We start from the raw sequence: 144,179 nt of genomic DNA, 5'->3' as shown, positions 1-144,179 counted from the left end.
TTTTTTCTCTTTGATCTGATTTTTCTTGTGTGGCATAATAATTGTGGAAATATTTATAGAAGAATTGCACATGTTTAACATATATTGGATTACTTGCCATCTAGGGGAGGAGGATATGAGAAAGGGAGGGAGAAAAAAAATTGGAACACAAGATTTTGCAAAAGGTGAATGTTGAAAACTATCTATGCATGCATTTTGAAAATAAAAGGCTATTTTATATGAAAGAATCATTTCAGCAAAAATGATCATTGAATTAGCTGAGGTTGTAAATGACTATATCAACCACTAGTCTTCCTCAAGTCCTGGTAACTAATTCCAAGGGTGAGGAATCACAAATAATTATACAGATGTTAGGGATATCTAATAGCTTATGGGGCAGGCTGTTGTATACAGCTTTATGGAAGAATATAGTAACACATCTCAACCTCAAAATTTCACTGGAGACTCATTTGGCACTCACTATCTACAACTGATTAAGAGGATTTCTAGGATCTCTATTTAGTCCCAACTCAAAGAATATATATTTATTTGTGCATTTACAAAGTATATGTATTTACATATACTCCAGATGTATGTCTGGAGCAGATGCTCTATTTAAAAAGATATAAAATACTCTAGAAGATGGTAATTATGGGAAAAGGCCATCACTTTTTCAAGAGGCCTTCAGGAAAGGTAAGATAGGATAGTGCAGGGAGCAAGTTTTAGATTGATTGAGGTGGGGAGGATGATTGCACACTGCATAGATGGGCCTGAGTCACCTTTCAAAGGAATAAAATAATAGTTTTGGATGTGGACATGCACAGTAAGTGAATTAGATAGGCATGAGTCAGTTTTCTGAGTATAATAAGTTATATCTCTTAATATTAAAAAATGTGCATTCAAAGTATGCTTGGCACTGGATCTAAAAGAAAAATTACCTACTATATGTTGTTTACAGGAAACACACCTGAAACAGGGTGATACATTCAAACTAAAAGTAAAAGGGTGGAGCAGAAACTATTATGCTTCAGGCAAAACCAAAAAAAGCAGGAGTAGCCATCCTCATCTCAGATCAAGCAAAAACAAAAATTGATCTAATTAAAAGAGATAAGGAAGGGCATTATATCCTGCTAAAGGGAAGCATCAATAGTGAAGCAGTATCAATATTAAACATGTATGCACCAAGTGGTGCAGCATCTAAATTCTTAAAAGAGAAATTAAGAGAGCTGCAAGAGGAAATAGATAGCAAAACTATAATAGCGGGAGATCTCAACCTTGCACTCTCAGAATTAGATAAATCAAACCACAAAATAAATAAGAAAGAAGTCAAAGAGGTAAATAGAATACTAGAAAAGTTTGATGTGATAGATCTTTGGCGAAAGCTAAATGGAGACAGAAAGGAATATACTTTCTTCTCAGCAGTTCATGGAACCTATACAAAAATTGATCATATACTAGGGCATAAAAACCTCAAAATCAAATGCAGTAAGGCAGATAGTAAATGCATCCTTTTCAGACCATAATGCAATCAAAATAACATTTAATAAAAAGCCAGGGGAAAATAGACCAAAAAATAATTGGAAACTAAATAATCTTATACTAAAGAATGATTGGGTAAAACAGCAAATCATAGACATAATTAATAACTTCACCCAAGAAAATGACAATAATGAGACATCATACCAAAATGTGTGGGATACAGCCAAAGCAGTAATAAGGGGAAGTTTTATATCTCTACAGGCCTACTTGCATAAAATAGAGAAAGAGAGGGCCAACGAATTGGGCTTACAACTAAAATTGCTAGAAAAGGAACAAATTAAAAACCCCCAGACAAACACAAAACTTGAAATTCAAAAAATAAAAGGTGAGATTAATAAAATTGAAAGTAAAAAAAACTATTGAATTAATTAATAAAACTAAGAGTTGGTTTTATGAAAAAACCAACAAAATAGACAAACCCTTAGTAAACCTGATTTAAAAAAGGAAAGAGAAAAAGCAAATTGATAGTCTTGAAAATGAAAAGGGTGAACTCACCACTAATGAAGAGGAAATGAGAACAATAGTTAGGAGCTACTTTGCTCAACTTTATGCCGATAAATTTGATAACTTAAATGAAATGGAAGAATACCTTCAAAAATATAGCTTGCCCAGATTAACAGAGGAAGAAGTAAGTAGTCTAAATAGTCCCATCTCAGAAAAAGAAATAGACCAAGCTATTAACCAACTTCCTAAGAAAAAGTCCCCAGGACCAGATGGATTTACAGGTGAATTCTACCAAACATTTAAAGAACAACTAACTCCAATGCTATGTAAACTATTTGAAAAAATAGGGATTGAAGGAGTCCTACCAAATTCCTTCTATGACACAGACATGGTACTGATACCTAAACCAGGTAGATCGAAAACTGAGAAAGAAAACTATAGAACAATTTCCTTAATGAATATTGATGCTAAAATCTTAAATAAGATATTAGCAAATAGACTTCAGAAAATCATCCCCAGGATAATACACTATGACCAAGTGGGATATATACCAGGAATGCAGGGCTGGTTTAATATTAGGAAAACTATTAGTATAATTGACCATATTAATAATCAAATTAATAAAAACCATATGATCATCTCAATAGATGCAGAAAAGGCATTTGATAAAATCCAACATCCATTCCTACTAAAAACGCTTGAGAGTATAGGAATAAATGGACTATTCCTTAAAATAATAAGGAGCATATATTTAAAACCTTCAGTAAACATCATATGTAATGGTGATAAACTAGAACCTTTCCCTGTAAGATCAGGAGTGAAACAAGGTTGCCCACTATCACCATTACTATTCAATATAGTACTAGAAACTCTAGCCTTGGCAATAAGAGCCAAGAAAGAGATCCAAGGAATTAGAGTAGGAAATGAAGAAATCAAATTGTCACTTTTCGCAGATGACATGATGGTATGCTTAGAGAACCCCAAAGACTCTGCTAAAAAGCTATTAGAAATAATTCAGAATTTTAGCAAAGTCGCAGGATACAAAATAAATCCACATAAATCCTCAGGATTTTTATACATTACCAACACAATCCAACAGCAAGAGATACAAAGAGAAATTCCATTCAAAATAACAGTCGATAGTATCAAATATTTGGGAATATATCTACCAAAGGAGAGTCAGGAATTATATGAGCAAAATTACAAAACTCTTGCCACAAAAATAAAGTCAGATTTAAATAATTGGAAAGACATTCAGTGTTCTTGGATAGGCCGAGCGAATATAATAAAGATGACAATACTCCCCAAACTAATCTATTTATTTAGTGCTATACCAATCAGACTCCCAAGAAACTATTTTAATGACCTAGAAAAAATAACAACAAAATTCATATGGAAGAATAAAAGGTCGAGAATTGCAAGGGAACTAATGAAAAAAAAAGTCAGAGGAAGGTGGTCTAAGTGTACCTGATTTAAAGCTATATTATAAAGCAACAGTCACCAAAACCATTTGGTATTGGCTAAGAAATAGACTAGTTGATCAGTGGCATAGGTTAGGTTCACAGGGCAAGATAGTGAATAAAAATAGCAATCTAATCTTTGACAAACCCAAAGATCCCAAATTTTGGGATAAGAATTCATTATTTGACAAAAACTGCTGGGAAAACTGGAAATTAGTATGGCAGAAAGATACGATCAAAATGGGTCCAAGATTTAGGCATAAAGAATGAAATCATAAATAAATTGGAGGAACATGGGATGGTTTACCTCTCAGACTTGTGGAGGAGGAAGGAGTTTGTGTCCAAGGGAGAACTAGAGACCATTATTGATCACAAAATAGAAAATTTTGATTACACGAAATTAAAAAGTTTCTGCACAAACAAAACTAATGCAAACAAGATTAGAAGGGAAGTAACAAATTGGGAAAAAATTTTTACAGTTAAAGGTTCTGATAAAGGCCTCATCTCCAAAATATACAGAGAATTGACTTTAATTTATAAGAAATCAAGCCATTCTCCAATTGATAAATGGTCAAAGGATATGAACAGACAATTTTCAGATGATGAAATTAAAACTATTTCCACTCATATGAAAGAGTGTTCCAAATCACTATTGATCAGAGAAATGCAAATTAAGACAACTCTGAGGTATCATTACACACCTGTCAGATTGGCTAAGATGACAGGAACAAATAACGATGAATGTTGGAGGGGCTGTGGGAAAACTGGGACACTGATACATTGTTGGTGGAGTTGTGAAAGAATCCAACCATTCTGGAGAGCAATCTGGAATTATGCCCAAAAAGTTATCAAAATGTGCATACCCTTTGACCCAGCCATACTATTACTGGGCTTATACCCCAAGGAACTACTAAAGAAGGGAAAGGGACCTGTATGTGCCAAAATGTTTGTGGCAGCCCTTTTCATAGTGGCTAGAAGCTGGAAGATGAATGGATGTCCATCAATTGGAGAATGGTTGGGTAAACTATAGTATATGAATGTTATGGAATATTATTGTTCTATAAGAAATGACCAACAGGAGAAATACAGAGAGGCTTGGAGAGACTTACATCAACTGATGCTGAGTGAAACTAGCAGAACCAGAAGATCATTATACACTTCAACAATGATACTGTACGAGGATGTATGCTGATGGAAGTGGATTTCTTCATAGAGAAGAGCTAATCCAATTCCAATTGATTAATGATGGACAGAACCAGCTACATCCAGAAAAGGAACACTGGGAAATGAATGTAAACTATTATTTTTACCTTCTGAATCCAATTCTTCCTGTGCAACAAAAAATTCGGTTCTACACACATATATTGTATCTAGAATATACTGTAATATATTTAACATATATAAGACTGCTTGCTATCTGGGGGAGGGGGTTGGGGGAGGAAGGGAAAAAATCTGAATAGAAGTAAGTGCAAGGGATAATGTTGTAAAAAATTACCCATGCATATGGACTGTCAAAAAATGTTATAATTATAAAATAAAATAAAAATTAAAAAAAAAAAAAGAAAAAGAAAAATTAGATCCTGGGCTGTAAAGTCAACCTTTGACTGAGATAAAATATCTCAAAAGCTATGGAAAGACTGGGGAATTTTTTCAAGTTTTGTCAAAAAAACCCTCTTAGATCTATACATAAATATATCACTATGTCATTAATGTTAAGGTAAAAAGGTAGGGTCACTGAGTGGTTCAGCCATACATTAGAATCAAAGATGCGCCATTATTTTATATTATTTATTATTAATATTGTTTATTGCAACACACTTTGATATAAAGGTTTGTCTAAGCATATTTTAGTTTTTCTAGTGACTGCTCAGTGATTAACAAAGAAACTATGGTACATTGGAAAGAATGTTGAATTTAGAGAAAGAGAATTTGATTTTAAATATTGGCTCTGCTATTTTCTACCAATAGGAAGTTTGGCACGATTAACCTCCTTGGGTATCAAAGGACTGGATTAGGTGTTCCTAAAAGTCCCTTTCTCCTTCAAATCTATTACTCAAATCTGTAATTCCTGTGAATTCCTTAGATGATAGAAAACTCTGGTGAAAGCCTCAACAGAAAAGGCAACAGCCTCTTGTCTGTGCAGAAGGTAAGAGTGTTCAAGATAAAAGGAAAATTGAAAATATGAGTACACTTTCACAAATGAGATATTTAGTGTGATAGTTATAGTGAATAGGGGGCAGCAACCTATTCATGGGCTGAAAGACTATGATTGGGGAGAGATCATTGATATTTTTTTCCTTGTGGAGGAATTACAAAAATAATCTGAGTAAAGGCCATGATTAAGGAAAGGCCAGTGTCTTCATAGTTTTTGGTTCACCAATAGAATAAAACAAGACACTCATAGCCTTTCTTACAGTTATGTCAGAAGAAGGCTATTTAACAAGTTTCTTCAGTAAACTGAAGATACTACAATAATTCAGCCAGGGGTCTGTTGTTAAATATTTAAAACTGGCTTCCTAAAGAAAAAATGACCAAGATTTACTTTTAAGTTTAAGGTACATTATTCACATTTTCTCAATCACTTCCTCACTTCCTTAAGTCTTAAAAATCAACAGAACAATAAACTAAGCTTTGATTTGTAGCATTTACCAATTTTCATAGTATAAATGCTTACACTGAAAATTCAAGTCAGTCATCCATAGCTGGTTAGAATTCATTCCAATTCTTCCTAGATTCATCTGAGCATGACTTCTTGTGTTGGTTCAAAGTCAGAAGCCTTAAAAGTTGAAGTTTCTTGTGGCATTCTGTATGCAGACAGTGAATAGTCTTATAAGGATAGTTTCAATATCTTTTAAATAAAAAGAAGTCTAAATAGCATGGGGATGGGGCCTCAAGATGTTGTTGCTACCATAAATCCTATTTAAAGAATAGAAAAATCCTGCAGACAGATATTAAGGGCAAGACAAGAAGATTCTATTCAATGGATGAGAGAGCCTGACAAATTTAAAAGTTTAATGAAGTTTTCTAGGACTTCTGGATTTGGGTCACTTTGGAAAGATGTGTGATTTTCTTTATTTTTGCATGTAACACTTAACAATACAAATATATAAACTATTCATTGTGTCCTACCATAAGAGAGTCTGCCTAATACTGAGTTTTCCTAACATCTTGAAGACACCATGGAGCACTTCTGTGAATTAGTTAGTTATTCATCCTTTATTCTTTCCATTTATCCAACTCATTTCCTTTTTCCATCATACATTTGTTTGATGATAGACTTTATATCACTTCTCTAAATTTCTTTTTTGTAATGTGTTACAGCTGGCTAAACCACAGCATGTACCTTTCTATTGTCCTTTAAAATAATCCTCAATTCTAATTTTTCAAAAATGATATTATTACATAAATAAATATGATAATACTAGAAAAATGTTGATTCAGGGTTAGAGTAATTAAAAAAAACCTTTGCAAAATTCAGAAACAATGTAGTGTTTTCTCCTCCACTTGCTCAGTTCTGGGATTAATTCATGTGTTATGTCTGCCTAGTTTTTCTTTTTTGAATCATTGGGCCAAACTTTTGTATACTTGGGTGATTCATGCAATCAGCACAATATCATGAGCACCAGAAGAAAACCTAGAAGATATTTTCTCATCATCTACAAGAAATCCAGTTTCCCCCTAAAGAGTGAGGGTAAAAATCTTGAATCAAATAAGTGATAAAGGATCACAAAATACATCATTATAATTTTTAGTTACATAAATAAATAAACAAAATCCTTGTTGTATTGTTGAGAAAGCTGAAATGGAGAAAGATTAAGCTCCTTCCCCAAAGTCATGTAGATGGTGACTGAGGCAGAATTTAAACTCAGGTCTTTGTGACTTCAAGTCAAGCTCTCTAAATACTGTTTCATGTAGATGTCTTCAGGAAAATTATGCTGATGCTCTAAGACACCAGTTAATAGTCAAATCACTAATACTAAAAGAAGTAAAAATTAAAGCTATCTATAGTTATATGAAAAAATGCTCTGAATCACTATTGATTAGAGAAATGCACATTAAAACAACTCTGAGGTTTTTACCTCATACTCTCAGATTGGCTAAAATGACAAGAAAATATAATGATAAATGTTGGAGGGGATGTGGGAAAATTGGGACACTGATGCATTGTTGGTAGAATTGTGAAATGATCCAACCATTTTTGGAGAACAATTTGGAACTATGCCCAAAGGACTATAAAACTGACCCAGCAGTACCTTTGGGTCTGTATCCCAAAAAAATCTTAAAGGAGAGAAAAGGATCCACATATGCAAAAGTGTTTGTAACAGCTCTTTTTGTGGTAGCAAAGAACTGGAAAATGAGTAGATGCCCATCAATTAGGGAATGGCTGAACAACTTGTGGTATATAAAGATAATGGAATATTACCATTCTATTAAAAAAAAGATTAATAAGTTGATTTTAGCAAGGCCTGGAAAAATTTACATGAACTGATGCTAAGCAAAACAAGCAGAACCAGGAATACATCATACACAATAACAGCAAAAATGTATGATTACCGACTATGAAAGACTTAGTTGTCAGTGATTAAGAGATCCAAAGCAATCCCAATAGATCTTTGGACAGAAAATGCCATCTGCATCTAAAAAAAGAACTAAGGGGATGGAATATAAATCAACACATGCTATGCTCAATTCTCTTTTCTATTTTTTTCTCTCTCCCATGGTTTTTCACTTTGGTTCTGATTTTTTCTCTCCAATTTGATTCACATGTGTATAAAAATAAATAAATTTATCCAAAAAAAGACATGGTCAGTATGTTGATCTTGCTTAGTTGATTTCCTGTTACAAAGATGCTGCTTAAAGGTAAGTCATTAGAAAGAGAGATTTTAAAAATAGAAAAAAAAAGAAAAATAAGGAAGAAGAGGATGAAAGGAAGGAGAACAAGGAGGAGGAGAAGGAAGAAAAAAGTAGGTGGAAAAGGAGAAGAAATAATATTATATTTCATTGTAACTCCTTGAGGCAGGGGCTGTCTTTTTGCCTCATTTTGTATTCCAGAGTTTATTACAGTGCCTAGCACATAGTATGTATTTAATAAATGTTTATTTATTAGCTAGCTGATTTGTTAAGACTATCCTGATGACTTATATATATATTTGTAATTGCTTTCTCAAAGGATCCGGAAGGACATAGAGGAGGAAGGTGATTTGAAATAATTTCCCAGGACTTTCCATGTTGTGGATATGAGGCTGTGGAAAATGGAAGAGGACCCCATCTTGTAGGTAAGTTGAGCCTGGACTCCAGGGAACAAGGACAGAGAGACATAATTAGCAAGAGTCTTTCGACTTTGGGATTCCCCTTATCTGATATGTCTACATCTTGAGGATTGGCAGTTGCCTTTTTTCAGTGGGAAAGAAGAAGATAAAACCAAAGGCAGTTCGTTTTTCCATTGCACCATGTTACCTAGCAAGTTATTAAATATCCTGCTTTTAAAAAAAGGAAGAACTCAGGATGTTGGGAAGAAGGAGAAGGTAGGAGAGTACTTACCTGAAAAACCTCTACCTGATAAAGAGGAGACCTTCCAGGATCCTTAAGTGAATATTAAGAATCTGAATAGCCATGTGGGAAGGAAGGGAATTTATACAGCACCTATTAAGTACCAGACACTGTACTAAGTACTTTACAAATATTATCTCATTTGATCCTCATCAACCTTCTGAGTAAGGTAGTTATGATCCCCATTTCAAAGCTGTGGACAGCAAGTAAAACAAGTTCCAAAGCTTGCAAGCTTGCCCAGAATTTCACAGCTACCTTGAACTCAGATTTTCCTTGTCTCCAATCCCAGCATTCATTCTATCTACCTTTTGGCATCTTGCTGTGCCTAAGGGAACACAAAGTCCTTTGAAATGACCTCTGTGAGGAGACAAGAGTATCAGTTATGGAGTAGGATTGTTTTGCTGAAATGGAAACCTAGCCTAGATTAGATATCATAAATTTATAGTGGATCTAATCATCTCAGTTGAGGAACACTTTCTAGCATTACTCAGCTGTATGTGAGCAGGAGCAAGAAGGATGGTGGAAAATTTGATCAGGCATTACAGGGGATCTCATCAATGTCTTGGGGGTCGCTCTCTTTACAATGAAGGGAGCACAAGGGCTATCTATCGGTGGTCTCCCTATTCTCAATATGTGACTAATTCTAATTTTTTCTGGTCATACATTTCTCTAGAGAGAATACAAAAACCTGAATGAAGTTCTTAGCTCTCTTTTAGAAAGGTACTTTGGGCCAAGTGATGTAGGACTTTTGTTGACTAATTATTATCCAGCCCGATATAGCATCATTTAAAAATGCAATTAAGGAAATACTCAAAGGTTAATTAGGATCTCTTTTAAAGATATTTAATATCCATTCCTTCTTTCCTTGACAATATATAATAAAGCTTTAAGGTGGAGAGGATGAGAAAAGAGTACTAAAAAAAACAAAAAACAAACAAAAAAAAAACCTTGTTTCTTTTTTATCAGGTAAAACTTTTGTCCAATTGACCCTTGTATATCTGGGATTGGTAGAAGGCAGGGACGCTGTTTGTTGTTTACTTGAGAGATTGGACTTTAGGTCTTTACACTGATTCTCAGGATCTATGAGGTCAATCATCTTCTTTTGTTCTGAATGATATTAAAAGAGGCGCCCATAATTATCAGGCACCAGAGGATTATGAACAAGGGGAAAAACAAAGAAAGGAAAAAACAAATTGTGTGAAGATAGATAGGAAAGAAAATAAAAGATAGGCAGAGATAAAGAATATAAATGAGTGGTAGAATTCTTTAAGAGACATAGCTTCCTTTAGTATTCAGGGACATGGAAACCAAAGTAAACCTAAGCTTGTTCTGAAACACTTTGCTATAGGAGCTTAAACAAATAGGAAGAATCTGTAACCAAACAGTGTGGTAAAAACTGAAAATTTCAATTATTTATTCAGATATATGTTTGATTTGAAAATAAAAGTAATTCTCGTTAGGGACATCATGATATAACTTATTGGATGATAGACTAGTCTGGAAAATCTGAATTCTTATCTTACCTCAATGTATATTGACTATATGTTCAGGATTCAGTATCTTAAAAGCATTGAACCTTAGTTTCTTCTGTATCATGGGAATAGTAATAGCACCTGCCTCATAATATTGTTTTAAAGATCAAATGAAATTATTATGTAATCTTTAGAAACCTGAAAACACCATATACATTTCAACTATTATTCCAATATACATAATAATATTCTAAATCAGAGCCAAGATATTTTCAATCACAAAATAAATTTTCTTAACATTTGTCAACTAGTAACCAAGTCATCTCCACATAGGACTTGAAAAAAAAATGAATGTGCTTATCTATATCTTCAAAGAATCTTTTAGATTTTATTTTTAAATATAATTTTATTCAATTAACAAGCATTTATCTTTTCTCTCTCCCACCTAACCTTAGCAACTGAAAAGAATAACAGAACTCTTGTAACAAATATGTTGAGTCAAGCAAAATAAATCCCCACATTGGCCATATTCAAATATATATGCCTCATTCTGAATCTCAAGTTCTTTACCTGTAGTCACTAGATAGCTTTGTCTTCAGTTCTCTGAAATCCTGCTTGGTAATTGTTAACGATCCATGTTTCAAAGTCTTTCCAAGTCTATAATATTGCTACTATATGAATTGTTCTCCTGGTTTAGATCACCTTATTGTCATTCAGTTCTTACAAATCTTCCCAGGTTTCTCTGAAATCACCCCTTTCATTATTTTTTATGGTTCAGTAATGTTTCATTTCATTCACTATTATAGCCTGTTCATCCCTCCAGTTCTTTGCTATTACAAAAGGCATTGTTATAAATACATTTGTACTGCCCATGAGTTGGAGAATGGATGAATAATTATTTTATGGTATGTTAATATAATGGAATATCATTGTTCTATAAGAAATGATGAACAAGATGATTTCAGAAAAGCCTGGAAAGTTTTACATGAACTGATGCTACATGAAGTGAGCCTAATGAAGTGAGGAAAATATTGTACACAGTAATAACAAGATGTCTTGATCTTGGGTGATCAGTGTAATGATCAGTTGTGATGGACTTGGTTCTTCTCAGCAATGCCATGATTCAAGACAGTTCCAATAGACTTGGGATGGAAATGTCATCCACATTCAGAGAGAGAACTATGGAGACTAAATGTGGATCAAAGCTTAGTATTATCACCTTTTTTTTTAATTTTATAATTATAATTTTTTGACAGTATATATGCATGAGTAATTTTTTATAACATTATCCCTTGTATTCATTTTTCCAAATTATCCCCTTCCTCCCTCTACTCCCTCCCCTAAATGACAAGCAATCCCATACATTTCACATGTGTTACAATATAACCTAGATACAATATATGTGTGGAAATCTCATTTTCTTGTTGCACGTTAAGTATTAGATTCCGAAGGTGTAAGTAACCTGGGTAGATAGACAGTAGTGCTAACAATTTACATTCACTTCCCAGTGTTCCTTCTCTGGGTGTAGTTGTTTCTGTCCATCATTGATCAACTGGAAGATTATCACCTTTTTTTTGGTTTGTTTTTCTTTCTCGTGGTTCTTTTTCCCCTTTTAGTCTGATTTTTTTTTTTTGCACAGCACGGCAAATATGGAAATATGTTTAAAAGAGCACATATTTCATCTATATCAGATTGCTTACTGTCTTGGAGAGGGGAGAGGTAAGGGAGGGAGAGAGAAAAATTTGGAATACAAAGTCTTACAAAAGTGAATGTTGAGGGGCAGCTAAGTGATGCAGTGAATAGAGCACCGGTCCTGAAGTCAGGAAGACCTGAGTTCAGAATCTGGTCTGAGACATTTAGCACTTCTTAGTTATGTGGCCCTGGGCTAGTCACTTTACTCCAATTGTCTCAAAAAAATGATGAAAACTATCTTTTCATATATTTGGAAAAATAAAATGCTATTAAAAAAAGAAAAAATGCATTTGTACTTCTCAGTAATTTTCTTTTTTCTTAGACCTCTTTGGAATATAGGCCTAGTGGTATTCCTTCATCAAAAGATATGCACAGTTTAGTGATTTTGATTCCAAACTACTTTCCAGAATAGTTGCAAAATTCTTCAGCTCTATGAACAGTACGTTAATGTGCCAGTCCTTTCTGGTCATCTTTGCTAATTTAATGGATATGAAGTAGAACCTAAAAGTTGGTTTGATTTGCCTTGCATTTCTTTATTTTTAATTATTTGGACCTTGTTTTTCATATGTTTATATGCATGTCTGTATATGTGTGTATATGTATGTATATATTGTGTATAGTTACGTATGTGTATGTATCTATATGTGTATATGTGTATGTATGTATTTTCTACATGTGTGCATGTGTATGTGTGTAGTATTGTATATATATTGTGTATGTGTGTTATAGCAGTTATATATTAAAATTTACAAATTCTTTAGGTACATTATCTCCTTTGACTTTTATAACCACTCTAGGAGATAAGTGTTCTTATCTGTCCTTATTTATGGATGAGAAAACAAGTTGAGAGAAGTTAAATGAAGTATCCAGGGTCACCCAGCTACCAAGTATCTGAAGCAAGATTCAAACCCAGACCTTCCTGATTTTAAGCCTAGAGCTATATCCTCTGTCCTTGTTTCTTCAATTACCTGCTGTCAAGTGTCCTCAGTTTTGTACAACTACTGGACTACAAGGTTATGGAGTAAGGCTTCAAGAGAGATTGTTTTTTTTCAATCATTTCAGTCATGTCCAACTCTTCATGACCTCATTTGAGGTTTACTTGGCAAAAATACTAGTGGTTTGCCATTTCTAGCTCATTTTACAGAAGAGGAAACTAAGGCAAACAGGACAAACTGTCCAGGGTCACACAACTAGTAAGTGACTGGGGCCATATTTGAACTTGAGAAGATGAGTCTTTCTGACTTGAGATATGGCATTCTAGTCACTTTGCCACCTAGGTGTCCCATGAGCAAGAGGGATGGTTTTCATCAAGGCTCAAATAAATCAGCTTTTTAATCAGTCTTCTTTTGAGCTATCAAGCTATCCATGGGACACCACAGAACCAAGCTGTGGCTGACCATGGTTGATGCAAGCCAACCTTTGCAGATGGGGTCGGAGGGAGCAGGCACACATTGTGGCCAGGCTTAGCTAGGCTAAGTGATGGTCTAACAGCATTAAATACAAAGAATTTGTATTTATGCCAGACCTAAAAAGGCATGAAGTAACCAAAGAAGAACTTTACAGGCTCAAAGAAAAGGAGAATTTTATTTATAAATCTCTTGTTGAAATCTAAAGTTCTTCATTGGTTTCTAAGACACTATAGAAACTGTCTAGCAATTGGCTCTATTACCAGTTTTTAGACTAAGGATTTCAAAACATTTAATAACCATTTGCTCATTCATCCATGGGACTGAACAATTCACAGGACTCAAAGAAAGTCATCTGGGCCTAAGACAGATAAAACTCTATATAAGAAAAGCTTAATAAAAACTGAAAAAATATGACCCATATCAAAAGTACTTCCTTCTCGCTGTCAGTAAATGAATCTGTAACTGATAAGCTCAAGGAAGGCTAAAAAAAAAGTGAGCTTCTTGAAATTTTAATAGGAAAATAGCTTCTTTACCTTATCTTCCAAAGTTCTTTTACTCTTCACTATCCTTTTATTTAATGTGCTAGGAAACATTATTTAAAATAAGGAGGAGGTACAAAAAATTTGCATGACTTTCATAGCATTGTTGACTAAATCTAAAAAGGAAAAATAAACCAAGATGTCTGATCATAATCTACACAATTTTAGAGTCAATTTTCTATCTCTAATTTGTAGCCTGCAGCATCTATGAAATATTACTTTTGAATGTTCCTACATTTTCCACTCCTTTACTTGTTCAGTTTTAAATGTCTTGTTATGACACACCTTTAAGAAAGAAATTAAGTAAAACAATTTTCCATCACAATTGTTCCCAAATGACAAATTATTCTATGTAACATAACAGGACTATTTTGTATACAGCTATGAAATCCTATGTCAACTTTGCCAAGTTTGCATATTCAGGTCAAATAAATATGGTCACTTTTAATGGTGGAGAGATATCACGCAAGTTTCTGATGGGCATCCATATGTGACATTTTTTTTATCATTTCTAAAAAGCAGTTAACTAAAGTTGGTCTGGGTGCTGACAATCTATTTTTTAACTTATTTATGGCCAAATTTTCAATCCCAGCATGAAATGTTCCCTGATATCCAGTGCCCTTTGAGCCATCTCCACTGGCTAACAGCATGAGCTAAAAAGAACATAAGTTGTTTTAATATTAGGCTAAGAAAAGCATATTCCAGAAATTAATCTACAGGGAAAAATGAAAACATGCCAAAGAATGTGTTCACAAGTCAAAAAAAAAAAAAAAGAAGAAGAAGTTTTTTTGGGGGAGTATTATAATGAGTCTATTTTTCCATTTCACCAACATAGGTAGTTTAGGTGTGGTTATTTAATTATCATATGCTACTAACTTTACCCATAATGGACTGATTTAAACTAACCTAGATCTTTCTACTGTATTTAGGTCCCAGCTGTTCTACCCACAGAGATGATAGCTTATGGGAAAGCTCTTTATCTACTTACCTTCATTTACTTTTGTGCACTATCAGTTTCCTATAAAAGCACAGAATTCTGTTAACAGAAGATAAAATGAATTGTGTTAATATAGTTTATTATGATATAGGTTCAGATATGCTGTTCTGTTGTTTTTAATTCGTGTCTAACTCTACATGACCCCATTTGGGATTTTTTTTGGCAGAGATAGTAGAATGGATTGTCATTTCCTTTTCCAGCTCATCTGTAAAATGAGGAAACTGAGGCAAACAGTGTTAAGTGACTTGCCCAATGTCGAATAGTTAATATCTGATGCCAAATTTGAATTCAGATGACTCTGGGCTATATTCTATCCACTGTGCCACTTAGCGGTCCAAGCTTCATATATGCTACAGGTCAAATCCCATCCCAAAAAGATGTCACCTAGTACAAGTAAGCTCTGCATCAGCCTCCAAAGCACATAAGGAGTTTGCTGCTGCTGCTGCTGCTGTTTTCCCTCTTCTTCCCTCCCTCATCCACCCAGTCCAATTGTTGCTTGATGCTGGCTTCAAGAGTGTGTCCTGGGGGGCTTCACATAATACCTTGCTGTTAATGTAGCAACTGGAATCTTTTATCCAGCCTGCCTGGCCTCAGACTCTGAGCTGGCAAAGAGCCCATTATATCAATATTGTGGTTTCAACCCATTTTGGAAAGCGTTTTCCCGAGGCCATGTGACATCCCCAGAAGCTGGTTTGGCACTAGACCACTTCATCAGATTGCTAACTCTGGAGCTTTGGAGTCTGCTGTTTTTGTATTGATGCCTCCCTTCCATTAATCATTTACAGAAGATGAGAATGCTTCACTTGAAACATATCTCACACCAGTCGTCCTGATCTATATCTGGATCCAGATGCCTCTGGAGAAGAAAGTGAGACAGGTGACTGCACAGCTCTCCCTCACTCCAATCCAATTCAGTTGCAAATCATGATATCATCTTCCAGATTTCATGGTCCAAACAAGGACACCTCACACCTATTTATACATAAGTTTATATCTCTGATCCCTCATAAAGCTCTTGGGCTCTGAGTAATTGCCTATTCAAATAACAGAAGTTCTCTGGGACAAGTACAGGAATAGTTAGAGTTGGTTAATCAGCTTGGGCTGGATCGTGGTGCATGATGAAGGAATCTGTCATGCTGATTTCAGAATACTGCTTCATTTATTCTTTTAAATAGCATCAGACACCATAGCTCTGAGATGGTGATTTAGTCATCTTGTGGTATCTTGGGATTTGATATGATAAATATTACATATATGATGCCTCGAGTTTTCCTAAAGCACTTTCCCCCCCTCATGCTTTTATCATTCTTATTTCTGTCTGTGTCAATCCCTCCATATAATGTTAGCTCCTAAAAGGCAAAGATTTATGTTTGCACCATCAGTATTTAGGAGAGTTAGTTATTCAGATTAGGAATTTAGTAAATGTTTATGATTCTTGAGGGCACTAGGATATAAATCATCAAGATTCCCCAATCTAATACTAATCAACAATGGCAAATGATATTATGTTTTCTTGTTTATTATGTAACAATTATGTATGTAACAATGTATGTATGTAACAACAATTATATATTGTTGACTCTTCTCAATCTAATTTTTGATTTATTCTACTATACTCTACTAGTGAAAAGGGTAAGCTTAACAAAAGGGTATTTAGGACTAACAACAAGCAAATATTTGTTAAGTGCCAATCATGTATTCAATTTTGTTATAGCTATTGTGGGAGCATCTAGAAGCAAGAGGCATAAAGAACTTATAATTTACTTGGCAAGAGAAGACTGGACTCTTAAACATAAAACCCACAGTAAATTGTAATATAATTTAATGTTATATGGTATATGCTATATATGCTTTAAGAATTTGGAAGGGAGCAGGAATAGACACACACACATAGTCTTTAACATATGCCATTACCATTACATTTTGTGGTTCTCATGATAATTTTGGGATCATCATTGATTACAAACAATCCTCGAATCCATTCTAGCCTTCAGGAAAAGGGGACAAGATAATATTGGAAAGACTCTGGAATTCAGTAGATGAGTAGAATTTGATAGGCAGAGGAAATTTCAGACAAAGGGAACAATATAAGTAAATGTACAGAAGTGAAAATGAATGTAGAGTGAGTTTTATCATAGACCAAAATGACTTTCTTTGATTCCTATAAATTGTTCAACTCCATGGATGAATGAGCAAATGGTCACTAAACATTTTGAAAGCCTTAATATAAAATCTCTAAATAGAGTCAGTTGCTAGACATGTTTTATAATGCCCTGGAAACCTTTAGAGATAGTTGGATTTCAATAAGAGCTTAACAAATAAACTCATCCATCCAGTCTGACTAGAGTAGTAGTTACATGGATAGGTAAGCTGAGGACTCATTGTGCTCTTGAAAATCTTGAGAATCAGCTAAGAGATTTAGACTTTGTGAAATGGTTCTTAAGGAGGGTTTTTGTTTGTTGGGAAATTTTCAGATCCTGGATTCTATGAGGCACTTACATTCAAGATACTGAGAAACATACTCTCCATTTTTAAAAAGTATCCAAATCTACTATTCAGCAGCAAGTAGTTCACCTGTCTTACTATCTATTTGTCAGCCTTTACTTGGATTCATTTCAGTCCTTGTTTCTCATTTGGGAAGTTATTTTTTTCCTAATCAATTTTGTTGGCTCCTTACTTTACCTGCTTATCCAGCTCCACCAATCTAGGTTTATGTCATTCTGCCCAGACCTGTTAACCAGATGCTGCAATTTCCCTCTTTGACTGAACAATCTTGGTACAGAAATCTCATGCTTCTGATCTTTGCTTTATTACTTTCCCTTCCTTAAAGGATTCTATGTTGGATTTGTGAGCCCATCAACTGCTTAGTCAGTCCTCTGATTAAGGGACCCCAGTTCAGAACAAGTGTTCCTGAGACCTTTTCCACTACATAAGTCTCTGTGATCAAGAATAAAGATTCTTCAAATAAGGCTCTTAGAAGCTTTGGTCCTCTGATGGTCTGCCAGAATCAGAGTCCAAGATATATCTGTACAAGCAGGTTCTCTTTCTGAGTTTCCCAGGAGCTAAGGGAAAACTATAAGAAAGAAAGGTATCCTGGATTTCAGTATTGACAATTTTTTTTTGCTGTCCCAGTTAGGTGGTGAAATATGTCATTGGTTAGTTTTTTTTTTTTTTCTAAAACTCATATGTCTAGATAATTAATGTAGTGAATAGAGATTAATTTGTAGTAACATATAAAACTCTCAATATTATTAGCCTTAAGAAAATAGTACTGCTTTTTGCTATCCTAAGCTCAACAAACAATATCTTAATGGAAAATAATCCTTAATGAAGGCAATGGCCATAAGATAAATACACAAATGGCTTGAAAAGGCACAATCTATTTATTAATTTGCTGATTTTTGACTGAACTTTAGTAGTTGAAAAATATTGATCACAACACTAAAATGGTTAACATTGCTACCCAAAAACAGACTCTCAATATATCTTGAATGCCTTTTCTTCCATAGTTTTGGTTGGTTTGTAAGATTGCACACTCATATTTTTTGAAACTTTCCAGAGAAAGCAAATCTGTTCTTCACATTACAGGCAGTTCAGCAATATTTTCACATACCTTATTCCAAGAAATATGCCAGTATAGCAGTGTTTGCTAGTAATTTCATGGATGACATGGTAAAATGCATTCCTTGGTCTTGTAACATATATACACATAAAGACACACACTGATGATTCCTTAATTGGCATGAATTTCTTGAATAGGGACAGCTCTTTGAAAGAGAAATGTCTCAGAAAGCCACTACTTCACAAGCATTTCACCTATGAAAGTTACTCAAAAAAATCAATAATCATGGTATTTTACCTAGGGCTATCCTTATTTTAAGAAATCAAAAAGTCATAGTTCTACCTGCCATTATGTTTCTGTTCCTATTTGATTCTTGAAGTAATTATTTGTAATATTCCTTGTCTCTTCAAATCTGTTATTCTGATGGAACTTCCAGACTCTTAAGAAGCATCAGAAAGTGCAGGATATCATGTTCTCCCCACCTTTCTTACCTCCTGCTTAGAGCCAGAGGTCATGAGCTTATGCTTTGTCCTTTTCATTAGTGGCATCCAGGTGGGACTTAATATAGAATGGAGGAACCTAATTATGTAAAGTCATCTCTAATCCTCTGTTCTGTCATGGTAGTTAAGACCAGTTGGTGTGCCTCTGGTGTCATTTTTCCACTACATAAGTCTCTGTGATCAGGAGTAAAAATTCTTCAAATAAGGCCTTAGAAGCTAGAGTCCTCTGATGGTCTGCCAGAATCAGAGTCCAAGACATATCTGCACAAACAATCTTTCTAAGTCTCACAGGAGCCAAGGGAAAACTACTAGAAGGATTTTAGTAATGACAATCTTTGACTGGCTCAGGTAGGTGGTGAGATGTCATTGGTTAGGTTTTTTTTTTAATTTCATATGTCTAGATATATCAACTCAATGGAGCAGATTAAGGATATAACTAATAAAGCTGCAGTCATAGATTTAGGTCCCAGATTAATTAGGTTCATTCTATTTCTTAAGCACAAATTTTAAACCCCCAACCCTAGCCTTACAATTTTGACTAAAAGAATGTGGATGGTTCTGTATGTGCCCATCCTTCTCCCAGAAAAACACTTAAAAGACATTTCATTTTTGAATTCTAAGCATAGTTTGTTATGCTATAGAATTTATTAAGTAACAGTTAAACTTGATTCTAACAGAACTAAGCATGGGAGAAACACATCTTTTTCACATATCTGAATCCAAGATCCAGGAGATTACAGGCAGATTATAGGTTAATATTTGACATTAACAAATGAAAAAATAAATAAGTAAGAAAATAAGATCTGTAATAACTACAACAAAGGTAGTAGTAATTGGCTATTTACAGTTTTGTGTATTCTTGGATTTGACTTGCTTGTGGAGCATAATCCTTTACTCCAAAAAAGATGGCATAATCCCTGCAAACTACATTTGAATCAAGCCACTTCATACTGAGGGATTAGAACAGGTTTACTCTATGTCTCATAGAGGTTCATCTAATTTTTTAGGCCAAATAATAAAAAACCTCTTTTTAAAAAATTAAGAAATTCAAACATGACACCAAAGTTGAATTGTAAGCTTAAAATATTTTTCCCCTTTTTGGCAAAAAACTAAAAGCTTTCTTTTAGAATATGAAGAATTCAGAGAATCTTGGGAAGATGTTGATGGCTCAATTCAAAGCAAAGTGAACATTACCAGAAAAAAAATTTTTGCATGATGACTACAATCATGGAAAGAAAAACAAATTTGAAAGACTTCAGAACTGTGCTCAATACACTGACTAATCCTGACACCAGAAGACTAAGGCTGAAGCTTGTCTCCCGCCTCTCAGAAGAGAGATCATAAAATTAAAACTCTAGAATTGGAAAAGTTCCCTGAGGTTATGTAGTCCAATTCCCTCATTTTACAGATATGGATACTAAGGCAGTCATTAAGTGACTTGGCCAAGAGACAGTGTTAGATATAGTTTATGTATTGATTTGTTTTGTTTAACTATACTTATTTGTTACAAGGTAAGATTTTACTGTACATGGAGTCAGTGGGAGTCATTTGTGAGTGGGATTAAAAAAAATGAAATCAAATGTTTTAAAAATACTTTATTAAGAAACCAGGAGCTTAACTAGAGAAGTATGTGATATAATAGGAAGAGCTCTGTACTTGATATTAAAAGACCTGTATTTAATTATTGGCTCTTGGAATGTCCCTTTATCTTTGTAAAACTCAGTTTTCTTGTGTCTAAAATGAGAAAGTTTAGTTAGATCTCTAAGGTTCTAGTTTCCTAAGTGGAATCAAAACAAAGTACAAACATTTGTTAAGTATCTGTGTGCTTTTCTCTGGTCTATTTAGGATGAATAATACATCATTCCTATCCTCATGGTTTGCTTCCTATAGAAACTAATTTCCTTAAATAACAATTAAGATCAATCAGTAGATGATAAGTATGTGAAACAGTAACAAAGTGCCATAAAAATGCTGAGAAATGGCCAACCAGTAGAGGCTTCAAGGAATAGGCTATGAAGATGGATAAGATATTAACATAGATTGGATATGGGAGAAATTAAAAAGGGATCGATATAGAGCAAAAATGCATATCAGACTTAGAAAATTGTGTGAAGAAAAGCACTTGCTAAGTAAAAAATTTTATGTAACATGGTTAAACAGGAAATGTGCAAAACTATTCTTCTCTATTCCAACCATATGTTCTTTAAGAACTTTGAGGGTGGTAGTTTCCTAGATATTTCCTGATGGCCATGGGTGACCTATCAGTCTTTCACTTTTAAGACAAAGGAGTATGCTATTATAGACCACTAAAGAAGAAGAGTCAATGACTTAAAGGATCTTTGAAAAGATATGACCCTATCTTCCCCCCATACCTTACTTACATCCCCTTTCTTCCTTCAGTTCTTATATGCACCAAATAGTTCTCTTTCATTAGATTTTTCAGAATAGTAAGAAGAGAAGCAGTGCTCTTTCTCCCAACTTTGGACAAATATTGGTAGAGCTTCAGAGAGCTTTTTTTTCATTTCTTAAATGTTTCCTTTCTTGAATAAGTGATCAAGTACCATTCTTAAAATAGATGTATCCAGGTGACCTTGAAAGTTCAAAAGGTACTCATTATAAGAAGTGGATCTGACTGTTGGCAAAGTCCCTCCATCAGAGAAAATGACCTTTGGCCCAAGACCTAGCCTGGTTTTATAGAAGACATGAATTGAGATTATGCTTAGCCAAGATAAATGTGAAAAATTCCATAAATTTCTGCATTCTGACGTTTATGATTCCTAGGAGATATAAGTATCAATTAACAAATGCTTACATATTATCAATGATTGATGAGTCTTTTAGCATTTCTTTTGCATAAATAAAATAAATACCTGTCCTTTATTAGATTCATATTCATTGAATATCTTTCTATAGCCCTACTCTGGGGAGACCCTAGAATAAAATAAGCTTTAAGAAATTTTCTTCAAGTCATTGAGATGTGGGTTTAATGAGCAACAATGTGAGAAAAGGGGCTTAACCTCACTAAAGAGAGGCCAAGCTTCCCTAAGAACCTAATGAATAATGTGTGCCCTAGGTTTCAGACCAAAGGGCCCTTTAGGATAAAAGAAAGAAGGGAAAGTGCTAAATCTCCTTCAGGTCAGCAACTGTTTCTTACATAGAAAAGAAATGCTTAAAGACATAAAAGCCTGTTAAAGAAATTCCTCCTTAATATCAGTCTGCTCTTGGAAAAGACAGCACCAAACCAACGCATATGGCAAAAATGATGTGCTTTGCACATGGCCTATCTTTGTCTTCATTACCAGTGAGAAGTGGGGAGGAAGTCTGTTTTGGAAGAACACAGTGAAAAGTAGGGTGAGGAAAAACAGGAAATGCAGGTTGGATCCAGTGGTAGAGGACTCTGAAAAACAAGTGAAAGAACAGGCTGTATTAGTAGACAATGAATATCTATAGAAGACTTTTGAATACTGGAATAATGTGAGCAGAACATCAGGAAACTTAATGTGGGAAGTATTCTAATGTGTAGGGTGGAGTGGAGTATCAGAAAAATGGAAAGTGAGGAGACCCATTAAGAAGCTGGAGCTTTTATTATGTATAATAAAGCAAAATGTAAAAAAAAAAAAAAAAAAAATCACCATCCTAGTGGGGAAAGCCACTTTAAACCTAGCACTACAATACAAGAAGAAGCAACTGTGTGATCCAAGCAAGAGCCAACTGGCAAAGCTGCAAAGCCTGGAGGAGATGGCCTAGGTTTCAAAGATGGCTATGTCATTTTAACATCTCCATTGCTGGCACGATCCTAGTCTGAACACTTCCATTTCCATTGTTATTTGTGATGTTCTCTTGTCTCTAGGTTGCAATCCTTCCCTTGGGGGCAGGTTTCTTGGGAAGGTTCTGGAAGACAGCCTTAGTTTCAGTTCAGTTCCAATAATCTCAAAATGCAGCCAGGAGTTAAAGTCCTTTACTGTCTCTTTCCAAATCTTATCTGCAGATCCTTTATTTTCTCCTTCAAGTTTGTCTCCTTCACTTGGGGCTCAGCTAAGCTTCCTCTCTTTGGTTCCCAATGAGCTCTTGTCAGAATGTCTTCAGCCAGCACGAAGGTAGACATGGGAATGAAATCTTGACTCTGCCTCCAAGAGTGTGGGATTGTTTTCCGGAATTCAATCCTATTTGTGAATCTCCCGGAAGTCCATGAGCAGGCTTTTCCTTTAGACTTGTGAATCTCCTGGACTTGTAAATCTCCCCACTGAAATCCTGGCTCTCCAAATCTCCTTGAGCTTTCCTGAAATTCTCTCGGGAAGTCCTCTCCTTGCCCAATCCAGACTGACTGTCCCCAATGAATCTTGACTCCTTATATCCTCCCAGAGAATGGGCTTGTGGGAGCTCCTTAAAGGGCCAATGATCGAACTCCTTTAAAGGTTTGAACTTCTTTAAAGGTATGAACTCTGAACTAGATAATTGTTAAGTACTATGATAAATTAGATAATTATAAGCATTCCAGTGACTTAGCACCTTGTAAGAATCCTAACAGTTATTCACTTATTACTCTGTACCCTCAAAATTGAATTAAAACTTTAAGCTATTTAGTCATTATGGACCTTGTCCTTTAGACAGATATATAAGGGGAAGGTTTCAGTTTCTTATTTTTGCTCCTCCCATATTTGACATCAGTATATGTGTGCTCCTAGTCAGAATTTGAAAAGTTAGTAGGCATCTCAGTGGCCAGCTATTCTGGATGCCTTGAGAATATAACAAAAACTTAGAGGTCCCACCAGAAGCAGAAGCTTGATCCACTCTCCATCATGGACTAAGGCTATATAATAAGCTCTCTCTTACAAGTCACCCAGGAGAGTCTTTTCTTCCACATCTTTCTCCTCCAATTCATTCTGCAAATCTCTGAATGAATAAACTTTCCTAAACTGGAATTATCTTCATAGAAACAAAGATTCAGAAATGGGAGGAACATCTTAGATCTCCTAGGTCCAATTCCCATATTATTCAGATAAGGAACTGAAATCTTTATAAATCAAATGACTCAGTCCTGTTCAAAAAATGAAATTGTTCCCTATCTCACCACTTATCCTGGATTATAGATTACTTTTAATTAACAGACTATATAAATAATTTAATTAATAAATGATACCTTATTGTTGATACCATTGTCTTGTTTCTACTAACTAGTATCTTAACTTCTTGAAATAAGGGATTATTTTCTGCATCTCCAGCAGTCTTGGACACATAACAAGTGTCTTAATATTTAATTGTTGATTAAATTTCTAAAAAAAATATTCCTGCCCAAGATTCTTAAGGAAGAAACTGAGAGCTCCTATTAAATCTATGCTTGAGAACATCAAGGACAATTTCATTTTAGCAGAACACATCAATTATCCTAAGAGGTTTTAAAACAGTCCTTTCCCTCCCTCCCGTTGACTTCTTTGCACCCTATATTTTTGGAAGACAATAGACTTTTGATGCTGTCAAGCAAGAAGTAAAGAAAAGGACAAAGTGGATAGGCTATCTTATTGAAAAGAGTCTAAATGGATGGGGTGGGATGCTAACTGTGCTGACATCTTTTCCCTCATTAAATATAAACCCAACCAAAAGTTAAGCCTGACAACTTTTTGCCATTATCCTTAAAAATTCCACAACACGTTTCACTAAATCACCAATTTTTATGAGATATTTTGAGCTCAGAGTTGTTTGTTGCCTATCAGAGAACCTGCTTGGGGTGGGAAGGAGGAAGAGGAGATGGAGGAGGAGGAGAAAAGGGAGGAGGAGGAAGAAGAGAAATTAGGGGAGGGGAAAGACGAGGAAGAAGAAAAGGAGAAAGAGGGTTAGGACGAGGACGAGGAGGAGAAGGACGAAGACAAGGAGGAGGAGGAGGAAGATGAGGAGCAGGAGGAGGAGTACGAGGACTAGGAGGAGGCAAAGCTAGGCGGGCTTTCAGCCACTCCACTCCGAGGCTTGGCGAAGGGACCAGAAGTAAGAGTGGGGCGAGTGAACAACAATGATCCTTGTGCCTCCTCCGAACCTTGACCCACAGTTGCCAAGACAAAAACGCCCCCATCAGTCGACCAGAGGAAACAATCCCCTTCCCACTCCCAGCATCCAAGGAGGATGTGAGAGCGCAATCTGAAATAACAGAAGTCCCGCGGCCCGGGACCCGCAGTCTGCGAGCAATCCTTCCCAAAGTGCCACCCCGCAGAGACCCGGGCTCAGCCAATAAGAACCTGAGCGCCTGGGATAATGAGATGCCGTAGCCTCAGCTGGACCAATCGGAAGACAGGAGCTACCCAGAGGAGAGGATGGGAGGAGAAGGCAAAGAAGAGAAGGGATGATGGAAAGGGGAAAAGATCAAACAAGTTTCTCACCTTGGGAAGCTAGTAACGCTTCCCTATACTCTGCAGGGCCCCTCCTTCAATCCAAGGAAGAGGGTCTCAAGTCATTTTCTCCAAATCCTGAGACTGCTCCCTTTGCAAGAAAGCGAGGAGAGGGGAGAAAGTAAGAGGATTTTTTTCCCCCCTGCTGGGGGTAAGGGAGAGAGTGACAGCTTAGTGGTCCTGGGCTGAGCTCGAGCGATACTTCGTGGGGCTCCCGGGCAAGGGGAGGGTCGGCGGACCGTGACTGAGCCCCGGCTGCTCAATGCTGGGGCCATGGACAGAGCAGCTCTCCCGGGACTGCCTCGCCTCTGCGTCCTGTGGGCTACTCTGCTTGCCCTGTTCCCCTGCGGCGTCCACGGAAACTGGATGTGAGTATGGGAGTGGAGGGATGGGAAAGAAGGTGGAAAATTCGAGAGCGCGCTCTCCAGGAAGGTTGCCTGACACACACACAAAAAGGGGGGGGGCGGCACTTAGCCCTGGGGCAGCCCCTTACCAGGAGAACGCGTGGCTCGACCTCTGGGACCCGCGGATAAGCAATGTTCCCAAGAGAGAAATGGGCAAATAAGGGGACTGACTATGCTTGGCTCACCCTGGGTGGGGGGGCTGCCATCTCTTGCAGGTGGCTGGGTATCGCCTCTTTTGGGGTCCCAGAAAAACTAGGTTGCAACAACTTGCCACTGAGCAGCCGTCAGAAGGAACTGTGCAAAAGGAAACCTTATCTGCTGCCCAGCATCCGAGAAGGGGCACGGCTGGGCATCCAGGAGTGCAAGAGCCAATTCAAACATGAGAGGTGGAACTGCCAGGTGTTTTCGCCCTCTGTCCCTGCCCCAGCCGCCGCCGTGCCCCCGGCACCCTCGCCCGGAGCCACCCCTCTCTTCGGCTACGAACTGAGCAGCGGTGAGTCCACCTGTTCTCCTTCTTTCTCGGCCTGCCCCCTCCCCCAAGGAACCAGCAGCTTGGCACCTCGCGGAGGCGGCCGAAGTCGGAGCGGGCATCTCTCCTCTGGCTTCCCGAATAGGAATAGTGATGTTTGCGTCGTCTTCTAGACCTGGAGAGTCGGGAAAGGAGGAAGGGAGGGGGACCGGAATACAACAGAGTTTCTTTCAGGCAAGCTGCAGGTGCGCCCCCGAGAAATGGGGCTCCTTCTCCAGATCTGCACCTGGGCACTGAGGAGTGAAATGTCCTCCCAACCCAAATCTAATCTTCTGCTCTCCTACTTTAACATCGAGTGAAAACTAACACTTCTTTCTCTGGGTTTCGACCCTCTTCTGTCCTCCCGCCCCCTCCATCTCCCGCTGTCTTTTGAGACCAGCTGGGGAAACATGATGTAGGCCCCAGAGAATGCTGCTCCCCATCTGCTTTGATTTACCCAGACGTGCCACGCATCGAGCCCTGGTCAAGTGGGTAATTGTGGCAAAAACAGAGCAGGTTCCCCCACCCCCCTCCTCCAGCCAGACTCTTTTCTACTCTTCCAGACACTGAATTTAGAGAATAAAGATCGATTAGGGAAAAGTCATCCCAAACACTCCAAGAGTTATCCTCCTTTAACCTTCTCCCTTTCCATTCCCTGCTGGGCAAGGCACAAACTCCCTAGAAAAAGTTTCTGGGAAAGTTAAAAAATGTCAGTGGCCCTTCAATTTCATTGTGATTTTGTGAGGACAAAGGTACGAGGATGCTTATTTTAAGTGCGTCCCAAACACAATAGTGTAGTGCCTTTTCCTTCAACCCACTTTATTGTTCACTCTACCGCTCTACTGATCTTTGCCCACCAACATCCTACCCTCTCCTTATACTCACCCTCCCTCTTCCCAATACTACTTATGAACATCTTATATGTTCTACCATGTAACTACACAGACATGCTTTCATAAGTAGCAGGAGTTCCAATAGAAGATAACAAATGTGATCTTGGGTTGCAGAAACATTCAGTCATTCCCTGTTGAAAAGGCTGCAGATGACAAACTGCTTTTACTTTGAGAGAGAGAGAGAGAGAGAGAGAGAGAGAGAGAAACATCTATCTGTGCAAGCCTTTCTATTCTACTTTTAAATATTTAATTTATATAGGACCATTAATTATCCAAGTATTGTTGGTAGTATTAAGGTTAATGCTGATGCAGGCATAATAAACATCTTCCCCCCCCCCAAATCTCCAATTTCTCTTCAACAATTCACTGCAACTGTTAGATACACTCACTCAAAAGTTATCATCTCTTATTTAGCATTGACTTAAAAATAAGTTGGCAATTGGATAAAATGCAATAATGACTCTAGCAGTTTCAGATTAGTGCCTTTTTATTCTATTTTTAATATAATGTAAAATTTTGCATATAAATACATAAAATATATATTATATATAACATAATGTATAAAATATCAATATGATATATAATAAAATATAAAATAATATAATATTTTAAATTAAAAGGCCTGCCTTTTAATTCTATTTTTAAATAGAAGAGAATTTTTAAATAGAATAAAATACTGTAATACCTTTAGCAGTTTCAGATGAGGTAATATCATTCAAATGCATAAACAAAATAAAGATATTTCAAATAGTCTTGCCCAGTTTACATGCTATCTCCTAAAAATAAATCTAATCTAGAAATAAATTATCATTTTCATATATTTTTTAAATTACTTGGTCTGGGCTTTTACTTTTACCTCATTTTTTTCATGCAAGTTTAAAAACAATCACTAGTTTTTGAAGTGTGTGTTTAGGAAGATTCAAAATCAAAATGAAAACGAACTATGTTTGGAGTATTAAGAGAATGTTGTCAATATTTTCACCACAGTTCTTTTCATTTTAACAAGAAGGGATTAATACTATGTTTTAAGTACTGGATAAGTTGCTGACATCTGCTTTATTGGAATACTTTTTTTAAGGATAATTCTAAGCTTAGACAAAAGGCTGACCCACAAGAACATTGACTAAGGAGTAATTTTACTTGACCTTCCTGAAAATCCTTTCTAAATAGAGGAATTTTATAAATGATGTTGCTGCTTTCTAAAAAGAAACGGAGCAATAGGAAACCTCTTATTCTGAGCCTAAAATGCATTTGTTGCAATTGGTTTCTCAATTTAATTTAATTCAATAATTTATTAAATACCTACTATGTGCAAGGTACTGTCCTGGGCACTAGTTGTATAAAAAGAAGTGATTAAAAAAAAAAAAAAAAAAAACAGCATTTCCTTCATGAAATAACATAAAAAAACCCATTTCAGAGATCTATTACAATTACATTATTTATTATTTATTACAATTACAACTGAATAATCCCTCTTATTTTGTCCCAGGCACCAAAGAAACAGCATTTATTTATGCAGTGATGGCAGCAGGTCTGGTGCATTCTGTGACAAGATCATGCAGTGCAGGGAACATGACAGAGTGCTCCTGTGACACCAACTTGCAGAATGGTGGCTCAGCTACTGAAGGCTGGCATTGGGGTGGCTGCTCTGATGACATTCAGTACGGCATGTGGTTTAGTAGAAAGTTCTTGGATGTCCCCACCAAAAACACCACTGGAAAAGATGGGAAACTGTTAGCAATGAATCTGCATAATAACGAAGCCGGGAGGCAGGTACGTATGAGGACATGAAGTAAAAATGATTTAAGAGCTTACAAAATGAAGCTAAGCTTAGCCTCAGTGTAAATGAGATTATATCAATGAGAAGAAATCTAAGGCATGAATGATATATGGTATTCTAAAATAGCCAAGTTTTTGTTTCAGGCATATATGCTCTTCTACGTATGTTTCCTACTTTTGTTGGGCTTGTGTTTCCCATAGTATAAACTGAGTCTTGCTTTACAAAATAGATCCCTTCAGAAACATTGATCATAGAACCTTAGTATCAAAAGAAATCTTAGATCATTCAGTTCAGTCTCCTCATTTTACAGATAAAGAAATTGACCCAGAAAGTGGAATCACTTTAACCTGTATCTGAATCCAAGTCCTCTGGTTCTTTCCGAAGAGGTGCTTCTTCTACTAAGCTACGTTACATATTTTACATGAGCTCAATAAATTGAATTAGATTTCTCCACTGATTATATTTAAATAATGTTTTACCATTACTTCTTATTGATCTTCAGCCCACGGGGATTCCTAGCCCTTTAGTTTAATTATTTGTCTGTCTACACTTTTCCTCTACTATATATATGTATATGACATATATACTTTATAAGAATCTTTAATGAATCACTTTGCGTAACAAAAAAGTACAATTTAATCTTAAATATTAATCACCTCATTTAAACAGTATCTGAGCTCAGGATTTTGTTTATTTCATCATTTAGAATACACTACAAGCTTTCCCTTCACGATCTTCATATCGTCAGAGAGGGTTGACAGTACAAATTAGACTCATCAACAGCGCTGAATTACAAGAATATTCACAGTGATTCTTCTGAAGTCATGGGAAACTTGTGAATGTTTACTTTGTAATTTTCAGCAATTCCTGTGGTCCATAAAAATCATTGCATATTTATACAATTTTAGATTCCTTATTAATCACCCAGCAAATTACAAATCTCCTATAACGGCCACTGAATTACCACATAAAGTTTTACATAAATTACCACATGAAGTAAAAAAGTCAAAACATTTAGGAAAAGTCTTTGACAAAAACTACTTTTGTATTATAGCCTTTTTTTAAAAAGTAAAAATAAAATCAAGATGATTCAAAATAATTATAATCTTTATACAATTTATACATAATTAAACTATTTAGAATTTTAAAACCTTTAAAAATCAGTTAATGATATTATTTAAACTCATTAAAATTGTAGAATAAAAAATTAGTAAAGAATATTTATGAAATATAATGTGTGTTTTTCATAAACGGGCTTCCATTTAACATCAAAGTTAAAGAGAAGTTTTCTTGATTTGATGTTTTTATTCTTAAAAATATTTTAATATGTTCTTTCCACCATTCCTTCCACCACCCTGGAACATCAACAAAAACAAAAAACTAAAACTCTTATTATAAAACATGCATAGTCTAGCAAAACAAATCCCCACACTGGCTTTGCATAAACATGCAAGTAGGTGTCTGCATCTTTTTGGCAGGAGGTGAGTATTTTTTTTTTTTTTTTTTTTTTTTGTCCTCAGTCTTCTGGACTTATGGCTTATCTTTGCATTGATCTATGTTCTAAAGTCTTTCAAAATTGTTTTTTTCTGATGTAGTTTACTTATATACATTGTTCTAATTCTGCTCACCTCGATCTCCATCAGTTCACAAGGTTTCCCAGTTTCCTCTGAAACTATTCATTTCACCATTTATTATGTCACAATAATATTCCATTCCATCCATATACTATAATTTGTTTAGTCATTTACTAATAGGTAGGTACTCCCATAGTTTTCAATTACTGATTGAGGGAAAAAACAGCTGTAAATATTTAGGTCTTTTTTTCTTTCATAAAAGTATTTTATACAAATGAATTCAAGGAAATTATATATTGATATAAGGGAGAGAGATACACACATATGTGTACCAGCATATTTGTTGCTTCACTTTAAGTACTATTTAATTTAGAAAGAACATCTTTTTTAGTACAGAAAATGTAAGAAAAGTCAAATATACTAATCAATAGAATCATGTGCCAAGTACAATAATTCAAAGTGGAATAGTAAAAAAAAATCAAGGAAGTAAATTAAATTTCCTTAGCTTATGAATGATAAGAAAATGAAGGAAATTCATATGCCTTAGAATCCCCAGTAATAGTCTGTTTAAATTCAAGCACATTAAAATACTAAATCTGTCACAAAGAGCAAGATAAAATATAAAACTAAGAACATTTTTAAAAGTTTTGTCTACCTAAAAAGATTTTTGCCTCTGAATTGAGACTAAAATAACAGTGAACAGGACTAAGAGAAAAAGTATATAACATTACAAAAAAAAATTTGAAAGACTTTAGAATTCAGATCAATTAAAAAAAAAAAAACAACTTAAGAATTTTAACAGATGTATAAATATATCTCCATGAGAAAACTAGTGGGTTTAGGGTTACCTTGTTTTTCTGGTTTTTTTTTTTTTAATTATATGGAATTAATAGATCTAATAAATGTTCATTTTGATAGTAAACTATTTACATATTTATTTTGAAAACACACTCAACATCAATTTTAATCTACCTTACTTATTTTAAACAAGCTTCTGAATTATTTCTTAACTTACAGTAATCAGTTTTGTTGTTATTGTGCCGAAGAGAGTTATGTGTTACAGAAAATAATTCAGCCCACACATAAATCTTACTGTATTGCAGACGTAAGCTTTGGGGTTTTGCCAATGGTAATTTTTTTTTCTTTTCACACTATTCTAGCCACATAAAAAATTAAAGCACACAAAATATTTCGTTGTATAATATTGAGGGGAGAGGAATATAAACACTCAGTTCTTTTTTGGATCTCTCTTAAAGTACAGATAATATATTAGAATCCAAATTACATTCCACAGTTTCCTTTAAATGAAAGGATAGAACAAATTATCCAAAGTGAAAATACAATCAACTCAATTTTCGTCACTGCCAATGAGGATTTTAAGGTAGTAGGTATCTTCTTCAGAGTGTGTTTTAAGATCTGCATTCAATTGTACTTTCCTAGTCTCAAAATCCCCTGACTTAAAATATAGGGAAATGTTCCCAAAAATGTGGGTACTGGCGCTTAGTTATACTATGAGTAGGACAGATGATTTTCTAACCGCTGACCTTAAATACTCTGAATCCCACTAGGTTTCTGACACCATTCCTTAAGTTATGCCTCCAAGAATAATGTTGCAAAGCTGTGATTGGCCAATAGCATGATATGATGTCTTCCAGGGGCAGTACTTCTGGGAATGATGTGACTTGGAATATTTATGGGTATTTCTTTTGGTGTGCATAGGATATTTCCATTCTTCCCATGTCCACCTCATAAACTTTTAAGTTTCCCTACCCCATAATTTGTTTTACGATGAGTAACTAAAAAAAATGGGAAGGGCCAGATCCCAAATGTTCATTGACTGAATTTAAGAATAGTTAAGATAAGTCTCCGAACAACATATAAATATTTAAATCATCAGCAGGTTCAAATATTTCCTCAAACCAAAATAGAACAAAATGGCTCCTAGGAGTAAGAACAGCATATGCCATTTCATGAGTTCATATTGCAATTTTTATGATTGAAACAGAATCAGCTGACAAATTTCAAAATTAAACAAATTAATGGACCTAAATTTGTCCGCAAAATTTGCTGGTCATGCATGGAAAACTCTTGTCAGAAATGTTACTTCCAAATCAATATTGAGAGACCAATTCCTAAGCCATTTGAGCTGCTTCTATCAATCCTGTATTTATGTTTTATAGTCTTAGTCATGTATCTTTGCTATCTTATTTCAAAACAATTCATCTCATATTTGCCAAAGCAAAATACAGGGAACTTCCATGAACTAAATGCCAACTTCTTAATTGCCCTCTCAAAGTTCAGAAATGTTCCACTAAAATGCACACATCTGTTTGCAATAGTTAACAAAACATTCCTCTGTTAATATCGTTATAAACCTTAACAACTCAACTAGAGTAAAGAAAGGAATTTGCACATAACCACATAAAATTCATTCAGTTGCTGTTCTCTGAGTTACTGACAAAAAAAAAAAGCCTGTGCATCTTTTATTTTCAAATTTTACTATTTATAATTAAGTGACTCACTATTTAGAATTTTTGTACATGCCATAAAAATGCACTTGAACTGAACATCATCTTCCTTAATATTAAGTGCTTTTAAAAAAATTTTTGTGTGTAGGTGTATAAACCAGTGATGACTCACCAAAAGGGCATCTTGAGAACTTATTGTATAGAACATTTTGACCTGATTTTTTCACAGAATTATTGATTTGGAATGAGATAAAATATGATAATGTATAAGAAAGTAGTTTAAAAAGAATACAATATGCTATACAAATCTGGAGGGTGAACTCTATTCAGTCAATACTTCCAATATTACTTCTTTTCATCTATTTTTAAAACATCTGCTATTATAGGAATAAAATATATTTCAATGGTATAATGATTTTATGTGTGTATAATATATATATATATATATATATATACTTGTGAGTATATATTATGAATATATTATACATGTGTGTATATTCATATGTGATGTCCTCCATTTAAATATTTCTAAGCTGTATACAAATTTATTGTTTTATTATTTCGAATAATCTGTAATTTTAAAAAACTACTACCCCACTTAATAGACGTAGTAAGAGACACTTCAAATCTCTAGAAAATAAGGTGAAAACTTTTTGAACGTTAATACTTGAAAGCTGGTTAACTCCAAGTTATTAAAAATTCCAGTTTCCATATCATTTGCCACACAAATTCAGCAGGTGGTGAACTATGGAATGAGAAATAAATCTCTTTTGTACTTTCTACCCTTTCTTTTAAAAATATCCCTCTAGATTGATAGCTAAGATTTCTAGCATATATTACATTTACAAAGACTTTCCTCACAATAATTGCATGAGATCGTTAAGAGAGATGTTATTATCCTCATTTTAAAAATTAGAAAACTGAGGCTCAGAGAGATTAAATAACTCATGAAAGGTTGTAAATAGCTTGTAAGAAACAGAGCTACATAAAGCTTCTCACTTGGAATTCAGTATTCTTTTCATTGCACCACATGTCTCTTCCTATCTCCCCCACACCACAAAAAAGTAACTTGTAGATTTTATCCTATGCTAGGTTCCCTGAATTCAACAAATATTTAAGAAGTGCTTACTTCCTGTGTTCAACTTATATCAATAAAAAGGCAAAAGTATACATGATTCCTGTCCTCTGTGAGCTTATAGTCAGTCTAATGGGAGGGGAGGTAGGGGAGAGAGACGTAACAGCTTGTCATAGTGAAAGCTTGTATTAGAGATAACCATGAGACAAGAAGATAAGCATGTAGTAATCTAGTACAATATAAAAAATTCAAAGGGTCAGATATCATTATTTAGAGAATTAGGTAAAATTTTATAGTAGAGGTCCAGTTGAGTTAAGCCTTAAGGGGAAAAATTTCAATAGATGGAGTTATAGGGAGGTCATGCTAGGTATAATAGATGGCATTCACAAAGGCTGGAAGAAGTAGAGTGAGATATTCCTGGAAAGGTAGTTGGATCCAGATAGTAAAGATCTTTGAATACCACTTTAAGAAGTTAAGATGAGCACTACTAGAGGTTTCCTGACAACGTTTTTTGGAGGATGGGGGTAGGAGTTGGAAGTTGCTCGGATCAAGATGGATTAAGTAGTGAAATAATAGTTGAAATAATATTTTACACATCTCATTATCCCTTATAGAAGACTAGTTGTGGATAGCCTCTGAAATACAATCTTTTTAGAGGCTATAAAATACCTATTAACAGCCTAGGGTAATTATTTCACCATCATTGCTAGAAAATATGAAGATAAAGATTTGCTTTGGAACTAAGAAAAGTTCTGTGAAAAGATTTTATATTGTAATTAGTTTCCCTAGAATTGGGAAGACTAATTGTTCAGTGTCAAGGGATGGGCTGAATACATCACTCAACTGACTATATTGATCAATTGCTATTTACTGAGGGTCTCCTGAGTGACCCATTTTATGTAAATTGTTCTTTGATTTACTCTACCAGGGCTTTCATGAGACTTCACTCTGCTATTCAATATATGTCCCCTGATATGGCATCCTGGAAAGAGATGGTATTCAGGCACAAGAGTTGGGCTGCTTTTGGTAATCAACAAGTTTTAGCCCATAATTATAGATTCTTAGGATTACCACTAGGAGCTCTGAAAAGTGGCTTTATTTGGCATTTGTTTAGTTTTTTTCTCCTAATAAACTGAAGGTACTTAAAATCTGACCACATAAGGTATGTAGACCATATTAATTTGTCCCTGTGCCCAGAGTCATTATTTTCTTGGGTTCATTTCAAAAACTAAATTTAAGTTCCAAAAATGAATTGGAGCAAGCTTATGTTCCATGTTATAAATTACTTTAGAGACTTTAAGACCTTTCAAAAAGTATCTCTTGCCCTAAGTTAACAAGACTCAGTCACATATATTTTTAAACTTCTCACAAATTACTTTTACTGACTTGCTGCATAAGGCAGTGTTGTATAATGGGTAGCTAGCCTTGTGATTAGAGAGATTTAAGGTTCAAGTCCTACCTTTGATACATAAGCCAGCAAAGTCACTTAAATTCTCAGAGCAAGCCCCCAGGTAACACTCTCTAACTATATATTCTGGAGGGGTTGATGAATTTTGTCCATGAAAAGAAAATTATTATAAAGATGAAATCTTATAGACTTCAAAAAAAAAAAAGCCTCTCAGTTTGTGAGTTTGAATGCCTTTATATTATTTTCTTAATGCAAATTCAAAAAGTATTGTGTAAGCAGCACCCCAATATCTAACATGATTTTTTTGTGATGTTATTTGTAAGAAGTGCTGCCACTGTAACTTACCATTTGCTCCAAATGACTGTATAACAATGTTTGAATCATTCAGTCTCTGTAGAATATCATGTTTAATTAGGAAAGATGTCACTGCTCATAAGTTGTATAGCATTTAAGTGGCCCATAGAAGATTAAAGTGTTAATCTCATTATTTTGCAATTAGAATAAGAAACTCCTTATCTAAGTGGAATTGAAACTGTGGTCTCATTTCTTTCATCTATGCTTATGAAATTAGGGGATAAATGGAACAACTCTAATTTTTTCCAAATACATTGCCTACAGGCTAAGTCTACAACTATTCCTAGTGATTTATTATTTTGTTCTGCCATCCTCTGGGAATTGAAGGAAGCTCTTTTAGTTTGGTTGTAATTTGTTGGCTAGAAAACGTAGGTTCTGGCATGAGAAACTAAAACTATACAGGCTTTAAATCACTAACTGCACGTTTCACACAATATTAGAGTCAATTTCATATCCAAACACTACTTTGATTCTTATCATAAATGTTGGTTGGCAATGTTTGAGATTATTTTTTGCTTTCTCAGTCTATTTGGGCTCAATTCAACTTCCAGAACTGGAAAGCATTTGATCAGGCACCCTTTAAAGTGGGATCCATAGAGGTTTTTCAAATGTTTTGATTACAATATTTCAATATAAATGTGATATGTTACAATATATTATTTTGTAATCCTGAGTATTTTGTTACGTATTTAAAAGCATGATTTTAAGAAGATGTACATAAGCTTATAAAAAAAAAAATTAAAAATTAAAGCTTTAGATGATGGCTACTGAACCACCATAGAAAACTCTTAATATTTTGCTATATTGATATAGTGAGAATGCACTTGTATCTAACTTACGACATTGTCTCACCTAGTCTCCTTTTGGTCAATCTGGACACAATTTACCAGATTTATCTAAGCATTTATGTTCCCTTCCCATTACAGAGAATACCTGGGACCTAGTCATGATGACAATGAACTATAGATGACAAGACTATAGTTTCATGCAAAAGCCAAAAGGAGGTCAACTATTACCAAGCTTCATTCCTATAAATGAGTGCACAAAATTCTGAGTTGGAACTCCAGATTTTTATATAGAAATAGTGATGTTTAGATTCTAAATTTCTATAAATGCTGTAATTTTGTAAACATTAGATATTGATTCACTCTCTGAGAGGTGATGAACAAGCTATGTGCAATTCTGTATTTTTCATGTTATTACTGTTGGAGATATTTTGGTCGGGAGCAGGACAGGAATAATGGGACAGACAAATTACTTTAAAATGCCAAAGGTATGGGGTGGGGGGGAGACTAGGGACTAAAAGGATATTTGTGATCTGGCATAGGAAGCTGACCACAATTTAAAACACTTGTTTCTGTGGTAAAATGTCTTCTGGGTTCCAAGCAACAGACGTACATACATGCTTTTGAAACAACCCATGTGTAAGCTGGGGACTGTCTGTATTGCTAAAATGCTCTTCGGTTTGCTTTTGTCATTTGTACCATTTTCAGAAAAGAATTTTTAAAAAAGTCTTCTCCTAGTTGAATACAGTAGGAAATAAATTTCTTGAATGCAGAGAAATATTTGGCAAATGAGGGCAAAACCTCAGTACCTTTGGTGTGCGACTGTTGATTGAAACTATGAAAGTCAAATGACTTACTAGAAGCAATGGGTCACATTTAAATTGGGAAATGGAAAGTTTCCCAATAAGGAAAAACGGAAATAGTTTAAGCTGTTTAAAAGAGGGACCATGGTTTTACTTGTCTCCTAAGAATATTTTCCCTATTACCTCTGTCACAGAAGAAAACGCTTTGGTATTATAAACACATTGAGGGGAGAGAAATTGACAAAGAAAAAGAGAATAAGACAGAGACCGAGAGAAGTAGCTAGTAAATATTTCAATAGCATTTTTTAATGTAGGTTGATTGCTTTTATTTTATTTCTTGTATTTTTGTGCAGTTGCTATTAAAATGTAGAAGGGAACTTCAAAGCAAAGTGTCCCCCAGCTATAATCCCCGGGGGTTGTCTAAGAATTATTAGTCGGTATAGGCCAAGTGAATTTCCTGTTTGATCTAGCTCTAAAAAAGATCCTTAATCCGATTTTAGAGTGTCTAAGAAATACACAAAGATAAGCGAAACAAAGAAATAGAAAAATATATAATAGAAACAAAAATAAAAATATTTAGAGTTCAGTTGTAAATTTCTGGAAGTTCCGAGCAAAGTCTGAATATGATTCCCATTTGATTTCAGGCAGTATCCAAGTTGATGTCAGTCGACTGCCGCTGCCATGGAGTTTCAGGTTCCTGTGCTGTGAAAACTTGCTGGAAAACCATGTCTTCCTTTGAAAAGATTGGGCATTTTCTAAAAGATAAGTACGAAAACAGCGTGCAAATCTCGGATAAGATGAAAAGAAAGATGCGCAGGAGAGAAAAAGACCAGAGAAAGATATCAGTGCGCAAGGATGATCTCCTCTACATTAACAAATCGCCCAATTACTGTGTAGAGGATCGCAAATTAGGCATCCCTGGGACTCAGGGCAGAGAGTGCAATCGTACTTCGGAAGGAGCAGACGGGTGTAATCTCCTCTGCTGTGGGAGAGGCTACAACACCCACGTAGTCAGACACGTGGAGAGGTGCGAATGCAAATTTGTCTGGTGCTGTTACGTTCGATGCAGAAGGTGTGAAAGCATGACCGACGTCCACACCTGCAAATAAGCAGGATTCCGTCCAGTAGCATGCTCATGAAGTTGAATCAAGTCCATCATCATGTCTGGATTTTACTCTAACGTCATCTTTTAATTAATTAAAAGCAAGTTGGATTCCTTGACGTGGATTTCCCTGAAATTCCAAAGGTTCGATTCAATTCAGCAAACATTAAACACCTGCCCTGTGCAAGCGTTGTTTGGGTTCATCTTTGTTTAGATGCCTTTTGGGTAGGGGACAAGAAACAAGGAAAAGAAAGAATCTCCAAAGAGAAACAGTTCAAGGAGATGTCAGTTCCTGATGAAACACTTGACCCATAATTGGCATAATTTGCTTAAATGTGAATTTGATCGAGCAGATATAGTAATTATTTTTAAAAGAATATTGCTTACAACAAGGAGCATTTAAACAAGGATATCATCACATTTGTCAGTATTTTTGAAGGCTTTACAAAGAGTTCCTGGAAAATGAAACTGTTAATATGTTCATGGAAGTGGCATAAAAGCATTTACCCTTTTATCTACTTAAGGACAAATTACCAAAAGTATTAGGGGGAAAAAATATCTCTTAAACCATGGTGCCCATTAAATACAGTTGGTATCAAAGGAAAATAGAAATCTATTCTTTAAAAAGTAGTAAGGTTTGGATCTTACTTTTCTATCTAAACATATGGATCACCAAAAAAAAAAAAAAATCAAAAAAAAATCACTGTTATCCTAATAAATGGTTTTTAGACAGAAATAGACTAATACAAATTGCTTAAGCTATGCGATTTTAAGAGAAAAAAAAAATCCCTGAGTGTTACAAATCTGTGAAGAAAAGTTTATTGGATGTTAAAATATTTTGAAATGTATGAAATGACAATTTTAAATATGTAAAGACAGTATTTTGTATAGTATTTTGATAAGAAAATTTTTATATTTTGTAAATATAGTATTTAAATTATATGAAATATATGAAATGCCGAAATCATGTCCTTTTTAAGAACTCAGAACAAAAGTAATAAGATCATCTTTGAAATCATAATATCAATCCTTGACTTGTTTGCTTAAATAGACTAAAAATAATTTGGTTACCTGGGTTTAATATATGGGTTTCTTACCAGAAAGGCAATTTTGTGTGAGATTGTTTACAAGTTGTAATTCTATTACCTGAATAGTCAACATGAGGTTCTTTTTCACACATACACACACCCACACAGCAATTTTAATTGTTTAAATGGAGATAAGATCTATTTTAAGTCATCTGAAAAAGAAACCTAAAATGGAAGTACAGGGACCAATTTTATGAATTTGTCATATTTGTAAGACTAGGTTTCATTATTTAAATTTTGTTCATTTTCCTACATTTTGAAAACATCTATGATATGCATATTGGTTAAAAAATCCATATGCTTCAAATTTCGGAATTTAATGTGCTTTGAATTTTTAAAGTTTACTAATGATAAAATTTATATTTATGGCACTTAAATAGATTTCTTAAGCACAAAGTATAGAAGAATAGTTCCCATTACAAATATATTAATTTTTTTCTCATTATCATTCATTTTCCTCATTTGTCAAGGTAGATAGGGATTTGTGAAAAATAGCAAGCCTATGAAAAATGTCGAAGGTTCAGATGGTAAGAGTAAGGCTAAAAGTTTAACTGTGACCCTTCAAGTTTAGCAACAGCGGTCATGCCAATTTCAGAGCTAACATGATTCTGGAACTAGCCAAATGCTTTTCTGAAAGTAATTTTCCAATTCTGGATAGTAACCTGACTATATGAGAAACAATCCACAATTCTGTTCTGTTTTGGTGAATAAGTAGATAAAGTAGGTAAGTGCAATTTTTCTATATTACTCATTTCCTAATCGTTTTATTACACAACAACCTTTCAAAGTATTTCTCCTACCTACACTTAGATGAAATGTGAATATAACTGAGAACATCATAAAAACACAGGTGGTGAAAGGCAAATGTCAGTGCCAGCTTATCTGGGTGTGAATGTAAGAACACATTCCAATCTGTATGATTTCATCTTTCCAATAGTTTAAAAATGATACAGCTGCATATTTTTTAATTAGTTTTCAACATTTATTTTATAAGATTTTGTTTTCCTTCCTCTCCCCTCCCAAAGACAAGCTATCTGATATAGGTCATACATGTTACAAAACAGATTTTTTGATAAAGGTAATTAAGGAATATAAAACCATAATCAACTACATTATTTATTTTTAATGGTATGGCTAATTTTTTAAGTGTATGTGCCTTGTAAGAATCTAAGGGAAATTTATACCTATGATACCATTCTAAGTCTTTACAATTATAATCTCCTGTTGTTATAACAAACATTGGTAAAGGAAGAATCATTTTCTGAATAAGCTAAATTGAAATCAGGCAATCTGGAGGGGGGGGGGTTATTCATTACACCTAATTTTCATTAAATAATTTATAGGTAGTTTGATTTCCAACAATACAAATGGATGTTATCCAACCACTTTTTTATTTGTAGTCCTCAGAAAGTATCCAAGCCACTGTGATAAATTTAATTAAATGATACCATTCTCCAAAAAATATTAAATGTCTATCAGGGTTTTAATAAATTTTCATAGTAATTAACCATTAGACCCATTCATTGAAATTTACTGTATGTCTTGTAATTAAAACATTTTAATTAGATCTGAATTTGAAGCAAATATTTCCTTAGCAGTATAACTAGAGACACTGAAGGACCCACAATATGGTAAATAAAAGGAACTAAACTTGGCACAGACCCCCCCAAAATTTGGAAAGCCATACCTATGGCTGCCAGAGCCCTTAGGACTGCTTTTGGATATAGAACGTAGCCTGTAAATTGCAATTCCTTTACTTTTAGACAGAGTTAAAAACACACAAACCAGCCATTTCAATAGTCTTCATTCTTCATGACCCCATTTGGGGTTTTCTTGGCAAGGATACCAAAGTGGTTTGTCATTTTCTTCTCCAGCTCATTTTTACAGATGAGGAAATTGAGGCATATAGAGTTAACTTACTTGCCCAGGATCATACATAACTAGTTCATGCCTAAGGTCGGGTATGAACTTAGGAAAGTAAGTCTTCCTCACTCCAAGACCAGTACTCTATACACTTCACCACCTACCCAGTAAAATTTAGGATATTCATAAGAGCAACCAAAATTACAGTATTCTGCAAATGATGGGGAGGAGAGAAAAAGGACAGTTTTCAGAAAGAATAAAGCATTTAGTTCTTGAAACTTTCCCTAGGCATAAAAACATAGTTATAAATTCAAAACTGCTGTTATCTGAGATTTTTCAAGTTGTTTCTTATAATTCATACTAAGACTTTGGGTATATAAACTGCTTCTGCCAAATAAATTTCTACAAATTTTACTTTTAGAGTCATTGAGGAGTATTGTATGCTAGACAAAGTTAGTATGTAAAGAGCAACACTTGAACCCAGGTTTCCTGGACTTTTACATTACTTAAAATCATGGATCATGCACCAATCCACAGATAACTATTCCAAAAAGAAACCTATGAAAGTTAATCTAATTTATGACATGGAAAAAGTCTTTTATTAATGCATTATTTTATTATGTCTAATCAAGAAGTCCAAATTTCCTATTTTGTGATTTCAAAGGAAAATCTCATTGTGAAATGTTTAAAGAAACATAAAAACCACAAACAAAATCATGCTGATGGAATATCTGTCACCTGTGAAGTCTGCAAATCAATTTGAAAAACTATCAAGCTATGTAGGGCATTGGATTTTTGTCCAGACCTATGATTTCATCAGCATAGGGAACACCTAGTGAGGATATATTCTAATAATGAAGATTGGGAATTGTTCTGCCACTTACAAACTTAAATTTTGTCTGTGACACCAAGAAAAACATTCTCAGGGACTCTTGAGATTGTTGCCAATCACTTCGCCACCTAGTGGCCTCTCATATGGTTTCGTTCCAATGCAATGAATGATTCAGGAGTGTAATTCTCATGCTACAGTAAACACAGGTATGACTGGTGAAAGGCAAGTCCCTCTGCTCTATTTCATATTGTTGAATTTCCATTATGTCCATTCATGGAATAATTTCAACCTAGTTAAGCAGGATCATATTAACAATTTAAAGGGAGTAATAAAAGGGATTTCCTTTTACATTTTCTGTAATATACGACATTTAGAAGTATTCAATAGCTGCTAAATCACACATGAATAGTGGTTACTTTGTCCAAAAAAGGGTAGGCTTGATCTTAGCAAACTTTAATGTACTTATTTTTCCATATCTCTGCCTTGTCAATTTAAAGGAAATGTTATTTGCTTTACTTATATTTCTCCCATTGCAAAACAGTATTAATAGAATACTAAATCTTAGAAGGTTTAGTATGAGTAATTACTTCTTAAAAGCTTTTAGGACTCCTAAGCAATCAACTCTTCTAAATCTGCAAAGGCTAAGGGAGTTATTACTGTTTTCACTAGTCTGGAGAGGGAAAAATTAGTAATTAAATGATATCTTATGTCTGACTTAAGTGACCCATTTGGTGTTTTCTTGGTAATGGTACTGGAATAGTTTGCCATTCTCTTCTCCAGGTCATCTTACAGAAGAGGAAACTAAGGCAAATTGGGTTAAGTGACTTGCTCAGGGTCATACAGTTAGTTAAATATTGGAGACCAGATTTGAATTCATGAAGAGTCTTTTTCCCGATTCCAAACCAGCACTCTTATCTACTGCTCAATCTAGCCATATGATGGGTTAAGTAGTCAGCAATCATGGATTTGACACGTGTCAGCTTAGATTCAGTATAGATTGATTTGAAATAATTTTTTTCTGTTTCTCTCAGACCAAAGGCAAGAGACAGATCAGATAAGAGTAATTATTTTTGAAGTTCAACAAAAAAAAAATCTGATTTTTCTCTTTTCCAGTGGAATCAAAAACTAAAGATATATATCTGACATTTCTGAGTAGTTATTAAGTCATGTGTCCAATTAGTGGTGTGACAAATGTCTAAACCATACAGACAAGAAAATAATCCAGTGACAAAGAGCTTAGCAATTCACATTTTCATAAAGCTTGAGTCGTTTCTTATTTGTCACTGTCTTGTCCTGTTAAATGTATCATATTCTTTCCCCCCCCCCATTGAATAGTATCGTATTTTTCCAACTGTAGGTAAAGTTAGTTTTCAACACTCATTTTTGTAAGAATCTGACCAAATCCATTTTTCCTTCCCTCCCCTTTCTTCTCCAAGACAACAAGCAATCTGATATAGGCTTGTATAGATATTCTTGAATAGATGATTAATTTTTGCCTTCAAAAAAAAAATCATCTTTATCCTCTATGCCCATCAAACATTCTCAAAGCTGAAATTCCTCATTGCTATACTACTCACTGAAAATTTCTTCTTTTAAAACTGCTATAAAATGCATAGTGATATTTACTGTCTCTTTTCAGTTTCAATCTTTTCAGTTATTTGTTGTAAATTCTTAAAGCATAAGTTATTAGTAAATTACATCTGGTACAAATATAATAAACATGATTACGTATTAACAGAAGGTTGCTATAATGAAAATGATTAGAATAAAAAGATGACTCTCACCTAAGTATTGGGTTTAAGAATTTAAAGGTCAAAAGATTAGTTCAGGAATAATTTTTAACTTCCCAATTGTCTTTTATTTTACCTTTGTCTTTCTGCTAATAATTAGCATAATAGAGTACTGTAAGCTTGACTGCAAGTAAAAAATATTCATAAAACATTAAACACCAGTTTAAGATACTACATAATTTGTGATTTTAATAAAGAAAATTTGAACTGCAATAAAATAAACTTACTTCACTTCACTTACAATGAGATGATTAAATAAAACAAAAAACAACCAAACCCGAGAATAAAGGTAGTAGTAAAATTATTGCATCTAAAGTTTGGAGAAGGCACAAATCACAGAGGATATTCACCTCCCCCCTCAAAACAAAACAAAACAAAAAACAAACAAAAAAAACCACCCAAAATCCTAACATCTTTCCCTTTTGAAACTTTGTATTTTCATAGCATTCACATCAAAAGCACCATCACATTATTGTTTGCATTTTTAATTTTTAAGGTAAAAATCCAAAGAAAAAAAAGGCATAGATACATGCCTTAAAACTTACAAGATAAATATCTCAATAAATATCTGGAAAATATTACATTTGTGATATATATATGTTTATCAGACAATGCAACAAATTGTCATACTAGAAAACCAGAAGTATTTAATAATCTTTATCTGAAAGAAATATGATGCTTTACAATCCTTGATGCTGTAAAATTTGCCACTGTATTTTCAATTTACAGAACTGAGAGAACTGATGTCAAAATATGTATCCAGAATGCTTTGCTTTTCAAATGTCCAAAAACTACAATTTTTTTAATTGTGTAAAAGCTTATGCCTTATAGTGCATTTTTTCTTGCTTTACTTTTAAGCTTAAGTACAAGCTATTTAACTTTCAATAAACATTTACAGTTTCCATCTTGATTTTACTGCTTTTTGAGCAATATTTTTTATAAAGCAAAATTGCAAAATCTCCTATTTTAACACAAGTTACTAAAATCCTGATAATCTGCAAGAGTTGGTTCTGTAACATGTAAAACATTAACTTGTTCCAATGATTTACTCCAAGATTTTAAGATTCATACCACATATATAGCCTGAGAATGTCAATGACAAAACAAACTCAACAAACTCAGTGAATAGTTGAAGATATTAAACAAAAACTTGAATTTCTCTTACATCTTTGTGTAAAATTGAATATAAAATTAACTTGAGATTTCCTAAATTAAACATTTCTGAAAAGATTAGCATATTATAGAGTATTTAGAGCAATACACTTAGAACTCTGAAAATCCATTATCCTTGCCAAATGTCTTAACAGCTATAGGCAGAGTACTGCTGATTGTAGAGTTAGTTGCATAATGACTGAATGCACAAAACTTTCCCTGGCATGAGTTTTTTGAAAGCTCTCAATTAACTCTCCCACTCTTTCACTAATCATTTTGCTAACAGAAATCAAAACTAAGGAAGGCATTTCATTTTTACAGACAGGGGCATTCAGAATATTAAGTTATAAATTGCAAAATTTCATTAATCAAGAAGAGAGTAAATAATGGTCAGAGAAATACATACAAAAATAATAATTTAAAAAATCTGTTTATTTCTATGACCACACTGCTAAACTATATCAGGTTATTCTTTAAATGGCTACTACAAAGTTAACTTATTTGCATCATAAATACAAATTGTTTCAAGCTACACTTCAAATCATATACATTTATACAATTTTTGTATCGCTTTTTTTAATTCAAAAAGAATTTGTTGCGCTTTTTTGCAGATCTGATCTAAATTTCTATTTCAAACATTTTAAGTTTATACTTTAAAATTTTATTGGCTAGAAATCTCTGAGGGAGGTGAGGAAATAAAAGTAGGAAAAGAAGTGAGGTAGAACAGGAGGGGTATAGGGTATTAGATTGCAAAGCAAAATTCCAGAATATATACAACTAGTCAAATACTTCTTTATTAAAGATTGATTACTGCCTTCAAAAGGGCAATATATCAAAAAAAAAAAAAATTTAGCTTTCCCCCTTCCCAAAAAACTCTTTATTTTTCACAATGACCGCATTCTTTTAGCAATTAGATCTATAAAACAATAGTATAACATTGTCTTCATAATCTGTTCACAATATGTGCTTAAAAAAGACATTTCTACATCTTAAAGATGTTTATCATAATGCAATCTAAATACTGTGCTTTTAGAGAGACAATAGCTTAGAAAATGTTCATTATGGTGGACTTATTTACAAAATTTACTCTTTAGGTTAGCAATAAATAATCCTGATTTTGGAAGAGTTGATACTCATGCATAAATGACAAGATGGATATATACTCTCAAAATATTTACATGTAATATCTCCTTCATAGCACTCTTATCAATAGCATAAAGATAATTTTCTCTAATATTCTTCATGTTGTTCAGTCTTGCTTTTGGGGGATACATCCTTCCATTTCTACAACTTCTGGCCATCCTTCATATTTATTTGTATCCTTGTTGTTCTTTATGTGCTACAAAAAAACACACACATACAAATTCACTATTGCAATAAAAACACAACAAATTGATTTACAAGCTTGATTTGGATATATAATATAAAATGTGCAAAATTTTAACTATTTCTCAGATTAAAGATTCTAGTATTTGTAACATTAACTACTCATTGCTCCAAAGATCAAGATGATGAAAGGAATCTTAAATTATTGTTATTTATATCCATAGTTCTAGTGCAGTGAAAGCACATAAAAATGTTGGAGGAGTGGAGTTTTAAAAGTTTTACAGGTGGGGCAGCTAGGTGGTCCAGTAGATAAAGCACCAGCCCTGAAGTCAAGAGGACCTGAGTTCAAATTTGAATCCAGGCACTTAATACTTCTTAGCTGTGTGACCCTGGACAAGTCACTTAACCTGAATTGCCTCAGAAAAAAAAAAAAAAAGAAAAGAAAAACTAAAGATTATTTCTAACTTTTGTAGAATGGTAGGCATTTCAAATTTATTCACAACATATAATACCAAAAAAATCAAGACACTCACCTGTTCAAAGGGGCTTTTTGTCTTGATACCTTTTCCACCACAGAAGACCCAGTTGTCTCTAAAATCAAGGTTACTGATAGCTGTACTTCCCAAGGCAGCAATTAATAATCTTGCTTCATTAGTGAGTCTGAGAGGGAATAAATGAACATAATATAAAAAACACCCTGTACAAACTGCATTAAATATAAAAACACTACTTCCCCTACTAAGATTAAGTGTATTTTAGAGAAAGTGTATTTTAGACCAATGAAAAAAAACAAAAAAAATTAATTTTGTGGAAAGCTGTTAGGTTCTTATTAAATGCTAAGTTGGTACTTAAAAATTCTCTAGTTCACACCTTTGGTTCCGGCCTTTAAGGGGAGTTTACCCCTTATTATATTACATTATAATTATATTATTATTATATTATAACTATATTATTAAAATATTATCAGCAATTTTACAGTCATAATGGTGAAGGAGCAACTAGGTAGATCAGTAGACAGAACACAGATGCTAAACTCAGAAGAATCTGAGTTCAAATCCAGCTTCTGATACTTACTAGCTGGCAATTAGTATTAAAAACTAGCTTCAACTCAAAACTATTTAATTATATACACTACATAAATTAAAACAATATCTAGGTCAACAGATAGCCACATAAAACTCTAAAACATCTAAAACAACTAATACTTTCATGAAGAAATCATGCTGTAAAGAAAAATAACATTTATACAAAAGTTAAACCCCTGTGGCAAATTATTAGGCAAAAATTGGCCGAGATTTTCTGACTTTGATCCTCTTTTACAGAAACTTCGTCAGATACCTCTGCTTTTCCCAAAGACATTGCTAAGAATTTTTGGCATAAATAAATTAGTAAAGAACCAAAAGCTTCTCATCAGAACAAATCAGAGCAACTAAAAAGCTAGATATAGGGGAAATCACTGATTGGGGAGGGGAAAAAAAAGACCAACATGAGATTTTAACACAGAATGTTCTGTGAAGTGACAAATTGCCTTACCACAGTGTAGAAAAGTTGTGGACAAAGCTTAACAGGAGCTCCTATAGAAGTTTCTAAAGGCTTTTGACATCATATTTCCTTGAATTTCCAAATGACCCATTTATATTCTTATAATCAAAGTTTTTGATTTTTTGATTAAAGAAAAATTGAGGATGTGAGAAAACAACTACATCATTTTTCCTTGGTTTAAATTTGTCACTTCACTGGTACAGGAAACTCTTACTAATACACAGCAACAATTTTCTTCAACTCATAGCTGTGTGGGGCACTAATGGATTAAGTGACTTGCCCAGTATCATAAGAAGTAAAATATAAACCCAAATCTTCCTGATATTAAGTCAGTCTTCTCTCCATTAGATCATGCTGTTAGTTGGGGCCAGTTAGATGACATAATGGATAGAGCAACAGCCCTGAAGTCAGAAGGACCTGAGTTCAAATATGGTCTCAGACACTTAACACTTCCTACCTGTGTGACCCTGGGCAAATCACTTAACCCCAATTGCCTCAGAAAACAAACAAGATCATGTTGTCACTGACAATGATTATCAAATGCTAAAAATCATTACTCTTACATTTAATTTTATACTTATTCTTGTTTTTTACATTTTTATGCTAATATTAGTTTGAATTTACACTTATTTTAATGTGCAAATTTTTATATAAGTATTTAAGTGGAAAGTGTTAATCTATATTCTGTTAACTATAACAAGGGAGGAAGGAAAGAAAAGATTTTTGTTAATTAAAAAAAATGAAAATAAAAAATGTCCTTAAGGGAAAAAAAGTTCAGAAAAATAAAAGTAAAAAGCCAGTGACAGGGAAATTAAAAGTAGTTACCAAAGAAGTTTCCTGGGATATCAGCCAAAGTCCTAATACTATTTTATACTCTTTTTGTCCAAAAGGTGCACAGCTGGGCTCCAAATCAATCCACTTGGGAGCAAGTTAGCTCAAACTGCCCAGGTCTGCTCTATAGCTCCTTTGTTCACACATATCCCCAAATGAAATTATGGGAGTGAGGGAAGTTAACTCAAACCTTTCTAATTCCAATGTCCTGGGCCACAACAGTATCTAAGGAGAAAAAACAGCCTGCAAAGAATTATACTTGTTCCCATGCTAAAAAAAAAAAAAAAAAAAAAAAAAAGGTAGCATGTGTTTAATGCTATAAAGTAAAATGTTATATCCCCAAAAGTTGATTGATTTCATGTAAAAGCTCCATATATGAAGACTTTAAATAAATGTTTTAAAAAATCAATCTTTTGAATTCACTTTCTACATTTAGGTTCTGTTAAGATATACAAAGAAAGGATACAAATTTTGATTTGACTCATGCAAAATATACATTTTTGTATGTATATTTAGATAAATTTTTGGATTATAATAAAATATACTTAATTGGGTTTGGTTTCTGTCCTTTCAATTTACACAATTTAAAATTTTGCTTTGAATTTAGCCTAGCTATTTATTCTAAGAGATTTAGAAACAATCTGAAATTTTAAAATTAAAAAAAACGTCTTATGTCTATTTAAAAAAAAAAAAAAAAAGGTGGAATATCATTGCACACGGCAACAAGAAGATTATTCAACGATCAATTCTCATATATATGACTCCAACAATGAAAGGGTCCAGGCCAGTTCTAATGATTTTGTGATGAAGAGAGCCATCTACATCCAGAAAGAGGACTGTAGAAGTGGATTGGATCACAACATAGCATTTTCATGCTTTTTGTTGTTGTTTGCTTGCATTTTATTTTCTCTCATTTTTTTTTTTCCTTTTTGATTTGATTTTTCTTGTGCAACAAGAAAACTGTAGAACTATGTATGCATATACTGGATTTAACATATATTTTTATCATGTTTAACCCATATTGGATTACTTGCCATCTAGGGATGGGGGTGAGAGGAAGGAGAAAAAAACTGGAACACAAGGTTTTGCAAGGGGTTAATGTTGAAAAATTATCTATGCATATGTTTTAAAAATTAAAAAGCTTTAATTAAAAAAGGTGAAATTATAAACTGGTAAGAGTCATTCTGGAAAAATTTTTGGAATTAAAACCAAAGTTTACATATCTCTGTGCACATCTTTGACAGAGACGTTCACACACACTACAGTCCAGTCAGAGTTGCCTTATTACTGTTATTCACTCATGGTACTCCATAACTCCCCCTCCTCATCACTATCTCTTACTAGCTTCCTTCAAGACTCAGTTTAAACATAACCTTCCATATGATGCCTTTGTTTATCACTCTACTAGCTTTGTTTCTGGTACTTTCTTTGATGTCTCTTATAGATGCCTATATACATGCATGTTGTCTTCCCTCATGGCCATAGCACAGAGCATAGGACCTATTTGACATTTTAATTGATCAACTGATAGCCATGCTTATTAATGAACATGTTCTTTTAATTAAAATATATCTTCCATATAGCAACATTAAACATATATAAAAATATGACAGAATGATTTTATTATATAATCTTGAAGGATATGGCATGCATTATGCCTATTGAGAGGGGGAAAGAAGAGTCAATCACAGTTAAAATGACTTGCCCAGGATCATATAGCAAGTTTTTGAGGCCAAATTTGAACTCAGGTCATCCTGACTCCAGGAATAGTACTCTATCCACTGGACCACATAGCTGCCCCAGATGATACTTTCTTAGTTGATCATAATACTGGTACAAACACAGTGGCGATATTCCAATGATCTTGTATGGTGAAAGCCATCTACATTCAGAGAGAGGACTGTGGAAACTGAGGGTGGATTACAATATGGCATTTCACTCTTTTTCTTGTGGTTTGCTTGAATTTTACTTTCTTTCTCTTTTTTTAAACTTTTTGATGTGATTTTTCTTGTGCAGCAAGATAATTGTATAAATATATATATATGCCTATTTTGGATTTAACGTATTTTTACCAAGCTTAAGCATATACCGAATTACCCCTATCTGGGGGTAGGGGGAAAAGAGGGGGGGAAATTAGAACACAAGGCTTTTCAAGGGTCAATGTTGAAAAAATTATCCTTGCATATGTTTTGAAAATAAAAAACTTCAATTTTAAAAAAGGGGGAAAAAAGCAATAGCAAAGCATAGGAAGTTTTAATTATCCCACCATCTTCTAGTACCATGATTACAAAGAAAACAAAACATGAATTGCTTTGCAGCTAATTTCTTTATTCAGCAAGAATCATATTATTCTGGATTTAATTCTAATAAAGAATAATTAGTTGGTCATATGGAAAAAGAAAAAAACTTTAGCATAAAAAATGTCCATTTTCAATCAGAAATACCAAAGAAAAGGGATATATAAGAAAAGCAAATCAGATAAGAGATTTCAAAAAGTTGAAAAAAGAAGTATGATTGCATGACTAGTGATTCTAAAAATGTTCAATAAAAGCTAGAAATTTTTTTTACATTCTCACCATATAATCCCCAATCAACAAGTAAGTATTTAAGCACTGCATTAAGACTGGAGAACTTGTTTCAATGTGAAAGAAATGGAGAAAGAAACTAAATAGGAATGCATATTAAGTGTGGCATAAGCCTCAAAATTCTGTCAGGAAATCTAAAGCCCAGAAGAGACTGAAGTGCACCAAAACTGAAAAGAAAAAAAAAAAAGGGCTATCTTCCACTGTTTGTGGAAAATGATGTTATGTTAACCAATGAAATAATATACATGAAAGTGCTCTGTAAATTATAGGCTATGATATGCAAATATATAGTATTTTTTTTTAAATAACATGTTTAATCTATATTGGATTGCTTGTTGTTTAGGGAAAAGGGGAGGGGAAGAGAGGAAGAAAAATTTGGAACGCAGATTTTGCGAAGGTGAATCTTGAAAACGATCTTTGCATGTATTTACAAAAATAAAATACTATTTAAAAATGACAGAAAGCAACCAAATTATTTTTTTTGATACCATCTTTTTCAAGAAGGTGAATATTTTTCACACTTCAAATACTTTCCAATGTACAAAATTAAGCAATTAAATACTGCTAAGGTAACAAAGAACCTAAATATTTAAATGAGCTCAAAACTCCAAACTCACATGAACTTTATGCAAAGATGAAGAAAACTGCAAACATATTCAGAATTTTTAAGTGTCAAAGTTAGTAATTTTTTTTAAATCCCTAAAAATGGGAACAATGAAAGAAATAGGTCATGATAAATTGCCAATTTATTTTTTAAAAAGGTAAGGGAAGATTTTAAAAATTACAGATGATAAAAAAAACTAAGTGAAATGTTCATTGTCTTAGAATACTGCCAGAAGAACAACATCTGAAAAAAGACACTGCTCACTGGAAACTAATATAAACACCAAAACAATCTTATTTTATTTGACGACTATGTTACTATGTTGAAATAGTATTCAGTATTTCAAAGATTTAAGATTTCATTTATGTAGGTATACTTTCCAATAAAATGAGCACTTCCTCCATTGACAAAAATAAAGTCTTTTAAAAATTTAATAGTGTCCCTTTTCAAAAAAGTTATTACCTGATGATTAAGCTTGTTAGAGAATAATGAAAACATTGACAATATCCCTTAACATATCCTTATGTGAGTTATGTTCAAAGTAAACAGATTAATCAATTTAAAGTTCTCTTTACCTACCACATATTAAACATAAGAAGCAGGGAAAGAATTAAAAATAATAGTCTCATGGTCAAAATGCCCCTTTTATTTATTAATGGCCACATGTCTCATTTATGAATGATTTATTTTGTTTTGTTTTTTTTATCATCATTTGTTATTTTATTATCATCATTAGGGCAGTTAAAAGAAGTTTACATAGAGGGCATAGATTTGTGCCGATTATGCTACAATGATCTCCAAAAAAATGAAGGAATGAGAAAGAAGGATGTACTGGAAGAAAGGAGAAAATTGAAGAGAATGGGGAAATTTTTCTTACATTAAAAAAAAGGTATTGACAAATAACTTTTATAATGAGGGGGGATAGGCAATGCTTGAACATCACTCTCATAGAAAATGGTTCAAAGAAGGTAGTATATCTACAAACTTATATATATATATATATATATACACTCAGATGAGTATAGAAATCTTACTCAACAGGGATAGAAGGGAGAGAGGAGGCAGATTAAGGGAGGCAACAGTTAGAAGCAAAATAGATTTTTTTAGGAGGAACAGTATCAAAAGATTGAGAGAAGAAACAGAAGAAAATGGGATGGAGGGAAATGATAAATGCTAGAAGGGATGAGGGAAAAATGAGATACATTAATGAATTGCTGGTGGAGTAGTGAACTGGTTCAACCATCCCAGAAAACAATTTGGAACTATGCCCCAAAAGGCTATAAATCTGTGCATATCTTTTGATCCAGAAATACTATTACTATGTCTATATCTAAAAGGGACCAAATAAAAAGGATAAGGACCAATCTGTACCAAAATATTTGTATCAGCTCTTTTTGTCATGACCAAGAATTCGAAATCAAAGGAAAGTTCATCAATTTTGGGGGGTGAGTGGGAGAGAGAAAGTTATTTATTATGTGTTCTATAATATGCTTTACTTATTTGAAAAGACATCATGAAAATAGAATAAACTTATTGTGTCACTCCAAAGAGCAAAACCAGAATAGTGGGGAGAAGTTACAAAAAACACATTTTAGATTAATTTAATAAATATATTTCAATGAAATTTTTCTTCCAACAATGGAGTAAGTTTTCTCATGAGACAGTAAGCTTCCCACTTCCAGTCACTTGGTGATTGGCTTCAAAGCTTCTTCTAATTAAATGGTTCTGATATTAAAAAAAAAAAAAAAATTTGGTAGAAAAGCATTTTTAAAGTAATTATTGGCTTCAAAATGGCTGAAACCAATATTAAAATAAGCTCAAATAAAGTTTAGTTTTTAGTCTGTTACAGAGATGCACCAAAAGCTGTTACTAAAGAAGAAAAATCTAAGCCGACTCTCATTATTATTTATGACCTGAAAGCATTATACAAGTGAAAGCAACAGGCTCAAATTCAAGTTTCTTATACATATATTTGCAAAAGGAGGAAGATCTCAGTTTAAGATCTGAGAAATTTTCCTAAATTTGTTAAAGGAAGCATCTAGTCTGTTAGTAAAAGTAAGCAGAGCTTCTGGTTTATTGAACAATTGGTAGGTAATTGATGAGCAAATTTAAAAGTTCCTCAATTACACACCTGCCACTACAAAGTACTATAGACTTTACTTAGCTCTATAGACAAGTTAGAACATCAAAGAAAAAACAAGTTCATCAATTTAAAATTTTCTTTATCTACTCACACTAACGTGGGAGGAGGAGATTAACAGTTCCATGGTCAAAATGTCCCTTTTAATCACTACATATCCACTAAATATATTAAAACAGCAGATATGCTGAAAACACAAAACAAGTTGATAATACTCTAATATATGTGGATAATACTGATCTCATACTGAATTTGATTTTCTTAAGAAAATATTTTAAGTCTAATATCATTGTTTTAATTATATTAGCAAAATTAAAACATTCTATACTTTAATGCCAACAAAATAAAATGTATAAAACTAAAAAAGCAAAAATTTTATATAAATATACAGAGTTTGATCCAGTCTTGAGCATAATACCTAGTCCATAAAGAGTGCTTAACAAATGTAATCAACTGAATAACTGATCTATACTTCTACCACAATGTGTGTAATATTATCTCTGATCAGTAACTGGGGAAAGGGAGGAGAAATCTCTAAGTTTTGACAATATAGATGTTGTACAGAAATATTTAGCCATTAAACATGTAGAATTTTTCTTCTGACAATCACTCCAACTGTATATTTTAAACTCTTGAATTAGCAAAATAAAAATGAACCCTAATAAGAATATTTTAATATAAACATATTCATTTACAAAGGTCTTAATATTAAAAAAAAAAAAACCCTCTATACATACTTGGTTGCTCCATCATCATATGTTCCCATTAAAACTATGGTTCCATCTTGAATAGACTTGAGGAATTCAATAAATGGTGCCACATCTAAAGAAAACAAAAATAATTATATATACCTGAGCAATTAAACCCTGCAAAAATTAAGGATTTCTTGGTACATCCTATTAGTGTACAGATCATTGTATTAAATCATTAAAATATTAGTATAGTCCCATAAGCATTTTAAATAACTAGATTTACTAATAATTTTCTTAAAGCAACCCAAATATTACTGAATATCTATCTAGGTGGGTAGTTCAATGGCCCTAATGATACCTATCTGCTAGGAAAGCAGATTAGAGATCATTTATAACCCCAGTTTCAGAATGGTTTCAGGACTTTAAAAAAACTTGAAAGTTAGCTCCCTAAAGGTAAGGACTCTATTTTCTGTCTTTGTATTTAATGTGATTAAGACATAAAAGTAGTTGTTTAATGTTTCTTAATTAAATTATTAGATCACAGTTATCCTGTCCAGTTGAGAGAAGGAATCCACTCAAGGCCAAAAAAGGTTCCAAAGGGTAAATATTGGTTTGACAGCCTCAAAGAAGTACAAGAAAAACAGGGGGCTCCCAAATCTATTAGATACAGTATTCTTTAAACATACAATATTCCCATGGGTCCTCCAAATTGACAAAATCATGAACAAGAAGCAATTTAAATTAAAGAGTAGATCACTAGAGGCAGCTACAAACTGGTGGCACCAATTATTTTCAGGAAAAGCAGAAAAGAATGACTATCATCATAAATTTTACAATGGCATGTGGTCATTTTGATCACATTTTGACATATAACAAGCTCCTTCCTCCTATCAGCAATTTCAGCACTTCCACTTAAACAGATTCTTATAGTGGAACCACTAGCCTTCACCAGGTTTGCTCTAATGGAGTAAACTTTACAATTGCAGCATTTATTATTCATGGACCACATAAAAATATAGTCACCAATTATTGACGCTTTAAAAATTGCAGTACACTGCAACTACTCCTAAGTGACAATATGTTTTAAAAAGCAACAATTTAACCTAATTTTGGTATGGAAAGGCAAGCCAATATAAATAGTCTAAAGAAAGCACAAGGATAATCATGTCTCTTTCTTGGAGAAACAATGTTGGGGTAGCAGACAAAGAGAGCTAGTTAGACATGAAGAACTGAGCTGAAGTCCTGGTTGGAAGCCTCAAACCACCGAGCAAATCACTTAACCTCTCTCCTAGCCAAGGTGCTAATTTGCTTTAGTAGAAGTTCTTCATGGGGAACTGCTAACCTCATAGATCCAGTTAAAGAAAAAAGTATAGACAATACCAGGGTCACTGGTTATGTTACTAACCCGAACATTACACGTTAATATATAATCACTTAACCTTTAGCTTGAAGAACATTGATGGTAGGTAGTTGCATATCTAAATATTCCTAATGTTATTAGTTAGAGAACTGTGGGAATTTGTAAACCAAAATGACTATCTTATAAAATTGATTTCATTTTGAGACCTAAGTTTCATTTTCCTGTAAATTCTACTACCTGCTGATGGTGGCAATTGAGTGGCATCCTGTTTCACATTAAGAAAAGTTCACCTGCTCACTCTCTCTCTCCCTCTCCCAGCACTCCCTACTCTCGAAACTCACTTATTCTCCCCGCTCTCAATTCAGAAAGGCCTAATATTTCCTTCAAATAGAAATTAGATTACCTAATTTTGCATCCTGTTTTATATCCTATTCATTGTTTTAATGCATAAAAATCTGTCTTGCTCTGTATTGGGGGTTCTGTGCCAAGCTAAAGGAGGCATGGTTCCAATTTATTATGCAATTAAAAAGCACTGCTCAGTAGATCAATTTTTTTCAAAACTTTAAACCTTTGTTTCCTTAGTTATTTCATATTTTACACATCATATTATCCAAATAAATAATTCATAGCTTCTTATTAAGTTTAGGGTGATATCAACTGTTATCAAAAGCTATAAAATATAAAAGTTCTTAACCAAAATTCAAGTAGCTCATTCTTGCCCCACCTCGGCCAAGTTCTAGTTTTGTGACACTGAGCATGTCATTCATTCCAAGTGACAGCTCTCTAAGACTATTAAGCAACAGAAAATTTGTTCCTGCATTACTACAGAAAATTAATTTGCCAGGAGCTCCCTATACCAATGATATCAGACATCTGGGTTTAAAAAAACAGTGACAACAACAAAAAATAGTAACATTAGGACTAAAAAAAAAAATCAAGTAGCCTTATACCTACTTCACAAGATTCTTGTGAAGACAAAATAAGAATGCATAAAAATTTGTAAATCTTATTGAAGTGATATTGAAGTTTATCTATTTGTATATAGGGATTACAGGAAGAGAGCCAAAGGAATTACTGGTGAAGAAACTGGCAATACAGAGCTGAGATCTGCACCTATCTGTCAACTTAAGAGTCTCAGAGAGCAGTTTGCAACACTAAAAAATTAAGTGACTTGTATAGGGGTTACACAAAGCCAATGTCAGATGAGATCTGAATTTAGGTAGCTCACTCAATTTCCAAAATTGGATCTCTAGCCCCCTATAACTATCTCCTGTGGGTGGGTGTATGTCCACGCACATGTGTGCATGCATATAGATATCTATATGTCTCTTATTAAAGAAATCTTCTACTCATCTAATCAGCCCTTGAGTCTCATTGATTTAAGGGCCTTTTTTGCATCTATGCTATCTTTTTCCACTTACCAATTCATCACCCATATTCAGGCCTTCTTTTTCCAATTTCTCCTTTCTCTAATCCATCCACTGCATAACTGCCAGTATATTCTTACTAAAACATAAATCTGACCACATCACTTTCCTGCTTAAGAATGCTTCCTACTGCTTTTGGTATACAATATAACTACTTAATTTAGCTTCTAAAATCCAGAAGTAGCTCCAGCAGTTTAAAAAAAAAAAAAAATTGTGTAATCTAATATCAGCCAAATTGGCTCATTGACTATTTCCTGAACTTAGAATGCCATCTCCTAGCTTTGAACAGGCTAACAGTCTGGTCCTACCCCAACCATGCTTTGCCTCCCCTCTACCTCTTAGAATCTTTACCTTCCTTCAAGGCTTGGCTCAGATAACCAATTCCTTGCAATTTTTTTTTCTTATCCTCCTAATTGGTTTGTCCTCTTCCAGCCTCTCAATTTATCCTTTATTTACTTATCTGTTTGTTTAGATTTTCTAAAAGAATTAAAAGTTCCTTGAAAACATCAAATACTTTAAATTTTCATTGTTTTCCCAGCACATTATCTTGTACATGTTTAATAAATGCTTGCTGAATTCTATTTCAATTTTCTATGAATGATCTGATTCCCTATACCTACAAATAGTATGGCCTATACTTTTCCTGGTCTATGAGTAAAGAGATAACGTGAACTAAAATGAAAAGAAATAGCTTTTGGGAGGAAAGGGAAGCAAATAGTTAAAGTAAACCTTAGAGTTCCAGCAGAATCGGTGCCCCAGATCACTATCCCTGCCTTCCAGACTGACACCCACAGACATCATCCAGAGAAGCAACTCTTCTAAAGATGTAGTCTGGCAACTGCCTCTGCAGTCTCCTGACTTCTTGGTAGTTCTGAAGTGTCCCCAATTGTTCTCACTAAAGGCTTTGGCACAATTAAATGGTTCAACATCAGAAACAAGTACAGTTCTAAAAAACAAAAAAACAAAAATGTCACTGAAGAAGATGCATTGCCATTCGCCTAGCCACTGCCCTTAAGGACTATTGGATCTTTCCATCTAACTTGAAGCTAAAATGATCTTTACATGATTACATTCATACATTAAAACTGAGCTCCTGAAGAACAGGGCCCATCTTATATTTCTACTTATGTTCCTGGTACTTAGTACCTTTACACAAAACAGTGCATAATAAATCACTACTTCATTCATTCTAGGAAATTAACAAGAAGTATCAATATTAGATACAGGAGTAAGTCATTTAAGAGTACATTTACTGCTTACCTCCTCCCCACATATCAAAGTATTCAGTTCGTAGTGCTTCTCCAGTTTTTCCTACAGAGAGATAATTATTTCAGATTAAAATATGTAAAGACTAAATTTATGGATATGAAATTATTTAAAAGGTAGTAAGTTAACAGTGACAAACTTTGGGTGCTAGTAATCTAATTCAAACCTATAGAACATAACAGTAATAATATCCATAAGGTCAGAGGAGAACTGGGATTTCCTTGTTCTCTTCTCCTAGACTGCCTTCTAAGAATTCCTCATGCTCCCTAAGATTGTGCTAACCACTGGGATATCCTTGTTTTGCCTTCACTACTATATGTACATGCTGCCAAACTTCAACACAATCCTGTCTATAAATAAAAAATGAAAAAAAATGGATGTTTTTAATACCACTATTACATTCTACCTCCCCCAAAATACTTTCCCTTCTAAGAATAATTGAACAAAATAAATCCAACTGGACAGGTGTGAAAATGTACCTCTCATTATGTTGCTACACCATCAAATTTGTTAAGATGTAGAATACAAACTTCCTTATTGTTTCAGTCATGTCTGACTCTTTGCGACCCCACTTGGGACTTTCTTGGCAAAGATACTACAGTGGTTTGCTTTTTTCTTCTCCAATTCATTTTGTAGATGAGTAACTGAGGCAAATACAGTAAGTAACTTAATCAGGGTGTGTGATCCTGTGTGTGTCTAAAGCCAGATTTGAACTCAGGTTCTCCTGACTACAAGACTGGAACTTCATTCACTTTGCCACCTACTTGTCCAAGTAAATTACTGAGAAGAATTCTTAAGTCTTTTAAAATTGAATTCTATGATTTGGTAGTAATTGAGATATAGTCATGTTAGCTAAATAGTTTGGCCAATTTATCATTTAATGGCTTTTAGGGACTCCAAACTGTTTTCTAAAATGAATGAAGTAATTCACAGCTCCTAAATTAACAGTCCAATAGGGCAGGTGTCCTCCGATAGCTCTAAAAACTTTCATTTTCCCTCTATGCTATCTTTGATAATCTAAATTGTAGAAGATAGAGCCTCAGAGTTGTTTTCCTTCTTTAATCATTATCACTTTATCATTAATAATCTGGAATGTTTCTTTATATGAGTGTTTTTCTGTCTTTTGAGAATTACCTGTTCATCCTTTCACTATTTATCTACTGGGCAAGGACTCACCTTATTATATAGTTGAATCCATCCCCCTTCATATTGATATTAGGGAACATTCTGTTCCCAGCCTCATCCCTAACTTTCTTGATTTCAGCACCAAGCCTTCTCTAATATTGGCCTGTCATGGAACTTTCATCATAATTCAAGATGGCCTCCTTACCCTAGAACAGATCACTTTAATAGTGGCTTATTTAACCATAATATTGCTCCTCAAGGCCTACCTCCTTCTTCTCCCATTGGTATTTCTCTTGGAGGCTCTATCTTTTAAAGTGATATAGGCAAGTCTTATCTTCAACTTTCTCCTGGCTCTATTCTTGACTTTCTAGATTTCAAAATCATCTCCCTGAATCATATACCTTCTTTCTGTTCCCTTGCCCTTTGTTTTATACACCCTCCCTCCCACCTCCCCCACCCTTCCCCCTGCCATTAGAATGAATGAGACTAGGGATAAATCTTTTATTTTTGCTTGTATCTGTAACTATAACTCTTAGCAAAATGCCTATCTCACAGTATTTAATAAATACTTATTTTTGTTAAAATAAGTATTTATTTTAATAAAAACATTTATTTTAATGTTTGTTTCTTTTAGACCTTTATCAGAGAACTTTCTGCAAAGATTTCTTTTATGTTGATAAGAGTTCTACATCCTACTTTTCTACTACTAAGTTTCTGTATCTTGACTTTCATCCTACCCTAAATGGTCCTCAGACATAGCCAAGATTTTTCACTATCCTCCATTTACCAGGCCTATATTGTTTTAGGTGAAATAAAAAAATAAGAAAGGCATTTACATCTTTACTTCCATTCTTATGTACTGTTTTTGTTTGGTTTTTTTTTTTTAATTGCTTTGATTGCAACTAAATGTTCACATACAAAAAAAAGAATTCATCCAAGAATTCCAAAGTAGAATTTATTTTATCTTATGGCTTACAAAAGAGTAGATATAAGCAATTTGTTTGTCTGAGATGTCATAGCAGCTTTAATTTCCATGTTCTAATATTCTTAGAGTTATGACTATAACTATGCTGTATGTTATTGCTATAAAATGAATAAAACAGATAAAACATCTATTTTATCATGGACTCATGATTGGTATAACTTGGTAAAGCTTACAATGGTTCTCACTTTTTGGATTCAATAACTACTTTTATCAATTTACCAGAGTGAACAAATGTATAAGCATGTATGTATGTATATTTAATAACTGCTAACCAAGTTCAATAACTCAGAAACCAAAATGCTAATTTATTAATTTATAGTGAGAATACTTATTTATATAAATTGATCAGTTGGGGAATCAACCTGAGATATCACATTAAAACCAGAATGTGGTGTGGTATATAGAAAACCACCAGGCTCTAATAAATTGATATGCTCTTTTCCACTAAAATGACATAAGACCTAAGTAGGTCAGTTATTTGCATGAGCTGGTCAAGACAATTTTCTCCCTGGTCAATACTAGAAAAATAATGAAATTCTTACTCTCAATTCCAAGCACACAATCTACCCTTTGTTCTTACATCATCCTTCCCCCCCGCCCCAGCATGTTCAGATATTTTAAGTTCCCAAATCTACAACATGTTTTCATTGACTATACATTAGGAATCAGGTAAGGTTAGAGATTGATTGTCTGCTTCTTAATGATATTCAAAATATTCTTAATGAGAAAGTGATGTGCCTGAAATACAATGTTAAGGAAGATTGCTTTTGAAAAAGCCAACAATTTCAATCCTAGAATGTATGTTTTTTTAAGTCTCATTTAAAAGAACAACATTTTCCAGCCTTTTCTCTAGATTTAGGGATACATCTTACTTCTAAGATCTCCATTCATACATCCTTTGAGAATACAGGACTAAGCTAAAGCATACATACCATTCACCAATGCAACATTGATTCCTCTTCCAACATTATTCTTTACACCACTCATTAAACTGAGGAAAACAAAATATGACAAATTGTTCAGGAACAATTATTTTACATAGCAAAAACAAGATTAAAATGAGTAATGAAAAACCACAATGAATAGCATTAAGTATATATAATATATTCAGCAGTACAAATTTAACATAGGAGAAACTAAATCAACAAGCTGAGTTTGTATAAATGACACTGGTTATTTAAAAACTTATTTCAATATAATTTCTTAAATATAAATATTAAAAGATTGAAGCCATTGGAAAAGGTATAAAAAGATCAAGATATTTCTTGATGAGTTGTCAGATTATGAAATATTTCCTAAGGAATCCCTCATATATATGTGTGTGTGTGTGTGTGTGTGTGTGTGTGTGTGTACACATATGCATAAATATATATGTATTGCAAATATGAGATATAACAATTCTGTATCTGCCTTCAAACAATCAATTCAAACAAACAAGTGACCTATTTGCTTTTCATTGCCCATAACAACCTGATATATATAAAAGTAAAGTAAGATTTCTGCCTATCTAGGTCAAGAATTGAAAAGGAAAATAGGCTGCACTGACCCTGGAAAATAGCAAAATTGTTGTCAGTTACCCCAAGCTGTTTGCAACTGAGAAGCACTATTTCTAGCACCAGAATTATCCCAATAATGCTATATGACTGAGAATCATCTGATCTGGCATTTCAAAAGAATCACAATTATAGAAAAAATGGATAGATATCATTTGCTAATAAAGATATGCAAGAGAAGATCAGTATACAAGATATAATTAAAGACATGGATGACCCAGAAAAAAAATTGGTATTGATCATGAGTGACAGATAAGAGCTACAGATAGCCACAACAAAATATTAAAAAGGAAAGTCTCCAGCATGTCAGGTAGATCTTCTTTGGAAGATTAACAGAAAGACATATAGATTAAACATTCCCCAGGATGAGAAAGTAGGAAGCAATTAAATCTGTAGCTAGTGGAATCAAATTTACTCAGTAAAGTAAGTTTAACACAAAAGCCACTTACAGTAACAAACTAAGAGTCACTGATAAATAACTTGCACATTGTCACAAGAACAGCTCCCAGTTCAACTCCCAAGGACTTAGCTGTTTTTTATTCTAACTCCTTTCAACAACAAAAGAACTTCCAGAGTAACTTTATATACAACACATAATTTTCATAAGCAATTATTAATGTTTAAGGTGCCATTAAAAAGTATTTAATGTGAACCCTTTAGTCCATTAATGAAGAACCTTGAAGGAGTTCACAAATCACTACATGGGAACCACTGCACTGTGGTATGCTGCCTCTTCCATGCTTAAGACAGATTCTCGTCTCGATGGCATTACAGAACCTTAGAATAAAGATTTTAGAGGCCAAATCAAACCAGAGCTAAACAAAAATCTTCTACACACACACACACACACACACACCCCCTACCCACTTAACTACCACACCCCTCCCTCCACTTTTGGAAAACTCTGATTGGAAGTATTATTTTTGTTTATCTGTTGTTTCTTTTACCAAGTCTAAATTTGCTTTTCTTCAAATTCCATCCATATCAACTAATTCTATTCTTTGGACCCAAAAAGAACAATCCTATCTGCTTTTTCCACTGAGAATCCCCTTAAAATATTTCAAGATAGCTATCTTGATCTTTCTTTTCTGCTTCCACTTCTCTCCAGGCTAAACAATCCTCACATGACATGGCCTCAAGGCCCTTCATCTTTTTAGTTATTCACTGTCTGAAAATAACATGCCAATAACTAAAGAGAGTACATTAACCTCTCTCGTCCTGGGTATTTTTTTTAGTATAGTTTAAGGCTGCATTAGCTTTCTTTATATTAATATCAACTTTGCAATCACTGAAACCCTTAGATATTCTTCAGAAGATCTAGTTATGACTCCTATATTGCTTTTTGAACTCAAGTCTGAAACAATGTACTTATTTCTACTAAATTTCATCTTAAGATCATACCAAATCCTAATTCATCATCCATTGTTAGATATCTTTTCCAGCCCTGTCATCTGCAAATTTTGACAAACACTCCATTCATGCCTTCACTCACACCATTAACTAAAACTTTTAAACTCTCCTAGGGAAGTCCCTGAAGATAAAAACTGAACAAACCATTAATGACTATTCCTTTACTCTAGTAATTTGACTAGTTTGAAATCTCTAAGAAGAGCATGAGAGAATTTATCAAATGCTTGGTTAAAATCTAGAAGAGATATATAGCATTCTCTTAAGCTACCTGGTTAACTAAAGACTTGTGTCCTTAAAAGAAATAAGTATGCTTGAAGCAGGGGGAGGTAGACAAGGGATGACAAAGTTGAATTCTGATGTAATATGCGGATTTTTAAAATGCCACTAAGATAGACACTCAAAAAAGCCAAAAGACTAAGGCTAGATAAAGATTTAAGTGTCATCTGCACTAAAATAATTTAATTCACGAGTGCTGACAAGACTACCATGAGAATAGATACCTGTAACTATCTATCTATCTAGAAAGAAGAGAAGGCTCAGGACATAACAGGGCAGGAGGGTAAGGGGAAAAGAGGGGGAAACACATGGCTGAGGGAGGGAGGGGAAGATACAGGGAAGGAACACAAATTAGAAGGGAAGAACATAAATAATAATCTAACAAAGAAGGCTGAGGAAAAAAAAATGGTAGAGGCAAAAGAAGCAGAAGAAAAGTGCCATTAAATCCAAAGGAAAAAAGGGGCAGAAGTGTCAAAAACTATGGAGATGTTAAAAGAGGCATATTGATAAAAAGCCATTAGACTTAGCAAATGAGATAATTAGTAAACTTGGAGTAACATTGGAAAACAGTTATAATAGGGCCAGAAGTCAAGAAGATTAATATGCTGAAACCAAAACCAATCTACTATATTTAGAGCAACCACACTGAAGAATAAAATGTTAAAATCTGTTTACTTTGTTTCTTTGAAATCAACACTGTTAAAACAAAGACCTGATTAACTTATTAGGAAAAAGCATACATTCTTTCAAAGAGATCTAGGCATAATACTAATAACCCCAATGTAATTTCTTACTAGTACACAGAGAGATGACAACATACTTTTATCCAAACTGTTAATAAACTAGAAGTATAAAACCCTTCATGAAGTTTACTGTAACTATAAAACATAATACTGTACTAACGAAAATAAATAAATGATCAAGTAGGTTGAAAGTCTTCCACAAGATGGCAGCATTTCTATATTCTAAACATGGACATTTTGCCAAAATTAAAAATTACTTGTAATAAATTAAAATTGTAAAGAATGTACAAATTTTTGACTACATAAAGGTCACACTCAGGTCAAAAGGCAGAATTATAATTTCTCACACTTCATAAATTGTTTTTTTCAAGACCAGAATTTAATAAAAGTTACTCTATATAAGTTGTAAATGCCATTCTTCATTTGTCTGCTTCAAATTTCATGTATTTTTATTCAAATTATTTCAAAACACCTTTAAACTAGGATTTTCCTTAAAATCTACCAAAATTGTCAGATCTAGCTAAAAAAGATGTTTACTTTTCATAGCTAGTTTACAATTCTTCATAGATTAAATCTATTCAAATCTAACTTGGCAATAAGATGCCAAAAAATTAATCATTTTTCCTCTCAGTATTACCAGATATAAATGATTGGTAGTTTTTTTTCTATCATATAAGCACATAATAATTATATTCCTAAGATCACCTTTAACTACTACAAAAGTTTTTAACTGGGGTCCTAAGCTTATTTTATGTAAGGAAGAGGGAAAGAGAAAAAAGAAGGCTCCTACTTCGTGCCAGACACTGTGACAAGTGCTTTTTATAAACATTATCACATGCATAAAAACTATTTTAATTATTTTTAAAACCTCTGTCTTTCAATTTTAATGCACTTAAAAATATTTTTGAGTAATTCATAGATTTCACCAGACTGCCAAAGAAGTCCACCAAGAGCCTTCAAAGCTGTGTGACAGTGGGCTAGCACAGGCACCTCAAATTCCTCATCTGAATTAGAATAGATTCAACATTCCATTCTAGCACTAAAATTCTTTAACGCCTTTAGGGAATGCGGGAATGACGAGTTAAGGTCAAGCATTATTCCAGCTTTACAGAAGAATAAACTATTTCCAAAGTCACAAGATCTGAGATCTAGAGCAACCATGGAAAATTAAGGGATGTCCTAGTTCAACCTCCTTCTCTTAAAATTACTGATTCAGCTCAAAGGGTAAGGGACTTACCCAGGATCACTGGAACAGTAAGCAATAGACCTGGGATTTTAAAATGAAATCCTCTGACTCCTAATACAGTGCTGCAATAAATGCCCTCCAAAAGGCAGGGCAGGGCAGGATCCATAGTCTCTGGATGCAAGTTCAGAATTTTCTTTACTAAACTGCTATCTACACATTTCCCCTTGCTTTTTTGTACACACATTTTTAGTTTAATAACTATCTGAGACCCTTTTCCTCTAACATTATCAAAACCTTTGTTTTCAGAAGATGATCTATCTTTAGTTGTCTATCTAACCGTGATCAAGAATCGAGCCAGGCATTCAAATCAATGAATCCTTTTTCTTCCTGTTACCTAAGTCAAACTACCTGAAAGGATATATAAGAGAAAAAGAAAGAGAACCTTCTAGATAAATGTCAGAGTACTGACTCAAACTAATGTCTCCATCTGAAAAAGTATTACATATTTTTCACAGCTAGACTTATGGCAAGTTAAGCTTGTAAGTGGAGAAACAGGTTCATATAATTCAAATGCAATATCCTACCACATAATCTAGAGATTGAATGAAAAGGTCCGTTTCCATAGCTAGATAACAATTTAACTTTTTCAGTGCTCTAGGCAGCTAAGACTAAGAAATTATAAAATAATTAAATCACAAAACAATTACAAATATGCACTGATGACAAGATTTGTTCACTACAGTTCATTATAGAAAAGAAATCAAAGGAATAGTTTAAAACATTTTATATAACTCAGCAAAAGAATAAATTTTATTTATTAAACTTAATTCAACTAACAATTTATTTGCTACATTCTTCCAAGTGCAAGATATTCAAAGGTGAATGACAATCGGCTATTACTAAAAAGCAGAATTTAAAGCACGATTTACCAAAGGTGAAAGGAACTCAAGAACAAGTTAGGTGAGTCATTTCAGATCACAGAGTTGTATGCAATAGCAGAAACTGTATTTAGTATCTCAATAATAAGTAATGAGTCCCAAAGTCAACAAGAAAAATTTTAAATGTAATTTACTACAACTTCAAGTGCTATACTTTCATTTGATTGTGATATTTTGTTACATTTTTATCTATCTCAGTCAACTTACACATTACTGGGACTTTTTGTTTTGTTTTTGCAATAAATACAAATATTCCTGGTAGCATATTTTCACATGTCTAAGTACCTAGCAAAAAAAAAAAAAAAAAAGACATGAGAAAGTGTTTTGATGCCTGGGGTTTCAAAGAAAAGTCTACATTCACTTGGTTTTGAGAAATGGTCTGTATGGTGGAAGCAGGACTGCATCTGAAAGTCAAACACATACAGATGTAGCCCTGTTTTGCTGGTCACTCACTATTTGACTCTGAGTAACACATCTGGCCTTTCTATATCTTGAATCTCTCATCCATAAAACTAGAATACTGAATTAAATAAAGATAATCTAACAGTTCCATTCCAAATCAATGAGCCTAGAGATTTACTATATGGTTATATGTCTGCATTCCATTATGGATTCTAAAAAAAAGAATTCTGTAGGAAATCCTAGTATGGTATGCAAGGAATACTAAAGACACTTCTAAAATTTGGGTGGTTAGCACTACCTTGAAACAAAATGTAAATTTTTACCAGTAGACAAATGGGCCTATGTTTCATTCATACAGAATTATTAATTATATAATACCAACTTGGAGGGAAAAGAAATTACAATTTGGAAAAAATCCAACAAAAACATAAAAGATGATCAAATTTGGCTCAATTCCATAAACAAGGATACCAACAAAATAATGATTAAAATGGCTCTTCTTTAACTCTTAATGCCTATCTTTTGAAATCACTTTAATTACAATAATCAGAAACAAGTTCTGTTGACTATTTTAACCTTCCATATTACTTAAGAGATATATTCCAATATATGACAAGTTAGTACTTCTTAGGAAGTTACCAGGCTGACTACTAGTTACTAGTCAAGAAAATATTTGATTTTTCACATAAATAAAAATTTTTGAAAAGCCTGATATTCATCATTATGACTGAACTAAAAGTTGGCCTGAAATCTCAAAATTCTATAAGCAAAATGAAATTATATATGGTACAAAGATTTATTTTCTCAGAAATAGATTTCCAAAAAGCTCACAGTGCCTTACCTCTACAATATGCAAATCTTGCAAACATATAAATATCAATTTATCTGAAGATAAGAGCCTCAATCTCCTCAACTATAAAACAGGAATACTAATAACACTCCTTTCCCAGGTTGATGTGAAGATCAAGTAAGATACTTGTAAAGCATTTAGCATATCCTCTGGCCCATAGGTCAGCATTATATAAATGCCAGTTGTTGAGGAGGATGTGCCCAAGTCATATTTTGAAGAAAACTAAGGGATTTTTGAGAAGAAAGTAAAGAGGACATACGTTTTAGAATTGAGAGAATACTTGTAATAAAGACACCAAGGAAAATAACATTAAGAAATTATCCAAACAGAGTTGAATATATAATATCTAATTCTTTAAAAAAAAAAAGTTCTCCTAAAAGTTCCAGAAAAATAGATAACATAATTTTAAAAATTAAGTAATGAATGTTAAAACACCTACATACATGAATTATCAGAGATTAAAATACGAAAATTTACTTCAACAAAGTTAACAAGCCTTTTTTTTAAAAGAAATATTTCAATTCTGGTTTAGAGGTTATATTAAAGTGATAAATATAAATGAAATTAAACTTCCAAATTTATATCAATACTTACATATTGTCTTCTACACAAATTTTGGGGCCAACAACATTAGCTGCTCCACTTGCCATTTTGAAGGCAAAATGTTTTTCTGGGCAGGCTTTTGAAATCCCACATTTATATCTGGGAGGTTTTGTATCTTTGGAAAAAAATACATATAGTTTTAAAATAATAATAGTACATATGTGACTATAATCAATAATTTTTCTAACTGCAAAATTAGCAATGTACTAAAACCAATCAACTGTAAACAACATCCTTTGAATGACGTAACCAAAAAAAATGAAATGGCATAATGGAAATAACTGGAAATCATGAAGTTTTAGTGCTAAAAGTGCTTTGAATCATTAACTAGGTGTAATAATTCTAAATAAGCAATTTAACTCCTTTATGCCTTTACTTGCAAAATGAGCATGTTAGATAAAATTTCCCCTAGAGTATCTAAAATTGAGTATATAATTTTCAATAAATATGCTACCTATATGTTCAAATACAACTGTGTGTGTGTATGTGTGCATGTATATTAGTGCACCTTAAAGTTTATACTAGAAGCTCTGTTTGCTTAGAATCAAATAAGTTTTCTAAATGTTTAATCAAAAGATCTTAGTTGATATACTAAGTGAGAGAGCATAAAGTAAAACTTGATTAAGAAGGAAGATTTGATTTCATTAACTAGTAAATGACTTCATTTTTTTTTTCCATTTAGAGACATTTTTGATCCTTAAATTTAGTTTTCACTTTAGTCAAATCCTATGCTAAAAGGTCTGTCTATATAGATTTTTAAAAATCCCTAATATTAGCATTTAGAAAAACAATTTAATGTACTAAGATGTATTTCTTTATATACTAGCTCTCTTAAAATAAATATCTATTCTCCATTCTGTCAACTGGCAACTAATCTGGGTCACACAGCTAGGAAGTATTAATTGTCTGAGGCCACATTTGAACTCAGGTCCTCCTGACTTTTGAAATGGTGCTCTATCTACTGCACCACATAGCTGCCTCTTTACTATGGATTTTTAAAAAATATCTTAAACCAACAAATATGGTACTAACGTCTATTGTTTCTACTATTAATGAAGTGAAAGGATCTTAGCCTTCCTGTATGTGTTACAGACTCACGCAACAGTTTAGAGAATCCTACAGATACTTTTCTCATAATATTTTTAAATGCATAATATGAAATACACAGGATTATAAAGGAAACTAATTATACTGAAATATAGTTGTCAAGACTTTTTTTAAGATTAAGACACCCTGTTGTCAAGTAGAGTCAAAATTGAAAAATAGCTAGTTATTTCTCATTTGAAATTATTTCACTTCTAGATCAATTCTGTATATTGAATTTTATAACAAGCAAACTGATATCAGTGAAAGAAATGTCTCTAAAAACTACATATTATTATTGAGCCACATCTGAAAATAAATTATTGAGATACATGATACTTACAAGCTATCTGCAGTGCTGACCTTGCTAAAATTAAAAAAAAAAAAAAAAAAAAAAAGCCAGTTAACTTCTGGAAAAGAAATTGAATATAAAATGTACCCACTTAATTTTTAAATAAATCCCCAAAATACATTCGTTGTTTATTATTATATATAACCTCTACCACAGAGAAATTAAAGCATGTCAAAAGAGAAATCAGCAAGAATAGCTAGCATATGCAAAATACTCATAATTCACAAATACAAACTATAATGAAATAAACATTACAGTATGGTAAGTTTTAATATACAGAGTAAATGCATGTATCTTTAATTAGTATTGTAAATTTAAGATCCAATGAAGCAGATATTTCATACATAAACATTAATTGCCATATATAATCATCATTGCTAGCAATAAAACATTTCAAAATTGTTGCAGATTTGAAATTTTTTCAAAATATACATTTAAACAAACTAGAGACCTCTAAACTACTAAATATAGAAATCTTAGATTAAAAGAAGCAATCTAATCTAAAAATTATATGTCATATAATACATCCTTCTATATTTGATAAAATTCTGCTTTGTTAATTAGCCAGTTTCACTGATAGGCAATTTACTGCACCTAAGATTATCCATTCTATTTTTGACCTATTTTTAAATTAATTTTTCTTTATAGTTAGCCAAGCCAAAATATTTCTCCATTTAGTTTCTATTTACTAGATCTAACTTTAACCCCTAAATATGTCTACTAAACCTTAATATGTCCACATGTGACCCTAAAAGTACCTGAAGTACTGGCTCTTCTCTAAAATAAATAGAATTTCTTTAACTTTTGCTTATATACCATGATTGAAAATGGTTTTACTCTCCTGTCCAATCAATCAAGCATGTACTTATTGTGTGCCAGTGCCATGTGGTAGGTGCTAGGGAATACAAATACCAAAAAAATGAAATGATCCCTATTCACAAGAAACTTACCTAATAAAATGAAGCAAATGAATAATAAAAAAAAACAAAAACAAAAAAACCACAGAGTACAAATATGAAATTAAAAGCAAACACAAATTTCTGTTTTTGATGAAGAAAACTAGTAGCTGGGAGATTATAAAAGAGTCCATGTAGAAGTTGGTACCTGAGCTATGTTTTTAAAAAAGAGGTCTCTGAAGAAAAAAAGAGTTCATCCAGTAATGTGGGATGGAAGCATTTGATTTGACTGAAAAGGGTCTAAGAAAAGGGGAAGAAACATAAAAGGTAATTTGAGAGGATGGTAGGGTCCAGTGAAAAGCTATTTTCTGTGTTTTTAAGGATGGGGAAGCTTGGGCATATTTGAAGGCAAAAAGGAATTAACTGATTGGCAGTGGTTGAAGATTGGGCATGGGTGGCAAGACATCTTGTTAGGTATGGCCCACTGTCAAACATCATTTGAATCTTGATTCTGAGATCTAATTTAATATTTTTCTAAGCTAGAACAAATTCAGACCTAAACAGAGCACTGTTTCCAGAGTGAAAAGTCTAGAAAAAAAGTCTTATGTTAAAGGGTTAAAGGAAACAGATATTTAGCTTTTAGAAGAACAGCATTAGGGGACATATGATCATTATCCTTAAATAACTAAAGGGCTGTCATATGAAACAAGGATTAAGTTTATTTTGTATGGCTCCAAAGGGCAGGAAAAAAAAAAAAAAGAGTAATAGGTAAAATATATAAGTAGGCAGATTTCAAGTCATAATTATAAAAGCTACCAATTATGGATGTTTTAACTCAAAAGACAAATCCTTTTTTTTTTTTTTTTGGTCAGCTTCTCAACATTGAAAGTGTTCAAATAGTAATACTATATTTATCACATAGAATAAAATGAACTTTCAAATTGAGAAGGCTAGACTAAACAATCTATCAATCTTCCCAAGATCCTCAGTCTATCAATAGTACAACTTCTACTCCAAGATTAAAAAAGCTTATGTCATCCAGCTTCATTATAACAGTATAACTAGCTAAAACTGCTTCAAAGAATGATTCGGCTAAATGATTACCCCATTATAACTGACACTATAAATAAGACCATTCATTTGTCTTCAAATAGGTATTTAATAAATGTATCCTAATATGTTTCGATGATTTACCAAGATATTTGCATATATCTAGCTTCCAGCACTTAAATGAGTTATGTACTTAAATTAATATATTCTTTCCATTTTTTTTTTTAGCACATACACATTTAAATTACATTCTTTATGCTTATTTAGGGAAATACACTAATAATTACATGTTGAAATTTAGTAATTTTTTAAAAACAGCCATTTTAAATATAAAATTCAAAGAAATGAAAGTTAAAGGAGAATCCATCATTTGGGGAATAGCTAAGTAGATTATAATAATGAATGTATCAGAATGAATTGTAATGTAATATAAATGGAATGAATGGAATTCATCATAAGAAATGATAAAGAACAATTTTAGTATAGTATGGGAAGATTTGTATGATCTGATGCAGAATGATGTGAACAAAATCAGAGCAATTTATATAAGAACAACATTGTAATGACAAACAACTCTGATATGAAAAACCTGGATTAACCCAATAGCCAGCCATGATTCTAGAAGACCAATGATAATATGAAAGTCACTTTGTATTTTGAATACATTACTATATATATGTATGTGTGTACACATATACACATATATGTGCATGCACCTACTGCATGAGAGAGGTGATAAGCTCAAAATTCAAAAATACATATCTACAGCAATATACATCTCATATATACAGAAATATATCTCTATATCTATACACATACATGCATATATATCTATATATACTATACATATGTATCATGATCGATGAGGGGAATTGTTTTTCTAACCATGCATAACCATTACAAAAGTTTTGCTTTTTTATCCTTTTCTCCCCAAGTGAATAGGTAGAGAAGAAATAGTTTTGTTCGTGTAAAATAAATTACTAATTTTTTTTTCAAAACTAAAACAAAAAGTTCTTTCTCTAAATATATTCTAATTTTGTCCCTTCCATGATAGCACCTTGCATGTAGTATGAGTTGATTTATTTATAATGACTGATTTATTTAAACTTTGTATTTGATGACTTAAGTGCTATTATTTGCATTTCAATATTACAAAAAAAAAAAACAAAACTAATTTTTTTTTTTTTTTTTTTAAGAACAGACAAAATAAAACAGCAATTCAGGTTAAAGAAAACTTGAAAACCAGACAGTATAAAGAATAAAAGCTAAAAAGAAAAACTTACCAAATAAATTTCCTAAATTTGAATCTAACTTTATTTCAAATACTTGAGATATAACATAAAATGTCAGTAGAAATACTGCTACAGCAACCACCAACTTTATAGCACCTAAAGAATAAAGAACAGTTAAGCAATTTCATTAAAATGTTCATATTTTTTAAACACATGTGGGAAAGCCTAAGTTTAGGTTAAATAATCACAAATCACAATACAATACAATGATCACTGTTCAGTGAATGAAAGTTAGCAAGTAGAATGTTGGACTCAAATAATTTTTAACCATGTAAATAAACTTAGCTAGTGCCCTAACCTGTTCAATGCAAAAATGCTTATTATCATTGAAGCTTCAATTAGAATTGTACAGGACTTAGCAGCAGCCACAATAAAAGACCTCAAATAAATAAAATAAATAAGAAGTCCTACCAACAATGAAAAGGATTAGGCCTGCAGCCAAAAAATATCATATCCAACAAAATTACCCATAATACTGAACAAGAAAAAAAGGACATTCAATGAACTTGCAGATTTTCAGGACTTTCTATCAACAACCCCAAACTTAGTGGAAAATTTAACATATAAGAGGCAATATCAAAGATCAATTTCAAGGAACTCTACATGGCCATTTTTTTTTTAACATGGGAAATATATAGCATATGTTTAAGATTGATATCAACAATAGGACTGCTCAAAAGAAAGATTGGGACAGAGTTAAGGTAAAAATAATGATTATGCCATACAAATGATGTACAGAAGAAGAACAGACACAGAGGTTGGGGAGAGGAGGGCTCATAGTTCTGAATACCTATCCATATCCATAATGCTTTAAATAGGCAACACTACATATATACCATGAAGGGTATGGCACCTTCCAAAATCTATAAAGAAATATGAGAGGAGGTGTAGGCAGACAAGGAAGCAAAGGGTGAGGGAGAAGACAAGGGAAGAATCCATGAGTGGAGGGAGGTTAAGTAATAGCAAGGCAAATTAGGAGCAGAATTAAAGCAAAGGATCAGCAGGATATGTGTGGGGGTATTTGTGTATACATATGTACACATATATATGTATGTGTGAGTATACACACACACACACACACACATACATACACTACGTATGACCCTATGATAAAAGTTGCTATTATTGGAAAAACCATTTGAGTAATAATTAGTAGATATGGTAACATCAACATACTATTCCAATACGCATAACCAGAGATACAATGTGAATGACTAGCTCTAAAGACAAACAAGATGGTAAACTACTGGACAAATTACTGAAAGTTAAGTAGCTATACTAACCTTGGCAGGCAAGGGAGTGACAACTTTTTTACTGGCAATCAAGAATGAATTTAAATTTTGTCCCACTACCTTCTAATCTCCAAAAACCACTACAATTGGTGTTTTCTGATTTAGGGAGACTGCTTTTGTTTTCAGTCCCCTCCTAGCTAGAACTGCAGAGGCACAATTGGCAGTATATATCAAGGAATGAATGAAATGAGGGAAATTTTCTCCAGACTTCTCCATAAATGACAGAACACTGCTTTTGAAAAAGGGCATTCCTTGACAATAGCCAAAGAAAACAGAAAGCAAGGTCACTGGTTATCTATTGAATAGGAAAAAGTAGAGAGTAAAAGACAAAAACAATTATTAAGTTCCTACTAAGTGCCAGGCATAGTGTTAAGTCTAAACAAACATTATCTTAATTAATTGCCAACAATCCTGCAAGATATGTATTCTTATCCTTAAGGTCACACAGCTAGAAAGTGTATGAAGCCAGAGTTGACTCCAGGTCAAGTGCATATGACAAAAGCAAAATACACAAAGCAGAAACTAGTCTAGGAAAAATCAGACTGTTTGAGCTAAATAAGGATACTATTTCTACAGTCAACTGTGGAAAGGAGTTGATAAAGGGATAGGATGTTGAGCCTTTCTAAAAGCTCTCAGAGAATGGATGAACTAGAAATACCAGAGATATAGCCTCTTACTTCCTCCAACAGATGTTATTCTCAAATCAGGAACAACTTGGTTTCACAGAGGAAACATATGGGACTGGAAGGTAGAATCAGCTTTCCTTTATCAGAAGATAGGTGTTGTGAACAGTCAGAGGACCAGTCACATGGAAAAATGAGGAACAGGGTAGAAGGACAAAGGTATACTAGTTCTTAAACATAAGGCTCCCACTTCTTAGGCCTGAGAGTAAACCCTGTGGAGCTAAAAGGCTGATCTAATCAATAATCATTTAATAAGCACCTATGGATGTGCCAAATACCACTGCCTAAAATTTGCTTTATTCATTAAAAATAAATTATTAAGGGAACGCTAGATGACACAGTAGATAAATAAGAGCCCTGGCCCTGGAGTCAGGAATTAGTCTGAAACACAATACTTTCTAGCTCTGTGATCCTGGGCAAGTCACAACTCAAATTGCCTTCTCAAAAAATAAAAAAAAATAAAAATAAAAAGTAAAAAAAAAAAATTATTATTAAGCATTTACTGTGTTCTAAGCATGGGGATAACAAATGTAAAGTATGAAAAAATCTCTACAATTCAAGAAGTTTACAGTAATACATGTGAGAAACTTCTCAAAATTAAAACATGTTTGAAATATTTAAATGTTATTTCTATAAGAGACAGCATAGATCAATGAATAGAAAGCATCAAGACTCTAAATCAATAAAACTGGGGTTCAACTCCTGCCTCTGAAACATACTGTCTGGATAATGTTTGGTAAATCATTAATCTCTCAGTGTAATGCCAGAGAAACTGAGGCAAGATAAGAGTTTTTAATATATTTTTTTTTTAATGGAGAGATTGACTAGTCCACGGACTAGGACCATTGTCTCAAAACATCCAGCAGGAAGTAAGGGACTCCAGAGATTCTTATAGGGCTCCAGGGGTAAATGAATACAAAAGGCAAGGTGGGGATAGGATAATGGTGAGTGGGAATTTCCAGGAAGGGACCACAAATTTGGTTCTGACAGGTTGGGGGTAAGGAAGGATCATAAATTCTGATAAGTTGGTAGGACTAGGAGTTAGGATATCTGAGATAGAAGATATGCCTATCTATCTTAGGATAAGCCATCTGCATTTTATGGCTCTATGGAATACCAGTGGTCAGGGAGCCCAGCCCTAATTATCTCAGTTCTGATGGTCAGGAAGGGGGGTTGCTATGAAGAAGATTGAGGCAGAACATTCAGGGAAATTGAAGTAGAACAATTCAAGGAAACTGAGGCAAAACAATTAAAGGAAACTGTAGCATAACATCAGTACCCCAGGTAACCCTTAAAGACTATAAACTGATGAACAAGTATATTGTTTGATCAAATTTCTTCACAAAAAGTTACCTATCAGTCAAATCACAGGTTCATTAACTTTTTTTTTTTGCTAATATTTGAGCTTTTTTTTTTTTTTAAGTATAACATAAGTTCCATTGATAGGTCCAAACTATTGGAAAGCAAAACAAGAAAGGCTTCAAGTACTGGCACAGTACTAGAACTATGCTGATGTCTAAGGACCAGGTCAGCTAAACTTAAGAAAGCTAATGAGGTTGGGCAAATGTCATTCAACTAGTATCTTCAAGGCCATCTATTTTATCATGTTGTGATGTAGAAAATGCCTATACCAACAAAATCGGAGATCCCTGAAGTAGATTTAAGCTTTAATTTCTTAAAATGATAGGTCTTTTTGGAATTTCATTTTTGTGGTGGTGGTGTTTTTACAAAAGGCATTTCTAAAAATAGCTAACTAAAAATATTTTTTGTTTAAAATGTATCTCTTTCCTTAGTGGTCAGCATTGTAAAGGAAAAGACACTGGAGTGCAGAAATGCCTGAGTTCTAACCCCAGCTCTGCCACTAGATAAATCCAGGTTACTTAAAGCAAATCACTTACCTCTCCAAACCTTAATTTCCTCAAGTGTAAAATGAGGGATTTGGACAGATATATTCTAAAATTACATTATTCGATGGCTTGTTTGTTCTAACACATCTTAAAGATACTTCAGAGAAATATCCCCAAGGAATACAATCTATTGTTTGCCTATGAGATGACAGGTTATTAAAATTACCTAATCTCTATTGCGGGTATTTACTAAGTATTTATGAGAAGCAGATACCTCCAGGGCATAGGCAATTCACAGAAAAGAAACAGGGTTTCAAGGTAAAGCTAGAGAAAATAGCAGGCAGGAAAAAGAAGAAAACAGGAGAAAGCCCATCACTAAAATGCCCCATCCCCTCAGATTATCTATGGAGAGCTTTCTTAAACTTCTTTCACTTGAGATGATTTTTCGATGGAGAAATTTTTCAAACGTTTACTAATAATCATAATTTTGCAACCCCATATGGGGTCATGACCCAGTTTAAGAAACTGGGATATATGGAATAACGCATATTTTTATGCTTACAATCCTTCACCAAAAGCCTTTTTACATTTCCTTAATATTTTGTGGAAATAATTATTTAATAATGCTTTCCCTACATAGTTTTTTTAACATTAGTTTTTTTAACTGCAGAATATCTAGTCACTGGCCCTATTTATCCTTTACATATTATTTTACCCAATCCGCTGTACTAGTTCACCTTCCACAATCCTATAAAAAGGGTTAACATTCATTCTTCATTTCTAGAACTCACTCACCAAGCTTGCAAAATGGTCTTGCTACCTGTTCTTCAAACAACATTGTATATCCTATCAAGTCTCTCTTCATGTGATCAATATGAGAATGTGTTTTGCTAGACTATGAATATTTATTGTCTTTTTCCCCCTCAATGCTATTTTATTTTTCAATTACATTTATAAAGGTAGTTTTCAACATTCATTTTTATAAGATTTTTGAGTTCCATATTTTTTCTCCCTCTTTTCCTCCATTCCCCAAGACAGCTAACATATCTAATAGGTTACACTTCATCATTCTAAACATATTTCCACATTAGTCGTGTTATGTTATAAAGGAAAAAGCAAGCAAACAAAAAAAGATGAAAATAGTGTGATTCCATCCACATTCAGTCTCCATAATTGTTTCTCTGGATGAGGTTAGCATTTTCCATCCCATGTCTATTGAAATTGTCTTGAATTACTGTGTTGGTGAGAAGAGCCAAGCCTATCACAGTTGTTCATCACATAATCTTGTTACTACATACAACGTCCTTCTTGTGCTTGTCTATATTTATTACATGAATTTTTTTCTTTTTCAATATGAGGGAGGGATGGAGAGAGAAAAAAATAAATGTTTTTTAATTGAAGGAAAAAAAGAAATCTATTCCTACTTTAATCCATTCTCTATATAGTCATCTAATAAATTTTCTTTGAAGGGAGTCCAACATTGTTACACCCCTATTTAAATGCCAGTGACACTGTTACCTTTTAAATCAAATACAATCTCTTCTGTTTGCCTTTTAAATGAAGTTAAACCTAGCCTCTTATCTTTTTCCCTTTTTTTAATATACATTACTCTCTATTATGCACTCTATAGTCAGGCAATATCAGGTCCCTAGCAGCTTTTCTTATACAATGTAATTTTCTACATTCTCATCATCTGGATGACTGCCCAGCCACACTGATGGCAGGAATGTATTCTGTTCTCATTTCTGCCTTTGGGAATCCCTCATTTCCTTCTGTTGTGTCCTACTTTCTAGAGCCCCCAAGTTGGGGTGATTAAAATATCCTGCTTTCTAGAGCCCCTAGGTTGGGGTGATTAAAATATACTTTTCTAGTGGAAAAGTGATGAGGCGGGACTCCTGAGGATGGTAGAAAAATGGAGTCCATTTATTTCAAGGACTTTCCCCTTTCTATACCCTCATACCATTACCTAACAAAAACATTGGGCATGTGCCCAGTTTATACTATGTGTGGGACCACATAAACAACTTGCTATTGTATGTAGTTTGCCACCTGGTATCACTCTGTCACAACACAGGTTGTCACCATTCCCTGACTTCTTAGGAAGGCCAAGAACCATTAAGGGGGATGGGGAGCCAAACCAGACATTGTTAGCAGGTTCCCTTAGGGCTCAAGGGTCTTACACTTCACCCAGAGTTTCCCCACTGTCTGTGATCCTCTACATCAAGGGGAAGCTACATGATTCAGTGAATACAACACCGGCCTTGAAATCAGGACCATCTAAGTTCAAATCCATCCTCTATCACTTAAAATTAACTAGTGTGATTTTGGGCAAGCGACAGCTCCAACTATTTCGAGGAAAACATAAATATAAATATACACATATACATTTAAGTCAAGCACCATTTTCCACAAGCAATCTTTTTAGACCCCCATCAGCTGCAACTCATCCCCTTCTCCCACCCATATAACCTTCTACATTTACATTTGTCTCCTTTATTAAAATTTGAGCTCCTTGGAGACAAAGACAATCTCATTTTTTTTAAGGCATACTGTCATCACTTAATAAATGTTTCTTGACTGACTGAAATAACTGCTTTCTGTCTTCAGTGAACAATTTCTAGTTTCCTTTCCCATGAAGTTATTTTGTATAAGTTTAAGTTTACTTCTGTACATGCTAAGATATGTTCTCTATCACAAGTTAAGTTCTAGTGCCTTGAAAACATTAAATATTTTAAAAATATTGACTTTGAATTTACTCTATATGAATAGAAGACAAGAAATTTCAAATTTTAAGATTCATTTCTTAACAAGCTTCAATACAGGATCAAGAATACTATTTGAAGAATATCCAAAAAAATTACTTCGTTCATCAAGCACAAATTATGTGACCATCATCAAGAAAAAGAATACTAATATCACATTTCCCCAAATTAACATTTTGATTGTTCCTCAGATAAAAGATGAAAAAAAAAAAAAAACACCTCCCAATCTTTTTATTCATTAATGAACAATATATTTCCAAAGTAATGCAAGTACTAGTGAAATAAATATCTTACCTGCCATCCTCATGTTTACGTTTTTCAGTCTATGGCACTACTTCATTAAATAAGCATTCTGAAACAACCAAAAAAATTATTAGATCTATATTAGTATAACTACTTAAAAGCTATCATTTTAACTTTTAATTAAAATTCAACTATTTCCCAATAAATGGCATTATAGATTTTTTTTCCCTAAGTATTTTACTCACTGACTTCTCAGAGAGGCAGAGGTTTTACATTAACTAACATATTAACTATCCAAAATTTTTTTAAAAAGCTTACACTTATGACATTTTGGAAACATATAATACCTTACATACATTTTTCATTTGATTTTTGTTCCCACTCCTCATTAATGCCATTATAGCAGCCATTCTCTCCCTTGTAACAAAGTTAAACAGTTAAGAATAAATGGGTGGCAAATTAACTTATTGCTACATTTCATATCCATAAGCTTCCCAGTTCCCTTTGCAAATGAATGATATTGACAGGAGTGAATCCTGAAACTAGATTTAGAGCAGATTCCGAAATGTCTGGAAAAAAAAACATACAAGTTTTTTGTTTTTGTTTTTTTAATTTAATAGTTTTTATTTACCAGATATATGCATGGGTAATTTTACAACATTGACAATTGCCAAACCTTTTACTCTAATTTTTCTTCTCCTTCACCCCCCAGGATGGCAGGTTAACCAATACATGTTAAATATGTTAAAGTATAAATTAAATACAATATATGTATACATGCCAGACAAGTTTTTTCCAAATTAAGCAGCATCATTCAATGGGAGATCTTGGTCAAATCACCCTCCATTGATCTTTTGGGGGGGCATGGATCCTCTTCAGGAAATTCCCAAGGCTCTGGGAAAAAAGCCTTCAAGATGATTTTATTCACTTGGAGATCTGGGCATGATATTTCCTATAGAGAGGCTTGAAACTTCTAGATAACAATTCTCTTCTCAATTGGAAATCTAGGCCTGGGGGCACTGACAACATTGAAGGATTCTTATTCAATTTTCAATGAAAGTCCTAGCCCCACTGCCAATAATAGACAATTTTGAACTCCAAATCTCTGCAGAAGTATGAAGTAGGATTATGCTTTGCCAAGGGATCTCTCTTCTTGGCACAGCTGCCTAACACGACTCTTGCCTGCTGTGAAAATACCCTCTTCTCATTGATAACCTTTGTTATTTCTCTGACAGGACCTTGCCACTGAGGAATTTATCTTCCTAGCAAAGCTGGCTAAAGTGCAATAAAAATCTCTTTTGTCATTCAGACTTTTTGGGTTCACTAATTCTTTCACTTTGGACCTGTGCACCAACAGAGGGGATTCCCACCTAAATTCTCACACCTCTCCACTACCACTACATACACGTCATTATGGCTAAACTTTTTGCTTTTTTTTGCTTTTTGAGTCCAAATTGTTTGCTATAATCAATTAAAATGCAGTTCTAGTATTTTCATTAACGCTAATGTAATCATAGTATTGTTCTTTCTTCAGTTCATCAAGCTTCTCCATGATTCTTTAAATCATTTGTCCATTGTCATTTTTTAAAAAAGCAATAATATTCAATTGTATTCAAATACCATGATTATTCAGCTCTTCAACTTAGGGGACCCCTCACTTTATTTTCAATTTTTATATAAAGTAATTTGTTTAATATATAGTTAAATTATTATGAATTCAATTGCCTTCAGATATCTAAATTGTGGTTCGTTATTTTTACTCATATTCCTTCCATCCTTTGAATCAAATTTTTAAAAATTGAAAGTTTTCTTTGTAATCTAGTGTAGCTTGTTTTATTAATTTCAAAACATCATTCTGAGAAGGGATCCACAGGAAGTCACCAGACTTCCAAAGGATTCCATGGCGCACACACAAAAAAAGATTAAGAACTTCTGAACAAAACCCCTTGTCTAGGATGCTGACTCTTAAAATCAAATCTAAATTACTTGCATTGGTGGAAAAAACTGTAACATAGATAATCAAGAAATATTCTATCAGGTTTCAGAATGATTCAAAGGTATTAAATGGCTATTTTAATATGGCCATAATAAAACTAGAAATTTATAACCACTAAGGTTATAATGAGGAAATTGGGAAAGACATGAGGATTAGTCTCCTGTGACTATCCTAGAAGCATCCCTCCCCCCAAATGATATCAAGCACCTGTCTATACTTTAAATCCAAAAAAGGGAATTGTTCTGCTTCTTATCCCACTATCACATGCTTAATTTTAATTATAAAAGCTTCTGGTTGTAGAAAAGCTAGCAAGATATTAAAAGGAGCTAAATAGCTTCTAAACAGATGCCTATAAGCACAACACTTGATCTTAGCCAAAAGGCCAAAACTCAATTACTTATGATTTTAATTCAAAAGAAAAACCATGGCACATGTCAATCATATTCTTTTACTCAACTCCAAATTCAAATACATCAAAAAAAGAAGAAGTTTTAATTGAGAAAATAAAAGAATTAAGGGAGGAAAAAAACTTAATGCACACACACAAAAAATATGTTGTGCACAATATGCATTCATAAAAAAAAGATTAACACAATTGGTGTCTTCACTATGTTTCTAGTCTATGGGAAAAGAGATACAACACAAATAAGTATAATACAAAATAAGCCAAATTAAGGGCCATATTATCATGGAGGAAGAAATATCATTTCCAACTGGAGGAATCAAGAAAGTCTTCCTGGATATGGTATAAGTAGAATTTCAAAGTGGAATGGAAAATGGCATTCCAGTACCTTGGGAAAGAATAGTTGAGGTGGCTATAGTATCACCCGTGGTGGTAATTGAAGCCTCTACTGAAGGTCATGGCAAGTGGACTTTAAAGAAATAGACACAAAAGATCATAAAAGGCAAAAATCAAGAAAACAACATAGTAAATATGAAAAAGAAGAGAGAAAAGATTCAAGAATAAAGAGGAAACAAACACAAAAGACTGAGAACTTTGTTTTCAGTAGCATCCAAATCTTCATCACCCCATCTGGGATTTTTCTAGTGGGGGAAGGGTTGGCAAAGATACAGGAGTGTTTTTTTTTTTTTTTTTCAGCTTGTTTTAGAGAGAAGGAAACTGGGGCAAACAGGATTAGGTGAGTTGGCCAGGGTCACAAAATTTGGAAGTGTCTTTGAGCTACATTTGAACTCAGGTCCTCTTTACTCCAGGATCCACTGAGCCATTTATCTGCCTCCCAAAAGATACAAAGACAAATTCAACAAAACTGGATAATATGCTGAATATGAGGGAAAAGATTGAAAGATAAAGGATTCAAATACAAAAGAGTGTCATTGGAAGAAATAAAAAATCAAAAACAAGATCCAATTTGAGAAGAATTATTTTCATATTTATAAAATAGCGTTTCCATGAGATCATTGTACACGATAAGATTACATGATGATCAATCAAGATAGACTTGGTTCTTTTTCAACAATGAGGTGATTCAAACTAATTCCAACAGACTTGTGGTAGAAAGTGCCATTCATATCCAGAGAGAGAACTAGAAAAACTGAATGTGTATCAAAGCATAGTGTTCTCACTTTTTGTTATTTGCTTGGTTTCTTTTTTGTTCCAATCTGATTTTTGGTATGTGCAGCATGATAAATATGGAAATATGTTTAAAAGAATTCACGTATTTAATCTACATCAGAATGCTTGCTCTTTTGGGGAGGAGAGGGAAGAGGGAAAAAAATTTGGAAAAGGAGGTTTTACAAAGGTGAATATTGAAAACTATTCTTGACTGTATTTGGAAAAAAGTTTCATGAATTACCTTGCTTTCCTAGATAAAACTTTTTTAAGGCAACAGAGATCAAAGTATATTCATAGGCAGAGAGGTAAAGAAGATATTAAAAATGTTAGGAATGAGAAAGGAAAAGGGCAAGGACTCAAAGGCTGGAAGCAATGGTGTCTGAAGCATAAAGAGTTCTGGATTTGGAATTTTAAATATCTACGTTCAAATACTCTTTATTCCCCTTCCCTGCCTAATCCTGGCCCTTAAAATGATTGGAGAAGGAAGGAAGGAAGGAAGGAAGGAAGGAAGGAAGGAAGGAAGGAAGGAAGGAAGGAAGGAAGGAAGGAAGGAAGGAAGGAAGGAAGGAAGGAAGGAAGGAAGGAAGGAAGGAAGGAAGGAAGGAAGGAAGGAAGGAAGGAAGGAAGGAGGGAAGGAGGGAGGGAGGGAGGGAGGGAGGGAGGGAGGGAGGGAGGAAGGGAGGGAGGGAGGAAGGGAGGGAGGGAGGGAGGGAGGGAGGAAGGGAGGAAGGGAGGAAGGGAGGAAGGGAGGAAGGGAGGAAGGGAGGAAGGGAGGAAGGGAGGAAGGGAGGAAGGGAGGAAGGGAGGAAGGGAGGAAGGGAGGAAGGGAGGAAGGGAGGAAGGGAGGAAGGGAGGAAGGGAGGAAGGGAGGAAGGGAGGAAGGGAGGAAGGGAGGAAGGGAGGAAGGAAGGAAGGAAGGAAGGAAGGAAGGAAGGAAGGAAGGAAGGAAGGAAGGAAGGAAGGAAGGGAGGGAGGGAGGGAGGGAGGGAGGGAGGGAGGGTTCTTTTGATTTCACAAAGGATTCAATTATGCTTTCCTTATCCCAAGAGCAGTCTCCCTTTTGTCCTTCAACAAAACTCTTTTTCCTCTGAAAGGACACTAAGGAGAATTTTACCCCAAATAAACCAGACAGCCAGAATATTGATATATTTGCCTTTGATTATCATATAATCTAACTTTCCAAATAGTCTTATTTTTGCCACAGTGATTTCTAATTCATGAAAGGGCATTTATTGAACAGCTATTATTTGCAAGTTACTTAAAAAAAAAAAAAAAATCCTACCAACAAGCAAACATTCAGGGAGGACAGGAACACAATAACTATTCAGGCAGTCAAATTAGAAGGAATTGCTAACTTGGAGGAAATCAGGGAAGGCTTCCAAAAGGGGTGAGTGGAATGAGGAACTCATAAGCTGATCCCAGGAGACTGTTCTATGCCAGGTGGTCAAAAATAAAAGCTGTCACTAAAATTTTGAAAAAAATAATAATAGACACCGCAAAGCTCTCTTAAATACATATCTTGCTACATTTAATTCTGTCTTGACTGGACAATAATTTACTTTTGTTTCATAAAACAAATTTCACTATGAAAACAGAAATATAAGCAAAGTCATGAAAAACAAACATTTAACATACTTTAGAACATTTTTTAAAAATATCACTCATTGGGGGTCAGCGGGGTGGCGCAGTGGATAGAGCACCAGCCCTGAATTCAGGAGGACCAGAGTTCAAATCTGGTCTCAGACACTTAACACTTCCTAGCTGTGTAACCCTGGGCAAGTCACTTAACCCCAGCCTCAGGGGAAAAAAAAAAATTATCAGTCATTGAAATGCAAATTAAGACAACTCTGAGATACCACTACACACCTTCAAATTAGCTAAAATGAGAGGGAAAGATAATGCACAATGTTGGAAGGAATGTGGGAAAACTGGGACACTGATACACTGTTGGTGGAATTGTGAATACATTCAGCCATTCTGGAGAAAGATTTGGAACTATACCCAAAAAGTTGTACCCAAAACTGTACATACCCTTTGATCTAGCAGTGTTACTACTGGGCTTATATCCCAAAGAGACCTTAAAGAAGGGAAAGGGACCTGTATGTACAAAAATGTTTGTGGCAGCCCTCTTTGTAATGGCCAGAAACCGGAAGCTGAGTGGATGCCCATCAATTGGAGAATGGCTGAATAAATTGGGGTATAAGAATATTATTGTTCTATAAGAAATGACCAGCAGGATAATTTCAGAAAGGTCTGGAGTGACTTACATGAACTAATGCTGAGTGAAATGAGCAGGACCAGATCATTATATACTTCAACAACAATACTGTATGATGATCAATTTTGATGAACGTGGCCCTCTTCAACAATGAGATGCACCAAATCAGTTCCAATAGAGCAGTAATGAATTGAACCAGCTACACTCAGCGAAAGAACTCTGGCAAATGAGTATGAACCACTTCATAGTATTCCCAAACCCTCTATTTTTGTCTGTCTGCATTTTTTATTTCCTTCACAGGTTAATTGGACACTATTTCAAAGTCTGATTCTTTTTGTACAGCAAAGTAACTGTATGGACATGTATACATATATTGTATTTAACATATACTTTAAGATATTTAATATGGGGGGCAGCTCGGTGTCCCAGTGGATATAGCACCAGCCTTGAATTCAGGAGGACCTGAGTTCAAATCTGGTCTCAGACACTTAACACTTCCTGGCTGTGTGACCCTGGGCAAGTCACTTAAACCCAGCCTCAGGAAAAAAACAAAAACAAAAACAAAAACAAAACATATTTAATATGTATTGGTCAGGCTACCATCTGGGGGAGGGGGTGGGAGGGAAGGAGGGGGAAAATCAGAACAAAAGGTTTTGCAATTGTCAATGCTGAAAAATTACCCCTGCATATATCTTGTAAATAAAAAGCAATAATAAATAAATAAATAAAATATCACTCATATATCAATAATATGCTAATTACAATCCTTTTTTTCCCTATCCTATTCTGTTTTAAAGGGTATATTAAAGAATAATATAAATCTTTCAGACATCTATACAAGTCTTTACTTACTTGTATACTTGTTTACTTATTTACCTTACCTTACAATATAAACCTCAACCCCCCACTCAACCACCACCACTTGCATTCTTTTACTGATCAAGTGACACTAGATTCCTTGGTGTTATCACATAAGACAACACTCTATTTAACTTTGAGCCTTTCAATGATAGTCCCCTGTGCCTGGAACTTTATTTCTCCTTATCTACACTTATGTATCTTTGTGTATTTAAGTGTGTGTGTGTGGGGGGGGGGGGGGGCCTCATTTCAGGACCAATCAGAGCTTGGAATGCTCTGTCACAGACGGACACAAATAGTCTATATGAATATTTGGGGTGTGTTAGGATTACCAGGTGAGAACTCAGGTTGTCTGGACAGTGACAAGGTGAGAATGTGCTGAAAAACAGCCCTACTATGTGCCAAATGTATGTTGCTGCTGCTCTTGCTCCAGTAAGAAAAGCCTTTCCAAAAGTAATATTGTTACATTATATGGATGATATTTTGGGATGTGCACCCGAGGAACAAATGTTAGAAGTATGTCTACAAAAGACCATGGAAACACTAAAGTACTACAAACTGCATATAGCTACAGAAAAAATTCAAAGACATGCTCCTTTTCAATATTTAGGATATGAAGTATATCCTAAGACACTCACAGTACAAAAGCTTTCTTTAAGAACAGAGAAGTTGAACACCTTAAATGATTTTCAAAAATTAATAGGAGATATCCAATGGATGCATCCAGTGTTAGGCTTAACTACCAATCAACTACAACCTCTACATGACATTTTAAGGGGAGATTGCTTTAAATTCACCACACCAGCTTACAAAAGAAGCACAAAAGGCTTTGAGAGAAGTTGAACTGGCTTTATCCAATGTGTTTGAAAGAGTCACTCAAAAACCCTTGGAAATATCAGTTTTTGCTACAAAAGAGGCACCCACAGCAGTCTTTCATCAAAGAGACAGTGTGATTTAGTGGGTAAACCTCCCAGCACAACCACAACAAAGCCTTACTCCTTACCCAGTGCTTGTGGCTAGGATTTTATTAAAGGCTATTAACAAAGTAACACAATTATCTGGAATAAGTCCTGAAAAAATACACATTCTATACTAATGCACAAATTAATGTATGCTGTGAGACCATCCCAGAATGGCCACTACTCCAAATTTTGCACATGGATCTCCATTAAAGATAACCCGGCTACTACATAATTGGCAATGGATTTTTGAAGAAAAGGTTTCTAAGGTTCCTCTTAAAGGACCAACAATCTTTACAGATGCCTCCAAAGAAAATATTTGTGCTGTATACTCTCATGATTTAACCATAAAGAGAGTAGTCAGGACTCCTTTTCAGTCCACTCAACAGAATGAATTATTTGCTATCATGCTAGGTCTTACTTATTACCCAGGAGACGTAAATATAATTACTGATTCAGCCTACTCAGTAGGTGTACAGTACAAAGAATTGCCACAGTCCAAACAAAATTTGCAGCCTCTAATATTTATCAGCTCTTTAAGGAACTTCAAGAGCAAGTGAGAAAACATCCAGGCAAGATTTATATCTTGCATGTCCACTCACATAGTGGACTTCCAGGTCCTATTTTTGATGGAAATTCAAAGGCAGATAGCCTTCTAACCATGTTAGCCAGTAGTCCTTTATTTCAGTAAGCACCAGAATCTCATTCTAAATATCATCAGGCTGCTCGAGCTTTACGTTTACAATTTGGAATCACAAGAGAGGAAGTTAGGAGCATAGTAAAAAACTGTACAGCTTGTCTTCCTTTCCACGCTCCTACACTCCCTCCAGGGAAGAATCCTCATGGTTTGAGACGCAATGAAATCTGGCAAATGGATGTGACCCACTATAAATCTTTTGGTCGTCTGTCTTTCATCCATGTGGTAGTAGATACCTTTTCAGGATTCACTTTTGCAGTGCCAACAACAACAAAAGAGACAGCCCGAGTGGTCACTGAATTCCTTATCCAAGTATATGTAATTATGGGTGTGCCACAAGAAATAAAAACAGATAATGGACCTACATATAGTTCTAAACATTTTGCGCACTTCTATGCGCAGTATGAGATATTACACGTTACTGGAATACCTTTTAATCCGCAAGGTCAGGCAATAGTAGAGAGAAGAAACAGAGACATTAAGACACTCCTCCAAAAACAAAAGAAAGGGGAGCCACAGGTAGCCCTAGGGAACTTCTAAATTTAGTTCTCTATACCTTTAATTTTCTAATTTTTGACAAAGATGCACTGGCTCCGGCAGACAGGTTTTATAACCCACCAGAAGGGCAGTGTCCAGTGCAAGCAGCTCCACTGTCCTTAGATAATCACCAGGTGATGTGGAGACACCCAGAAAGTGGTGAATGGAAGGGACCAGATAGGTTAACTGCCTTGGGGAGAGGGGTTGCTTGTATTTCTTCAGATGGAGAAAGAATCAGATGGGTGCCATGGAGTCGTATTCGCCTTGTCCATCAGAGAGAGACAGAAAAAGAGAAAGACCTCAAAACAAAGGAGAAAATCTAAGGAACATCTGACACTGAAAGAGCATGGCTAATAAGAAGACTGTTAAAGAACTTTAAAAACCAGCAGGAATCATTGGACTTCCTAACATAAGATGAGACTAATGGACAATGGACTTATGGACATTTATAAATTTTCAATTTATGATTATTTGATCATGTTATTTGTTATATACTTCTAGCATGTATTATGTTACTATGTGCTTATGTAATTTATGTAATTACGTGTAAAACCTCCCATATTGATGGATTTATGTTTCAAGGTCATGACTACCCTATGTTCTAAATCAAAAGAAAGGGGGAGATATTAGGATTACCAGGTGAGAACTCAGGTTGTCTGGACAGTGACAAGGTGAGAATTCAGGTTGACTTGACAGTTCTCTGGCTCAGAGCTTTGGTTTGGGCCTTTAAAGGGAGTTTACACCTTAGGAATTCTAGGAGAAGCAAGCTCATTGGTTGAAGTGGTTCTTCCCAGAAGCCCTTGCATTATCCCACGCCCATTCTCTAGGAGGATAAAGAGGGCAGCACTCCAGAGATAGACAGTCTCTACTTTAGACCAGGCTTGACACGGCTCTCTGCAGGAAGGGAAGTCACTTCTCTGGATGATAGTTAATGGCAATTATCTGGAGACAACGGTTCTCTACAGGAAGAAGAATCTGTCCAAGAGATTTGAGTTGACACAGCAGATCTCCTCCCAGAGAGTGATCGGCAGCTTCTGGAGACAACAGCACGTTATAATGGTGGATTGTCTCACTTTGCTCATCTCGAGTTTATTTTGGGCTAATTCAATTTTGCTTTGTTCACAGAGCACACCATCTTCTCTGAAGAGATCATGCCATGTCGGATGGCCCTGTGACCCGTGCCACCCATGTCATACAATTGATTCTAAAGTTGCTAAGAGATACCTTGAGAGTGCCTTTGTTATCACTTTTTTGGCCACCTTATGAGTGCTCACCTGTGTGAGTTCTCCATAAAATAAAAATTTTTGGAAAGCATACATTTGGTATTCAAACAATGTGGTCAGCCCAAGAGAGTTGTACTCTCTGCAGTGGAGTTAAAGTGCTTGGCCTTTTTACCTTTGTATCCCCAACACGTAAGACAATACCTGGCATGTATGTGCTAAATAAATGCTTGCTTATCAATGATCTCTGATGCAGATTTACTAGTGAAACTGAGTTTACCAAGCTACCATATCTGTTTTATAGTGCTCTGAAACAGCATGTAAAAATAAAAAACACTACATAAGATCTTCCTATGCAAAATATCCTTAATATATTTTCAGAAATACATCTTTTATTCAAAAAGAAAATAAGGTCAAAAACATTATAGAAATCCAAAGTGACTAAGAGTAATGTGAATAAATTCTATCAAACTTGGTTGGCGAAACGAAACATCAATCTTGGAATGGGTTAAATCCTAAATGATGGCTGCCCCACCACACTTAATTCATATTGAGCTTTTAAGTCTGCTAAAACCCCAAGGTTTTCTCTCACATGAACTAGCCACATGGTATTCAAGATCATAATATATTTAAAGCTGAAAGGGTCTTTATCCTTTGGAGATTAAATAATAACAATATGTTTATCTCCTGCCTCCTAACCCTTACCCCCTGTAAGTTAAAACTAGTTTTTCTTTAAAAGATATTAATACCCTCCTTAGCCTAAACTGATTCAGGAGATTGAAGGCTCAGACATCACTGCCTCATCTTCTGAGTTCAACAGTATCTCAGAGTAATTCCAGAAGCTTGGTTAATGGATCACAATGGGTAACAGATCTCAAGGAGCCTCACTTAGCTGAATCAACTTAAAGTATCTTCAAATGCACACCTTTCTTGAACATCTTTCCTGCTATGGGATTAAGTCTCTCTCTTAATTGTTAAGGGATTGTCTCCTTTTGTTTCAACACAGAATCTCAAGTATAAGGGAACTGGCCTGTCAATTCCAGTCCAGAAAAATGGGCTTTGAAGAAACTGAGAACTAGAGAATTAGAGTACATAACTTATTTAAGATAATCAAATAATGAAAAAGATGTAATTTTAAAAACAGTTCCTTTGAGTCCAAAGCCAATACTCTATCCAATTACCTATACCACCATTTTCCCCAACCATTAATGAAGTTACTCTCAACTCAAGATTTTAAATTTAACCCAAATTGATTATTCCAGCCTGACCAGATCTATCTGAATCCAATTCTTCCATCTATTTTTTTTTGTTTTCTCAGCTTCAATAGTTTAATCTAAATTATTATAGAGCATCATGTTTATTACTATTTTCACTATCAATTCTTATGTATAAAGAACCATGAAATCTGAGTGATCTTCAAGAAGATAATAAGCAGAGACTTTCCCACTCTTGACTATTGCTGCTTCTCCCCTCTATCACCATCAATTTAAGTAAATCCCATTTTCCTAATAATATGGACAGTTGCAAAAAAAATTAGGACTACATCCTAGTTTATTAAAATTTTTCTCACTAATATATCATCTGAATTCTGAATTTAACAAGCTGAAACATTTATTACAAAGAACTTATCTAATTATAATTTAGTATCAAAACATCAAGGACAAATCCCAGAATCCACTCTGTCCTAATTCAGGAAATGTCACATTGCACATGAGCTCCAACCAGAAGTAGGCCAACAATGCCAAAACTGCAGATAAATCTCAATGACCTTCGAACAAGAGTGAGGCTTTCAAATGTTTGTATTGATGAAAAAAGGAAAAGTATACCAATCATATTACATGTACCAACTTTTTAAAAAGTATACCAATTTCAATAAAAAGACCCCAAGTTCTTTTGAATAAATTGAAGGATACAGTAAGAAAAAATCATATTAAAAGGCACATACACATGTAGGCTTAATTCAAGTAGAGTAGCTACACATTAGTAGCTAGATTCATTAGTCTCAACAGGCTCTTTCACCTTACATGCTACATAAACTCTCCACCTTCCTTTGGATAAAGTGATCAAATCTGACTAGACAGAAGTAGAATAAGGAGATTGTAAGGAAAACAGGATTAAAAAGTGACCACCAAAATTCAAATTTAATAACATTTTCTAAGAGGTTGCTTTTTGTAAGACCCAAGGTAAGCCCTGAAGATAAAACTCCTCATTTATTTTACCACTATTTTAAAGACTTGTATGGAATTGTTTTAAATGTTTTTCCTCCAGAGGAAAAAAGAACCATACCTATTTGATGTGCTTTTCAAATTCTAATTCAAACAGATTAATTTGTTTTTTTTTTTAATTTGACTCAAATATTTTTTCTGCAGCAAATATTCTTTCATTCTACTGGTTTTTAATGGTTATTTTCTTTTACCAATTATTCCATAAAAATGATAGAGTCAACATCAGAAGTCTTTGTTACGCTAGCTCAATTTTTAAAATGAATAAAATGGAGGATGGATAAGAAAATACTGATTCTTCCACTATTAATGACTGTAAAATTAGCTATTGATATACACCAATCTATTTTATATACATCTATGTATGTATTTATTTCCTCCTGATAGAGGGTAATTTACCAGAGTTATGTAGTGGATAGTATGCTAGGCCCATAATAAGATATTACCAGTGGTTTAACTCAGGGCAAGTCTCTCAACCACAGATTGCCTCAGTTTCCTCATCTGTAAAATGGGGATAATAATAATCACCTATAGTTAGTGAAGATAGGACTAAATGAGATATTATTGTAAAGCACATATCACAAAGTGCTTAGTATAATGGGCTTACATAAATGCTAATTTCTAGCACCACCCCAACTTCTTCTCAACCCAGGGCAAGGAAATGGTTCCCTTTGGTCTTTGTATTCTAGTCCAAGTAGAGTATTTAGCACCTAGCCAAATAATAAACAACTAGTTAATAAGAAAAGTGAAACAAATGTGCTTAATTCTAAAAAGCTGCTCTAAAAAGGTGAGATTGAAAAGGCCTAATAAAATTGTGTTTTAAAAATGTTTAGGGGACAAATAGGTGGCACAGCTGATAAGACTACCCTGGAATCAGAAGGACCTGAGTTCAAATTGGATTTCAGACACTTGACACTTATTAGTTGTGTGACCCTAGGCAAGTCACTTAACAAACTCCCTCTCTCCCATTGCCTCACAAAAAAAAAAAAAATTGTTTTATGTATTCAAATCACCAATCATTGAAAAAAAGTCACAACTTTGGACTTTAAAAGACTCAGTGAACATAGAATGTAGTCTATTCTTGCTCTCTGGACTATTTTTAAAGTTATTTATCCAAAGCTATGTGATTTCTTGCTAAACTAGATCTGATTTATTCAAGTTACATGAAAATATTATAAAGAGAAGTAATAACTATCAATTACAGAAACTACTCCTAATGACACAATCAGGAACAGGAGGAAAAGATATAAATCAAGAGAATGAATGGCAAATACCAACCGGGAAATACAATTAGGAAGTAACTAAAGCAAATCATTAACCAAACTAGGATTGACCTTACCTGAAAATCAGTCAAGTACTTTCATTCTTCATTTTCTACTTTGTTCTTCTGTAATGATGACTGTTTAAAAACAGTGAATTTCTAGAAAATCTCCTGGGGCAGCTAGATGGCATAGTGGATATAGCATCCACCCTGTAGTCAGGAGGACCCAAGTTTAGATTTAACAATTCTAGCTGTGTGACTTTAGGCAAGTCACTTAACCCCAATTGCCTGCCCCTCTCCCCAAAAAATTGTGCTACATAGTTCTTCTAATGGGCTCATATTTGTTCTTCTCTATAATGTAATATATCATAATATTGAGGTTCAAGGGGGACCCCAAAAAGACTGGGGTTCCAGATCAGTGTCATGAGATGTCTCAAAAGAATTTGCAGGTTCAGACTTACTCTGTTTTGATCAAACTCCCTGCCGTATTAAGATTTTTCTGTCTCCAAAAATAATTCAGATATCTGCTAAGAAACACTTAGTATGGGTTTAGATCTTAGTGCTGTGAGAAATACATGTTCAGTTGCTTGTCTCACTCATTGTGACCCCATTTAGGGTTTTTTCAGTAAAGACATTGGAGTATCTTATCATTTTCTTCTCCAGCTCATCCTAGAGACAAAGAAACTGAGGCAAATAGGGTTTAAGTGACTTGCCCAGGGTCACACAGCTAGTTAAGTATTAGAGAAAAAAAACAAATATCTCTAACCTTTGAGGAATTTACAATTTAGTTAGAGCAAAGTTATATATACCAGAATTTACAATTTAATTAGAGCAAAGTTATATATACCGGAAACAATCTAAATGGCTTATTTTGATAATGGAAATATCTTAGACAAAGCTTATATTACCATAAATTAATACATTTCAGAATTTAAATTGTTTATCCTCTCATTTATATTACATGTGGCATGTAAGTGGGTAGGAACAAATTTCTTCTTATTCACACACAAATATGAGTGCTAATATTATGTCCCAAGACTAATAAGGAAATCACATCTGACCTTCAAGTAATTTAAGTCAATTTTGAGGAATTACTGAAAAATAGAACACTTCTAGTGTGTAATAAACAATTTTTCAACCAAACTACCACCAGAGGTTAACTTTTGATAGTAAATGAATATTTTGAAGCAAAAGTTATCAAATTATCCTAGAAAAACAAATTGGTAGTAAATATTTAAGTGGTGACAATTTTAATTACTAAAGTGTTTATTTAATATTGCGTGAAACAGTAAACACTTAAGTTACAATAAAATGTCCTGCACAGATAAATGTTACATCTCAATGCTCTAAACTGAACTGTCCCAATGGCTAGAGGGAATAATGAGGCTATCAAATTGTTCTGCAGACCATAATGAAATTTCATTACAATTCCTCATTTCTCAGTTCTGATTTTTTTTCCTTTCTTATACCTTTTTTTCTTTACCATTTCACCTATTCCCATGGGCTTGAAGGATCACTTCCATGAAAAGAATGCTAAAATCCAATAACCAATATCCAGCTGTAACCTCTCTTCTAAGCTCCAAATTACATTGTTACTTATAAATAATTATATCTTAGACATCAGGATGATGCTCCACCCAGCAGGTCAAATTCAAAATGCTCAAAAATGAAATTTTTCTCCCCTCCCAAAAGTGCAAAATTTTCCTATTGCTTTTAATGGCACAATTTATCTTTCTAGTCACCTACATTAAATATAGAAGTTTTCTTTGATCTTTTTACTTAAACCAACTCTGCCCAGTTGTCAAGTCAACCTCTATAGAGCTTCTTCAATTCATCCATTTGCCTACCCTTCATACTGCCACCACTAAAGACTCTCATCACAACTCACTGATATTGCTGGAGTACCTCCTACTCTCCCTTCTTCCAGTATCTCCCCTTCATGAATCTGACAAATTAATTTCCCTAATATATAAAAAACTTTCAGTTATCTGCTACTGAGAGAAAACAACTAAACTGTCAAGAGTTCTTTACAATTTCTGTCTAGTGGAAGAATGTGGACTATGTAGTCAAAGTTCACATCTCTGCCACACCTATTGTCTCCAGAAAGAGATCACTAGGCTTCTTTGAATTTGAAGGGGTTGGACCAAAAAGCTCCCTTCTCTTTCTCCAAGGTCCAATTTAAGCACTGCTTTCTTCCATAAAGCCTTCCTTGACACTCCAAGATGAAAGTGATTCTCTCCTTAAATTTAACTAGAGAGCTATTAGAATCTGTTCTTGACCTTCTACCAAACTTTTGCCTAACCCCCAGACACATTCCCATCCCTAACATAAGTTCCTCCCCAACAGAGGCCATGCCACTTTTCCTCTTTAAGTTCTATCTCCAAGCACAACTAGAAAATCTTTCCCAGAGCAGCTATTTTATAGGGAAGCTGGGGCTCAATTATTGATATAGAGAAGCTATCAGTGGAGCTCTTAAGAATCAACCTTCCTTTCAGCTCCACAGCTGAAGCAAATTGAAACAAACAAGATCCCCAGGCAACCACAATCTGTGTTCTCACTACAACAGTTTTAGTGATATGTATAGAAAGTGGTCTATCATTTAAGAAAAAAAAAAGTCTGGATGAAACAGAAGCAAAAATAACTGGACATACCAAACAATAGACTATATCCTGTACAATCATAAAATGCGGACTCTAAAATGGAAAAACTGAAAGAAGCAGCCAATATTATGGCTAGTTGAGAACTGTAAATTCTGATATTAAATGATCTGCACTGAATAATAACTAATCTCACAATGGCTAAGATGCTCTTTGCCCTTCCAGATGGCACAAAATACATTTTAAGGCAACGAAGGAAGTAAAAAGCTGAAATATTATCAAGTTTTAAAAAAAGGAATGAGGAAATAAGAAAAAGAGAGCTGGAAATTACTCAAAAACCCCATGTTTCCAAAGAATTTTTTCTGAAGGTAAGCTATGAAGGATTAGGGTAAGTACATTACTTGCCTAGAAAGTGAATAATCATAGTCACCTACACTCACCAGAAAGTAATAGAAAACTAAACGGAATAAGATTCCCTCTCTGGTTTTCCAATATTGCTAGCTGAATAGAATCAGCAAATTTGAAAAGGGAATTTCAAAAGGTTTACAACTTAAAAATTATGGCTAAAATTATTCATATGTGCCACAATTGTAGGAGAGGGAAGAGGTGAATAAAAGCACCAGATAAAAGGAAAAAGTCTTAAAGCAAGATTTCTAGGACAAATAGGAAGGAAGGGGAGGGGAGGAGAAGGAGATGTTTTGGTTCCATGAAAACACCAAAAAGCACAATTTTATGTACAAATAAAGCATCACCATCTTTATCTCAAATGACTATTTACCTAATATACATGACTAGATTAAACAGTGATAAAATGCTGTAGAATGAAGCTTTTCAACAATCACTTCATAATTCCATTTAGTACAAATCATATTTTGCCTTTCAGTAATATTTTCTATTCATCTTAATTCTGGCAAATTGTTTATAAAGCATAAGCTAAACTTTTTGTTGTTGTTGCAAAATATTTTTGTACTGCAGTTTTTGTTGTTGTTGTTGTTAAGAGGAATAGTAAGGAAAAATAAAGGAATAGCTTTGACTATTTGAACTTTATTTTTAGAACTATTGTGCTAAATCAGATTGGAACATTTATTATTACCAGAGAAGATTTACTTTTTTCTTTGCAAAATTTTTTGTACCAGTCAAATTTTCAAACAATGAAAGTTTTTGTGAATTCTTTGACTAATTTATCTTGACGTTAAAAACCCTTGTAGAACCTGTTGAAACCACAATCAGTTTAGATGTTGATTCAATATTCATTTAACATATAACCAACATATAAAAACTTAACTCAATTGAAACTAAAAAAAAAAAAAAAAAAAAAAAAAAAAGATGCCAAAGAAATGACCTCAAATATAGTGTAAGGGACGACTGTCTTACTGAGGAAGAAAGAACACTATCAAGATCCCAGTTTAAAAGGCTTAAAAATTAAAGTGGAAAAGGTTGGATTTTAGTGCATTGCAGCAATAGTATAATGAGTATATAGATGTCTACCTTCAAAGATAAAAAGTCTTAAAAGGAAAATATTTTTTAAATTAAAATGCTATCAGAAACATCTCGAGAAATATAGAGTAATAGAATTTTGGATCTGAAAGTGTTCTGAAAGACAAATGCAATCCTCTTATGTCAAAGATAAAGAAATTAAAACCCCAAAATAAGCAACTTACTCCATGACCACTCAAACAGATAGCTGATGGCAGAACCAGGTCTCCTTATAGAAAGTTCAAGTCTTTTAAACCAACTCCAAAACATTTGGGTTATAATAGTGAGTTCTAAACTCTGCAGATTTCCAGGTGCTGTATCTAACTTCTTAGATCTCCCTCTTCTCTCCTTTCCATACCTCCATCAGCTTTTAAGAACCATAATAAGGCAGGAAAATATTTCTTCTAACCACAATGATAATTATAATTTAAGGAGAAACATTTCACTAGATGAAAAAACAAGAATTCATTTTGAAATTCAATGACATAGATAAGAAAGGGATGAATCTCTGGGAGAATGCTGGAGTTTATCACTCCCTAGAAAGACTAATCTACTATCACAAATTAGGAAAACAAAAATTGTAGAATGGTTGACTAAGGAACATGCAACGTTTTACCACTAGAAAGTTACCAACATTTAACCAAATTCCTCCTTTGCTGTATTTAATAAGGTTTGCAAAGAGATTAGATATTTCTTATTATGTGTCACAAAGCTAGGAAGTGTCTGATATTTGACTTAAAAATTAGGTCTTCCCGAGGACTTCCAGTAATTCTACAAACATAGCTGCCTCAATTTTAACTCAAATGAATTTTTTTCTTTTTTTCAAATTTGTATTTCCCCTTTAGTACTTTTACAATTTAAAAAGACATTCAATTACAGTAGTGCAGTGGCTAGAGTGATAAGACTGAAGTCAGGAAAACATCTTTAAGAGTTCAAATTTGACTTCACAGACATTTTATCTTTGCCAAAAAAACAAAAAAGTAACAAAGAGTAGGATATGACTGAAATGACTAAACATTTGATTCACATAGGTGGCTCACTGGATAGTGTGCCAAGCTAAGGTCAAAAAGACCTTAGTTCAAATCTGGCCTCAGACACTTAATAGCTTTGTGATCCTGGGCAAGACATTTTTTTGCCTTAGTTTCCTCATTTGTAAAATGAGTTGGAGAAGGAAATGGCAAACCACTCTAATCTTTGCTGAGAAAACCCCCAAAAGGGACCATAAAGAGTAGGAAATAACAGAAAAGAAAAATCAGTATTTCAAATACGTGTTAAATTTAAATTTTGTGTATGTATTCAATCATTTCTCCGAGAAATAAATTTTGAATAGCTTCATCAATTTCTGAATAATAATGTTGAATTTTAATCTAGTGAGGAAAAAAAAAAACATTAACAGACTCACATACACATTCAATTTAAAAAGAACTGGTAAACATTTAACTCTGCCTGGGGCTATTCACAACCACAATTATTTAAAAAAAAAAAAAAAAAAAAAAAAAACAGCTTCCTAGGTCAGAGATGTGTGTCAGCACAATGAGCTTGCTTTTTGGAACCAGGAAGACTAGGCTCCAAGAGCAACTACCATCTCTAATATCTGGCTGAGTAAATGTTTCTAAATGTCCTAGGCAACACTTTGAGAGGATAAATTGCAGAGAAGATTTACACCTAGACTTAATTCATCTGGGGAGTTCCCTATCAGTGAAACCAGAGGTCCCCATACTAATGCCCTAACAGGAAGTATGAAAATGAAAGAAATGACGTAATGGGAAGAACTACTGATTAAAAATCAAGCAGCCAGAGTTCATTAACTCTTCTTCTGACTTAAGCCTCTGGACCTCTAAATAAATGGCCCAGTGGAAAGAACACTGAACTAGGAATCAAGAACAATTATCTTCATGAGTTCAAATATGGTTTTAGACACAAAATTAGCTGTATGACTCTGAGCAAGTCAACTTACTCTATTAAATGAACTAGATGGATACAGACAAGTCACTCCAATATCTTTGCCAAGAAAACCCAAAAGAATCTGACACGACTTATTAAAAAACACACACAGAGCTCAGTTTTCCTAAGTAAAATGAAAGGCCCTAGCCACACACAAAGAAAGAATAAAGAAAGTCATTAGCCACACAAAGAAACACTCAAAAAGTCTTATTGTAATCAATGCAAATAGGATTTTGATTAGACTGAGAAGACCAACTTGCCAAGGATATGAGGAACTAACTAGAGATACAAGATTTACATACAGGGATACCCAATATATTGTTTTCTTTTGTGTGTGCAAGTACTTATAACCATAAGGAAAGACTTATTTGGTTGGGGAGGGAGAGCTAGCAGATTATAAAATGGGTGGAAAGAAAATATCAATGTAACATTTTAAAAAATACATAGGAGAGTAGAAAGCCAGAAGAGAACAGAAAAGTTGTAACAAAATTGCCTATGATGTTACATTTAATAAACATTTTACAAAATGTAACACGTTAGTTTCACATACAATTTCTGAATTTCTTCCACTTCAAATATTCTAAGTCTATAAATGTCATATGTGTAAGAAAAGAAGTGATACTGGTTGCTTGACAATCATTTGAATACTGCTTAGTTTTGCCAATTTATTGGTGAAAATCATTAAAATATGCCACTAATATATTTGCTTAATGTGGAAGATAAAGGAATTGTGAATGATACTGAAAGAACAGTAAAATTATAACGCTGCATGCAGCTGGTTCAGTATTAGTATAAAACATCACATTATTTCCTTTCCTTATACACAGATAGGGTAAACAAAAAAGAATTGTCATTTACGTGTTGTACTAAACTACAAGAAACTATTCATTTCTACAAAGAGTGGGTGAAGGCAATAGAAAAAAAAACAAAGGCACAACTATGAGAAACTAATTTCAAACTCCAAAAATGTCACGTTTTTATAAAACGGATAAAAGCAATTTTGAAAAAAAGCAAAGGCTCATCTATAAAGAAACCCAACTTCAAACTGTAAAAAAGAAAAAAGTCACAGATGCAGTTATCAGATATCTAAGGTCAAATTTTCCACTACTTAGATAGGAGTGATAGCTAATCTTGAGACAGATTTCCCTTTAAATCGGCAGTGTAGCAGGTGAGTCTTAAGGAAAATTCAAACTTCACACACAACACACACCTGCCAACCGCCCCCGCCCCCCACTCGAGCGTTCTTTCTGCTCTCCGCCTTAACAAGATGCAGACGCACAAAGCCACTTCAGCCTGGGAGCTGGCTGCAAGCCCAGGGTTAACCGAGTTCTCAAAGTGCCATCCTGCAGCAGCCTGGAGATGCAACTCAAATAGAGGAAAACGAGATCTGGGGCTCCCCGTAACTTCGGGCAATTCATTCAACCCCTCGGGCTCGTCAGGCTCAAGTGCAAGTGCAAGACTTAGGGATCGCCTTTGGGGTTCCTTAAAACTCCACCACTTAAAGGTGGGAGTGTTCCTCCAACTACCGGGCTTGGCGAGGGAGAAGGGGAGAGGGAGTGAAAGATAGGAAAGCTGGATGCTCTTTCTCCTCCGCCCAACTGCGGAGGGGCAACAAGCGAGCAGCCCCGCCCCGCCATATAGGGAGGTGGGCGGAGATGCCGCACCCCCGGGGCGCCCCTCCCCCTCGACCCCAGGACACCTGCGAGTGCGCGCGCGCGCCCGGGAGAGCGACTGTCCGAATAGTGCGCCGGTCTCCCCGCCTAGCCAACGGTCCTTACCGGCTCCCACAGCCTTGCCCGCCTGCCTGCCCGACCAACGGCTGCCACGCGCCTCCAATCCCTGCCCGAGGCCGCCGGGAATCACACACCTCAACCTCGATTTCCTTTCCTCTTCCTCCTCCTCCCCAGGTACCTCACGCTTCTCTTCCACCCTGGCTTGTGGACAGGAGGAAGCCCCGCTCCCCACCCCTGGCGTGCACCCTCTTCCCGCCCCTTCGCCCGCGGCGACCAATGAGCCCTGGCCGCCAGAGAAACCTTTCGCGCCCCCCGGTGGTGGAGGACTAAGTTGCAAGCCCCGCCCCTGGTTGGCCTCCATTGGCGGAGCAAGGAGGCAGCCCCCCCCCCCCCGTGGCTCCCGGACCGCTCAGTAAGAAGGAAAGGGCGGAGTCTCAGCAAACAGTCCCGCCCTTCCCTCCCCGCCCTTTCCCAGCTGAAGCCGAAGCTGTCTGATTTTTGCCACGTGGGAGCCAGCGGCTGCCACTGACTCTGGTCCCGACACTAGCGGCGGTAGTGCAGTTGTGTTCCTAGAAGGAAAGGGGGGGGGGGAATTCCCCTGGAAGGAGCAAGTGTTTGCCCCTATCCGGGAACCCCCTTACCCTGCCACGCCCCCACCTGCCATCACGCCCACAGTTTCAATATAAGAAAATTAAAATGTTGGTTACCACACTCGCCGTGCCAGCCCCTATCTTCGGGGGAGGAAGGAGCTTAGCATCTGCTGACAGCCACAGGAAGCGGCCGTCCCGAGGACTGGCCTGAGTTTTGTTTTTTTGTTTTGTTTTTTTTTTACTGATTCCCCCAACTTCAGCAGAGGCAGTCAGCCAGCCCCGCCCTACCCCCCTCCCTTACCTTCCCCACTAATTCAAAAGCGCATCATGGCTATTTTCTGCTCACTCGACCTAAGCATTAGTTTCAAAGTATCACTCCCTCCTACCCTACAATAAACTACAGTGGCCTCGCTTTACGTAGTGATCCTCACCAAACCCCCGCTAGTTAAGTGCTACTTTACAGATGAGGAAACGGCTCCTCAGAGTTATTAAATGACTTCCGCAGGGCCACACAATTAGGATATGTCTGACACAGGATCCAAATTGTTTGGCGTTTTTTTGTTTTTGTTTTTGTTTTTCTGAGTCAAAAACCCTATGCCCCATCCACTGCGTTACCTTTATTTTAACTCAACCTATTCTTATCCTTCCAGCCTTGTTGGGCATTAGATCCCCTCCATAACCCAGCACCGCGGCCAAACTGATCATCTCTCTGATCTAACTCTTCGAGGACACTATGAATTTGCTGTGGTTTTCCTTCAGGCCTGGAACACACTCCCTTTCATCAAGAGAAATCTGGTATCTAAGGAAGACCTTTCCTAACCCTGATCTCATGCCTGTACCCCCTTAGAATGTAAAACTATGGCCAGTAGTGATTTTCATTCATTGTATCCCCCTGCCAACCCCTGGCATATAGAAAATTCTTAATAAATGCTTCTTCATTAATTGTCTCCCTGTTTAATTACTTTGGATCATAAGAAGATTGATTTAGAGCGGAAAGGTACATTGTTAGTCTTTTGAAACATTTTATGCAAGAGGAAACAAATTCAAGAAAGTGAATGCCCAAGGTAACACAAAATAGTAGGTTGTAAATATCAAGATTTAAATTTAAATGTTCAAATACTGAAAATCTAGTTCACTTGCCATTGTAACAGGTAAAATTTTTTAAGTTATTGCTTTCAATGAATGTCTTATGTGGTGTGTATATATGTATGTATATACACATATCATATACACGCCTCCACATCTATCTAGATATGGAGATATGTATATAGATGACAGGAAAAAAAAGAAAAAGTATAAATTGGTCAGGACCACACAGCCAATAAAGAAAAAGAAAAGAACAGAGTCCAGATTTTTCTAGTTTATGGGCTAGCTATCCCTTATATCTCTAACCATATAGTAGCAGATGCCAAATAAATGCTTGTTGACTGAATGAGCAAAGCCCAAAATACTACACTGTACCCTCCCCCTCCCCCCAAAAAAGGCTTAAAGGAGATCCTGGAGCCAGCTGGGCATAATACAAGTATACCATCAAGCTCAAATAGAAACATTGAACTGTAACTAAGCGTCCCTACAGGCTGGGTATTGTCTGAAAAACCAGTAAGTTTTATTGCACTTTATTTTGTTAAACATTTGTCAATTACATTTCAATCTGATTTGAGCTGGAGCTCTGTTTGACACTTATGCCCTGTGAGTATCTGTGAAATGGAAAAAGAAAACAGCAACAACAACAACAAAAAAAAAAAAACAGCATGAGAAAGCATTAATGGGTTGCACTCTAGTGAAGGAAATGCCTGTCAAATTAAGATCACAGATCTTTTAAGAGTATTAGTTGTCAATGTAAGCTACTTGTTTTGGGAAATTGAAGGGTGGTTAAATAGGGAAAGAAGAGGATTACATGATGGCATCTTTTACCTGTAGTCTTCAATATTCCTTATTGGTTATATATTGCAGACTGTTCATGTCTATCACACACCTCTCTGTGGGCCTTTGTACTATTTTTATTTCTTTAAAAGATGTTGCTGCCATACAGCAACACTGACAGAATGTTATTAAAAAAAAAAAAAATGAGCCTTTGCCTTCATGGGAAATTTGGGGTCAGTGAAGAAGCTTTGCAATTTCCAGAGGACAATCTGGCTCACTCTCTCCTGTTCAACTCTAGACCCAACATTTGTATTTACATAGAGAGCAAAAATAAGGCTTATAGAACCTGAAATTTCTCATTGGTATTCAAAAAAATAATAAAAATACAAAAACACAGAAAAATACAAAATACTAAAAATACAAACCACAGGATGGGAGGAATTATAGAAAGAATATTGAGTGCAAGAATATTTGCTCTTAAGTCATGTAAATTCCTATCATGTCACTAAAAAGTGTAAGAATATTGACATTTTAAATATGGTAATAAATAGCAAAATGGAATTCATCTTACTACCTGGAAAATGAGCTTATAGTAAATTTTATTTTAAGAAATTGAAATTTTAAAAAAAAAAGTGAAATGTAGTGAAACCTGTTGTAGCAGCTGAATTTTTCTCCAAGTGGCCATCTGAGAAACAAATGAACTAATGTTCTCAGGCTCAATATTGTCACCATAATACAAGCAACCATACTAATTATTCCAAACAAATAGAATGTTCCTAAACTGAATTAACATCAGAAATGTTAAATTTCCAGACTTTTATAATTTTTACTACATGGCATAGCTTGGAACAGATAGCATGCTGTCATTTTCACCACCTATAAGGATAATTATTCTGCATACTTTCATGGAGATTCAAAGGAGTCAACTTTAGCTTTAAGTTTTTCTGTAAAGCAGTATTGAGATCTCTTAAGCTCTAGATACTTTATACTCAAACTATGTTACATAATAGCATTATCAAATACTGAATAATTGTTGTTCAATTGTTTTCAGTGACTTCGCTTGGGGATTTTTTTGGCAGAGATAGTGTAGTGGTTTGCCATTTCCTTTTCCATCTCTTTTTACAGATGAGACAAACAGGGAAGGGACCTGCACAGAATCACATAACTAGTAAGTATCTGAAGCCAGATTTGAACTCAGGAAAATGAGTCTTACTTACTTTAAGACTGACTCTATCCACTGAGCCACCTGGCTTTGAATAATTACTTTTTTTATTAATCACTTTAAAGTAATTTTTAAATTGTATTTATTTTCAAAATTTAAGTCTAGCCTAATCTCAAACAGAAACTTAACATTTGCTCTCATTTTTCCAAAGGCATTGATTAAGACATCCTTGATGTCTTATCATGAAATAGAAGTGAATCTGGTTTCTCTAAAACAATCTCTATGGAGCCTAAAATATAGTACATTCCAGCCCCCCTGGAAAGAGATTAAGTACCAAGCTTACAGGATCAGAGAGGTAGAAGGAATCATGGAGATCTAGTCCAACTCCTTCTTTAGACAGGAAAAGTTTTCTTAAGGTCACTTAACTAATGATTAGTACAGAGGAATGCAGCATGGCTAGATTATGGAATAAGGTGGAGGAAACCGTGATTCAACCATGAAGAATTTAATGCTATCTGTTATGGACCAGAACTTGAAACAAGGTGTAAGTCAGTGGAATTGATAGAAACAATGATTATTTAGCATGGTATTTAACAGTTATCTAGTTCAGTACATGTACTTAATACTTACTAGAGTTCTACAAGATTCACACCTTTAAGAGATTATATATAAACTAGAAGCCTCAACCGGGATTCAGTCTGGAAGATTCAGAAGCCAGGGCTCAAGCTCTCAGAACCAAGACTACAGAAGGCCTCTAACCCGGCCAAAGGAAAGGAGACAAGACTTGGAAAGAGACAATAAAGGATTTGGACTTTAACACCTAGATGCATTTGGGGTGATTACTGAACTGAAACTAAGGCTGCCTCCAGAGACCCCAAGGAAACCTCAACAAGAGAAGATTACATTTTAGAAAAGAATATTACAGTCATAAACATCTTCAGTTCTTAATGTTGTTTAAGTATTCAAATCTTTCTGATCAATTAGAATAAGGTCAAATTTACAGTGAAAGGGACCTTAGAAACACTATTATAACTAAAAAGGAAGGAATACTGTGGCATGTGGCAACTGAGAGGTTAGAGTCCTGGATTTGGATTCAAAAAGACCTGAGATTGAAGCCTGTCTCAGATACTTATTAGCTGTGTGACCCTGAGCCAATTACTGATGATCTCCCAGCCTCAGTTTCATCATCTATAACAGTGGTCCTCAAACCAGTTCACTGTCCCTCAGACTGTGGGAGGGCCAGACTATAGTAAAAACAAAAACTCACACTCTGTCTCCACCACTCAGCCCATTTGCCATAACCCAGAGGGTCTAATAAATGTCCTCAGTGGGCTGCATCTGGCCCACAGGCTGTAGTTTGAGAACCCCTGAAAGTTTAGATTGTTGTAAAATGTCAAATGAGATGATATAAAACTCTTTGAAAACCTTAAAATGCTATAAATGCAAGCCATTAATAAATTTGAGGGAGATTTTAAAAAATGAAGTGTGACAATGACTGAGGAAAGGTATACAAGAATACATGTGTATGTGTATCTCCAATCCATGCCACACTTAACAGAAGAGTGAAGAAATTGCTTCTGGTCTTCTAAAAGCAACTTTTGGAAAACTCAAATGGGAGGGAGGCTAAGGAAGTGCTATTAAAACCTATTAAGATGGTAAACAGTGAAGATTTAAGCTCTGAGCCAAAAGAGTTATAAACACAATACCATACTTTATCACTCTGTAGTAGGGAAAATAATGATTCTGAACATGAGGCCTATGGCATCCTTGTTAACTCAAGGCACAGGAAGCACAAATACAGAACCTGGGGCATCCATCTCACACATAAACACACACACACACACATTCCAGAAAAGTTGCTCCTGGTTCAATCAGCTTTTATCAGTACACAAAGTCATAGTTTGTGACCTTAGGCAAGAAACTTCTCATGACCTTAGTTTTCCCATCTATAAAATGAGAACCCATGTTGTAATGATTGTATCCCTGACTGGGGTTGGGGGGGGTGAGAAAGAGGTGGGGAATGGGGAAACCAATGTTTACTTTTTCCAGTAAACTGGAGGAGATATTAGTTCAAAAGAATAGATATTCAATCAAACTCCTCTTGGGCAGGAAAGCAGCATGTAATGATTAGGATATGGGCATGAAATAAGGAAAATCTGGATTCAAATCTTGGCTCAGATACTTCCTAATTGAGTGAAACTCAGCAAGTTGCTTAACCTCAGTTTCCTCATCTCTAAACTGAAGGAGTTGGAGTCATTGGTCTGTTCTATAAGTATAGATCTTTGTTCCTATGAAAGAGCATAACAAAGTGACAAGGGACTGCCCTTCCCATACATACACTTTAGTAGAGTTGCCCATGTCATTTGGGAAAGGATTCTCCTAAGAGAATGCATGTGACCAAGGAATATACATAAGATCTGATTATACATAGAACCACATATATGAGCAACTTATTCCTCCCAAAACCACAGGGCTACTAATATCCTCTACTATTGTCATCACAGATTCCTTTAGGCAACTAATTTCTTTTTCTACTGGGTATTGTGTCTCTGAGGTGTGATAAATAGTGTCCTGATTGTAAAACTGCTCTCTCTTCTCTTTCCATCTAGTGTTGTTGTGCCACAGTACCCTAATTGTCCTGACTCAATTTCCCTAGTTGTCCTGACTCCATTTCCCTAAATAGGTCCTGCCTTAGTTTCTCTAATTGTCTTGACTCAGTTTCCCAAATTGTTCTGCCCTTAGTTGCAAACTCCCCTTTGGTTCATGAAGACTGCTATAACTCAGGGCTATTTGTTCTAAGGTTATAAATTCACAATGGTTAAACTCAGAAAGAACCTCCAGATTTTGTGTCTGTAGTCAGACACTATCTTGAACTCCCAGCTTGTTAGAATTTATGGTCCTACCCCCCCCCAACCTGTCAGAACCGGATTTATGGTTTCTGCCTAGAGATTCCCATTCACCAGAGTTTGGACTCCACCCCCCCTGCCTTTGTTTAGCTACTGTGTATAAATATGTCATGGAGAACTTGAATTGGCTGCTGGGTGCTGGATTTTTGGAGACAATAGTCTTATTCATCCCTGGGACCAAATCATGGATCTATTTGGTCCCAGTAAATCTCTTCCTCAAATAAAACATTAAAAACTCTCTAATCTCTATCTTGCCTCAGTTTCTCCAGCATTACAGTATGCTTTGGGTTTTCATCTGTTTCAGGAAAAGCTTAGATCAGGCTAGTCCAGAGATTCCATTTTGGGATTATATTTCAATAAAAATACTATTAGACCATAAGATGAAATAAACAATTACTTAGGATAAGGTTTAAAAGGTTACAATTCAGTTTTTCATAATTAACACTAGATTAAAAAGACATCCCACAGGGCATAGGAAATACATTGCTTAAGTCAATAACTTCCCTACCTTTCCATTATAAGAAAACCAGATTAGTTTACTTCAAACAGATGCTATTTCTACCACACAAACTATTAAAGTATGGAGTTTATAAAGTGTCTCCTAGACTGGGGTAGCATTTTGTTTTAGCACATAGTAGAGACAAGAAGAGTACATAACTGAGATCCTCATAAAAAGCCAGAACAAAACAAAAAGCCAGGAGACTTAATTCTTGTTATATTCTTAGCTGTGATTATCCTCAAAACCTATTTAAGTTATTCTCCAAGTGGTTTCATTCTGTTATCTGGGTGGGACTAGTTAAGTCTAGGACTATCCTACTTACCCCAAGCTGGAGATGAGATTTCTATCCAACTCTATTGAGTTGGAGATTAGCCCAGAGACACTCATTGAATTCCAAGATTCTCTATTCTGATTCCAGCTCAAAATGCTCCCAGCCCCCACCAAGTCCTGCCCCCATCTCCCCAGCTTCTAGGCAAGGTTTCAATTATAAAAGGAGGCAGTTGAGCTCAATTCTTTGCACCAAAGGACCTCACAGTCTAATCATGCAGTCTAAGGGACCTCCCTTGGCATAGTCATCTGTGAGGGACTTTCTGCCCGATGAAAGACTTTCTCTTCCAGCATTACTCCCTCTTTATCTTTCTCACCTATTTCCCTCACAATACCTTATTCACCTCTATATTGGGACTTCTCTACTAGAAACTTCTGCTAGAGAATTTCTCTGCTAGATCTTTAATAATAAACTTCTTTTGTCAGTTTAACTTTTCAGGTTCATAAATTCATTTACAAAGGATCTATGCCTACCAGAAGGGTTTCCCACAATTCCCTGCCTTGCACTGAACCTCATCATACCTGCCTGCAATAAAACTTCAGATTTTGCTTCTTTTTCAGTGAGCAGAGAATCTTATTGTCTCTCTTGCTACTTACTTATTATTGTACTGTATTCTCTCCAGAGAATTCCAACACAATAATATTCAGTTCTCATCTCTCAATAATGCTTGAAATTCTTCAAGACCTCCAATTTCCTTTCCAATTTATTCTGGATTCTCTAAGATACAAAAGAATAAAACTTTCTTTTGAAAGAAACATTTCATTTCTCTTCAAACGCATAAAGATACCACATAAATAAATTTATTTTAAAATAACTCCAGAGCACTAGATGTTGCAATGGATAGTGTTGCAGGTGAATTAGCATAGCTGCAACCGAGAACTTTAGCCCTGGGGGAGGACAGGATGGACAATGAGCTGACTTAAGCATGGGTCAGGCAGGAGATGAAAAACAACTTTTATTCCATAGCTAGCTCAGCTTTATATAGAGCATGGGACAAGAAACACCTGCACTCTCTCATGGGAGCCAAGCCAGCCCCTCTATGCCTCACTTCTTTAGTGGTTTCATGGGAGAGGGTCTCATGGAGAACATGCTGAACCCTGAGCCTATTCCTCATTGGAACAGGAGAGTTGTAAACTCTGACCTGGACTTGTGAGTCAGGAGGATTTAAGTTCAAATATGATCTTAGACACCTAACACTTACTAGATGTAGGATTCTAGGCAAGTCAATTCACCCAACTGCCTCACTCCCCAAAAAATAAATAATTATTGAAAACATATTTTTATCTTTACCAGAGTTCTTTTCTAAAAAATATTTCTTGAAATAAAGAAACATTAAAACAAAATTAAAATTATATGGTGATAATGAATATTTAAAAATACCTATTATGTGCTAGATACTGTTCTAGGTACTGAGAGTACAAAGACAATAAATTGTATTCTCCAATTTTTATTCTATCAAAAAAGACAATGTGTATTAAATAATAAAGAATTACAGAATAAATACAAGGTTGTTAGAATGGGCATTAAGTTTGGGAAATCAGTAAAGGCTTTAAGTAGAAGGTAATTCTTGGACTGGAAGTGAGTTTCAGTGAGGCAGAGGTGAGAAGGGAGGGGATTATAGTAATGAAGGGGAAAAGACAAGGCACAGTAACCATTGCAAAGAAATAAGAAAAGAAGTTGGAGTGCTACAGGTAGAGAGTCTTGAACTTACACTGAGGCAATCACAAGATGTATTGGGTTGTACAGACTGGGACCATGTCTTAAACCCAAATCATGCTGGTTCTCATAGGTTTACCAGAGATAGTTCCCCAGTCATTGTTTGAACTCCGATTGGCTCAGAGTGAATGTAAATAGCAATTGTTTCTATTTTGGACAGAAATCTTGAAGGTCTTCCCCTCCAAGATTGATTTTTTTAAAAAAGTAGGTAAAAGGGGTCATTTCTTACCTAGCTTTAATTACTGATTGGGCTACTAAACTAAGACCTGTTAAAGACCTTGGCTTAAAAAGGCCAATAACTCCCATTGCATCCAGGGCCATCTGTAATCATCCTGATCTATATTTTGCCACCGGGCCCAGATTGGCTCCAGAGGAGAAAGTGAAGCTCATGACTTTGCACAGCCTCCCTCACTTCATTTCACTTGCATGTCATAGAATCCCTCTCTGATCCTCTTCTAGAATGAAGGACAAACAACAGCAAAAAGAAGGCAACTCTTATCTTCACAGTCCCTCATGCTTGGATGTCCCACTATCTTTCTCCCTTTTTCTCCCCCTACCCATGTCCAGGATGTTAAGGTATTGCCAATGCTTATTAATTACAATATCTTTCAAACCCCCTCATCCCATATCTCCTCTGACAATAACACCTTTCTAGTGAGGCTCTTACCTCAAGCCTTGAATACTACTATAGCTTGTTTATAGATCTGCCTATCTCAGCTCTCAAAATGGAGGTCTGCTTGTCACAAGTACACACATACAACCCACTTTATAAATTCTGGTGGCTTCCTATTCCTTCTAGGGTCAAAATCAAAATGCTGTTTGACATTCAAAACCCTTCCTAAGCTAGCCTACTCCTACGTTCCAGTCTCCTTATATCTTATTCCCCAAGACATACTTTTCAATAACACAAGCCTCTTGACTGTTCCATAAACAAGACCCTCCATCTTTCTCCTCTGGACTTTTTCTGTGGTTTTTCCTCCCTGTGCCTAGAATACTGTCCTTCCTCCACTACAAGTGCTGAATTTCCTGGCTTCCTTTAAATCCTAATTAAAATCCCACCACCTACAGAAAGCCTTTCTAACTCCTCTTGATTCCAATACATTTTCTCTTTTAATTAGGTCCAATTTCTCTAGTGTATAGCTTGCTTGATATATGTTTACATGTTGCCTCCCCCATTAAATAGTAATCTTTTTGAAGGCAGGGATTGTCATTTACTTGGTGTCCCCAGTGCTTAGCACAGTGTCTGACAATAGAAATAGGTGCTTAAAAATGTTTCATTGATTAATTAATTAGGGACCTTCGGCTCAGGAGAGTTGAACTGCTATGCAATAAACAAGTGTCTGAGTTGTGCTAATTTTAGCATTATTATTATTACTATTATTTATCAAGTGAAATGGCCTGTAAATTTTCCTTTCCTTTTTAAACTGGGGCTGGAGGGAAGCAAACCTGGAAATAGAGAGCTGAAAGAAGAGGAAAAGGATCAGAAAAACCTACTTTGGTTTGTATTAGGGTAGGAGTGGGCAAGGATACTGAATTTAAAACATTAAAGCCTTGCTTATCCAAAGTTTAGATTCAAAACTATTGGGAAATTAGCAATGCATTTACAACTATAAGGTCATTTAACTTTTGTAGAATGAGAGAAAAAATTAATAATGTAAAAGATAACTTAGTTGCCTCTATGCATGCAGATTTAATATTGACTTCTTGCTGGTCATTGCTGACATCACAATTAAATTTGATTTAGGAATCATGGTCCAAAATGTTAAAATGTACATTCAAAGAGCTCTCAAATTTGATCTATATCAACCAATATACTAAGGATTACCAAGTGCTTATTTTATTTATACCATATAGGTCCTTTCCCCTTTTATTAGATCTATTTTGGATACCAGATTAATGATCGTATTTCTGGGTTAAAAAAGGTAAAATATAAAATGGATTTTTTTTAATGAAATAAAATAATAGGTTTCCTAATACCTGTTATTCCACAAGCTAGGCTTTTCAGAAATTGACTGTTTGAAACCAGGCTTGCTTATCTGCAGTGAATCATATTTACATTTGAATTCAGAAATATAAAGTAAGAGGTAAAATTAAGAATTAACTTTGGAGAAAATAAGTTTTAGGCCTATGCTACCTGTTGTAATACTGTGGAATTTTTTGTGTTGTTTTGTTTTCATAAAGAGTAGAAGTAGTGAAGTATTTAAAAAAAAAACAAAAACATACCCTAGGCATCCTTGAAACTGAAGGATCTCAAAACTTAACATTTTATTTCAATTGTGATCTGATGATTAGGAATTATAGTAAAACTCCTGTAATAGCTGGTAACCAATATAATTATATGAATTAATGTAGGCCTCTATTAAACTAGTTTGTAATAAAATAGACCATTAAATTAGGAATCGGAGAACTAGATGCAAACTGATTACCCAGAAAAGATATACAAAACCAAAGGAGTCTAGAATGTGAAGGGTTAATTGGGAATGCAATATATTGCCTATGAGAAGTCATGGAACCAAGACCCATTTAGAATATTCCATAGTGGATAGGGTGAAATAATTACCAGACGCTGGTATGGCCAGAGACCAGGCAGAACATTCTGGAACTCCCTTTCTTTGTGTGCCAAAAGGAAAACAACTACTAAATTCTTGGCTTGCCTTCATGATAATTTCTTCCTTCAGAAAATGGAGAAAATATCAAAGAGAATATCTAGTCTGCCCCTAATTCTGATGAAGAGGAAGTAACTGCTAAAGTAGTAACAATGCAAAGTTTGATAGAAATTGGACATTGGTTTTTTGAGTTTATGAAAGAGGAGTCATAGGCAATGCAGATTTTTAGGAAAAATAGTTTTTTCAAAGACTTCAGAGAAAGGATTGGTAAGATACCACATTGTGGAAACTCACCATATTAGGTGGGATGTTTAAATCCTCAAGAGGCAGAAATAATACCACTGTGAAAGAAAAGGTGGAGTTGTCCAAAGAAATTGATTTGATTATATGAGAGATGCATCGATCAGCTTAAATGTTTAAATAACATGCATAGGAGATAAAAGAAAGAGTAGATAATGGGGAATAAATATACACATATAACACAGTCCTGTAACAGAATGTCAGAAGCAGTAAAGCTAAAAATGTTTTGAGGCTGATGATAAATACTAAGGATATCATAAATCTTCATTGTATTTAACACTATAAATGAAATGAGAAGCAAAGAAAGGATAAGACTATTGTTTGAGACTGATGAGATATTGATAAAAGATGACAGAGAAGGGCAACTCAACTCTTTTTTTATTTTGTTTTTTATAAATAAGGGCAAAATTTATTTTATAAATAAAAAATAGGCAATAGTGACCCAAAATACAAGAAAGAACGAAATAAGATTTTACCTAAGTACTCTTAGTAATCAGACCCAAGCCAACAACATCTCAGGATTCTGAAAAAAATGGTAGAGATGATTGCTGAGTCACTGAAAGGGAACATGAAAAGATGCTGGAGAATGAAAGAGGTGCCATGGGACAGATGCCATAGAACTGGTCAAGAGCAAATGTCTCAAAAATTTTGAAAACAACGACAATAAAGATATTTGAGTCAAAATGATAGACCTGTGAACTTGACATCAATTCTTTACAAAATTCTAGGATGCAGCACCAAAGGAAAAGGTTGTTAATAAGTAAAAAAGAAAAGCAATGATGATAAAGAATCAGAGTGACTCTTAATAACAGCATAATTAATCAAGATTTTTCCAAAACATTTGACAAAGTCTCACTATGTTTAGAAATATGATATGAACTAGACATTATAGTTAAGTGGATTCTGAAATAATGGAATAACAAATAGATATTAATTAGCTTGGAGGGATATCACTAGCAAAATGTCTCATGGATCTATTATTGGCCTTGTGTTGTTCAATATCATTAATCATTTTGATAAAGGCATGTAGAAAATGCTTTTTCACATCTGCATATGGCATAGAGCTGAGTTAACTAGTACATACAGCAATAGTCAGAATCCAAACAGATCCAGATAGTCTACAAGGTTGAGTTAGTTTCAAAGATGAAACTTGCTAAGTTATGGGGTTCTACAGAGAGGGAGGGGATGCCTGAACAGAGCCTCTCACCTGTGAGCAAGTTGCTATGTAGAGGGTCGCAGATAGTGGGGGTACTCTGAGTGAGGTATAAGACCTCACTTCCATTGAGGTGGGAAAGGTTCTTTTCTAAGCATTTGTCCCATTTCAGCTAAAACACTAGTTTAGCCCTTACCAAAGTTTCTTCCTTGTCTATTTTTGTACTCACCCTATTTCTAAGTCATAGGGGACTTTTCCACTGAACTCATGATTGTGTCAGTTGAACTGCTGAGTGTAAATCCTTACTTCCACATTTGGGTGCTCTCCCCACAGCTGGAGCAGGCTCAGTGTGGTATAACAAACATGAATTATACATTCAAGTAGTGATATGGCAAACCATATAAATCAACATGAGGAATTACACATGTCCATAAGTCCTAGAAGGAAAGTATATAGATAACAATCATACATAAAACTCCTTCAGCAGCCAAGAGATAGTCCAAAATCAATCTATTGTCCATCACTTCACGTGTCAGGTAATCTAATGATTCCTGCTAGTTTTAAAGTCCCACAACAGTCTCATTATATGTCATGCTCTTTCAGATGTTTCTTAGATCTTCTTTGTTTTGAGGTTTTTTCCTCTTTGTCTATCTCTCTCTGAATGGACAAGGTGACTACAGCTCATAGGCATCCATCTGATTCCTTTTCCATCTGTAGAAATACAAGCAAACCTCTCTCCCAAGCATTTAGCCTACCTGCCATTCATCACTTTCTGCATCTCTCCACATTACCTGGAGATTATATTGGAGCTTCTCCTCACACTAAACACTTCCCTTCTGTCGGGTTATAAAACCTGTATTCTCCCCAATTGTAATCCCTTTCTCCTATCAGATTGCTTTTTGGCTGATTGATCATGTACTGAACTTCTAAAGATTCTCTGGGTGCAAACTCAGTGCCATCATGCCCCACCTGTTTTTTGCCTGGGGTCCTGGAGTTGGGCCCCAATTCCGGTTTTCCTGAGTCAATCTATATTCTGATGGAAGCCTCTTTGCATTTTGGACATAGAGTTTTGGGTCTTCTTCTCTCACCCTGTCTTCTCACTCTATCTCTATGCCAATATTGAGCTTTCAGATGCCCTACTATTTATCACATTGAAAGCATTGATGAGTCTCTCTGGACGTCCCTAGCCAAAAGGGACCCTGTTTTCCCATGTTCTGCATCATAGCCTGGGCATAAAGCATTTATGCCCACTATAGCACAACATCTTATGATCTCCTCTAAAGGAGCATCCTTGTGTAGTCCCCTTATAATTTTTTTACAAACCTCATTAGCATTTTCTCTAGCAAGTTGTCTTATTATTCCTGTTGCTCCATTTTCACCAATAGTTCATATGACAGCTGTCTGCAGACACCCCATGAAATCAGCAAAGGGTTCATTTGGACCTTGTTCTATTTTCATGAAGGCTTTCCCTCTATCTTATTTTCCTGGGAGCGAGCCCCATGCTTTGATAGCAGCAACAGCAATTTGCTCATGTGCTATCAAAGGATAATTAATCTGTGCTAAAGTGTCTGCATAATGACCTATATCTACTGATTGATCAACCTGCTGGTTGAATATTAATCCAGTTTACTTATTTAGTTGTTCTTGTATTCTACAGAGTTCACTATACTTCAAAAGCCACAAGTTTTGTCCAGGTTCTAAACATGTCCTTGCTATAGATTCCCAATCACTAGAGATTAAAATTTCAAAAGCCAAATTCTCTAATGCCATTTTAACATAAGACAATGTAGCCCCATAAAGAGTGCAAGTCTTTTTCAGATCTTTGATAATTTCCAGACAAAAGGAGTGTATCCTCTCTTGGCTTGATCTGAAGAATCAAATTCTTCAATCACAGGGTATTCATTTATTCTTAAATCAGATAAATCCTGTTCTTTTTTTTAGCTTTAACTAAAGCTTTTTGTAATTTTGTCATAGGGGGTAGACAAATCTGCTGCATTGGTGGTTGTTAGGTTCTTACTAAGTGCTAATAAGATAATGAGATATTAGGTTATTACTAAGTGCTAAGTTCGTACTTAACAATTCTCTAGTTCCGGCCTTTACTGGGAGTTTTACTTCTGTGAACTCCTGGGGAGGAGCTTACATGCTTAGGAGGAGCAAGTTCATTGGTTGAAGTAATTTTTCCCAGAAGCCCTTGTGTTGTCCCATGCCCATTCTCTGGGAGGATAAAAGAGGACAGCAGATAAAAGAGATTGAGAGTCTTGTCTGGGCCAGACTTGAGGCAGCTCTCTGGAGGGAGAGAAAGATTCTCTACACGAGGTCAGAATTGGCAGCAGTTAATGACAGCAGATCTCCTCCCAGAGAGCTATGGGCAGTTTCTGGAGACAACAGAACATTACAGGTGGTACTGGCTGTGTCACTTCCCCTCTCACTCCTCCTCTTCCCTTCACCCATGAAGGGGAAATTGAGGGGGGAGGGTCAAGGGATGGGGAATACCCTAATGTCTCCTGCTGTGAAGTACCATATTCCTTAATTTCATCAGCACTGTATTTAACTCCTTTCTTGTGTAATTCTTCATGCTGTTCAGCTACTTTGTCAATGCCACCCCCTTCCTGCTCTTTCTTCTTTTTCCTTATTCTAATACTTATATAATTCCTTAAAGCCAATTTTATTATATTGTATATATAGAACATTTCCTTAGGAATTGAATCAGGACCATTATCATTGCAGTATTCAATTAGTTGCTCTCCCACTAATTTCCACTTTTCTGGTTCTAATTTTTCTTCCTTAGAGAACCACAGAGATGTGTACTGTAATGTTTCTAAGAGTTCAATGATCTGCTTCCAAGTTACAATCAAACCTTGGTTCTTTACTAGCTTAACTATGCATTCTATATACTTCCCTTGGGGTAGGGAAGGTTCTTTTCTAAGCATTTGTCCCATTTCAGCTGAAACACTAGTTTAACCCTTACCAAAGCTTCCTACTTGTGTATTTTTGTACTCACCCTTTTTCTGGGTCATGGGGGACTTCTCCACCAAACTCACGATCGTGTCAGTCGAACTGCTGAGTGTAAACCTTTACTTCCACGTAAGGGTGCCAACATGGAATGTTCTGGTTAGCTTTCTGGAGGGCCTTCAGACCAGTCTTGATTTCAGCAGAATAATCACCATGAGAATAGTTAAGAGATAAAGTCCAAAATCTTTATTGTCTCCTTCACAGTCTTTCTCCTTCACCTGGGTCTGGCCTAGCTTTCTGGGGGACCTTCAGATGGGCATTGGTCTTAGTGGAGGAATGTAGAAGGCAGGAGAGCCACCAGGATGGTGGGAGATGGAATGTCTCTCTTCCAGTCCTTTCTGGTCCTTATATACTCTATTAATAATTACATCATTACAGCACACTATGCATGTGTAAACTAGAGAACTAATATATCACCATTCTAAGTACTAAGTAGATAACCACTGTCTCATCAATTTCTCTGAGTTAACACCTTGTTTCAAGTATACTTCTCCAGGGTTCTGGCCCTCTACACCTTGGGTTGTTCAATATCATTAATCACCTTGATAAAGGCATGTAGAAAATACTTTTCATATCTGCATATGGCATAGAGCTGAGTTAACTAGTACATGCAGCAACAGTCAGAATCCAAACAGATCTAGATAGTCTACAAGGTTGAGTTAGTTTCAAAGGTTAAACTTGCTAAGTTCGGGGTTCTACAAAGAGGGGGTACTAAGGCCACGTCAACCTTTGATGCACATTACATTTTCTGCCATGTTGCAGAAATACCCTTGTTGAGCAAGGAGCAATGATTTGTGATCATGGGAACAGGTAAGCTGGAGGGTCACAGCCAGTGGCTCAGTGCCTGAACAGGGCCTCTCACCTGTGAGCGTGATGATGTATAGAGGGCCCCAGATAGTGGGGGAACTCTGAGTGAGATAGAAGACCCTTCAGCCCAGAAGAAACCTATTAAAAATATCTGGTTTGGCTCCCTATTTTTCCCTTTAGAATTTCTCATCTTCTCCTTCCCCCTCTTTCTCCACCCTCCCCCCAAGACAGGGAGGGAGTGACCACCTGTGTTCTACTTGAAGCAAAGATACTTACAGCAGGGTGTTTACTCAGTGTGACTGATGAGATAATGGTTCTCTAATTCACATATACTTAGTGTGATTTAATGACGTAATCACTCTAGTGCCATGTATTTAGTGTGATATAATAATGTAATCATACTGAGGTATTTAAGGGTCAAGAAGACTGGAGATGAGGGCTCAAGCTGAGTCTCAGACACAGACTCAGACTCAGAATCAAACACATACACAGAGGAGACATAGAAGACTGAGACAGGAACAAATCCTCCTGGTGGCTTTCCTGCCTTCCTCACTCCTTTACCTAAGACCAAGGCTTGTCCAGAGATCCTTCAGAGAGACATTACATTGCTGAATTGCTGGACTGGCTCTCCTTCATATCATGCATACGCAAAGGGGAGGAGAGCTGCTTCTCTGAATGGTGATTGGGTATTGATAACTGTTCACATGCTGATCATGCTTGCAAAAATGTGTATCAACAAGGCTGTGCTGCAAAATAAACTGGAGCTCTTTTCACATTCTATGATTATCCTGCCACATTCATCTAACCTCTTGGATCAAAGGACTCATATGCTTTAAGCTCTTAAAAATGGCTGCAACAGAAATTAAAAAGTACTGTATTATGTTTTAAAGGGTTTCACAGGTATAAAATATAGGACATACAGAACAGTTCAACTGAAAAAAAGATCTTATGTTTGAGTGCAATGCAACAAAAATCAACATTTCTACATGGAACCCAAATGATTTTGATTGTTTACGAGATCTTAAATTGTTTTAAGAAAGAGAGTATCATGAACTGATGATGAAGAGTGAAATGAGAAAAACCAAGAGAACATTGTACACAGCAACAAGATTATGTGATAATCAACTCTGATGGACTTGGTTCTTTTCAACAATGAGGGGATCCAAGCCATTTCCAATAGATTTGTGATGAAGAGAGCCATCTGCAATCAGAAAGAGGAGTATGGGGACTGAATGTGGATCACAACTTAGTGTTTTCACTTTTTTGTTATTTGTTTGCATTTTGTTTTCTTTCTCAAATTTTTCCTTCTTAATCTGATTTTTCTTGTGCTACATGATAATGTATAGAAGAATTGCACATGTTTAACATCTATTGGATTACTTGCCATTGAGGGAGGGGTGGAAGGAAGGGAGGGGAAAAATCTGGAACACAAGGTTTTGCAAGGATGAATGTTGAAAACTATTTTTGCATGTATTTGAAAAATAAAAAGCTATTATTTAAAGGAAAGAAAGAAAGAAAGAAAGAAAGAAAGAAAGAAAGAAAGAAAGAAAGAAAGAAAGAAAGAAAGAAAGAAAGAAAGAAAGAAAGAAAGAAAGAAAGAAAGAAAGAAAGAAAGAAAGAAAGAAAGAAAGAAAGAAGAAAAGTATCCAGGAAATTTTCTAGTTTGTTTGGAATTGATAGTACAACATTCTGGGTAGACTCCATCTGGAATAATGTGTTTAATTCTGGGCATCATAGTATAGGAGACATTGAAAGCTAGACATTATCTAAAAACAGGCAATGGGGATAGTCAGAGACCTTGAGCTCATTCCATGTGAAGGTCCAATGAAGCTAATAGGATGTTTTATCTCAGAACAGAAGGCTCCCAGGTAACATATCTATCATGTGAAAAGGGCATTAGATTTACTTTATTTGTCCTCAGAAAGCAGAATAAGAAAGAACAGGTGGAAGCTGCAAAGAGGCAAACTTAGTTTTGTTTTCAGGAAGAAGGGTTAGCAAGGGATTAGACTTTGTGATTTCATTATTATAGGGCTCTCTCAACAAGAAACTTCTATCAAAAGAGGCCAGCGCCATCTCTACAATTTGTCATCTTAACAAACTATCTAGAGCCCTGGAAAATTAAATAATTGTCCAAAACAACAGAAATGGTGAAGAAGGGACCCTGAAACTCTAAAACTCCTTGAAGGAGAAAATCTCCTTCAACTCTGCCTCAGTGAGGGACCCTGCCCGAGGGAAACAAGATATCAGATAAGCCCTAGAGTATACCCCTATTATTTCCACACACCCCCCCCCAAGAACTCTTTAGCAACTCCCATTATTCAGTCCCCCAACTTTTGCATATCTTCAAACAACCTTTTGAGAGATGGATTAGCATATCTTTAGTTAGGGTTTAGACCCAGTCTTTCAGGTCTGATTCCTGACCCTTCCCTCCGGAGTTCCTGACTTTACTTCTCTGGTCTCACTGAGAAAAATCTCTAAGGGTAACTTTCCCTTATAAAAGATCTGCTTATATTGAAAATTTTTGCTAAGTTCTCTTCAGGACTGAATCTACTATGAGATACTTTCTTTCTTTCCCTTATAGTGCCTTCCCTCTAATGGCATCATTCCCCTTACTCTAGCCAACTTTGGTCAATCTAAACAGCCAAACAATGGTTTTCTCCCACCTCATGGGAGTTTAACCAGGGGAACTTGTGTTTTTCCTTTTTTAACTATATGCTCTCCCAACTCTTATTTCATACTTGCTATTCCTAGTGTTTATCATATCCCATTTTGTCTGTAACCTAAATAAATTTACCTTTTGTCAAAGAGAATGGCCAATGTGAATTTGTCACATGTTTATTTTGAACTAGGTATTGCTATTCCAACCATATCACTTAAAGGAAGAAAAAGATTTCAGTGGGTGAATATATGGGAAGAGACTATTCAAAGCATGGAGACTAATTACATGTATAAATTCATAAAGGACAAAACTAGAATGATAAATAGTGAATAGAATGGTGATTAGAATATTGAGGGCACAAAAGAAAATAGTATAAAATAAAGCTGTAAAGAAATTTTGACCCAGATTGTGGAGTGTTTGGGATATTTAAATGAGGAGTTTAATCTGGTAGGCACTGGAAAGACACAGGAAGAACATAATTGGACCTGTACATTATTAGTCAGTGAGAAAGATGGATTGAAGCAATGAGAGATAGAAGCTATTATAAAAGGCTAGTGTAATATTTTCCTATAATTAGCTCATTTTAAGGCTAGGTAGAAATAAAATGGCTCTCAAGGTCAGCTTTAGGGAACTTATTATAGGTAAGTAGTTATGAACTTAGTCACAATTGCTCAAGCCCCCCAGTGAGGAAAATTCCTAACATTTAAGCAAAGGTTAGGGTCTCTGCCTAAGACTTTTATATTTCTCCTCTGGCCTCTTTGTGGTTGAAGCAAAATTCAGTTTACCAGAAATGTTTGAATAATGAAATAGCATACTATATTCTGTGGATAGATAAGGAAGGGAAAGCTGGGGAAAGAGCCAACTCTTCTTGGAACTTCTTATGCCTGAGTCCTCCATGCCAAGGTGCCTATAGAGAAAAGGATTTATCTTGACATCTTCCTTCTCTAACACATATCAACCCTTCCCTTGTTCCTAAAAGATATGCTAGAAATGCCATGTGTGCTACAATCCCTTGAATCTAGATCCTCAGAATTCTTCCTTATAATTCTGAAATAGTTTCTTTCTTTCATATAAATTTCCTAGGCTATGATCCAATAATGTCTTTGATTCATTCCAGAAGTTATATAACACCTATTTTCTTATCCAGTTTTGATTGTAATTCAATTGTTCTTACTTCTAGTCAAGGTATAAAAGCTAAGACAGAAATGCTTTCAACCTCACTCTCACATTTTTCTCCAAGTTTTATTTTTTTGAATATATTTATTGTCTCCAGCAAATTTACTTGAGTTTGTTTGACAGAAGTCAAATTATGATTAATTCTTAAGTGACTCAAGGATGTAATTAGCATTCTTTCCTCTTCAGAAGATTTTAACTTCTGCTATAGCAAAACAACAACAACAACAACAACAACAACAACAAAACAAAACAAAACTCCATCCTTCAGTTCTGAATCCCAAATATTTTTATTTTCTTCCCAAGCTAGGGAGAGGCATAAGTCTCAAGGTCTTCAACACCCTAGGCCTCATCTTTCAACTCATCCTTACACTAGGTCAGTGGGAATGAAGATTTGAACTAGAGTGCTGGAAATAGGAATGTGTCACAGATATCTACAGGAGATGGAATAAAAACTTTTGAGAATGCCTTTATTTATTGTATAGGAAGAAGAGGAACAAAGGCAAGAGTAAAAATTTAAGAGTGAAGTTGAAAGTGATGTGGGTTGTGCTCCCTTTAAGAAACTAGTCCTTTCAGATTGATTTATTCCTTTCTGATTCCCAACCCCTCATAGCTGATGCATTATCAATTCAAGAAGCTAGGACCTTTGATTCACAAATCCTGGTGAAAAGCACCCTTTGACTTCTAACAGGAGATCCTGGGCCTGTCCTAGCCCCATCGAATCTCAGCCAACTTGGTGCTTCACCCACGGGCCCCTTTAGCTAAATCTCTCATTATAAAAGAGCCAAGCTGGAGTCTTCTCTTTGCAGAGGTTCCAAACATGCCAGCCTTACACCTGGCATGCCAAGGATCTCTGCCTACTGGAACACTGTTTCCAATGCCCTCTTATCTCTAACTTTTTATCTCTAACATTTTACTAACTAGACTTTAACCTTACTTCCAAACCCCATAATAAACCTCTTTTATTAACCTAGGTTTTGGGGCTGTAAATTCCTTTACAGAGGACTCTTGTGCTGCTACTAGACCTCATTTAACTCAGTATCCTTGTGCCAAATCTAAAGGGGTTGCAGGGGAGCTCTATTTGACTCCCTGTATCCCAAACCTGTCACTAAACCTCAATTTCATTTGGGTACCCCAAATCTATACCTCATCAAAAGTACTTCCATCTTAGCTTTTATACCTTGACTAGGTAAAAACATTTGAATTAAAATCAAAACAATATGAAAACAGGTCCTGAACAACTTCTGGAATGAATCAAAGACATTATTGGGTCATAGCCTAGGGAATTTGTACAATAGAAAGAAAATATTTCAGAATTATAAGGAAAGATTCTGAGAATCTAGATTGAGGGATTGGAGCACATGGCATTTGTAGTGTACTTTTAGGAGCAAGGGAAGAACTGAGCTGAGTTAGAGAAGGAAGATATCAAGAGAAGTCCTTGACTCTATAGGCATCTTGGAATGGAGGACTCAATCAGAGGAAAGTTTGTCAGAGATGCAAGAAGAGCAACAGATTGAGCCATGATGTAGAAATGAAGATAATGAAATATTGAATGACTTAAAAATCATTTATTATAAAAATAGTAATATTTAAGTCAGAGTGGTCAGAAATGTCAAAAAGTAGTGGCATGTCACTAAGCATAGACTATTGGAAAATTGAGGTCATTGGTGATGTTGAGAAGAACAATTTCAGTAGAGTTGTGCAAAAAGAAGGCAAATTTCAGAGGTCTAAAGTATGATTGAGTGAAAAAATGGAAGCAAAGAATATTGATTGGCTACTAGTTCTACTTGCCAGTGAAATGGAAAAAAGATGTATGGGGAAACTATACACAAATGATTATGGGGAGATATTCATTTCAAGTGTAGCAGGGAAAAAATGAAACTTATTTTAAAGTAGGGAACTGGAATATGTTTATAGGCAGAGGGAAAAGAGTCAGTAGAATGATTAAAAATATAAGAAGGTAGGATGATGGAGCGTAGAATGATGGAGCAAAGTCCTAGAATATACAGGAGGTGATTAAATCAATGACAAAGAGTTAGCTCTTGCACATAGGAGAACCACTTTATTATCTGACATTACTGGTGAAAAGGAAGATATGGAAGAAAAACAAATTTTCAATTTGAATCCAAAAGGGAGAATGTTCCAAGATGAAGTGTACACTTAGATAGTATAGTAGATAGAGTGCTAGTACTATAGTCAGGAAGACCCAAGTTCAAATTCTGACTCAAACACTTTTTATGTGACCTTGGACAAGGTAGTCACAATCTTTGTCTCAGTTTCCTCAACTATAAAATAGTGATAATAATAGCAAATTGATTAACCTGTATTTATTTCAACTATAACAAAGGTATATTGATAACACCTAACCTAACCAAGTTCTTGTGAAAATCAAAAAGCTAATATTTGTAAAGTGCTTAGAACAGTGTCCAGCATATAGTTGGAACTTAATAAAAGCTTCTTTTCCTTCCTTTTTATCTTAGTCCCTATTTTGAAGGTCTGCATTTTGAGGTCCATAGTGACTTTTCTGGATACACTATAGATAGCCTAATCAGACTCTGATATCTGGTAGGACTCCTGAAATGGAAAGCAGGAACCCTCATCTTCCCAGTATTGACTATCAAGGTGAGAGATTAGAAGAGGTAAGAGCAAAGAAGTCTTGAGGAAAACTAGAGACAAGATAATTAATCCAGATGGTAGTATTGCATGGACTAGCTAGTGTTTAAAAAAAAAAAAAGAACTCTAAAGCTAAAACTGATGAGCAAAATTTAGGGCAACAGACATTTCTTTTTTTCCATCATGATTTCTTCCTTGGGAGTACAAACCAAGCGAACCACTAGAACAGTTTAGTTGACTATGAAAAGATCAATTTGAGCATGTAAACAAAGAGTTGACCTGAAGTGCAGGCAGAATAAATATAGACTCCTTAGGGAATTGATTAGAGAAATACAAATTAAAGCAACTCTGAGGTACTACTTTATATTCATCAGATTAGCTAACATGATAGAAAAGGAAAATGACAAAAGTTGGAGGATATTTGAGAAAATTGGAACACTAATGCAGTGTTGGTGAAGTTTTAAACTAGTTTCACCAGTGGAGAGCAATTTGGAACTATGCTAAAAGAGCTACAAAACTGTGCATTCTTTTTGACCCAGCAATATCACTACAAGTTTATATCCCAAAAAGATCAAAGAAAAGTGAAAAAATCTATTTGTACAAAAATATGTATGGCAACTTTTTTTGTGGTGTAAAGAATTAAAAATTGAGAGGATTCCCATTACTTGGGAATGGTTAAACAAGTTATGGGATATGATTGTAATGGTATCCTATTACATGTTAAGTAGTAATGTACAGGATACTTTCAGAAAAACTTGGGAAAATTTATATGAGTTGATGCAAAGTGAAGTGAGCAGTACCAGGCAGACATTGTACACATTAATAGCAATATTGTTAGGATGGTCATCCATGAAAGATTTAGTTACTCTGATTAAGACTAACTTCTGATTAAGACAAAATTCAAGATTTATCAAAGGACTGAAGTTGAAAAATACTCTCCTAAGTGCATATTGAGGTATACATTAAAAAACAATCTTTATTTTCATGTGTTTGTGGGGGTTTTTGCATCATGGCTAATATGGAAAAATATTTTGCATGACTTCACATGTATAATCAATATATTACTTGCCTTCTCGGGTTATTGGGGAGGAGCAACAGGAAGGGAATACATTTGAAACTCAAAATTTTTTAAAATAAATGTTTAAAAATGTGTAATTGGGGAATAGTTAACAAAATGAACAAAAAATATATTAAAGACTCTTTAGTGACCAAAATTGCTGAGAGAAACATCTTATTTGAACTGAGAGTAGATATTTAAATGATTAAAGAATGATACAGTGCCCCAGCTGAGAAAAAGATTTTGTGCCTAAATCTTAGCTGTTCTCTATTTACTTCATATCATAGTACAATAGTTCTTGCACTTAAAACATCCAACTGAATATATGCTGAAGCAAAAAGAATATAAGCAAGGGAGGAAATGCCTTGCAGGAGAGATGAGGGGAACCATGGAGACAATGACAAGGTCTTTTGGAGGAGAAAATTGCTCAGCAATAACAACAGAGTAACCTGTTTAGGGATTATCCTAAATCTGCATCATCATTTATATCATCAAGCTATCACTATAGATATAAAAGATAATTCAATACACTATAAAACAAACATGATAGAGTCAAAGCTAAATAAAGATAATAGTCTCAGGTTTTATGTTGGTGATTTATCATATTCAATGCCTGTGAAATCATCACCTGAAGTGGTTAGTCGGTTTATATTCTCCATGTGCCTAAACTGAAATATTTTTCCTAGTTTTATCTTTTAACTTTCCAAAAGGAATTTTTAAAAGTCAGGAATAAATATTTCTAGTCTAAGTAAATATGAGCTTTCTTAAAATCTTAATGTAACAATAGACCACATTGCTCCAGGAAGGTAACAGAATATCTTCCTCCACTAAGGCAAAGCTTCTTAAACTGTGAGTTAAGGGAAGTCTCATAACTGAATGTGATGTTCATTAAATGATGATTTATTATCATTAAATACTTGATTTGTACACCAATTTTATATACCTATATACCCAAGTGGCATAAACATTTCTCAGGCAAAGAAGTCTCAAGTGGAAAAAGTTTAAGAAGCCCTGTACTAAGAGACCCCTAAGCTCTGGAACTGAAAAAGGGACTCCAAGACTCTAAAAATCTTTGAAGGAGAAAATCTCCTTCAACTCTGCCTCAGTGAAGCAGTTTTAGAAGATTTTCTCCTTCAAGGATTTTTAGAGTTTTGGGGTCCCTTCTTCAGAACAACAGGTTTCTATACTGGGGAAGCGTGGTCTCTAAGGAAATAGGTTAGTTAGACTCTAGCAGTCTGTAGCTCTTTACATTCCAACCCTGAGGCTCAGGGAAAAATCATTTAAAGTTTAAGCTTGGCTCATATGTAGTAAAATGAGGTAAAAAGGTACACAATGTATGAGAGACACTTATTTATAGCCCATGAAAGAAATGCTTAAAACATGAAAAACTCATAAGCTTGCATTGGCAACAATGTAAAGTATTACCCAATAATACTTGATTTCTCTTTTATTCTTCACACATCAAAATACAGTGGTACCTTGGTATTATAGTTAATTGGGTCCATAAGGCATTATGAGTGGCAAAATGAGAAGTACCAAATGAATTTTTCCCATTATGTTTTCAGTCCACAGTCTAACCATCCCTCTCCATCCAGTTCCCTATAGGGTCAAGTGGGGCTTCCAGACATGGAGAAATAAGGTCATACAGTCCAGCCCAGCCAGGCTCTTCTCTTCTTGACCCAACTCATTTTATACTCACCCCCCATCCCATATCATCCAATTGTGGGGAAGGGGAGCAGGGCCTGGAAGGGGAGGTTATGGTCAGACCCCACCCATCCTTTACCCAGAGCTCTGGTCCCCCACTGGGGCTTAGGGCTAACAGGGGTCCTGAGTCATCTTCTGCCTCCATTGCTGCCACCTCCTCTGCCTGGGCACCTAATGCTTCTGCTGCTTCTCCTCCTGCTGAGCATGCAGGTCACTCCGGGCACCTTCCAGCATTATTGTTTATTGCAATGATGCACATGTCCCAAGACAACAACCAGATGTGACAAGTACCAAGCAAGTCTCATTTGCTAAACCTTTTTTTTTTTTTTTTCTTGTTAAATGTGTTGAATACTGAATCCAATGAGTGTCACAGATGAGTGCCAAGATACCACTGTATTAAAACTTTCACTTTGGCTGTGTGTACTTTCGGAATGGAAAGGATCATGTCCTCTGGTAAACCAGCACGTGGCTTGGGCACTTCCTGTTAGTGGTAATCTTCTCCAAGAAGGGCGTACAGAAGACTCCTCTTTGGCTAGCCAGCTCTGACGGATGGGCCCAACAGCCTCTGTCCTTTCATTTCAATTCAGGAGGTTCTCTCCAAGTTCATAAATACCTGCCTCAGGAATGCTGTTTCTTCAACTGTGCTCAGCAAAAGAAATAGAATAAGAGGTAGGCGAATCATTGAGATACACAGGTTATGTACAAGCAGTCACCAGTTACTGCAGGGGGAAGAACAAGGGACACCAAAGAGACTTAAAGCAATGTTTTCAGGAGAAAAGAGTAAGAGAACAAGAATAGAAATTGTCTCTTCATTTAAATGCTACGGAAACCTTTGTTCTTTCTTGACTTAGTGGTTAATCCCCATGGACATAGTCTTTCCCTCTGTTGCCATCATGGGAACGAAAGGATGCTTACACTGTCCCCAAAAGTATATCTTTGAATATATATATATATATATATATATATATATATATATATATATATATATATATATATATATATATATATATATATATATATACATACACACACACACACACACACACACACACACATATATATATATCCAGAATTGACTAGGCCAACTCAGTTCTTTTTCATACACTCTCTCTGAATGACTTTTTTTGGTCTTTTTAAAATTAAAGCTTTTTATTTACAAAACATATGCATGGGTAATTTTTCAATATTGACCCTTGCAAAACCTTTTGTTCCAAATTTTCTCCTTCTTCCCCCCTCCCCTCCAATAGATGGAAGGTAATCCAATACATGTTAAATATGTTAAAATATATGTTAAATCCAATATATGTATATATATATATATATATATACATATATATATATATATATATATAGTTGTTGTTGTTGTTGTTGTTGCACAAGAAAAATCAGATCAAGAAGGAAAAAACTGAGAGAGAAAACAAAAAGCAAACAAACAACATCAGAGTGAAAATGCTATGTTGTGATCTACTCAGTTCCCACAGTCCTCTCTCTAGGTGTAGATGCCTCTCTTCATCATAAGATTATTGGAACCACGTCCATCAGAACTGATCATTGTATAATCTTATTGTTGCCGTGTACAGTGATATTTTGGTTCTGCTCATTTCACTTAGCATCAGTTCATATAATTTTGAAATGACTTTTTACAGGACCATTCACATATATGAACCATATGATGTGCTCTTTGAAATTATATCATCCTTTGGAATAAAGAATTGTCTACACTCCAGCTGTTATACCTTCAAATGATTGATTAAACTGTTAGAAATCACAAAGAAAACCAGCAATTCCTGTTTAAAGAAAAAGATTAAGATAGAGGCTGTCATTACAATATTTAAGATGCAACTGTTTTTGTAAAATATAGTTGTGAAATGTTCCACTGCATTTTATATGTGCAACCCTATCAGTATTCTAGCAATTTATTTTAAAATGTAAGTTATTTCCATAGTATCATAGATACAGAGCTAGAAGGAGCTTAAGGGACCATCATTTATAACCCCCTCATTTTACAGGTGAAGAAACTGAATCACAAAGAAATTAAATAACTTCCTCAGAGTCACATAAATGATTATCTGAGGTAGGATCTGAGCTTAGGTTTTTCTAAGTCTTAATCTACTGACATTTGTTGTTCACATTTTTTTTTCCTTAAAGGTTCTTAGGGAGAAAGTGTTTTGTTTTGTTTTCTGCAAACAAGTATGTGCTGGAGCCAGTTCTAAGAAAGCTTGAAGTTAAATTTTCATTGTAAGTGCACTTCACTACAAATCAGCAATCACTAGTAATCAGGATTTGATTTATTGTCTCAATTGAGGAAAGTGTCAATGATGCAGATTTCATTTAAAAATGTGTATTTATACTACTTGTCCTTTTAGACCACTAGTTAAACATTCATCAGCACATAATACTTATAGCATGATTTAAATATCATACATGTTACAAACAATAAATTTATAAGTGTTCGGAATTAGCTTTGGTGAGATGTGGGGAGCATTGCCTCTCCTTCCCAAAACAGCTAGATGATGCATAGCACTTGAATGATGTGTATTCTTTTTTATAAATCAGCATTATCTTGTAGCCCTTCTACTTTCAACTGTTCCTATCAAGGACTATTAGATTATAAATCAAATAATATAGTAATTAAGTATCGTTACAAAAAACTGTCATTACAACTAAAAGATGTCTGAGCCTAAGCCATTGGCCCACATCTTTCCTGATTTTTCCAAATATTAGCATTGTCCATGTAAGGAAACTGTTTTGCATAAATTGTATTTACTTAGATAGCCCTGCACTGGGATGGAAATGCCATCCTAGATTTCACTAACCATAGATATTTTGGAACTGAAATTCCTGGGGAGGGCTACATGAAAGGCCCTATCATCTATTTGTGTGCAACATATCTATCCCCTTTCACCTCTTCCAATAGAAGGTATATTCCCAGGGGGTTGAGGTTTTTTATTTTTTACTTTTGAATTCCTAGTGCTAACACAATTCTTTGCACCAAATAAACACAATATTTAATTGAATTGGAGTGTTTCAGACAACATGTTCTTATGTCAGTATGAAAAAGGTTTTTCACCTGCATATCACTTTTTTAGTGCTTTCACAATGAAGATCCATGAAAATGGTGCTATGAAAGGCTGGAAGGTCATATCAGATACCCATAGCTTCAAGCAAGGCTCTAGTCTTCCTTCTATCCTGGGGCTGCCTAAAATCAGTAAACAAAACTGAGGGAAGAAAAGAGCTTTCTTTTTCAGCTAGGCTAGGTCTTATTCAGGAACCTTGAACTGTTAATTACCAGGGCAATAATGTCAAAGATTGGCAACCTGCCTCAGCTCCCCACTTGGTTAAACATTCTAGGGGTGAGATGTCCCCAAGGACTTTGGAGTGTGATAAAACAGCCAAGGTCTCATCTTCTTATCTGGGGAGAACTGAGGACTCCTAGTTCTAACCCTGGAGATAAAAGTATTCCTAGGTGAGGAGGGAGAAGTCCCTTCAAATTCCAGCTCCAGCATCATCATTGACTTGATTTTTTTTTGGCTCAGTCTGGTGTTCCTGGATGACTTTGTGTTGGTTCAGGTTCTTTCTGCTGTGTATCTCTGGGGAAGTTTTTTATACCAAGCCAATTTCTAAATTCCCTGAAGTATTTGTTATACATAACACTGAGAATTTGTCATTGTAAAATTTGTGTCACAAGGTCACAAGAGCTATGATCTGGAAAGTACTTTCTGAACAATTTCAGCTTTTCTCACAGATCCTGGGTCAGAGGCTATCAAGATTCAATTCACTAAATTATGTGATTCTCAATATTATCATTTTACTGTGTTTTCTTGGAGAGAGATATCAAGTTCAGTGATCTCATTAAGGGCTCTCTTGGGAGGAAAATGTTTGGCATTAGCTATCTGGATAATAAATCATACTGCAATCATACATATGGTAAACCACATCTTTAAATAGCTATTACTTGAGTAAAGTCACATCCTCTCACCATAAAGTAAAACTGTCTCTGAAATTATGAATAAACTTGCTTGTATTATAAACAACTATTTTGGTTATAGGGCAGACAGGAGGCCCTTCTCAGTTCAAAGCCTCAGACACTTACTAGTAGTATGACCTTGGGTCAGTCTCTTAATCCTGTTTGCCTCAGTTCCTTATCTGTAAAATGGGGACATTCTGAAGAAGGAAATGATTTTGCCAAGAAAATCCGAAATGGGGTCACAAAGAGTTAGACTTGACTGAAATGACTGAACAATAATAAATTATGGTTGCTGGTAGTTACCACAGATGAATCAAGTTTGAAATGTTGTATTTTATAAAATATGGGACAGCTACAGAGAGTCGGACCTAACTGAAAAATGACTGAACGCCAACAAATAAAATATGACTCCCTAGAAAAGTTTCCTCCTCAGCAGAATAATCTCAAATATACTTTTAGTGGGCTCTAAAAGGGAATGATCTCAAATGCTCATTCAAAATATGAATATATGAATAGAGCATCATAAATATATGTGCATACATTAAAAATAATGAATAATAAAGAAGATGGGTGGGAACATTCAGACTTCTTTTAGCCCTGGTCAAAACATGTTTTGGGCTTTTTATCACTGAAGCAAATGGGAAAATATTATCCCCAGACATCTGTATAATACACAGCAGTCAGAGTAAATGAGTCCAACATGAAGTTTTTTTATAAACAAAGTAGGCACTAGAAAAGGCAAATGCAGTAAGAACTATGATGTAAGAGAGAATCATGGGCTGTTTTCCTAAAGCATAATTATTCTTATGTCAGTAACCTTAGTCCTTAAAGTGAAGAAACCCTTTAGAATAAGCAGAAAAGTGCTTTTTTGTGGGTTTAGCTTTATATTTAAACAAGCTCTCCAGTTACACGAATTTTAAATAGCATTGCTTGCTTTGTAAGGTAAAACAGTATGAATACGGGTAACAGAATATCATGTAATTGTTGTTATTAAATTTAAGATCTTGTCCCTGGTGAATTTCCTGACTACAGAAGGTAATACTTCAGCAATAATGGAGAATAAAGTCCTTTGTGGACAAAAAAAGATCTTGTACCTGCAGAAGTAAGTGAAGTATTATTCCAGGTTTATTACCCTAAAATGTCTGTTCACTTAACAAGGTCTTTTATTTAAACTCTTCAATTTGTGATATAAGCATTTTTCCAATAGTGCTAGTTGTGAAGATCACAGTTTTCCATGAGAAATGAGATTAGGACATTTGAGCCCCACATGATAACTACAACTTTCAACAATGCAGCTTTCCTGTATTCCATCCACGAGAATGTTGCTTCTGGTGACAGCTGGGGCCAAGAAAAGGGGCTAAAATCAGATAGACTAACCAATTGTCTCTCTTTTACATAATCAAGTCTCCCCTTTCCCCAGTTCAACTCCTATCTTTTTCATTCTTCTTCATTCCCACCTAAAATAAAGTCTCCTAAAATTTTAATTCACTAAACTCTTCCTCCTTGCTTTTATTTTGAAATATTCCCTGTACAGATGTGGTCTAGCTGAGAGTTGGTACATATTTTTAAGTGAAATTTATTTACCCAGGAAAGCTTTGCTCAAATATAACATCTGGTTTTCAGCGAGGTTCTACCCAGTGGTCAGATTTTCCATCTGAGATTATGAAACATAAAGGAAAGGAGGAAAGCTAACTTCAAATTAAGAGATCAGGAGTAGAAAATTAAATTTTGAAATTCTCACCTACCCCCTCTCCCTTCTCCTTTCTTGTCTTCTTCTATCTCTTTCTTCTCTTCATTCTTTCCTTTGGTCTATAAGATACTATTTTCATATAAACAATAGCAAAAAAAACCCCTACATTATAGATGGTGACATATTTGACAGGCATTTGCACAACTATTGTCTGTTTAATGCCAATAATTTCTATTTTAATTTCTTTCCCACCAGATATAAGCTCTCTCCTTAATGTGTGTACCCTTTCATTCTCACTCATTCACAGGTCCTGCCTACAAAAAAAGTAAGGTTATATTGACAATTAGTGATGTTATTTCAACAATTTATTATTATGCAAAATGAATGAAGCCTCTTTCATCTTGTCTGCACTGATTCCTCCAAGATAAGGGTCTAGAAAATATATAATATTTCAAAAACAGTTGGATTGTCATAGATCTTAGATTTAGAGTTAGAAGGGACTTGAGTTTACCTAGTTCATCTCTCTCCTTTTCCAGAAAAGAATATAGGAAGATTATCCCCATTACTTGCCTTTTAGAAACTTGTAGGTTCACCCATTGTTTTGATCTGAATCTACTATTTCATCATTGCAGGAAATTCAGTGTGGAAACTGCCTCTAACCAAAGTGCCTCTAACCAAGCTCTCTCTAACTTTGAGATGCTTAGAGAGTCATTCATAGAAATAGCTGGTCTAGATGAGAAACAGAATTTGCAATCAGGATTTGGTGACTCCAAGTATAGCCCTCTGATAATAGCCAAGTTTACATTTACATAATGTTTATTGTATGCCAGACAATGTGCTAAGTGGGTTAGCCACTATATTATGGTGTTTTTTCCATCTCTGGATTGGACCCATGATTTAACTGGTTTAGGAAACTCCTGGGCAGGAATCTTCTTCTAACAATACAGATTTAGACCTGGTTCAGAATTATTATCTTAGCAAGTTGCCTGATGACTCTGATATATTTGGTGACTTGACCAGGGTCACACTTTTGGTTTATGCTAGAGTTGGGACTTAATATTCATATTTTCCTGATTTGGAGGCTAAATTTTTTTTGTCATTGCTCCATGAAGGCTGCTTCCTCTGTGTGTGTGTGTGTGTGTGTGTGTGTGTGTGTGTGTGTGTATGAGGCCATGATTGGCCTAGCGCCTAGCTCCCTGAATCCAGTGAACTCATTTGGCAGGTTGGTAAAGAAAATATCCAGACCCACAGATTCACAATTTTGGAAGCTCAGCATCAAGTCACTTGGTGCCAGTCTTGCTTTGACCTTGTACCGTATTCTTGTTTTCTTTCTAATATCTGAGCCCTTCTGCCTTGAACTGGTTCTAGTCCCTAGTTTAATTTGTCTTGTTTCCCATGCCTAAATAGTCTGCCTTTAGAATGAGTTTTTATAGAATTAGAGTTAAACTTTCTTGTCCATAATCCTTATAGAGATAGTCTTCTTTGTAAGCTCCACATGAGTCAAGGCCATAATCATTAAGTGCCTACTATGTGCCAAATAGTATGCTAAATTCTGGGGGTACAGCAAAAAGCAATTTTTGCTCTAAAAGTGAGTCCTGTTATTTTTAACCAAAAATTTCTGCTTCTTCTGTGCTGATTGTCTTATTGGAATACCAACTTGCTTCCTTTTGCTAGACCTGGATGCTATCTGTTCCCTTAGACCTCCCTGAATATTTCTAAGACTCATCCTAAGCACCTTTCCCACTTTTAATTAAATGTCCTATTTATTAGGATTAGGCAAACCAGTTCCTCAGGCAAGTAATCCCTGCCTGTTTACTTGTAGAGAATTGAAGATGTATGTGCTCTAGGTCCCAGTGCTGATCCCCCTAGTTCAGTTCCGATATGTAGGCTAAGATGAATATCCCCTAGTAAGATTTGCTCTTATACCACATGTTTGAGTTGTAATTTCCAAGTGTGGAAATAGCAAAGAAAAAAGCACATTTTCAAAAACAGTGAATAAACAGAAAGTTTGAGTTGAATTCTTGAAAAGAAGACTGGAAAGGTATTTTAAGGCCAGACTGTGAAGAACTAAATGTCAAATTAATGAGTCTGGACTTTTTTTGTGTAGGCAATAGAGAAACACTCAAAAGTTTTGAATGGGAAGTTCTATATGTGCTAAAAGTGATATTTTAGGAAAATTTATCAGATTACCCAAAAGGTAATGGGAAGATGCATGGTGGGGAAAAATAAGTTACCGTATACTGTTCATGATAACTTATACATAGGAAATATATGATCAGAAAAGGAGAAAGGCTGGTTATATAATAAGTTATATAAGAAATGAACAGTACCAATCTATACAATATCTTATTTCCTTACACTGTCTTATTGAGACTTCTTTCTTTTTGTTAAAGACATTGTGTGGGACAGGGTGTTAGACCTCCTTACCCAAATTGAGTACTTGGAGGCATCTCCAGGTATAAACAGAAAGTATTTATTCAGTTCTTGCAAGAAGCAGGTCAAGCATACCAATTTGCAGTCTAGCATGGTGTGTGGCTGCACTGGATTATATAGCAGAAAAGATATGGGTACATTCCTCCACCCCCATTCCTGTTGATTTTTAAAATTATTGGATGAATTGAAAAGGAAGCAATCATTGACCAATGATCAATAACGGTGGCTACTTCCTATGGGCCACATCACACAGCTTACACCTTGGGTTTGACCTTTTCTGCCCCACAGTCCTCTGAGAATAGGGACCACATGACTTCTTAGAACTAGGGTCTGACCTACTCCATCCTACAGTCTTCTAAGAAATCTTCACCTGACCATATTTCGCACCTTTCAAGATTTCTTACACCATTCCTGATACATTCCTTCCACTAGGATATCCTCATTACCTAAGCCTTCAGGCTTCAGTAACCCACCCTCTACCATCTAGAACCAACATCTGCACATCAGTGGAAGCTTTCATTGAGACCATTTTGGCTAAGAAATCTTGAACTACTCTAATGATTAAATGTACAGTCCAAGGTAAGCAAGTGGGGGATAGGATAATGCTGCTTAAAGCAATGGGCAGGAACCAGAGACCCTGCTTCCACCAACTCCCACCCTTTGTCTTCAAAACCCTGTCATCACAGACCAACAGATTAGTACCTGGCAGTCAGTGTACAGTACTGGTAAGGCCCAGTGGCCCCACCTCCCCTAAAACCTGTATCCCATCATCCCACCTCAGGCAGTGCAGATCCAAATTCTTTTGGGACAAAGGGACAAACGTTTCATCTTCTGGAGCTGCTTCAGGCTGATAAAAAGCACAGAGCTGGCCCTGCCTAGTGGAGACTGGAATGAGAAGGGGAAACCCTAATTTGTAGGTAGTACCAGCAGTATGGGGGGGCGATGCTGAATGTTAGACTCAGATACCAGATAATTTCAGGTTGACTAAGTAGTTGGAATTTCATGACTTGGAGTCTGGAAGATAACTCTTATAAGTAAATTTAAAATGCAATAAATATGAGCAAAAAATAAATAAACAAAATTAGAGTTAGTAGGGGGGTTACTAGGGACAGTAACCAGGAACCCCACCCAGAGAAAGGCTGGGGGAATGGGAGATGAAGATATAAAGAATGTTTCTCATCCAGACAGTTTTTCTAGGATAAATACCAAAAAACATTTTCCCAAAATCCCTGTTTTTATTTCCTCAAAGAAGTAGGGGCAATGGCTGGTGCCTTATGGCCCTATACATAGTGAAAGGAGTATTCAAAATGGTCTAGGGTGCAAGCACCATAATGTTTAAAAGGCATGCAGAGTGGAGATAATACTATTAAGTAGGTATTATTTCCTTTAGCAAAATCCCTGAGCTTTTTCAGTCTTACAAGGGAAGACTTTTACCCAATTAATACAGGTATCAACAAAAACCAAAAGCAGTTTGAAGCCCCTGCCAGGGGGCATATGTGCAAAATCCATCTGCCAGTATATACCCCTCCTCCAGTTAGGCTTCAAAATTTACTTGGGCACAAACTGGGCAGACCTGACAGGTCTGTTTAATTGTTTCTCCTAGCTTGTGACCAGTGAAAATAGATTTCTCAAGGGATTGGAGAGCATTTATTTTCCAAATGAGTAGTTTGGTGTAAGCCAAAGAAAAGTTTCCACTGGCTGGCCTCTGGGATTAGAAGTTGGCTTGAATGTATTTGAAATCAAGAAGGAAAAAGGATGTACCCTGTTTCTTTAGCAAGGGCTTGTTGCTGGGAATTATATGAGGGAGTCTAGGAGTCAGGAGTTGAGGAATTAAAGATGCTATGGTTAAGGCAAACAGGCAGCAGCACAGGCAGTTGAATCTGCAAGACTGTTTCCCTTGGCCTGAAGTGACTTCCTCTTCTATCCTTTACAAAACATAACAGAAACCTCACTAGGTCCAGGGAAAGTTTGCAGTAATTGCTCTCCTGCATACTTAATGGGGCAATGTTTGGCTGTCAAAAATCCCCTTTCTTTCCATATAGCCCAGTGAGCATGCTAAACATGAAAAGCATATTTGGGATAATATAAATATTCACTATTATTGTTTTCCCCAATTCTAAAGCTCTGATGAGGGCAAAAGTGCTCTGAACCTGGTGGGGAGTTAGAATGGCCTAGAGTGAGCATAGAGGTTTCCTCAACTGGAAAGCCACTGCTTTAAGGTAGGAGGATCACCCCAAAGACACCAGCTTTAGTTGAGAAGTAGTAAAAGGCTTTAGGTAGGGCTAAGGCTGAGGAGCTCAGTTTAGCTTTCAAGGTCTTAAAAGACCTTGCCTTGATCAGGGTCTTGAATAGAATCATAGAAGAGTTTGGCAATAGCCAAAGTTAGGTATCCAGATTCTACCCAGGAAAGTTCACAGCTGTTTCCAAGGTTCAGGGAGTGATAAGTTTGCTTCATCTCTGCAGTAAGTAAAAGGGAGATGGGAGTTAATTTATGGCCCAAATACTTAACAGATTGATTGGTAAAGTAGGCCTTCAGACAAAAACTATCATCACAGGAAGCCAGAAAGTTAAGGGATTTTCTGGCAGCCCTCAGAGAAGACTCCAGGATTGGGCTGCAGATTAAGATATCATCTACATACTTGTATTGTGGCTCATGGCATCTACTGACCAGCTGCTCTGATTATAGAAATTTGCTATAAGAGGAAAAAGCAGGGATATGATTATAATAGCATTAAAAATGATCCTTCAGAGCCTTAGTCTGAGGGTGCATACATGACTGGATAAAGTATCCTTAGCTCTGTTTGACAAGCAATCGTGTAACAATTCCATATCATAGCCAAACTCAGGAATAATAAAATGGGAAACAGAACTGGGAAACTGATCCAGAAGGATCCTACTTTAAGCAAAGACTAAGGTTGGCCTCCCAGCTCTTGCCCAGATAAGATATCCACCTTGCCTAGATAAAGCAGTGTAAATTCAGGAAGGCATTCCTCTGAGTAATATATGACATTTTTCTCAAATGGTAGGTTACTGATTTGATCCATCATGCAATGAAACCCAAATTCAAACTCAAATGAATATCAGTTACATTCCCAAGAGATGTTATCTCTAATAGCAAATTCTACTAATCACAACTTAGGGTTAGATACATTATTTTAAAAATTTGTCAGGATTAACACACATAGGAGATTTGTTTAACATGTTTTTCTTTTCTTTTTCTTGAGTTTAAACTTATCCTGGTGCAAAGGATCAATCATCTAATAAGCTTATAGATTCTTAGTAAACACATTCTTTGTTTAAGAAGTATTTTTCCTAAATAGGCTTATTTCTCAGGGCTGATGGCCTTGTTTACCCTGAAGGTTTTAAGAAAACTAACAAGCTTACAAATCAAGGGGAGTTGACTGAAGAAGAGACTGAGGGAAGAGTCTGAGCTTGCTGTTGCCCATCCCAACTATTCTTAGTGTTTTTGTGGGCTGTTTGTTACCTCTCCCCACTCTGTGAAGGGGCAAAAAGGTACTGTATACCCTCATACTTGGAAGTGATCTGATAAGTCTTTCACTTCATCCCTCTTGCTCTATACACAGTAATTACCAATTTTAGGTTTAACATGATGACAATGACTCCAAATAACTTAGTTAATAATTTTAGAATTTTCCTAATAGCCAAATAGTCTGATTTCCTCTTAATTTTCTAGCAAAGGTGCAAATACCCAATTCTCTAGATTACTTACATTTACAAAGCATTATAAAGTGGTATTTAGCAAAGCTAAATAAATTTTCCACTTTCTTTTAGTTGTTCAATTTATTGTGTCCCCAAGTTGTTATAGCTTTGGATGTTCTCAGAGGATTTCTATTCCCTAAAATAAGTGTTCCATTTTGTTTTATGGAAGAAAAAAAGATAATTCTTAAAACTGAGATAGAACAGATTTTAAACTTGACAACTTTAGTTCATGAGATTCCCTAAATTCTAATTAAATGTTCTAGACAAGTTGAATTGCCATTTGGTTATTTTCCAATTCTCCCAAATCATTTCTCTTTTGTGAGCCAGAAAAGGGTTAAGGTGCTAGTTTTTTTTACTGACAGGGATGTTAGAAATCTGACTCTCAATAACTCAAAAGCAGGGTGTTTGTTGCCAGTGTTTTTAAGGTAGCATCAAACTGCTTTTTTTGTTTTCCTAAAGTTCCCAAACTTTTAAATCTTCTGTTAACACAATCAGTGCAAAGAGATTACAATTCACATATCCCTTTAGTGGGCTTTGATTAGAGCTCCTTTGAAACTGCTTTTACCATCATATCTCAAATAACAAATTTCACTAAATTGAGTATTTTTTCTTTCTTTCCCTCTCATCCCTTCGTCCAAGTATTACTGCTGCAATCTGAGATTGGGAAAAGAGGGGAGAAAGAGACTATATTTCCCCTATGCATCATCTTTCTAGTCTTGGGGAAGCCTTAATTTAGTTGAATTTACTTAATTTAGTTTATACACAGAAATCATTTATCTCAACATTGGCATTGTATGTTGGTCACATCTAAAAACCCATATAAAGTTATCAAACATGAAGCAATTATATCCAATAAAAAGTTAACATTCATTAGCATTTATTTTTATGCTAAGCATTTTTGCAATCATGTGATCTTCACAACAATCATTATTATCTCTCTTTACAAATCAGAAAACCGAGCAGAGATAAAACAATTTGCCATAAATTCTATAGCTAATACACATCTACTACTGAAATAGAGAATGGTGGGCTTACCAAATGCAGAAGTTGACTGACTTTCTCACCTCATACTGCCATACTAGGTGGTGCCAGATGTACCCGGATTCTTCTCAGGCAGTTGTTGGACAGAATCTGCTGGATAGAATCTCTCTTTGAGGGAGTTTCAGGTACCAGGGCTCAGGGAATGCTAACTATGGGGGCCTGACCCCTACACCATCCTTACTCCTTCAAGCTGGGCTGGGGAGATGTTTAGTCAAGATTGTGTGGGGTCCTCACAGCTGTTTCCCCTATTTCTTCAAGTGAAGAAGAATTTAAGTTTTCCTACATTTCTTCCTTTCTTTTTTTTTTGGCTGAGGCAATTGGAGTTAAGTGACTTGCCCAGAGTCACACAGCTAGGAAGATTTCCTACAGTTCTTTAGCATTCTCTTTTCTTAATATGATCTGAGATAAGAGAGGTTAGCAAACAGAAGAACTTGGGCAATATAGATCTTGTTACCAATCTTCACAACTGAGATACACTTAGGACTCTGAGGAGTGTAGCATGCTGAATGATCAGGGAGGGTGGAGAGGTTCCTATAATACCTTCTGGGGTGCTTTTCAAAGGAACAGAAGAGAACTCAAGGCAAAATAGGAGTCAAGGAAGGGTCAGCAAAAAAGTTATGATTTACCCGGTTTATTCTTCTTTCAGAATGGGGCAAATTCCTAGAATTATTCTCAATGTCTTGCAATCTTAAAATGATTAATTGACAAACTCCTTAATTATTAATCTCAAAACTTTGAGGATCTGCTAAGATGTGATTTAGACAGTTCTATAATTTTAGTTAACTTTCTTTCTGAAACCCCTAGCTTGACCAGAGCTGGGGTCCTCAAGAAAAAGTCAGGCTTTTTCCCCTTTTTAAGGTGAGTCAAGGATGTTAAGAAATCTTTCCCAGTGTTCTAAATACAACATATACTTTTTTCCCCCTATCTTGAGGTTGGAGAATATCTCTCAATTGGGGCTTGTACTCGTATCAGAACCCCCAGTTATCTCTCTGGAAGTCATGAGATCCCGGATGAGCCCCTATAAACTGTGTGGGATAAGATGCTAGACTCCCTTATCCAAATTAACTTCTTGGAGGAATCTCCATATACAAACAGAAAGCATTTATTCTGTTTTTGCAAAAAGCAGACCAAGTATATCAGTTGGACAATCCAGTGTGGTGTGTGGTCCATGCAGAAGGGGAAACTGAATTATATAGCAGAAAACATGCGGGTACATCCCTCCATCCTGTTGATTTTTAAATTCTTTGGATGGATTGAAAAAGAAGTAGTCATTAACCAATGCTCACCAGTGCTGTCTACTTTCTGGAGATAATGCGACTTTCTGAAGCTTAGACTAAGATCTGATCTACTTCACCCTATATAGTGTTTTGAGAAAGCTTCACTTGTCCCATTTAGTGTCATGAATGAAGACTTCCTTGACTCTTGCTTCTTCCTCAATTCTATCCAATCAGTTACCTACTTTGTTAATTGTACCTCTACATTGACTCTCATCTTTCCCCTTCTTTCCTTAGATCCTTATTAGCTCTCATCCGGACAACATATTGCAATAGTCTTTTACTCAGTCCAACTCCTTCCCTCCCTCTCATTCCTACATGGCTGCTAAAGAGATATTACTAAAACATGGACATGACCATGTCATTTTTTTTACTCAAAATATTCATTTATTTATTTTATTTAGGAGAAGATACAAAATCTTCAACCTGGCTTTTGAGGTACTTTCTAATAGTGTTCTCACATCCCTTTCCAGTTTTATTTAATATTAATTCCCTTTGGTCTTCATTCTAGTTCAGCAGACCTATTAACTGTTCCTGTAGACAGCATTGCATTTCCTATCTTTCTGGCTTTTCACAAATTGTATCCCCTGTCTGAAATCCAGTTTCTCCTCATCCCTAATTTTCAGAATTCCTAATTTCCTACAAGGCATAGTATTCAGGTAGAACCTACTATATGAAACTTGTACTTACTCCTTCTGTAATTAGAGCTCTGTTTCCCTTGAAATCACATTGTAGTGATTGTATAGCTTTTGTATGTATTTTATCCACTTACAAATTGTATTCCTCAAGCTGAGTAGAATGAAAGCTTTTTGAGTATACAATCTATTGTTTTATTTTAATAAGCCCATCACTGAATACAATGCATTACAAGTAATAGCTTTTCAGTATTTGTTAACTTAAACAATACGTTTGCTTCTATAGTGATGATTAGCTCTTAGTTGGAGTATTTATAGTAGAAAGTGGACAAGAACTGTACAAAATGAGAAAGATATGGATGAGTTGCAACTTGTATTGTGAAAGAAATACCCTGTAGCAGCCAGAGAATCCTGAAGAAGTTTATTAATGTAAAGGCAGATTGGGATAAAATTTTTCTCAGTTTCAGATGCCTTAGTTTCATACTTTTGCCTGAATCTAGACTTTGGAATGAGATTGTTATCTAAGAAACCAGGTATGAAGTATAATTTCCAAGTGCTAAATAAAGCATTTCATGACAGCTATTTTGTAGTATCTAATTGCTGAGACAAAAAAAATTAATTTCATTTTAAAAAAATATTGTTCTGGCCTAGCTTAAGTAACCTTCAATCAAGATCAAACCTATCAAGTTGGAAAGTCCCTGTGTAGCTGACCTTTGAACCCTTTTTAACTGACTTATTCTTGGATTCCTGGATGGGATAAATCCTACTGGATGAGTAGTTTCATTGCTAGATGCAATAGCCTAGTGGAGAAAGATGGAGTAGAGACATCTCTGTGGCATTTCTGATGTATATGTACACTTCACCAAGTTGCTTCTGTCAAGAATGGCATCTAGGACCATCCAGCTGAAGCCATTTTGCTAAAGACTGGTCATTGTCAGTTCTTTTCTAATTCAATCAGTTTGCGCTCAGAATGCTCTACCAGAGGTCGGACACAGGTAGTCCCTATGAACATTTATGAACATATCAAACATTGTGCATCTTGCACTTCTGGGATAATTCAAATCTGCTTTTCTCATAGAGCCCAGAACCTTCTCTGCTGAGGGTATACCATGCTGGATAGTCCTGTGCCAGCATCTTCTATAGTCATGCAATCAATTCTAAAGTTCTTAAGAGAGACCTTGAGCGTGTCCTTGTATAGTTTTTCTGGCCACCTTGTGAGTGCTTATCCTGCGTAAGT

At 35.1% G+C, this 144,179-nt stretch overlaps 2 protein-coding genes across 4 annotated transcripts; one reads left to right on the top strand and one right to left on the bottom strand.

Annotated features, from left to right (window-relative positions):
* Positions 1-25,248: 25,248 nt before the first annotated feature.
* Positions 25,249-42,942, top strand: WNT16 (Wnt family member 16). Its single transcript, XM_074268138.1, has 4 exons — positions 25,249-25,888; positions 26,140-26,417; positions 28,815-29,098; positions 38,217-42,942. The coding sequence occupies exons 1-4, from the start codon at positions 25,794-25,796 to the stop codon at positions 38,679-38,681; spliced, it is 1,122 nt and encodes a 373-aa protein (XP_074124239.1). The 5' UTR covers positions 25,249-25,793; the 3' UTR covers positions 38,682-42,942.
* A 2,871-nt stretch (positions 42,943-45,813) lies between these two features.
* FAM3C (FAM3 metabolism regulating signaling molecule C) lies at positions 45,814-102,302 on the bottom strand. Of its 3 annotated transcripts, none has more exons than XM_074268141.1 (10): positions 102,080-102,302; positions 80,795-80,852; positions 73,908-74,012; positions 70,670-70,693; positions 69,235-69,358; positions 62,215-62,273; positions 59,167-59,217; positions 55,165-55,249; positions 47,259-47,385; positions 45,814-46,738 (listed from the first exon to the last, which is right to left on the bottom strand). In XM_074268141.1, exons 2-10 carry the CDS (start codon positions 80,805-80,807, stop codon positions 46,649-46,651), a joined length of 678 nt encoding a protein of 225 aa, XP_074124242.1. In that variant the 5' UTR covers positions 80,808-80,852; positions 102,080-102,302; the 3' UTR covers positions 45,814-46,648. The 3 variants fall into 3 exon arrangements, with proteins under 3 accessions (XP_074124242.1, XP_074124241.1, XP_074124243.1); XM_074268140.1 differs by having other exon boundaries at positions 102,169-102,295; XM_074268142.1 differs by lacking the exon at positions 102,080-102,302 and adding an exon at positions 101,512-101,885.
* Positions 102,303-144,179: the final 41,877 nt, after the last annotated feature.

This window comes from Sminthopsis crassicaudata, chromosome 5 (assembly GCF_048593235.1).
Source record: "Sminthopsis crassicaudata isolate SCR6 chromosome 5, ASM4859323v1, whole genome shotgun sequence".
Classification (NCBI taxonomy): Eukaryota; Metazoa; Chordata; class Mammalia; order Dasyuromorphia; family Dasyuridae; genus Sminthopsis; species Sminthopsis crassicaudata.
This window is presented reverse-complemented; position numbering and strand designations above follow the sequence as displayed.

Bases quoted from the DNA above. Each gene is read 5' to 3' on its own strand.
- WNT16 (XM_074268138.1), top strand. From the start codon at position 25,794: ATGGACAGAGCAGCTCTCCCGGGACTGCCTCGCCTCTGCGTCCTGTGG. The intron at 25,889-26,139 runs GTGAGTATGGGA...CATCTCTTGCAG, and splicing joins GGCGTCCACGGAAACTGGAT to GTGGCTGGGTATCGCCTCTT. The intron at 29,099-38,216 runs GTACGTATGAGG...ATTTGATTTCAG, and splicing joins ATAACGAAGCCGGGAGGCAG to GCAGTATCCAAGTTGATGTC.
- FAM3C (XM_074268141.1), bottom strand. The intron at 69,359-70,669 runs GTAAGTATCATG...TTTTTTCCAAAG, and splicing joins GTCAGCACTGCAGATAGCTT to ATACAAAACCTCCCAGATAT. The intron at 47,386-55,164 runs GTATGTATAGAG...ATTCCCTCTCAG, and splicing joins TATGATGATGGAGCAACCAA to ACTCACTAATGAAGCAAGAT.